Source organism: Phragmites australis, chromosome 7, assembly GCF_958298935.1.
Source record: "Phragmites australis chromosome 7, lpPhrAust1.1, whole genome shotgun sequence".
Classification (NCBI taxonomy): domain Eukaryota; kingdom Viridiplantae; phylum Streptophyta; class Magnoliopsida; order Poales; family Poaceae; genus Phragmites; species Phragmites australis.
This window is the reverse complement of record NC_084927.1, coordinates 38007364-38146973: the sequence shown is the minus strand read 5'-3', so window position 1 is coordinate 38146973 and position 139610 is coordinate 38007364. Positions and strand designations below refer to the sequence as shown.

Here is a 139610-nt window from a genome sequence, read left to right as displayed (position 1 = left end):
GGCTTCTTTTGTTGGTCATTTACTAATATAATAGACTAATATAATAGACAAGCAAGTATTTTAGAACAGTTTTACAGTCATACTACTGTCAAAATTCAAATTAAGGGCCAGCTAGCACTGGTCCCTTCACAACTTTTATCTGTACTGCCACAAAATTCATACGACCTGCTCTCTTTATTTCACAGCATTACTTTTCGTGAGAATAATTCATAATACAAATCCATTGCTGTAACCATATTACAGTTATGGTGTTTTTCCATGTCTGTCCACCGTTCTATTGCTAAAAAAGGAACGCCACTTTGGTCCATCCCTATAATATTTCAGGATTAATTTTTGTTTCCTTGGTCGCACATGATTGGCTTGGACTTGAGATGCTAAACAGAGTAGTCATTTCGAATAACTTATGGCGCATTGACCAATGGTGCACAAACTGCAGTATTAATCAATGGAAATGAACTATGCACAGTTGGATACCTAGCCTAACGATGCACTTCTACACTCAACATCTTTCACGTTACTGATAGCAGGGGTGGAGATGCAAAAAAAAAAAAACTACACCACAACTGACAACTATTCTTGAGAGAACTCCCAATAAATTTAAGGTATTCTGAAACAGAGGAAGTAGTTTAGTAGGCTGAAAACATTTTACAAGTTGCACCAAGTAAGCAAAAAAAAAAAAGGAACACCATATCACCATACGCGTCTACCAGTATTGCTAACTTTTGAAGCAGTTCAAATTCCACACCTATGAGCTCCAAAAGTCAACATTTTTCCAGAAGAGCGAGAAGTTTGGGATCGTTGCCCGTGTCATTTCCAGTTTCTACTGTAGGAACAAAAACATTCCCGGTCTTTTTCCCCTTTCCATCTTATAGCCTTCAGTTTGACGCAACATCCGATTACTACTTAACATTAGACCTAACTTTTCCGTCTTTGTACTTCGGTATCCAACTCCACCTAAAGCACTTTGTTCTGCCTTCGCAAAAAAAAAAAGCACTTTGTTCTGCCTTCGCAAAAAAAAAAGCACTTTGTCACAAGGCAGTGCCGTAATACAAAACCTTTCTTTGCGAAAATGCATATTAATCTTTATGGATATATTAAAGGTTGCTCCGTGAATTATTTATAGAAAGAACATTCAAGTCACATATTGCACTGCAACTACAATCAAAATTTCCTTGCAAGAATTTATGGTGCATATGAATTCAGAAGGGAGATGCAGCTAAGCAAGCATAAATAACGGGCATAAATGAAGCACTGTTTTATCTTGTGCCAAGACTTGAATGTGGGAGGCCACTTTTGATTCAATGAAAGATACCGGCCAGCTAAGATTTGCAGCTCATATCACACACAAGCGCACACCAGTCTCAAGAAATTGGGCTCATTCATGCCGTCTTGTGCAGGCATTCAAGTGTCCCGACTAGTAAAAGCTCTCAGCTTGGACAGGGGCGAGCAATTCCAAGCTAATACTGAACCGGGCTGTGCAACGTTAAGGCTCATTTGATTGAAGCTGCTGTACTGGAAGATGCCAAACCTTAAATGAGAAAACAGTCATCATGTATCACTTGATTGGAGGTGTACTTCAGTTTCAAGAGGGAATCCCCCCCCCCCCCCACCCCCAAATTGAATCAGCCCAGAATGATTGCAATAAAGTACAAGACACCAATCTAAGCTCCTATTTTACCTTGTTTAAAATCATCAAAACAAAGGCAAGGATCCACACACATTTTCTAGCAAGTTAAAATGATCACACTTTTTAGTTTGTTTTCAGGAAAGAGATCTCACCTTTTGGAGGTATTACTACTTGACTACTCGATTCAGCTACTCAGCTCATGGCTTGTCAAGGGAAGAGAGGTTACCAAACCTTACAACGTATGAGCCCGGTGCTGGCCTAGTGCAGTTAGGAGTCCTGTGCTGGGAAATGCTCACTCAATGCCATGACAGAGGTGGTATTCAACCATAAGCCTATAAAACCCGTACTCCCGTAGGTCCTACTAATATTATACTACGAGTACGGAATGAGTGCAGAGGCCTTGTTATCATGGCTGGTACATTTCTCATAAAACAACACAAAAGGACAGCCAAGAACTGCCTCTTCCAAATAGTTGTACCGGGTCATTTTACGAAACCCCTGCCTGGATGGTCAATAAGCTAATTGAAAATATAGCTTCACCAGTATTTATCCAATTTAGAAAATTGGATTTAACTTATGAGTCAGACTGTACTAAAAAATAGAGGAATAACAAGAATGAACTTGTCAATATCTCAAGAATATTTACCTGTACTACGAGTCATTGATCAGTACAGCAACACACATAACTGAGTGACCTTCGTCTGTTGCATTGACAGCCTGTGCCTTCAGCCCCAGCAGCACTGTAACTGGCTGTCTGCAACTCTTGAAGAAGCGCCGTAGAGGCCAGACAGATCAGGCTTAAAACACTAAGATTCCAAACACTCCTCTTGGACAGCCCACAAACTACTGTCCTGTAATGTGAGGACACAGGATGTGATCAGAAACACTGTCATTTAGAACAAAAGAATTTTAGCCGTAGTCTGGAATCAAATGTTCATAAACTCCACAGTCTGGCAATGAGTGATCATTGTTGGCAGACTTCTCTTTTTAAAAATGATCATTATGGAACTTACTGTCAACAGATTCATGGTCGACATAAAAAAATGTTGTGTACATTTTTCTTCGATGATCACAAAAAGGTGGAGATATATTAAGCACACATGTGCGCAGAATACCTTGATGAGTTAACTCTGGCACCGAAGGAGTAGTGTGGATCGCAGAACATTTAAAACTGGCTCGAGATTATGTCAGTGGTCATCAACATCATGATCCTCATCATCATCATCGCTAAAGTATGAATCACTGCAAGACTCAGAATCCCCATCGCTTAAAGAATTTGAAGCCTCCAAATCTTCTAACGAATTCCAATCAGGTGGAAATATTCTCTGAAGTGCTTCTGTTAGTGCCCCTCCCGTTCTCTCAATCTTGTGAAGCCATTTTGACCAGTGAACAGCAGTGTGCAGATCAACAGTCAAATCGTTCTCAAACATTTCCCTACAGACACTCAAGATTCCTGTGTAGGTGCTTCCCTCCATCACAGTTGCCCTTGAGAGAAGTGAGGTCACCAAGCAATGATAAGCAGCCTCATCAGGCTCAAGCCCAGCCAGTTTCATCTCTTCGAAGCATTTCAACGCTCTGTCTGGAAGCGACACCCTAGCCCAACCTTTAATCAAGGTGGTATATGTCTTGACATTAGGTTTTAATCCAATATCTGTCATTTCTTCAATCACATTTTCTGCCCTCTACAATAAATAGTTCAAACAACAAATTAACGAACAGTGCGCAACAAAGGCCAAGATAAATACTTCTTCATTCACAATTTTCCAATAAGAATAAGATGAGCCATATAGTCGCATTGTGTCAATAAAGGCCCTTACAAACATTGTGTTCGACTGCCTTAAAGAACATTCACTGATGTTTATCTCATTGCATCATACTATCACTATCAGGCTATGTCCAACTGTGTCACCAAAAAACTAGTCATTAAATATTTCAAGCAAAATGCACATACCTGCATGTCTCCTGCTTTGCAGCATGCATTTATGTAAGAGGTATATGTATGGATGTTAGGAAGGACTCCATCTTCTTTCATTTGTTTCATCAAGTCTGACGCCTCCCAAACATCCCCTCTCCGAGCCCAACTGCACAAAGATAAGTGATGATACAAGCAAATACAAAATTCTAACAAGCATTTAAGAAACTATATTAGATTATAATATGGCTCAAATAAACCACAAACTAGGTACTATAGAAAAAGTGTCAGTAATCCAATAAAAACATTATTTTTATAGTTTATTCATATTCCTGAATTTGTATTTTCTCGCCAAAAAAATCTATGGATTAACAGTTGGTTCAGTAGTTCCATCCAGTTCACGAGGCATGCAATGAATGCAACTGTCTGAGTTACTGAAGCAGTACAATAACAACAACAAAGCCTTTCAGTCCCAAACAAGTTGGGGTAGGCTAGAGATATCCAGAACCTATAGGACTGGAAAAAATAAAGTTAACCAGCATTAGCTAATGTATCAATATAGCACGTACCCATCAATCAAAATATTATATATAAATGTATTCCTTGGTATCTTTTGAAAGCTCATCTCACGTGTGACTGCTAAGGCACTTTGCATCCTTCCTGATTTGCAACAGGCTCTGAGCAATGTTTCATAAATGTACACATCGAGCTTTAAACCACTCTCTTTGATTTTGGTGAAATACTCAAAAGCCTTTCCAATATCCCCACTAGAAGCATAGCCTCTCATAATGATTGTGTATGTATACTCATTTGGTGTAATGCCAGCAATAGACATCTTGTCAAGCACAGAAACAGCTCTTTCAACCTGCAAACACACACAAAAAAAAAGAAATGTAATGCTGGAAGTACATGGTCTAAGTGGGAAAAACCTAATATGTATTTGAAAAATACCTGGTGCTTTCTAATTAGCCCATGGATAAGAGCATTGTAAGTCATTACAGTAGGAGCGCAACCGCTTCGTCGCATCAGGTCAAGGGTATCCAGAGCCCTTTTCATATTTCCAGCAACTGCAAATCCTTCTATGATAGGCCTGAATGATCTATTTGATGGTTGCATTCGCTCTTTCTGCATTTTTTCGAATATGCGAATCGCTCGATCCATATTTCCCATCTTACAAAATGCTTCTATCAGCAAATTGTATATGGCACGATCAGGCTGCAGACCTGATTTTAGCATTTCCTCAAATATGCTGAAAGCATTTGCAAAGTCATGCAAATGGATAAATCCATTGATCAGCATCGAGTAAGTTTTGTTATTATGTTTGATGCCATATGATTCCATTTCTTTGCTAATAGCTAAGGCTTTGGGAACCTTCCCAATCTGAAAAAGAAATTTCAAACCGGCCTCAGTGACTGTCTTTCATTCAGACAAGGACAGGATATACAGATATTGTACAGCCTCAAGTTCAAATGATTAGTTAGACCATATTATTTACACACAGTTTAAATCAGAGCTGCACTTCAAGTATCTTATTTGTAATCATCCTTCCATTAAAGTTAACAAGCACTAGTATAAAGAAAAACAAAGAGGAGTGGGAAAGTAGGGCATCTAAATCAGCTAATTTGAAGTCTTTGACCCAAAAAGGAAAACGAGAGAAGAAAAAGCAAAGCCTATTCAGCACAATGGTCAGGATGCAATACATACAGAGAAGAACACGCAAGAGGCAGAGCTAACCTTGACATACAAATTAATAATGCACCCATAAGATATTATTGATGGTTTGAAGCCACACTCCTGCAACGTGAGAAAAATCTTCAAATCAGACTGGCAAATACGGCACTTTACCCCCTTCCACCCTCAGATCAAGAGTCTCCAATACATTTAGGTTAAGAAGGTGAGCATAATAAATGTACAACTAATTTTTCTCAGGAATTCAAATTTAATTAGTCATGAGATGCCTTCCCATAATACCTTCAGCCTTTCGAACACAATTAGACATTTATTTTCATCTTGAATGACAGTATATCCATGCATCATACTGTGATAAACATCAATAGGAGCATCGATTCCATCCTCTTCCATTTCACGGACCAGCTCTTCAGCTCGATACATATTTCCAGATTGGCTGCAAAAGTACATATACTTAAGTGCTCTAACATGATTATATTGGTAAACAGATAACGTGATAATCATTTTCCAGAAAGAAGCTTTTTTTCCTTATGTTTAATACGTTTATGAATCTGGTAACCGGTAAGTACTAACCAGTAAGCATGTATAATGTTGCTATATATGATTCCATTTAGATTGTCGAGCTTAGTCTTAGCCTCTTTGAAGAAGTTGTCTGCAGATCTTCCAAAACAAAAATAAAACGATTAGAAAGAAGCCATGGGTATTCATCTGAGAAAGGCTAGAAATGAAAAGGCCACGTGATTTGGTGCCTAAAGCAATGTCTAAGACTGAGAGTATCATATATGAAGGGGCAGTTCTAGCTATATCAGAATTTTGGAAAAAAGCGTGTGGGGGTAGCACATAGAGCAGGGCTGAGGAACTTGAGGTGATGTGAAAAAAGAAAATACTCACTGAGCATCATTAATTTTGGCATATCCAGCAATAAGGATACTATAAGTAACAACTGTTAGCTCAAGGCCCTCAGATTTCATTTCCTCAACGCATGACAGTGCCCCACGCATATCTCTAGCAACTGCATAAGCGTGAACAAGGCTGCATGAAATGAATTAAATTTAATGGAGGAGACAAGCCAGCATAGTTGCTAGAGCTAGTTTGCCAGACATTCACATACATATATGCTTATGATATTGAATACAGTAAAGTACAGAAGAACCCAGACAAAGGTACATCGGCAAGGCTCTTTACCAGATGTGCCCACGAGCACCCACCTTTGTATCTCTCTCTTTTTTTCAGAACACCCAACTTTGTATCTCAATAATTTGATCAGTGAATTTTTTATCTCAAGCAGTCAAATTAGCATAGAAGTGACCGTGTAATCTGTTTCTTGGTAGGTTCTTTCCTAAGATTTTTCCCATCATTAACTTCTCATGATGGCAATCATGCATGATCACTTTCCATAAGCAATCTTTATGTATTTAATCTATTGCCGTACTAATTCACCATTTATTCAGATGGTAATTCACACAGGTCATTTGGCAGATTTTACTGGGAGTAAACTTCATTGCGGATTCCTGAAACTGCATGGGTGGATCGAGCAGGTCTCTGACTGGAAGAAATGTGCATCTACACTAATAACATGTTTGAGTGGGCCTCCAGAGCTCCAAAACATGACAAGTGAAAATAGCTGGCCTGCACTGTTTAGGACCTCTGTTGACCAACTTAAATTAGTTCACCGGTAAGTTTTTCAGTTACTGGGTCAAACCGACCCACACATGCAAGTTAGAGAGCCACGGTGCAATTTACTTTTTTCTTCGTTGTTAATTTGTCCTACAGTTTTCTATATGGGAATGGGGAAGAAAAACAACAAAATACTATCAGACAACAGTAACGATGCATCTACCTTGTGAAGACAAACGCATTGGGCTCTATTCCTCTTGCTCTCATGTTCTCGAATGTTGCACGAGCATGATGCTTATCACCTCGCTTGGCATAATACACAACCATCAGACTGAATTCCCTCCTTGATGGCTGAATCATCAAGGTCAAAATAAAGACTAGTTAATGCCAACAAAAGACAAATCTTAACACTATGAGACAATTCTATAGTCTACATGTAAATCCTCCCCCCCCCCCCCCCCCTTAACCGCTTTGGATCCTCGCACGTTGAGTAAAAGAGCTATGAACTTTCCTGGGAAGTTGTTAATATAAGACTACCAGATGCAAAAAAAAAAAATCAACAGTGAAACCGATGCTTTGGATCCTCGCACATTGAGTAAAAGAGCTATGAACTTTCCTGGGAAATTGTTAATATAAGACTACCAGATGCAATTTTTTTCAACAGTGAAACCGAAACATAGTTGCCCACATAGAACAAAATTAAATGATCATTGACTCCAAATCTCTAACAAGTCATAGATCAGCGCAAGGTTGCAAACATATATCAAATCTGTCGGGGGTATGTGTTGTAAATAGAAACAAAGAGTACCTTTTGGAGCAACTTATTTCCAAAGGCAACCCGGGAAAGGTTTCGTACTTGAATTGGATTGCGGGAAGGGAATTGTTCATTGATTAGTACATGAGTTAGTCACAAATGGAGGCTTTAAGATCAAATTGGAGATTAGGTTTGGTTGTCAGCTACCAGTTGAAAATGATATCAAACGTATACCCTTCATGACTGGTTTGGTTACTTTGGTACCATGTAGCTTGCTCTACAACTAACATGGGCAAATGGACCTATTCAGTGGCATCCTAAACTATGCTGATTCTAAGCGTGCTTTGTTGGTGTCGTCTGCTATTAAAAACAATCTATCAGAGCTAGGATCCCAGCATTTTTTTATTTTTTGAGGAAGATCCCAGCAATGTTTGCAGATCACAGCCCATGAGCCCAGAGACAGTAGAACTTCAGCCCTCTCAACATTCTTCAACATATGACGCCGACACCTTGCAATTGCGTAAAAGACATTCTACAGGAAACAGTAAGCCCTGTAGTGAAGCTGAGGTGATCGGAGAAGCCACCTTGGGGATCCGCTCGAACGCCGAGACGACGGCCTGCCAGTTCTCGGGCCGCGACTCCAGCACCCTCCGGAACTCGCGGCACGCCTCCTCTCTGCCCTTGTGCCACGGCGACCGAGCCTTCCGCCGCCCCCCATCTTCCACCCAGCGCGCCCGCTCCTCCGCTCTTGCCCTCCCTTTCCTCCCATCGTCAAGCCTGACCGTGAGCGACTTCCCTCGGAACTCCACGCCATCAAACTCCACCGCACGCTCCGCCGCGGCCTCGGGGTCGTCGCCACCGTAGTAGAGGAAGCAGAATCCGACGTTGCGCTCGGGGTCGGCGTGGCCGCGCACGAGCTCCACCTTCTCCAGGGGCCCGAACTGGCGGAAGAACTCGGCGATCTCTGGCTTCCTTGCCCACAGCGGCAGGTTACCCACGAAGACCTTGCCCTTCTGCCGGAATTCCTGCTGCCGCAGTGGCGCCGCCTCCTGCTCCAACTCCGGCTCAGGCGGTGGCGTAGGAGGCGGGGGCTGCTCTAGGGTATCGAGAAGCGGCGGCTGCGCAGGCGGTGGTGGGGAGAGCTTGCTCGACAGCCATAGCTTGGAGGAGAGGGGGTTTGTTGGAGAAGGCGGTAGCAGCGGCTGGGGTGGAGGTGATGGTTTTGGGGGCGGAGGCGGGGGAGGGGGCGGGGGCGGGGAGGGACGGCGGAAGGAGGCGGAGACGGGCTTGAAGGGCTTGGAAGGGGGGAGGTGGGGAGCGGGCGACGAGGCGGCGGGGAGCGAGAGGAACTGCATCAGCATGGCGGTGTCGGATTTTCGAATGGCCCGGGAAGAAGACGATGCGACGCAGGTTGGGGTGGATGGAGTGGAGGATAAGCCGCGACGGCGGTCGCGGTCGGATCCCTCTACTGTTTTCTGATTTGGTCCTTGCTTTCTCCTGTTATTTTTTTTAGGGATTCTCAAACTGGGCCGGTCTTTTTCTAAGGTTGAGATGGGCCGGATTTTCCATTTGGAGACTTGTTCATCCAGCAAAATATGTCGGCCCATTTTAAAATTTATTTAAAGAACGAATTGCATAAAATTACCAATATTGTGCCATTTATAACACAAAACTACAAATATGTGTACTAATTGTACACAAAACTCAATTTTAAATAGATGCACTAAAAATAGGGTCTTATGTTTCTCCAAAATCCTAAATTTTTGTACGTGTTCTATAATCCACTTATAACCCATTTTAATTGGACTCAAAAAAGATTGTGTAGAATTTAAACTAAAATTATCTAAAAAAAGCTATTTTATAACTCCTAACAATTGTCAGGGCATCAAATAAAATACCAAAAATATGGTATTTTATTTTTCTTATATGATGGACTAATTTCTAAAATTATTTCTAGCCTTATGTTATAGAGTGAAAAAAGTGAGTTCCTAGTGCTCCATTTATATACTTACAAATGAACTTACTTTTTCATTATATAACCTAATGTGAAAATAATTTTAGAAATGAGTACATCATATAAGAAGAATATTATTGCTTTTTCCCTATATTTTTGAGATTTTATTTGAGACTCTAACAATTGTTAGGAGTTATAAAAATATCTTTTTAGAGAATTTTAGTTTAAATTCTACACAAGCTTTTTTGGGTGAATCTAATTAAAATGGATTTTACATGGATTATGGAACACATACAAAATGTTTTGGGATTTTTGGAGAAATATAAGACTATTTTTTGGTGAATCCAATTAAAAATGGGTTTTATATGAAATTAATGTATAATACTTGTAGTTTTGTGTTACTAATCATAATACTTAAAGTTTTATATTACAAATGACACAGTACTTATAGTTTTATACAATTCACTCTTATTTAAATGATGTCTATTGAAAAACTAGCATGGACAGTTTCGACGGAATAACTAACTTTTTGAGCTATGTTGAATTGAGGAAATAGACTAACTTGAAGACCGATCGATCAATCCATTTGCAAGCAATAAGGCTGAAACTCATACAAGAACAATGCACTCCACTGGCCAACAATGTTCACACTACACGAATAGCTCACAACGCAACTGAAAAATCACACGCAAAACACCAAAGCACACAGCAGCACATGATACGCATAGATAATTGGTAAAAGAGTAGGATGCAGCTAGATCAGAGTAGCATTCAGCGTTTCCTGATGGCGAAGGCGGCCATGATGACGAGGAGTATGAAGACGAGGACGGCGAGGAAGGAGGCGACCACTGCGCCGCTGGTGCGCTGGCAGAATCCGTGGAACTGCATGCAGATGGCCACCCAGTTGGCCCGCAGGTTCCCCGAATGCGCCAGGTCTACGATGGCCGCGGCCGCCGCAGCCGCTGCCGTCAGCAGCGCGACCATTATCTGCAAAAGGCACAAATGATTCAGTAACTGTCATGCTGTCTAGCGCCGTGGGTGTTCGCTGTGCTTGACAGAGTGTAGGCAAGGAGAGTTAGTCACCATGTCGCAGACGAGCAGGAGAAGCCGCAAGCCGGTGGCCTGTGGGCGCAGGACGATGACGAAGGAGAAGGGGAGCGACAACACCAGGTACCCAGCCGCGATCGCGTTCGCCACCATGAAGAACCTGCAGGTACGCACGCATTTGCCATTAGTTCACTTGGACATGTATGCTGCGATTCGTGAGCCGTGCTTGGAGAGCGACACTGACAGGAGTGCCGGGAAGTCGTCGAAGCGGGCGCGGAACTGGAAGAACTGGGTGAACACCGAGAGCGTCTCGTCGGACGTGCCAGTGGCTATGGCGGCCGCGAGGGTGGGCCCGAAGGCCGCGATCCTCAGCACGAAGTCGATGAGCGCCACGCACCGGCTGCCGCGGTCGGCCTGCCGGAAGAAAGGGAGGCCGATCTTCCGTGGCGCCGTCGTCGTCGCAGCGGGGGCGGCGGCAGCTACTGGGACAGCGGCTGCAGCGGGAGGTGGCGCCGCGGTGACCGGCGCTTTGCCTGCGGCGCCATGGTGACGGGCGACGTCGTCGATGGGGATGACGGTCGCGGCGGCTCCGGCCTCGCTGGTGCTCATGGTGGCTGCCACGCACTACGTGGATGATGGGGAGGAGAATGCAGGCAGGGAGGGGGTTTGTGAGATGAGAGAGTGGTGCTTACTGCTTAGCTAGCTTAATTGCATGGTTGTGTTTGCATGGTCGGAGAGGGGATTTATAGAGGCAGAGACGAGTCTGTGCATTATCAAGTGAGGTTTGTGAAGAGGTTGGGGGCAGAAGTGTGGTTTAGGAATGGAGGCAGGAGTGGTTGCCAACTCAACTGCTATGCAAACTCCAAGCAGATGGAGCAATTGGCCAACTCTGTTTGGCTTGGATGGAACGACCAAGAGATATCATATCATCCACAATTCTTTGCTAGCCTAGCCTGCCCAGGAATCACGTACCCAGCCGGGGGCGCCCGTTCCCCAACTGTCTCCGCCTGTCTCTGGCACAGCAAAATCTCTTCGTTTACAGCCCAGACCGAACTCGTGTGTCTGCAGGACAATTGTGTTGTTGCCCTCGACCAGCTTGGACGCGGCCCGCGCCTGGCAATGTCGCCAACGGCCCCACCTCGATACCACGCCGGCGTGGTTGCTGCCCACCGCCGCCAGTGAGCTCGGTGCATCCGGCCGCTATCTACACCACGGCGATTTCCGCTCTGGCCGCCGCTTATTGATATGCTACGCGACGACTGCAAGGCTGCAGCCACCTAAGGCTTGGCAACCCGCCGCCGGCCTCCACCTAGCAACGCAAGCATGGTGAATTGGTGATGCCGATCCGCTTAACACCTCTCGCTCTTGGGACCGGCAGGTTTGCAGCCCCTTCATTCAAGAAGCGCGAAGGAGAACGGTACACAAGAGGATCAAGTAGTACACACGACCAATCTGATTGCTGACACAGCCGGCGTATTAGTACTTACTACTACATTAGCACTTCACCATGAAACTACCCATTGAACACTGCCATTTTTGCCTCTCAAAAGAATTCCACCATCTTCTCTGCAAATATACCAACGGGAGCTAACACATATGAAACAAAGAACAAAACCCCAGGGAAAACAACGCTTGCTGTACAAGTTTACACACCTACCAGCAAGATGGACATGTACATGCATCAACAATGCTTTTTGACAACAATCCTTCGATTCTCGTTTTCCTTCTTTCCAGTAGGAGGAACCAAGAAAAAAGTTTTCCTTTAACCCCCCCCCCCCCCCAAAATTAATTTCCTGTCTGTGGTGCTTATTCACCTTCGATGTCTTTGCCATCTCTTTCAGGGCCTCTGTTGTCGCTTTCTTCCATATGTACACCCTACATGAAGATATGGACGAGGGACGACGTCTTACACGCACAAATCAGAAGGTTAAAGAACCCCTAGCCAAATTGACAAATCACCAACACCTGCTTCCACATCCAATAATTCTGTTCAAACAAGCACCTGAGAAACAAGCAAAATAATGAGGAAATGATAACAATACTATAACGCCTTTCTTCAAAATATCTATTGTCTATAAAACTTCTCAAGTCTACTCTAAGTAGAGACAACATCATCTTCGGGGACTTGATAAGATTCAACGGTTGAATGCCAATTCTAGTCAAAATAAAACACTGTAGCAGTTTCAGCACTTTGTCATTGACTAGCTCCAAAATGTATTAGTCAAAAACATGTTCAGAGATCCCAGGGTAACCCAGCATAGCAATAGTCATATATGAGTCATGCTCAGAAATCGGAAAACCGACAGGTACCAGCCAGATAATGGCCAAGGAACCGGAACCGGCCTGGTATCAGTTGGTTCTCGAAGCACTGGTTTTGGGCCATAGAGCCTCATTTGATCCCATTTTTTGCTAAATATATAGGAGTATACTATGACTTATTAGTTAGATTCCAGACATCAAAACTCAAAAAATCCAAGAAATACAAACAATAAGGTGCACCAGTTTGGGGGCAAAACTGGCCAGTTTCAGGGCAAAAACCAACCAGGTTACAGTTGTTCGCCCCAAATTGAGAACTCAAACCCTAGTCATGCCCCTACCCAAAATCCTCAATTACCTGGCTGTTTCCCAGAATACTAAGTTGTTAAACTGATTCAGTGAGCTCTTAATATATTAAGATTTGTAGAAAGCGTGTACCTGAAATTATGTGCATTTTCTGGACTACAGATCTGTTCACACTCAATGGCCACTGCTGCTACTTTGCTCTTGGTTATAACCATCCTTGAGTGCTTCTTGAGCTTCATTCTCCATGCCTAATGATAATAGCGCTGCGGCCTGAAGATAGAATGCGGTTGGCCATGTCGGAGATATTACTAGAGCTTGCATTGCATCACTCAGTGCTTGCTGTGGCATGTCATTCATCAGATATGATATGCAGCGCCTAGCATAAATTGTTGGTGAAACCATTGTACCAACTTCAATGAACTGCACATAAAAGAAACAGTAAAAAGGAACGAAGTCAACAGCAGCCTTGACGTTGTTCCATGAACATCGTTATTCTAGTGCCATTGTTAGAAGATCAATGGAACAGCAAAGTTATTGGGGTCTGCAACCAAGAATATCGTTTCTAATAAAATTTTAAAATACTAGGGGACAAATTGGAAATTGTTGGGACTCCAGTATCTCTGTCACATACTCATACAAAAGAGCAGAACAAATGATGAGAAAGCAACCTGGGAATAACAATCAATAGCAGTAGTAAATTCCTTTTGTCGAAAAGCATTGTCGCCCTTCTTCTTAGAGTTCAATGTATCTTGCATTTGATTGGTCCACATCTGAAACGAGAGCTGCAGAAAAGAAGGTAAAAAACAAAAGGATCATATAACATCAAAGTAATATGAACAGTTTCGATGAAACAAATAGGGTATCAAATGTCACATTGCAAACCACAGGATGGCCACAAAATAATTTCGCAGGAAAAATGTTTTATCTGTGTAATTAACGGTTAAGTAGCATCTGAATGACTTTTACATGCTGTAACTATATCAAATGAAACGTAAAGAATCACAACTTAGTATGTTGTAGGGAATTTTTTTTGTTGTATAACTGTTCAGTAGTATCTGCAACAAAGGAGTTGAGAGGGGAGACAGATGAGAATCATACTATTATTAACTGGCAGAAAAAAATATTAACTAGAGTTGCTCTGAGATTAGAAAAAGCAATCTACATACTATCAATAACGCATACTACTATTTCTCAAGGCAAGACATAAAATGTATCAGAATGACTACAATACTTATTTTCTTTGTTTTGCTGTTCAAAAACATTACACGACATAGATGTTTTGCTTGCTTGAATGTTTTCTGACAATGTTGTATTAAGGAGTAACACATACACACAAGAAATATTGCATAAATCAAACAAGTAATGTTATTGAACACCTAAAGAAAATAAATAATAATAAAATGAACCTCATTTGCTGTTCCCTCATCATCCTTGTAGCCCGTCTTTTCTAGAATTTCATGTATCGCTGTCAGATCTTTTCTGGAACAGGCTTCAGCGAGAGGAGAAAGAGGCAATGATTGGATAGATGCTGCACCGCCTTGTGGTATATCCATAAGCTCATAAGATGGAGTCTGCCAAAGATTTCAACATTAATGCGATAATTCCTAACATTAAATAATAATTCAATGATGATGGAAAATCCAAACAGCCGAACACTTAAGACAGATCTACTTTTTCACTCTGAAAAATAAAAAGTATTTTAACCTTAATCCGCCTTTGTCCAATCCAATTCTTTTTCAGGTTAAATTAGGAAGGGATTAAAATGCTATACACAAATTTAGGTCATAGAAATGTCCTATATGAAGACAAGGACTGAAATGGCCCAAATTAAACACCTGGCGCACTTTTCTCCATAATTCTGGAGAAAGGAAACTTAAATTCAAGCAAGCTAGCTAGAGAAAGGGAAAGTATTTACCTCAACATCCTTCTGAAGTGGAGTCAATGCTTGCACAAGAGATCTTACATTAGGTCGTTCACGGGGTTCATAGTGAAGGCACCTTGAAGCTAATCGCACCAGTTCTGTTCCTTCCTCATTCGAAAATTGACCCTCTAAACAGGAGTCTGTAAGCATGTTAAAGTTCCGATCTCGAATCAGGTCAAGGGCCTGCACATATTTGCTCTAGAATCATTAGTCTAGTAAAGATGAAGATAAAAACAGGAATATACTAGCATGAGTCATAGTTATCTTTGTATCTAACTGTTACTTCTGTCCCATTATTTAACTGTTGCTTCTTATATACTTAGTTCCCAAACAGGTATGTCATCAGAGCACTCTTTCTCATGATAAAAAAATAGTCAAAATGGTAACGATGTCACTATATTGACCTTCTAATTCTGTCAAGATTACACCGAGACTGGCATCCAGGTTGATGTGAATGAGGACCTATAATCTAATACAAGATGACCTCACATTGCTCAATGGAGTACAAAAGGAAAAGATGATTCCACACTGCTAAACGTAAATGACGACCTTAAGAACACAGAGTAAAACAGACTGAGATAAATTCACATCCTACATGTCACTATATTCGTTGATAAATCAGCCCTTCTATGGGGGAGTCATGTTCACATGAAATTGCTCATACATGATGCCATGCCAGATTGCCAGTAAGCATAAAAGACAACTTAGAAAATGATTAAAATAAGATATGTGTGTTATAGAAGAATTAAAGCTCAATGCGGTTACATGACTAGGAGGAATATGCTTCCCACTAAGAACATCCAACAGCAAGGTTCCAAAGCTGTATATGACACTTTCAGGAGTGATCCGTCCTGCGGGTAAAATAAAAGAGAAAAATGCAAGAGTGTGATGTTAATGGCTTGAGGCTTATAGAAAGTTAACCAAAGAATCGCCTACAAGGAACATAAAATCAAACAGTCCATAATTTTCAACCAGCTCAAATTACATGTATAATCCTGAAGCTAACACTAAACCTAAGGCCATTCAGAAAGGACAAATCGCCAATGATATGAATTATACATGATAGCCGTGTGATTATTTGTGTCAAGTAGATTTTAATTCATAGATCAAACCATTAGCATGCATGATTTTTTGCCTAGATCAAATGTAGGACTGTCACAAAAATGGTTCTGAATTATAACATAGCATGAAATTGCATCATATTGGGATGTTATATCAAATAGCAGACGCATACTTGCTTTAGAAAGGTTAGGGTGTTTCACATGAAACAGGAAAAAAATAACTCAATGTTTAATCTCGGTATCTCACAGTATATGACAACATGATTAGAACAATGTAGTTTCTAAGAAGCTCAGTAGCAATGTCGTCTGAACAGAAAGATGCTACGTCGCTACCTTAATCATCGAACTCACATCAAATGGCTGCTAAACTAAATTAGCTTTAGGCCATTATAAAAGTAAGAAGGGACCCACCAGTCCTCATGTATTCAGGAGGTGTAAATGCCAAATTGGTACTGTAACTTTTCCCATCCCGACTGTTCTTCATGAGACCAAAACAGGAAAGTCTAGGATTACAGTCCTGCAGTGTGGAAACATAAAATGTTACAAAACACACTGATGACCATGTTGCAAAAATATTCACATGATACTCACATCATCAAATAGAACTCTGTAGGCATTGAGATCATGGTAGAGAGCACGCCCCTTGCTTGTGCAACACTCTAAAGCCTCAGCAAGATAGAGAACAACCCTTAATCTCATGGGCCATTTCATTGCTTGTGACTCCCCTGTTAAATGCATGCAATATTGTGGGGGAAATTGAATCATCAATCCCATGAGGCATTCAAGACAATGTATGGCAGGCAATGAAAAAAAAGCGAGGAAATCTCTCTAGATGTCTTGGTCCAGATAGAAGTTCAAAGACAGAGTTCAGTATAATATACAAGTGCACGAACAGAAACGAAAATTAGGTAGTGTTTGGTTCGTGGGACGGGATGGGACGGAGCGGATCTATCCCGTTTTTGAGCTGTTTGGATGGAGAGCAGTAGGATGGAATGGTTTGGAATTAGGGAATATTTTTCAAAGATTCGGAACGGAGCCGTTCCAAAAAAATAGTGGAACGCAAACATCCCACTTCAAACGTGACACTAACAATGGGCCTGGGGTACTAAAATAGACTCGTTCTATCCCACCCATCAAACAAACATCTATATATGAATAGAATCATCATATCCTCAAATATATGAATGAAATCATCCCATCCCACCCCGCTCTCCAACCAAACACTACCTTAAGCAATGTGATGTCATCAGTTCCTAGAGATGGCTTCGGTTGAGAACGAGAATAAATGAAAACAACTATTTCCTAATGCTAGGCATAGTTACAACATGAAATGCTTTCGAAGTACTCACAATGGAAAAGATGTTTTGCTAGTGTGTCGTTGGGCATGTACTCTGCAACAAGCAATCTCTCATCACCTTCACAGCAACAACCAAGCAAATTTGCCAACCTTTTGCTCCGGAGCTGGCCAACTGATCTAGCTTCTTCCTGAAGCATAAATATTTCCTCAAAAATCAGTTTCCACATATCTTAGAAAATCTGTGATTAAGGGTAAATCAAACAAAAAACATAATTCCACATTAACAAAGAACAAGTTGTCTTGACACAAGAAAATGCAATTGATATGAAGGATGAATTGCTACGATCTGAGAGAAGTCTTCTACATATTACATGCAACACAAACTGAAATTAGAACGAACTAACAGAGACATAAGTGACAAAAATAACTTGTGGGATAAATATGACAATTTCAAAGGCACATAAAGCACTAGTGCGGATAGACCTAATCGAGTCAATAAAAAATACAAAAAAATGTCCGCAACAGTTAAAGGCCATTATTAAAGCAGCACCATCGAGATGGTTGAAATGCTGAGTACCTACAGAAATACACCTCTAAGGTCCTCTTATTCGGCATTATATAACCATTAAGATGATAACACAATAATTCCATCACATACATAGATTAACCAGTGTCAATTTGAATAAAGAAAAGGGTGAAGTCACGTGCTGCTAAATGCTCAACTTAAACTAATGGTTTCAGTGGCGAAGCAATTAATAAAGTAATTTGATAAACAAAAATGGCAATCGACAATATGATGGGACTGATAGTAGCTGGTATGATTGCTGTCTCACACGGTCACACTTGTTTAGCAATGGAATCTAATAATCGAACAAAACAAAACAAAAATGTTAGGCAAACAGTTGGTAGGTGTCACCATTCCATCTGCAAGGCATGATAATCCATCCAAAAGCAAAATAGAAAAATAACAAGCAAGCATATCATTTCAGACTCAGGAACAGGTACAAATCAACAACCTCCATGATAAGAGACATTTGAAGGCATAGATATGTCAACCAAAAGTTGCAAAGAATCTGCCATCCCCATAATAGCCAACCAGGTAACGAACTACCAATTACACCCACCAAACGCACATAGTTAGAAAGGGTAAAAGTGGAGGCAACGGGGATACCAGGAACTGCCGTGGGTCGGGCCAGGCAGAGCGATTGAACCGCTTGACGGCGATGCGCCGCTGGGCATCGAGCTTTCCCTTGTATACCACATTGGGTGCCTTCTCGCCATGCTCAGACACGATGTTCTCCACTGCAAACCCTGACGTCGCCAGCCTCAACTGCTCGAAGGAGAACTCCTGGAACGCAGGCAGCTCGTACGCCTCCCCCTGCTCCTCCACCACTACCGAGAGAAAAGTGTTGTGCTCAGATTACTCCAAATTGCATCGAATAACTAATCTGCGGGCCTAACAAAAGCTATTTTGCATTCCAAATCACTAGGTATCGAGTCCACAAAGAGCACCTAAATCAGAACTAGTTCTCGAACTCTAAAACAACTCAAAAGTAGTGTGAACAAGATACTGCAGATATCAGCAATGGAAATGGAGGGAAGTGAATGGGTGGAACAAATTAATAACCATTCTGCTCAATCTAGCAACCATCCAAATGCGGCGGTGGTAACCATACGCCCCAAATCCTACTCCTACCGACAATCTCGGGGTAATACAGAGCGCAAAAAAAAATCGCAAACACCAAAAAATTCTCGAGAAGGGAAAAGTGGCTTCCGAAAGTAGGTAAAGCGAAACAGCGAACACATGAGAGGCGGCAAGCGCAAGCACTACACACCAGTATCGATGTTGTCATTGGTTATCCCGTGGTGCGGCGAGCGGCAGCAGCAGGCGGTGACCCTGGACACACAGGCGCCCATTTCGATCCAAGCAAAACCGCCGAAGAAGGAGAAGAAGAAGAATCCGAAGGCAACCTGCAGGAAATAAAGCAAACAGAGCAGCACCCCTGAGAGGTCAAAGCAGAATTCAAACCGCGCTTGGATCTGAGCACGGGAACGGAACCGAATCGAATCGAAGCAAACCACTCGCCTTAGCCAAGCAAGCAAAGCCGGTGGAATCGAAGCGGCGAGGAGGAGGGAGACGGCGAGCGGAGTGGAGTGGATTGGATCTCTCCTCCCTCTCTGTGGAGTGGGAGGAGTTGGGTTTGGAGAGAGAGAGAGATTATTTCTTCGCTAATACTACTATAATACTAGTACCCGCTTCTGCTTCTGCTTGGGATTAATCGCATCAAATCAAGCGGTGATTACTTGCTAGCAGCAGCACAGTACTAAATGATAAGGTATGTTTGGTTGGTATGGTGTTTTTAGATGAGATAATTTTTTTTTTTAGTATTTAGTTGGAGAACGAGAGATAATGATGGTTTTTAAAAGAGAATATTTATAAATGAGTAGATTTTAAAAGATCTCGAACATAGCTGTTCTCCTCGAAACAAGGATGACGGCGTGATTGAGATTTAAAATAAACTTGTTTCATCTCTTACTAAATAAATATTTTAAATCACCTCATTATTAATATATAGATAAGATCATCGCATTCCATTTCTACCGAACACTACTTAAATCGGCACCAAACACTCCCTAAATGGCCCGCTGAAACTGCACGGGGAGTTGGCGGATGGGTGCGTTTCCTTCCGCTCGGGCGGGGCGACCGTGGGGAAAGCGTGCTCGGGTGCGGTGGCCAACTTGCAATGCGCAGGTTTGAACAGTGATGTGTTTGACCACGCATGTTCCACTCCAAATGGAACCCAAAAAACGAGATGTGCACACCAAGTCAAAAGAGTTGCCTACGTTTGACATTCAGACACCACGATTAGGTCTATATACGTCAGCATTCAGAACGTATGCGCTGCCGGCCGGCCATCTTGTTTTCCTCCCACGTTTTGCTGCTGCCCAAGACGACGACACCATGGCACTACGGTTGGGCAGTGCTAGTAGTAGTTGAAACCATCTTCTTCGCATAATAATAGGCATAGCACTACTGAATTGAAACCATCTACACTACACGAAAGAGCAGCGACTCGGTCCCTCAATGAAATGGTAAAAGAATGAACTCCATCCGACGGATTCATCAGATCAGCGACGCCGCCTACAAAGGCAGACCAAAAGGGTCTGCAGATTCACATCTGTAAAAAAGACTGGTCTGAACCCTGGAGAATTAGAAATATTCAAGTGCCGTCCCGTCCCGCCTAACCCGCGATTGACTCATCAGTGAACGCCGCGCATGCATGTCCTGAAAAGTCTCGAGAGTTCATCCCGACCTCTACACGGCTTCGCATGTACTTGCAGCTGTGTCCGGCAAACTGAGAGAGGCCTGCACGACGCAGCTGCAGAAACACTTTGTAGCTGTGCAGTGAGTGCTGTATGATCTCGTCGCCTGATTCCAGCTCGGACAGCAGCAGCTCGTCTGGTGCTCCGATCCTGCGAACAAGGAGCTGGCGGCCAGTGAGCCCCTGCCCTGGCCGGCCCTCGGCCAATCTCCAATCATGCTTATTTCATTTCTTTCACTTTTCGATTGTTTTTATAAAAGAAAAGAAGAGAGAACCTGAGGTGAAGATGATGAAACAGAGAATTTTTTCGTGAAATGAACTATAAAAAACTTTATAAAAGTGTTAAGAGAGAACGAAAATCCTCTTAAAAACAGAATTTGCAAAGAAAAACTATTAGAGATGGTCCCGGGAAAGGCAGAGCACGGCTCGATTGACCTGTATGTAATTCGATCCTGCTGCCTGCTTGCCTGTTGGCACTAATCAAGTAGGCGCTGATTTGCTGTTGCCGTCGTGGTTGACACGGCAGGTCTGATTAGATAATCTTTGGGAGTACGAGCTAGTCTCACGGGAGGCACCGATGCAAGTTAGGCAGGAACAAATCATGGTACGGCTGCCTTGTATTTTTGTTCTGCTGGTGGCACGAATGCCTTGCTAAACAATACAGTAGGAAAGTGTGATTAGCTCGATGACGCCCCAGCTCAGTGCTGCAAACCTACAACTAATTCCAGTGTTGTACCAGCTGAGCTGCTTACTCGTATGGAGCGTGTACAATTACAAATAATATTGGAGGGATGGCTATCGTATTTTTACACGAGCAACACGCAAGAGATGATGAATCGAGCTGGCATGGATCGAGTGGAATCATTAAGGGCAAGCTGCTACCGTGCAATGCTAGCTATGGGATTTTATCTTGTCAAATTTGGAGCTGGAAGAGGAGGGAGGGAGGGAAAGGAAATGTGGGGGCTTCGCCGACTTAATTGTGTATTTAGTCGGAGGGCAAAGTTAGATGGATATGATTATTTTTTACAAAATGTAATAATTTAATTTCTGTTTGATTGGATAGGTAGTATGAGTCGGGTTTCTATTTGTTCGGTATGATTAGAGTGGATAGAATGAGTTAGTTTTCGTTTGCTTGGTGGGATTAATGTAGATAGGATTATTTATTCATATTTGTATGCAATCCATAAGCATTTAGATGAATTTGTGCATGGTTGAATTTGTTTAATTCAAATTAAATTAAAAGAGAATACCACATGAAATAATAAAAATATATAGAGAGCATTGCAAAGAAACTCTTTTTTCATAAAATAATCTAGGATTGGAAATATTTTTATTAATTAGTGCATCACATGAGAAGAATATTAGTGAATTATCTCAATTTTTTTATGAAATTATTTGAGAAATTAAAAATTACTATAAGTTATAAAAGTAGCCTTTTTAAAAAACAAATTAAATATTGACTCATGATTTTTATTAAAATAATTAAAACAGGTTGCTAATAAACTTCAGTCTACTTATAAAAATATTTATAATTTTTGACCTCTCTTATATTCTCAAATTTAATGGAAGTAGTTAAATAAAAATCACTAACACACGCGTACTTGACCTCGTCCGTAGCGGCATCCGGCACTTTTTCCCGGATCGGTTCCTCCAATATTCGAAGAAATATTTGGATCCTGAGCCACCAACCAAACACAGGACAAGACTAAAAACTAGCAACCGTGCTGGCTGCGCTATCCTCTTCATTAATTACGTGGGGATTAGTTGCAATGTTCCAACCATTGGTTGACCTTCGATCATACTCGCATGACGCGTGTTTGTCGACCTGGATTCCTTGCGCCCAACGCCTTTGTATCCAACTTTCACTCTGTGTCGGTTGCTCAGCAAACCGTCAAGTTGTTCTACTTCTCACCCAACGATTAGCGTTACTTCAAATCTGGCACAAATTCATCTCTCCATTCTTCATGTGAGAGAAGCTAGTACTAAATCTTTCTAAGGTCCTATCTGTTTAGGTTTTTTCTAGTTTCTCATCCTTAAAAACGAAAAGCCGAAACAAACACGTGGCTTTTGAATTCTTATTTTTTTTCTCCCCAAATGTTATCAACAGTTCTAGAAACAAATATGTTTGCTCTAAACGATAAGAGGCGTTGCAGATATTACACACTTTATTTAGTTCAAAAGCTATCAACCAAGTCATCCAACACTAAGGTTGACATATAGTCACCACTTCTATAGAAGTAACTTTTGAAAAAACAACCTCTCCAACGTCACAAGCTAAAAATAGCTTTTGAAAAAATATCAGCCAAACCAGCATGCCATAAAGTTACTAACTTGCACGAACCCATTTTTTTCCTGCAAAAGTTTGGTCTAAAAGAACCTTATGAACAGTAGGGGGAGTTCATTTGTCAATGGAGCCCACGAGCCGAATTAACAGAGGAGGAGAAGCCCATTACTTGTAGATTACCTAGCACTGCACTGGTCACGTCGGACGTAAGGCCCACTTATATGAACTGCGGGATCGAAGCCCAAAAGGCCGTCAAAATCCGCAGCCCGCTTCCACTGGTCGGCCTCATCAGCGCGCTTGCCTCTACCAGAGGTCCAGTTGCAGGCTGCCAGAACATCCCTTCCACTTGCCAAGTTGCCATTGCGGGCGCTTGGCTCTACTACCATAGCTTGCTTAGGAGCTTGGCCCTGGGTCTACACTGCTGTTGTTTCAGAGAAAGCGCGGCTACGAGTCACACACACTCTGGATGCCTCGATCGCGCCAAGGTGTTTGGTGTAGCGTGCTATAGCACGCTGCAGACACGCACGCAAAGTGTTCGACGAAACGCCGGCCAGTGACAGTGCCAATCAGCTACCATGTCTTCGCCGGTACTATGCTCCCTGTCGGTCTGCCTGTTCTACTGTGGTGAATTCCATTCCATTCTATCCCATAATTGTGATGCCGCTGTCCATTAATATAATGTCTGATCCCATCATCAACAGTTTTAGCCTCCTCTCACCTTGTCCACGCAGCTGTACTTCCACAGTGGCTGGCCATTCGGATTGGAGCATCTCAATGCTTTAGGACCAATTAATTTCTTGTTATCTGACAAGACTGTATCTTTCTGGTTGGTATGCCGGGCTTCATGTCCTCCACTATGCGAGCACAGCGTCTGTGCCGTGGGCATCAGCTGGTCACCACCGAAGCTCCACACTGGTGCCTCCACAGCATGCAGATGCCAAGTAAATCTAATCGACTGTCTTTCAAGTGGCAAGCAGCATCCTTTTCCAGAGTATAAATTGCGCAGCATCCGGGGAGCTGTATGGTCTGGACTGGAGTCGCCTTTTCTCATGTTCTTCGACACCAGAATTCAGCTCACTCCGTTACCAGCCTCGGTGCTTCATAGGTTGAAGGCTTCTCAGGGGAGGTAAAGCTTTGTAAGACTCTCAACGCTACTTCTGTAGAACCATACGTCTTATACTTCGATTCCCGAATGCTCCACATTGGATTCACTGACGCACTGCTGCTTGCTTAGCATGTATTCTCACTGCACATGACAGAATGCTGACTACTGCTGATCTATGCCACTAAACCATGTGGCGGTCAGCTCTATGCATCTTTACCTTTTGTGCTCATAAAGTCGCTCGCAATAGTTTCATAATCGAAGTGCTTTCTTGGATGCCTAAAAGCTACCAGCTAACTCTGTAGTTAGGTTGGCATCAGCTGTTCACAGTCTCCATCCTAGGAGAACGCACAGCTGGCTTCGTAAATAAAACACAGGAAGATGTTCCTGGTTCAACCTGTTACCCTTCTTCGAATACCCGACAGTTCAATCGTCCTCGACGTCCTTTTTCATGTCCAAATCCCACCACGAATGCCTGTCCCCATTTCTTTGTACATTCTTGAAGCCGGGAAAGCAACGCGACGCTGTTAAACAGCGACCTTACATCGCCAAAGTCCTTGCAGGCACTCTCTCAACATTTCCCAGCTGTCTTTGCAGTAATTGGAGGGTGCAGATAGCCAGTCCACTTCTCCCCACGGTGAAATATTGTTCTCTCAGAAAGAAGAAGTGTTCTACTCCCTTTTACTGTTTGTGGATCGGTGTCTGTCCTCATTGTTCAAGCAAACAAAAAAAGATTCTGATTGAACTACAAAAAGAGATATCAGAAGGAAAACACAACACACACTGAAGTTATACGTCTGAGAAAATTCAGGCAGGCAAAAGTCAAGTAGTTGTCTTATGTCTGTTTTGCATGATTTAATTACCTAGGGAAATGATTATTTTTGCTTTATGCTGCAAGTAAAATATCTTAATCCTGGTCCTTTGCCTTCCTTTCAGGTTTTCACCTGTGCCATCACTTGGAGGAACCGTTGAAAGTGGCTTTTCATCGACAAGCAGCAATATCTGTCTGCCTTGACTAACTGCTGTTTATGCGCACCTCTATGAGGATCTATCTCGCAACAAGTGCGCTCAAAGTGTCTGCACAAAGTGGTAGTGACTTCCAAGAACTTTGCATTTCCCCTAGTCTCACGCGGTGATGTAATTGGCCATGGAGTGGAGCATTTCCATTCCATCAGTGAACAAAACCTTTCAAAAGGTGGAATCATGTCACTATTTTGCTGGTCTATGCTATGACAACTTTCTCGCACGGTAAGCTTGTTTTCTCTTACTCGGTTCAAAGCATAGGAAAAGGAAGGGCATCTAAAAGGTTTGCCTCATCTTTCGGTAGCAACGCGGGAATTCAAAGGAGATAACATCTTGTGATCGAAAGTTGGCAAAAGGAAAAGGCCAGAAGTAGATTTCACAAATGGGGTTCTAGAAATTTTGGGCTCGCCTTGATCCCGTCATTCATAAGGTTAGTGATATGTCCAAATCAAATGAGCTGTCTAGATTCTATTGCTTCACGTTCAAACCTGCAAGAGTTTTTCATGTCAAATTTACTATTGTGCGGAGATGATTGTTCTTCTAGAAAAAGCTAAGCATATAGCTATTTTTAGATTCTTATACTCCAATTATCTCTTAAAATTTTGGAAAGTACTGCACCCTATTATATTTGAGATAATTCCCTGTGTACCACTGAATGCTAATGGAATTCTCGATTTTCTAGTGAAAAAAAATCATAGTTCCTTCCACACCACCAATTTAGTTTTTTCATTCCCTAAGTGGCACACATGGGATGTAAAATTAAGTTTTTCACCCCATGATGCGCATAAGGTTTTTTCTTGCTAATCGTGGAGGGCTTTTAAACTCTTTATGGCCCTAAAGTGAACTGAATTGCTCCTTAGAACACTGGAGAGCGAATTAAATGGCAAGGACTTTGTCTTCAGTAGCACACTCATCTCCCGGAATCATTGCAGTTTGCATGATAAAGAAAGAGAAATAGATTCGAGCATCATCATGCTACAATACACGATTCATTAGGCGGCTGTGTATGTACCATACATATCTCATCAGAAGATGCAGAATCTTGAGTTCCCGGGGACATGTTGCTTCCTCCTTTTTCTCCCTGTCCCTCAATATGTTCTTGCTGAAGTAGGAGCTCTTTTTTCTTTCTATACGAGGGTAACCTAACCTGTGTTGTTTATGTTTAGAGCAGTGGCAGTAAAAGAGAGAAGGGAGAGGACTAGGAGAGCATGATGGCGGTGAAGGACTCAAGAGAACAAATGGGCCCGTGGGGGAGGCCCGCGTGAGCCACAACAGAGGGGGCAGGAGGACGTATCGCTCACAGCATGTGGGCCCGTTTCTGTTGCCGTGGGTCACGCTGGGCTTTTTTACTTGCGGTGGGTCCGGTCTCTCCACGGCTCAGACACTTCACATGACCGTTGTCTTGGGGGTGCCACGTGGGCCCCATACGGTCGTAGGGCATCATCTCCCTCCCACGTGTGGTGTGTACGCAGCCATCCACCTGGTTAGTAGCGTGCATGCATGCATGCTTGCACTGCTCTACCGGCCATATTGTATGAAAGCTGGTAGAGTTTTCTTTTCTGGAAATCCTTGGACCTAGCTAGGTGTTAACTACGTCGACTAGCATGCATGATAGTGAGATGAATTATTATTCATGACAAGGGTGCCGCGACAAGTTAAGCTAGCTAGCGAAGAAGGGCCATCGTCCGTCCCCTCCTGGCCTGGCTGAATTCGGTAGCTAGGCTGACCATGGACCACGGATGTTTTCATCTTTCTCTGCTCTTCTTGCAGTCGATGTCCAACCAGAACGAAGATAATGGTCCTTCAAGTTGGACGTTTCAGCAAGGAGGAGCTAGCTAGAGACCTCTGCAACTACAAACATTTTAGCCGTCTTGCTTGAACTGGACACACCTTTGCATGGTGCATGCATCAGCTTCACAAATATATATATATATATATAGTACTCGGTTGTTGTATGACTGATAAAGACGGCTAGAGGGAAGAGAATATGTGTTTACTCCTTGTTCAGTCAATGTTCTTTAAAAATGTAGAAATAAAAACATAAATTTTAGAGAGATAAAATGATAAAAAAAAGTTTTAAGACAACGTGACTCACGTATAGAATATGAACTATAGACTATATTTAAGAACATTCCATGTGTTTTTGAGCATAAAAGTTTGAAACTCGAACAAAGAAAAAAAAACAGTTACCAAAAGGAGCAACTCTAAGTTGATAGTCTAGAGATAAAGAGATTCAAGATCCTCTTAAATACATGAGTATATGAACCTTTATATCTCTATTAACAGAAATAATTGCTTCACAAAGATGAAAAAACTGCACCTAAAAAAATCACAACCGAAAAAGAAAAACCTATAAACTTACAAGGGAACCAATAAAAAGACTAGAAATAAGGAAATTCAAGCATATGCAAAAATATAAACTTTACTATTTACAGATGTCAGTTTTATTTTAGACGAATTATAAGATTTTTCTTTCAAAAACTCTCATCTATTACATAGGCTAAGCATTCATCTTCGTATCCTCTAAAATCTTAACAATAGACTCTAAAATGAGTGACATAAGGGGCTCAAGTGGCTGATTCTAACTCTATCATAGTCCTATCAATCTATTTATAGGTCTAAGAAATTTGACCTCTAAATTTCGTAGCTTGTTACTACAATATCTTTCTTGTAGTACACTCCTATCTACCATCGAGAGTATTTTAGTATATTTCTTGCTACATCCATTGAATGGCTATGGTGAATTCATGACTTAGCTTCGCCTCGACGCAATCTTCGCGATTGTGCCATATACTCCTCCAATTCTCCTACAATTTTTAGACCGAACTGTGAAACTCTCTGCACACTTCTCAAAACTTGACTCGTCACTTGCTTACATCTTAAACAAGCGCTCTGATGTCAACATGTGTACTCTGTCTGGCGATCTCGACCGCCGGCAAGTCACTCCCGCTCCAGATCCCTCGGGCCGTCTTATCACTTGCACTGGTAACCTTTTTGCTTGATTTTTTCAATACGCCGTCTTTATCCTCCGTGCTTTATTTGACCTTCACGTGTATAGCTAGGATCACTCTTGACTTCACCGGCTTTCTTATCATCCGGCACCAAGCACCCATTTAACCCCGATCACCCGCCATTGACCACCAAATTGTATCTGTCACATGCACACCATGAGACAAATAAACACATTTCTCTAACTTGAACTCCAATTAATTCATAATCAAAATATTCAAACCAAATTCAAGCAATCCAAAACGATTCCGTGGGATGGTCGATGCTCCGTATCATATCGTTCTGCAGAGCAGATGGTGATCATGCAGCATGTGTTTGTGGCCGTCCATGTACAGTACGTACCTAGCTGACGTCGAAAATTAAAGTTCCAGGAATTAAAGATCTCGTGACATTATCGTGGGTGTTGGATCTCGTTTCGGCCCTGCCAAAAAATCTCCCATGCAATCCTTCCAAAAAAAATAAAAATCTCCCTCCCATCCCATGCATACGGTTTGAGCGTGCTTTCTTTCTCTTCAAAGGGACCATGCCCCATCCATAGGCTGGGGGTGCACGCGGGCGCTTCGCCGGCCGGCCGGCGGTTGCGCAACTGCCTGTAGTGCCAGGGAAGGTCCTGCAGCTGCATGTGCGATCCATGGCCATGCATGCACTCGCACTCGCACTCGCCCAATGTGGCAGTGCAGTTATGAAACGAATCGATGGACGGTGATGCGATGCCGATGCGTGGACTTAAACCTCTGTTCCGTGTGGTGTGGTGTGGGCCTCCTTTTCAGGTTGAGATCCAGAAATTATGGGCCTGAGAAGTAGGTAGGTAGCAGGCAGCGAACGTGCAGTGCACCCATATGCAGCCACAAGCATGCATGCCTAGGAACAGAGCGACTCTTGCTACTTGTAGTAGCAGATAGTCCTCCTAGAATCATGATTAGCAATAAACCTCTTTTTTTGCGAACATGAAACAATAAACTAGTTGGAGTAGCATCTAATCTAACGAACAGCCATTTCACTGTGGGCGAAGACTCCATGCATGGCAAAAACATGTACGAATCACCTCTTGCTTGCATTGCATATAATTTATGGGTCCGATAGCGGAGGCGAGGACAGGCTCGTAATTTACCGGGCGGTGGTGCGAAATGGGTGACCACAGCATCTCCGTGGTGGGCCCTCCGTGTCCCCCCGCCCCATCTCACGTCCAAAACGTGACCTTACCAGCTAGTAGCTGCTGAGGCAGGCAGCTCTAACAAGCTTGTCTCTCTCACTCTCTTCTCTCTCTGAGCTGGTAAGCTCTTTCCATCCAATCCATGGTAATATAAACCCCTCTCCCTCTCCGGCCCCTAGCTAAGCTAGCTAACTACTATCATGCACATATCAGATCAGAAACCAAGGCTCTTGCTAGAAGGCGCTTGCTTTCTTCTTCTTCTTCTTCTACTTCTTGGTTCAGGAAGCTAGTGGAGGACTCCAAAGGGATCGCATTGATCTCACCTGCCGCGCATAGCTCGCCGCCGGCATGCACCAAGCACGTACGCCTCACAGATACGTGCGTGCATGGCTGCGCGCGAGGGACAAGATCAGTGCAATCCCTTTGGAATTTTCCACTCGCGCCTCCGCACGTACGTACTATACGCGCCTCCATCGGTCTCCACCCCGACGACGTTCCGCCCACGCGCCAACGTCGTCTGTCGCCCGCCAACGGCGCCGGTGCAACGACGTCGTCGGTCGGCTAGGTACGGTACGCACACCAACATGCATGCATGGATTGGAATTTGGAGATCGATCGAACTACACACATCGCTCACCGGTAGCGGTAGGGGTTCGAGTCCTCAATTAAGGACTACGCAAGCTGGTGGATTTTACGTTAATCTCCAGCATAATATATAATGGCTTCGCGAGGTAAGTTTTGAATTACTATAGTTCGATCGTAGATGTAATTAGACAGGGAGTCTATGATTATGGTTTGATTGCAACAGTTTCATGCATGCTTGCTTGCTTTTATTTGCCCTGCTGATTCTTCATTTCTGTTAGTTTACCAAATTCGATGTAATTTTGCTTCAAACATACATAGCATATGCAGATGTGCCCATGAATCATGCATGTGTGTAGAGCTATTTCCTTGAGAGGATTTTTTTTTTTTAAAAACGGATTAATAGCCTCGAAAGGATTACTTGTTTGGGAAAATTTGGGAGGAACTATTCCTTGCAACTTTCAAGGATCGTCACTGTTCAAACTTAATTTGCGCTCGGTGCCGAAGTGGTTCAAGTGACGCATAAATGGAAACAAAAGGATAGTGGTCAAGAAACGTGGATCATCGGTTTTGCATAAACTTTACACGAAAAATCTCAAGCATGTTGGCAATTTGCATTTCGTCTTTTCTTCCTTCTCTTGCTCAGATGATGGGTTACTTAATTATCTTTTGCCCAGTTCCCGTCTCGCAGCTCATAGCTAGCATATATGCCCGAATAATTGTCATCTTTCTCTTTCAGAACATAGGCCGGCGCCGTCCTGCTATGTTTCCCCATACGCAACAAAACAGAACAATTTCAGACGAGGAAAATATATAAAACATAAAGGAATGAGTCAACATATAATAATATAGACGAGAGATCTGCTCTTTCAAAAAAAATATATACAAGAGAGATGATCTTGCTGCACAATATTATTCCGAAATTCCGAATGGCGAGTGCGTGGACTATTTTATATATATGTGCAATTGCATTCTGAACGTAACCTATATAATTACTCGTTGGTTTATGAATGCTGCATGAGTTACTAACGTGTTTAATTTCTGTACGTATAAATAAAAAAAGTGCATACACATCATATATAATATCTGGAGTGATATATGGCAGAAACTCTCTCGCCAGTTAGGGTAAAAGATGCAAGCCCCAGACAAGTTCCATTTATATACGAGGATTCAATTCAATATATGTGCCTGCTGCAGCGCTCGCTCTCGCTGTCGGTCAGTCCAACGTAACTGTGCATAGTATTCGTCCTTTCTCCTTTTCGAAATGCCAAACTTATTCCTCAGACACTGTACTCGCACTAGTGCACGGATATATGCATGTTGGCTAATTAATTTATTATTGCCTGCACGTTAATTTCTTTCTTTTTTTTCCTTCTTTTTTCTCAAACACTTGCTTGCTTGTTTCTGATCTAGACAGTAGGGATATAAGTATTTTTTCTCTTAATACACAGGAGAGCTACACACCTTTAGATTAAGATATAAGTAGTATCAAATACAAATCACAACGATCTTAGGAAGGTCTCAAGGCTGGAACCAGGTTATTTCGTAGGAATTTACAAGACAGGGTTAACAACGATTTAGTGGGAGTACAGACGCTGGTCAGCCAGGGAAGCCGAGATCCTGCAGCCGGGATATATGTAAAAGTATAAGTAACGTCGCGGGCGATTTCATGTAATTAGTGAGAAATCTGAAATAAGTAATGATCTTTAAGTCGATATATATATAAATAAAAGAAAAAAAAGAATGAATGAATGTTACATATATAGACACGAAATACTGGAAAAGGTTAGACACCTGTACGTATGAATAGCCGCTAGCTGTGCATGATCTAGGTAGGCAGGTAGGTAGGTTTAGATAGAATCGAGCAGGCGCACGACAAGGCGATAAGTTTTGCAGGAGGAAGAAGAAGCAGAGGTTTCCGTCAGTACGTACGCACGACGACTGTGTGCATGTCCGGCTGTCACTTGTACTGGGCATGGATTAAACAAGGCAACACTGCAATGTATTTTTAATGATGGGATAAAATTATGCAGATGCATATAGGCAGAGAGCTGAAAATCAGTATGCAGACGCTCATCAACCTCCGCTGCAATTGTAACACAACAGCCAACTGCGTTGGGCCTTGCTTCCACGCGGAAAGGCCTAGTCCGGTCCGTTTCCACTTGTAGCTGGGCCTTGGGTTCGGCTGTGAACGGAAAGAGTGCGACGCTGATGGAGCATCGCAAGTAGTGGAGTTTTTTATTTTTATATTTTTCGATTAAAAATTTAAATAAATAGATTTTTCGTGGAAAAAATTACAAAACTATACGTATGCAACCCCTAAGAGAACTGCAGACGATTAGGCCTGCTTATCGCCCTCGGGGAGGGAGGGCGGCTACAGCGTGCCTGCCCGAGCTGAGGCCTTACCGCCCCCTGAGAGAGCGGTTACGGTTCCTTGCCGCCCTCTGAGGGGTTAGTAAGGTGGCTGCCCACCCGCCTCTTCCCTTCCCCCCTCCTTATAAAGGCAAAAAATGAGGAGAAATCCTCATTTTAATCCAAAAAAAGAGAAAGCTCTGAAGAGGGAGGAGAGGAGAAGAGAGGAGAGGAAAGGAAGAGAGCGCGGCGAAGCTCTGCTGTATTTGATCCGCGGATTTGAAGATCACTTTCTAGTAAGTTTTTCTATACTTTTATTGTTGTTAATTAGTACAGTAGTACTGTATGACATAGGTTCTAGACATGTATGAACTAAGGTTTAGAAAATGTTGTATTTAGTAGGAAATTATCAATTTTACTTACGACATGTTAGGATAGCAATGAAATACAAAATATTATTTGTAGTATGTTAGTTTTGAATATGTAGATTGTATAGAGTAATAATTGTAGGGTAGTATTATGTGACATAGGAATTAGCACTGTATGATAATGGTATGACCTTGGATGTAGCGTTTAGAAAATGGTAGTATACTGTGAATATTAATTCCGACATGATAGGATAGCTATTAAATGTAAATTGTATAGAGTAATATTTGTAGGTTAGTTTGGGTAGAGGTATTATTGAAGAACCTATTGTTAGGTATGAATCGGTGTCGGTAAATTTTTTATTTCCGATACTGAGAAATATAGTTCATCGGTCTTAACATTAGTTATATTTGCGGATGTTTCCAGGGATGACAGATAAATTAATTTTTCAGATATATTATGGTGAGGGTGAAATTAGGTACGGTCCTAACGGTGTAGATCTATCTGAATTTCGTCATGTCATGAAGGGTCTTAGTAAATCTAATGAGAGGACTATTATGGGTGTGTGCAAGTGGCTCATGCGGTTTTCCCAACTGGATCCGTAGCAACATGATCTTAAGCTGAAAGTTGTCCTAAGTTGTGCTAGTCATGGATACTTTGGCGAGCTGGTTTAGATTGAAACCACATCAACTTGGACGCAGTATATAGATATATCTTGTGAACATAGTCTGCCTCTGATTTTGTTAGCTGAGGCATACCTAAAAGATCAAACGGAGGTGAACTCTGCGGAAGCAGTAGCGGGACCAAGTGAGGCTGTGGAACATGAACCAGACCCGGTAAATGTCGGGACCAAGGCAGATATTGAGGATATTCCTGAGATGCAACCGATGGGTGTTGCCGATGAGGGGGAGCATATCCCTAGCATAATTGAAGAGATGGAGTTGAAGGATCAAGAGCTGGAGGAAGCCGTTGCCGATGGGGATTCATCTGACGAGGAGGATAATGCTCCAGTGCCTGCAGAGTGAAGAGATTACGAATTTTCAAAGCTGGTGGTTAGCGAGGCTGATTGGACACCGTGACAGTACTATAAGAACGAGGTGTCTCAGGGTGCTATGTACCCTACAAAGGAGATTGTTATTGATGCAGTTAAATTCTGATCGTTGTCTCTTCGGAGGCAATTCAAGATTGTTAAATCCAGTAAAATAGAGTATAATGAGAAGTGTTTGGTGCCTCAATGTCCTTGGCGGGTGCACGCATTCAGATGGAAATGGGTAGACTACTGACAATGCTCAATAGTCAAGGAACATAATTGTCACATTAAGGAAATAGAGTTCGTCCACTGGAACCTGTCATCTACCTTTATTGCTAATATTATGTATGAGGAGATTGTGAACAACCTAAGGTATGAGCCACGATCAATAATCCGTGTTATTGAGTAAAGGTTTTAGTACACAATAAACTATGCGAAGGCATGGAGGACGAAACAGAAGGCTATTGAGATGAGGTTTGGACCATATGAAGATTCATATCACAATCAACCTGGTCAATTAGCCACAATATGTGGAAGGAACCTAAACAGTTACTATGATATCAATCATTACCCCTCCACTGATGCGAAGTACAGTGGGAAACGAGTATTGCAACGTGCTTTCTTTGCATTCACTGCAACCATCAAAGCATTTCGGTATTGTTGACCCATCATTTGCCTGGATGAAACATTCCTGACTGGGAAGTATAAAGGACAGATATTGTCTGTAATTGAGGTCGACGGTAACAAACAAGTCCTGCCACTGGGGTTTGCTTTCGTGGAGAATGAGAACGGGGACAACTGGTATTAGTTCCTTGAGCGGGTGAAACATGCTATTGTTCTGGACCGGCCAGATGTGTGTCTGATTCATGATAGACATGCAGGGTTATTGCAGGCTTTGCTGGATATGCAATATGTTAGTGTTCGACGGGGTGTAGCTGCACAGTGGCCCGACCTAAAGAGCAGGTGGTGCATGCGCCATATGGGTGCAAACTTCTACAGACAGTTCAAAAACAAAGAGTTGATGAAGCTTTTTAAAAAGTTGTGCAGTCAAAACCAACAACAGAAGTTCAATGCCCTGTGGGCAAGATTGGACAAACTAACTCTGAAAGAGACAGCGGAGGCTGCACCCACTGGTGATGAACCGATAGCTCTTGGATCTCTCCCAACATATACTTCGCAGATAGTAAGGAGGTCAGGGTCAGTTATTAGGAGCTTTTCACAGTGGATACGTTATGAGCCAAATAAAAAATGGGCTTTGCTATACGACAGTGGTGGGGCAAGGTATGGAATAATGACAACCAATCTTGCTGAGGTTTATAACTGGGTCATGCGAGAAATGAGGTCCCTCTCACTTGTTGGAATTGTAGAATGCATTTTGCATGTGACTTGTAAATACTTTATTGATCGGTACACAGCTGCTAAAAATGTAATGAAGGATAATCGTATGCTCTATGGACATATGTAAGTATATGGAGAAGGCCACAAAGAAGGCTCACATGCATCGCGTAAATCAAGATGGGACTGTGGAGCATAGGTTCAGTGTCCTATGCCGGGATAAGGGTCGGAGGGGTGGAAGACATGAGCGGCGTGTGCAAGAGTGCGTGCTTAGGAGTGGGACAAGCATTTGTACTTGCCAGAAGCCACAATTACTCCATAAATCTTGTACACACGTCATAGTTGCGTGTGCGGAGCACAATATGTTTCCTAGGCAATATGTTTGAAAGTATTTCATGAATGATCAAATACTGAACACCTGGAACCATGAGCTATATGGTTATGATATTGTTGACACTTTTACAAGTAATCCAGGACCTTTACGAATCTATATGCCTGATTTGGAAAAGATGAAGAACGCACCGGATCGTCGATAAACTCGCCGGATTCGCAACGATATGGATGAATCCGAGGCGGGTCCTAGAGTCAAGCGATGTAGTCAGTGCAATGAAACAGGTCATACGTACAAGTATTGTCTAAAAATGCATATGTTGTGTAGATGAGTATTATGACGCGTTTTAGTGTGATTGTATTTAATGTAGCTTGCTGTCTTAATTGTACTTCACTGTTTAGCATTTGAACATTTCATTTGTAAGTACATGTCGTAATATATTCATGTTGCATATAGTTGTAAAGTGATTTTGCATTCAACATATTTTGTTCTTGTCTACTCGTTGCAATGTATTAATGTTAATGTCGTTCAAATGCAGATATGGCGGACCCTGCAATCCTGAGCTTCTCGACCCTGCAGTGGACAAGAGGCACCATAGCTTCTTGTCCAATGTATTAATTATTTTCAGCCCTAGGTTTTTATATGTTTGAATTCAAATAGAGTTAAAAGAAAAATATCACATGAAATTATAAAAATACATATAAATGGAGCATTACAAAGGAACTCACTTTTTTACCATATAACCTAAGGCTGAAAATAATTTTAAAAATTAGTTCATCATATAAGAAGAATATTCGTGAATTTTTCTAGATTTTTGAGAGAGCGGTAAGGCCTGTGCTTGCCAACGTGGCATCCTTACCGTCTTTTGAAAGGGTTGCAGCTCTTGGAGAGAGCGGTAGACGTCTATTTATGTAAATTTTTTCATCCGGGAACTATTTATTTAATTAAGTTAGAAAATGTAAAAATAAAAAAACTCGCGACGCTGATGCATTGAGGAGCATCGCAAGTAGTGTATGAAAACCGCGCTCACGGTTGCGTTGCAATGCAATGCAGTGCTTGAGATTGACCGCGGTCACTGTTGGTATCTTCCGGCCTTATCCGGAACTATACTACTGGTGGTGGACCGGCCCGGTGGATAGATTGCAAAGCAAAGCCCCCCATGAACGCATGCAGGGCGCTCTTCATATATGCACGCGCATGGCCGCCCCCCCATGAATAAGCTAGCTAGCTGGCTAGCTAGCTACACAAGTTGATCGCTGGACCTGGACGGGACAGCCATTTGCAGCGAAAGGTTTCCACGACAGCGCCGCCTGCCGCGCGCACGACCGTTTGTCCGGCGACCGCCGGGGCCCAAGGCACAACTTGGCCGAGCTACTTGCGAGCTGCCGCGCTGTAGCAGTACGCGTACTTGTCGAGCTAGAGCGGTGTCGTCGGCCTCCGCGCGCGAGCGTCGACATGGTGATGATCGCTCAAGTGTGGCGCCGCTGCATGCCACACGTACTCCATGCGCTTGCATTGTTGCGAGGAGAAAGGGACGCCACTTGGAATGGTACTTGTTTATCTCCTCGCGAGGAATCATGGAATATATCTTGCGTCAACTTGCGAGCAGCGAGGTCGCTACGCGTCGAACGATTGGGCATGCTTCTCTCCTCTTGGATATTTTCTTGGTGACTTTTGGCTAGCACAGAGGCTAGCTAGCACGCACAAGCATATCGGCACCGGTTTGAAATTAGCTTTACTGCTCATTTTTAATCGTTACTGATTACTCGATACTGATAGTTAGATTTAATATTAGTTTTACTGCTAGTTTTATAATCGATACTGATTACTCGATATCGATAGTCACTGACTATCAGTGCCGGTTCTAGACCCGGAATAAATACTCAACATCACTGTCGGTTCGAGACTCGAACCGGCACTGATGGTATTTTTGAAAAATAAGAAGAAAAAGATGACCCGTGGGTGCGGCGCCTTGCGGCGACGCCGCACCCACTCGTCGCCACGGCCGCTCCGCCACACACGCCCTACAGAAAAATGCAACAACACGAAGGCAGCCGTCACAAATCCGCTGCGCCTAGGATCCCGCAGCGAGCTGAGCCGGGTTCGCACGAGCCGGACCGAGCTCCCTCCGCCTAAGCCCCCACCAACCCCAGGCTCGTCACGCTGGACCGAGCTCCCTCCGCTGCACAGTACATTGAAGAGGATGGGATGAGATTGGATCAAATGAAGGCATACTATTACCACCACCAGCAAATCCAATCGGATGGGAGACGACAGGGAGAGAGAGATTGGGTACTCACATCTTATCGGATGGGATTGGAGCCGAATCCATCCTAAGCAAAAGCAATCGAAGGGAGAACCAAATCTGAATCCAAATCCAAATCCACCCAAAGCAACCAAGGGAGAAAGAGAGATGGAGCGATGCGCTCTTCTAGGCAGTGGTGATGGAGTGATGTGCTCTCCCTAAGCAAAGCAACCAAAGTGAAAAAGAGAGATGGAGGCATGGAGCGATGCACTATCCCAGGCAGTGGTGATGGAGAGATGTAGTGATGCGGCGGCCGTGCCTAGACCTGAAGAGGAGTGGTGGGGGTGAGGTAGTTGAGAGAGAGAGAGGAGCAAAATAAGGTGAGGACTTAGATATTTTTGTCGTGACCGGATGTGAGTCGCGAACCAAAAAATGAAGTGAATGTAAATTTCGGGTCCGTCTTCACTTCAGTGTCAGGTGTGGATGGAACCGACACTATTAATCACTATCAGTGCCGTTTCTAGCTAAGAACCAGCACTGACAGTGACTATCAGTACCGGTTCGTTCCGGCTCACTCATTTTTCGTGCATGGGATATTAAGAACCGGCACTGATACATCTTTAGTTCCGCAGTAACCGGTACTGATGGGACGCTACCTTTGATCGATTTTGTAGTAGTGTAGGCATTTCCTGGCCAGGTATCTAATTGGCACACGCGATTTCAAATAGCAAAACGACAATCTTACGTGTTAACAGGTCTCTTTCTTCCCCGCCTTCGGCGACTGGCCCCATCTCTCCTTCTTCGGCGACTCACCCCCGCCCTGCCCTCCTCGGCTTGCTCGTGCCTCTCCTCCTTCTTCTCTGACAAGCTCGCCCCCACCTTGCCCTCCTCCATCGTCTCCGGTGGCTTGCCGCTGTTAATCTGCCACCGTCGCCTGCCGCCACGCTAACCTAACGTTGCCAGACAGTTGCTTTGCCACCCCGCCGCCAACATCGCTTACCAGCGGTCCTCCACCGCCTGACCGGCGGCGCCCTCACCGCTTGACCTTAGCCTGCCTCCTCCGTCTCACCGGCCGCCACCCCGAACCTCCCTCTAGTCCCACCAAGACCCCGAATCCTAATCCTAATCCGGACCTCCATCGCCGCCCACCCACCGTGATCAATTCGGACACAGACGAGCACACCATGACTTTCCAAATCACACGCGCTCGTATCAGTCTTTTCCATCCTGGCCGTTGAGGTGAATCGACTAGCCAGTGGGCTGGCTACTATCGGATGCTGGGATAATGTCCGCCCTTGCCTTGATCGATCGCAATTACGACATCGTGTAGATGTGCTGGCCTGATATATGGGCTCAGCGCGTGCGTGCGTACGCACACTACGCCGACCTGCCTTCCGGCCATGACTGCTCAACCACAGATCGGTCCATCATTGGAGTGGCGAAAGAGACAGATCGATCATATGCTCGATCATATTAATTCTCCACTCCGCGCGTAGTGAAGGAATGAAGGATTATTGATCGATATATGAGATCATGCAGATCATTCGAAATCCTTCGTTCAACAAATATAGCTTGAATAGTTGAATTCCATGTACCGTCCTACTCTTCGCCCTCCGTACCGTCAAACTAAGTTATTTTGATTTACCGACAGTACCCTAAAGTTGTTATATTGTTTCAATATAACTAGCTTCAAACATTTTCTCAATTTCTTGCGAGTTTTCATCAACTCCTTTATATATAACATTTGCCATATGGGGCCTACTAAGCATGGTGCTGTTATTACAAATATCAAGCGCCATAATGAAGATAACGGGAGGGCGTCAATGAAAATAAACGTAACACTACACCATAGGTTCTTAACTTTATTTTCAATTCCTCCCCCTTTTTTTTTTGGGTTAAAAGGTCATTTGTTTTCGCTACGTTTTCATATCGATCTCTTATCCATAGGTTCTTAAATTGAGTCAATTGTAGCTATACTTTTTTTTTTGAGAGGCTAAAGTTTCAAATTTTAACTCAAAGTCTACAGCTTTAATCATAACATAAAAGAAAAATAATCGGTATTGCATCAACCATTGAAAGTTCACTGATTAGCGAATGCAACAAAAAAGAGCAGCAAATAATAGTATATTTGGTTGCCCGAATCTTCTTTTGCCTGTCTCGGTGGATGTATATAATATCAGAGAGAATCATATTTAGTTTAGTTTCTTGTATCTACTATTTCAGTTTGATTCGACGGATGCAAATTAAATATATGGTCTCATCCTGTTATAGAGATGTGCTTTTTTGAGCCAATCCAAGCATGACATGATACGACACAACCTAAGCCAAGCATGACATGACACAAGCACAGACTGGCCGGGTTGGCTCGATACGATTCATGGACCGTGTCAGGCCTTGATATGAGGCACCATGGTGGCCTGGCTTGGCACGAAAAATGATTTGTGCCTAGGTCGGTCCGGCACAAAAAATCGCCCGATTGCGTACACAGAGGCCGGATTTCAGACACTTGACGACATGAAGCAAAAGTGGCTTTGCCTTCGCGTCATAATGCACGGGACCATCCCGGTTTCTCTATTCGAAATCGCCAAGAACCTAATCAATGATGGGTCCAATAGCAATGCTCCTCCTCCTCCTCCCCACCGCCTCCGCTGGTGGCAGACAGACGCTAGTGTTCATCCTTGAGGGCCAAGTCCAACATGGACGATCATGGCGGCACAACCAACAGCACATGGGACGGCGCCGTCCTTCCCAAATGCACTCCCCTTCCCCACATCCTTCGCCTCTCCTCGGACCTCCGCAGGGAGGAGGCACGCAAGCCGCTCCATTACGGCATCGACCTCCACAACATCCTCAGCGTCGGCCCCCACATGCCCTTCTCTCGCGCCATCCTGCACTCGCACTCACTGCCATCGGATACCATCGTTGGGCTCGTCCCCTGCGTGTAGGGCACCACTCCCATCGCCCATGCTGGGGAAGGCGAACAACGATCTGCTCTGGATCATCGGTGTCGGGGCGGACACCTGGCGCATCATCTTCCGCGTGCTATTGTAGGACGCATACATTCTGGGAATGGCTTGATGTGCTTGCCGCCTCCACCTCGGCGCGGTCAACAAGAGGGAAAACGTCAGTGCACTATTGGGGTCCGCCGCATCTGGCATGGCGATGGCCGCCGTTGCCTTCATGGGCTTGACCATGGATTTTGCCTGCGTGGGTGGCAGCTTGCTAGCTGCCTCCGCCAAGGTCTCCAGCACTAGATGCGATCATGACCGCAAGCATTCACTGTGTGCTGCCACGCTCGTCCTATCATCCGCACTCACCGGCATTTGATGGAGGTGATGGTGGGATGTACCGGCGTGGTGCTAGCTACGGAGGAAGCGAGTAGTAGGGGGCCAGGGGCTGACGTGTCAGAGAAGACGTCGGGTGCCTGAACGTGGAGCTCACCCGTGTAGAGGCTGAGATGCGGATACATAGAGTTGTGGGTCACGTTCGACCTGCGCAACACCGGTTACTGTCGATACTTCTCACCGACGCCCGTCTTCTACCGCCGGTAGGTGGCTACGGCTTAGCCAAGAATGGTGCCGAGCCTATGCTAGCCTGGCACAACGCAACCCGTCTTGCCTTCGTGTCATGCATGTGCCTTGTTAGAAGCTCATCATGCCAGCCCGACACAGCCTGAACAACATCTCATACCGTCCTGGTAAGAACTAAAGGGCCAAAGGCTCGAAAGGGCCTTGTTGGGTCGACCTGTCATAACCAAAGTCCCAGCTCTACCTAGGAGTGAAGCTGTGTAGCCTGGCCCTTATTAGTGCCACAAAATCTACGAAACCTTATTTGGGGAATCAAACACACCCTAACAAACCAGCACTAAAATACCTAAAAGAAGTTTCACCGTACTGAAAAGAGGGAAATAGTTCTCGAGCAACATGTTTGTGTTTTGACTCATAAGTGAGCCACCATCCAAATGAATTGAGCTCTTTGATCTTCTGTTTTGCAAAAGAGCTGTACAGACATGTTGCACGCGTAGGCATATAATAGCAGCGCTCCCAAATAGTAGTCATCACGACCTCCTGGCAGGTGGGTCAGCATAGGAGGCCCTTCCATGCACTGTAGCGTGGGGCGCGGATGGACTACTGGCCGGGCAGCGACAGGCCACCGCCCGCGGATGGGCCGAGCGGCGAGGAAAGGACGGGGCGCGCCCAACGGAACGCAACGGCGGCGCCAACGGAGAGAAGAAAATCCGGGCGCCGCAAACTTTCCGTTGGATTGGCCCAAATCTTATCGGCTCGCGCTGTGTGGGGTGGCCGATCGTGCCCGTCCCCCAAAACACAGCGCCGGCCGCTCTCTGTCGTCGCCTCCGCTCGTGTAGGCCACGCCAAGCCAACCGCGTCATCTTATCTCTCTCCCATCATTTCTTTCATCTGATCTATCGTCTCGTCATCTCCTATCTTCTCTCTCTTCCCCTTCTTCAGCCTGCGGCGAGAAGAGAGAAGCAAAGACGAGGAGCTGGCTAGCTGCTTGGCAGCTGCCTGTCCATGTCCGTGACACCGCTCGTGCTCCTGCCTTCCAAGAATCCTGAGCGAGGCTGGGAAAGAAGCTTGCTAGGGCACAGGGGAGACAGAGCGTCCGACGGTCCGAGTCGTTGCCTCTTGCCGCTTGTTCGTCTTGTTTCAGGTCAGAGCTAGCTGATTGATCGTGATCAGAGAAACAGAGCGGTAGTTTTGTTGGGTTGGGCGAGTTCGTAAGTTCGTTCCATGCATGGATGGCAAGGAACTCATCTCACCGTCCGACCTGCAGTCATTCTACGGGCAGCAGCAGCAGCAGCACAGGGCGCTCGGCGGAGGTGGCGGCGGGCATAGCCCGTCCCCGCTCGCCGGGATGCACTCCGTCATCCGCCCCATGCCCAACATGAACATGAGCGCCACGGCGATCCTCAACTCCATCGGCGGTGGCTCCCTTGCCGGCATACAGTTCCAGATGGACCACACGCCGCCGCCGCCATTGCTGCACAACAGCAGCATGAGATCCGTCTCTGGCTCTGGTTCTGGCGCGGTGCCGACCGGGCCGCCTGGTGCGACTCCCGCGGATCCGGTCAAGCGGAAAAGAGGTAGGCCGCGTAAATACGGGCCGGACGGCACCATGAAGGCGGCTGCATCGGCGGCGCAGCAGCAACAGCAACAGCAGCAGATGGTGAGTGCGCCGACGAGGATGGGGTCCATGTCCGGAGCTGAGATGCTAGGCAGCTCGGGGCTGGAGGACCCGGCGCAGAAGAAGCGACGTGGACGACCGCCAGGAACGGGGAATAAGAAGCAGCCCTCGCCCTCTGTAGGTAAGTGGACACGCTGATTTTTGCTCTCGTTTTTTTACCAAAATATTTTCTTGTTTTTCAAATCCGAAATAGAATTCCAATGACTTAAAAACTTCTAGTTTTTAGTTACCTTCCGGTTTGGTCGTAGCAGCCTTTTGATATGTCAGGCTGTTTAGAAAGGAGTAGAAAGAATGTCACTTCGTTGTCTGGATGCAGAACGCGCTCTGCCTACTTAACATATGCGACACAGGCATCTGGAAATTAAAACACGCCTTTTGTCAGTAAAAAAGAATCAATGAACCATTGGAGAAATTGAACATGTAAATGATTTCGATGTTCTCACCTGATCGTGACCATGTTTGCGCCATTGCGTGTTCCAGGCAATGCGTTCTCTGGTTCAGCTGGAACGAGCTTCACGCCGCACATTATCACAGCATCTCCTTCAGAGGTACGCCAGCCCAGCAATGGCTTTCTGCTCTGTTTGTTCCAAGAAAGAGAATGCAGCTTCGGTTTGGGTACAACTATTACACTGCCACCGTGTTTAATTATCAGGACGTTGCCGGGAAGATCGTTGCCTTCGCGAACCAGTCGTCAAGGGCGGTGTGCGTCCTCTCGGCGATGGGCTCCGTCTCCAGGGTCGTCCTCCGCCACCCGGCAGATGCCTCCCCTATGCCAAGGGCTCACGCGCCTCCGCCCTACAAGAACCCGGCCATCTACGAGGTACGTACGTGAACAACGCAACGCAGGAGGTCGGCGGCCTGTTTCTAATGCTCGCAGGGTTGTAAGTTATAACTCGCCATGATGTTTGATGTGCATGCTCGCAGGGTTTCTTCGAGATCCTGAGCATGTCTGGCTCTTACAACCTCAAGGAGGGCTCACAGAGCCTGCAAAGTGGCGGGCTCAGCGTCACGCTCTGCAGCCCCGAGAGGAATGTGATCGGAGGTGTTTTGGGCGGAGCACTGGTAGCTGCCAGTACCGTGCAGGTACAATACCCAATCTCTATTGGAGTATTGCTTCATAAAAGTGCACTGTTTGACTCACCAGCTGCTAAACTAAAAATTGATAGGACATCCAAATGTTTTTTTGTAAATGCAACTCACCACAATTAAATCTGGATACACAAGTAAGAAGCTCCTGATTTAGTATTCAAGTATTCAGCTAAAGTTTACAAATTTTCATCGGCTTTTGCAGGTGGTGCTAGGGAGTTTTCACCAGGCAGGGTCCAGACCAAAGTCCAAGAAAGCCGGGAAGCAGCCGGCCTTCAGCTCCGACTCGCTCACCGGCGGGCAAGATGCGTCGCCCAGCTCTGGGCACAACCAAAATCTAACGCCACCCTCTGTAACAGGAGGGTGGCCTAGCTCCGGGATATTTGACACGACAGGTTCCAGCATTGATATCAACTCATCTAGAGGCTAGCTCATTTGTCGACAATTACAGCTCTCAAGAATTTTCTGTTTGCAGAAGAATACCGAAACCATACTTCGAAATAGCACATTCGGTTTTTTGAGTAAATTCTTATAGATTCCACTAGGCAGCGTTCAATGTTATGTTATTCGAATCCAACTATCTGCTTCCTTCTTCCTTTGCGAGACATGTCATTCCCGATTATACATTTATAGTATCATTGTTATCCTCTCAACCGTTAACAGTTGGTAACATACAACGTGACAAGAATTACTCGCAAGTCATAACAGTATGCATACTGATGAATATCCAGTAGACAAAAGCAGATGACAACATATAACGAGCGGACGATGATCTTCCACAGCGAGATCTAGGCCTCCAAAAGCTTCTCAATGTCATTCTGCAGAAACGACGTCGACCAGGTGGATCTCCATGTTCGTGAAGAAAAGCAACATGGAAGGGTAAAGATTATACTATATTGTCACCTCAATGTTCAAGGGGGAGCTGGTTGGTGCATATCTTCTCACGACATGACCATCTTTGTCAACTAAAAACTTGGTGAAGTTCCATTTGATGCGCTCTCCAAAGAGACCGCCTTTCTCTGACTTCAGGAACTTGTACAACGGAGCAGCATTGCTGCCGTTCACGTCAACCTATTTGAGGGCATATTTAGATCGAAACAATGCCTGTGTAATTCGACGCTAACACGAAAAGAAAGGTTCTCCATTGGATATACCTTGCCAAAAATAGGGTATTTTGCTTTGAAGCGGGTGCAAGCAAACTCCGCAATCTGATCATTACTACCTGGTTCTTGTCCACCAAACTGATTGCATGGGAACGCCAGTATCTCCAATCCTATTTGGAGCGAAAAAGGCAAAGAAATATGAAACTTGAAGAGAAAACAAAGCTTTGGGTTATTGGTGGTGCTGTTGAAGGCAATTTATAACCTCGTTTCCAAAAGAAAAATAATGATGGATATAACAAGATAAAGGATAGCAGCAGAAGTAGCCTCCATCTACAGATAAATGCCTGCTCTTATGACTGGAGTGTCTACAATAGCATGAGGGAAAAAAATGAAAGAATCGATGCAGTGCAAATATGGACAACAGTACAAAGGACACGTTCTTTAACAATAAACATGAATGGCTTAATAGAGTTGCTCAAAGAAAATGAGTATGTACCAAAGAAACATGAATGGTGCGGACAGAGAACTTGATGGCCTGCTTGTCTAGGTATTGTGATCTATGGATTGTGAAAATGTTCCGTTGTCATCTTTTATGGTTAGGATTTATACGTGCAGCGACGAAAAACCTTATATCCCTTTAATATTTATCAGCGTAGGTAAACTCTGTGCCGGGTTATATGATACTAGTAAGGTACCCGTACGTTGCTACGGTATAAATATTTTCGAACGTGTATTTTATTATTTCGATAGCATGAAAGAAAAGAAGAAGAATATGATTAAAATAGTATATCATTCATAGATTACATAGGCATAGAAACAAATAAATTGTTTTGTGTCGAACATGATATGTATTTACGAGGTGAGGACTTCTTTGTAGACAATATTTTTGGTTATTGTGCAGGCTGAATCTACGCTAGCATCATTTTCCGATGCAGCAAGTATTTTGATATTTCTCCTAGCAGTTGCTCGCGACAGGGCGACATAGAGCTGACCATGAGAGAATACTGGATTAGGTAGATAGATTCCAACATGAGGGATCGTTTGTCCTTGTGCTTTATTGATCGTCATTGCGAAGCTCACTCTGATAGGAAATTGATTCCTCTTAAACTTAAAGGGGAACATATCATCATCAGATGGGCACAAAGGTATCCTTGGTAGGAATACTCTTTTTCCAGCATGTTGACCTAGCACAATTTTTGCATCGATAGTGTTCCTTTGAAATGCTTGGACTATCAACCTTGTCCCATTACACAAACCATTAGCTGGATCTAGATTTCTGAGCAAAATCACAGGGCAATTGACCTTTAGCTTGAGGATGTGCGGTGGTAATCCATTTGGGGTTAGAGAATTCAAGAATTCGGGAGGGTAGTAATTGTTTGGATCATCAATTGCAAGATCATAGCTGTGATAGACCATCTCATCACCAGGAAATCGTTCGATAAGCCTCATGTTTATGTCATCGACGTTCTCATTCCTTGTTGACAAAATAGCACGAGATGTGATGTAGTCTGAATTGGATATGTGTGTTGCTAACATAGGAAACACTCTATCAATAAGATTATCAATGTCTGATTCTGCACCAGTGTAAGGCACACATATCTCATCGGGTATCTTTACATAGTCATCTTTCACAGTTTCTTCAGTGCCATTCCCGATACGTAGTAGGTATTTAGAAAACCATGGATCTGATTGAGCCCTCATATTACGAACAAGCCTCAGCTTTTGCATGTTTTCCCATAGGTAAGATTTGCGTAATGTTGCATTTATTATTTGTGCTCTTGTACCCTTTCGCACAACTGGAAGGACCTGCCTGAAGTCGCCTCCAAAAACAATCGTTTTTTCCTCCAAATGGTAGATCAGGCTTTTCCATGATGTCTCTCAGGCTCTTATCAAGTGCCTCAATTGCTTGCCTTTTTGTCATAGAGACCTCATCCCATAATATAAGTGAAGCCATTCGAAGAAGTTTCGCGGTCTCACTCTGCTTTGTAAAGTTACACACTCCTCCTTCTTGTATGCCCAATGATATCTTAAATCTTGAGTGTGCAATCCTGCCTCCAGGCAGGATTGAGGCAGCAACACCAGATGTTGCAGTAGCAATTGCTATTTTTCCCTCACTACGGACCTTCGCTAGCAAAGCTTTGTATAGGAATGTCTTTCCGGTCCCTCCAGGACCATCAACAAAGAATGCAGTTCCATTACCGCTGTCAACATAGGATAATATTTTGTCATAAGCATACCGTTGTTCACGATTGAGAGATGACACGACCGAGGCAAATTCATGGTCTACCTCTATAGATCTCTCTTCAAATATTTCCCTTACCTCTCCATACATGGTGTCATGCTCCTCTTCGATCTCAGGAAGAGGGAATGATGATATGTCTTTACCCATTGACTGTAGCATATTTCTAATATCCAACAGAACCATTTGTTCAACTACATGTGAGTTCATTTGGTCTCGTCGGAAGTCATCAGACATTGCCTCTAGGTGCTTGTTCCATATCCCACGGACATCGTTGGGTTCGCAGAAAACCAATATTGTGGCAAACAGCCTTCGGAGAGATGATGGCATATGGAATATTTCAGCCTCTGTTAGGCAATCGTCGATGTTATTGTCTGACTCAATAAGACCTCTTTTCTCAGCAGCTTCTCGGAAGGTAGGGTAGACAACACCATCAAATGTCCTTAGATTTTCATATGAAGTAGCACCTGCCACGTGGTTTAGTAGTACCCTTAGATAGTATCTTTCTCCCTCCGCAGGATGCGCTGAGATGATCCTTCCAACCTGTGTGCGTTGTTTTCTCTTCTTCCATTTCTTTAATGTAGGGTTCCAAACTGCATATTCTGGAAATTCCCTGTATAGTATGCTTCGTGCCCACGGGAACTCACAATTCGCCTTAAAATACCCAGTTAACATGGTCTCAGAGGCACTTTGTTGGTCCAAAACATGACGTACATCCGCGTTATCCCTGTAGGACACGAGATGCATGCCAGGGAGATGAAGTTGCAGCTGGAGCACTGGGGGGAAGATCCCACTAAGATCGAAGGCAAAGATTCTCCACAATGCCTCCTGTGGGGCTACCCATCTAGCTTCCCTGTAATCATCGATCTCATTAATCTCATGATTGTCATTGGCATCATTGATAGAAACAGATACCCTGTCATGACCCTTGTAGATGTATTTGTAAAGGTACTTGACAGCCTTAATACTTGAACAAACCTCGGCGTTGATGTGGCAGTCATACCTCCTTAGTAGCTTAGGATTATATGGTACAACCCATCTGTTGTCCAAGACATGCCCTCTTACATGTACCTTTTGCCCATCATCCCGTCTTCTGTAGATGGGGTAAGAGTCCTTGCCTTGGAGAGTTGTATCAGTAAACTAGCGTGGATAATAGCTCTTGCATGTGCGATTTTGATTCTTCATACATACATTACCAGGATTTAACGAACCACAGGGACCATGCATCATGTGTTTGACAACCATTTCATGAAGCTCAGGATACCTTTCCTTGGTTGGAAGCTCTGCGGAAATGACAGTGGTGTACTGTTCTGGACATGTAAGCTTATAGCCTGACTTCATGATAAGGAGGAAGTGTACATGCGGTAGACCCCTTTTCTGGAACTCGATGACATGGACATGCGCCGCAACAACACCAAGGATGTGATTATGGAAGAGCTGAAACTTGAGATCATCTAATTTTGCTTTAAATACTCGCACAACAAGATCAGGACGGTCTTGTGGTGTCTGGCCAGGTTCAAGCTCCCTAAGTATTTCTTCCCAGTTAGGGTTGCAAGTCATGGTGAGGAAGATGTCTGGTTTACCGTACTTCTGCACCAAGGCCATAGCATCCATGTATCGTCGTCTCATATCCCTCAGGCCACCAATAAATGACGCTGGAAGGACCCATCTTTTGCCCATTGCACTCGCTCGATTCTCCCCTGCAGATACACTATCCACTAAGCCCTGGTAAAGATCTGCACGTATTCTCGATTGGTTGTGCAGAATATAGTTTAGACGCGATGTTTCAAGCTTTATATAGGTATCAACTGCAAATTGCTGGAATAGGCGCTTCCCATGCAAGATGGTGTTGAAAATTCCACGGCGCATCTGGAACTTGTAGCAATAATATTCGCGCATCGTGACGCACAACGTGCTATTAGTGTCTATCAAGAAAAGAGTATACATGATCAGTTAATTAGTAGAAGATTGATAAGTACCATGAGAAAATGGATGTAATGCAACTATATATCACTTAACTAACCTGGGTTATCGGGATTTACGGACTGAGACCTTCGTATCTGTCTAATATCAACACCTTGTTTTGGTATCTCTGGATGCCAACCAAGCTCCCCACTCGGGAAAAGGAGAGGATATGACAAAGGGTCATAGCACCCATGATGAGGTCTGATTGAATAATATGTGTCATTATTAGCAAAGAGAGTTATGCTGCGATCAAAATGTTTGTGCAACTCGCTCCCCTCGACCCACACAGCAGCCACCTCTGATGTTAATGGCATGTTATATACTCTTTGGTCTAGTTTGTATTCAATGTTTAGCACAATACGATATTCGTCCATGTCTTCAACTTGTCCTAGGCTCCTGAATGTTTCAGAGTAAGGGTTGTCTCTTAGGATGCCCACCAAACTTCTAATGACACTCCTATCTCTTGCTCTATATGTTTCATCTCGGGCGCATCGAAAACGATGTGATAAGGAAGGATCGTCATCATAGAAGTATAGTTGCAAATGGCTCGGGTCATCATCTCGTTGTCCGAATGAGTGTATATTGTGGTACATTTGTCCATGAGCTTTAAATGTGTACACTCCATCTCTTGCATTTGCGAGTTCCTTGTCATAATCACAATAGAGTGTGGTGAACGAGAAATGACCATTGAAAAATCTAATGCTATCCCGAAAATGTTGTGATTCAGGATCCCCACTTGTGTACAGCAGTCGAAGCTCTTCTGGTGGTTCTGGCATCTCCAGTTTGACTTTCCCATCCTTGCAACAAAATCCCAATGACTCATATTCGAACCTTCTCGCACCACAATGGTGACAGTTTGGCTGAGGTTTCAACATATGAGTGCTATCTGGTAGGTTCTGATAGATAGCTTCTGTTGTATCAATATTGTTGGAGCCAACCATAGAGCCATTTGTTGCATCGGTAATATTTGTACCCATGACATAATTTGCACGGGGAGTGCTTCGTCTTGCCATGTTACGTTGGTTTTGTTTATCTCGCCTTGCATGCCTCTGCTCAGGCGTCATATTTGCATAACGTTGCCTAGCACAAGCCCGTCTGCTTGCAACTTGCTCGGGCGTCATGCTTGCACGGCGTGCTCTATCACGTTGTCGCCTTGCTTCTGCACGGTCCACTGTCCTCCCATGAGTGTTTGTTTGTTCTGACTGTATCTGTTGTTGCTGCTCCAGTGTAGCAATGGCTGGATTTGCCATAAAATCAAGGTTATGTTTCCCGCATATTCAAAGGCATATTTAAGCTAGTAGCATTACTAAAATTCATACTAAGCTTTTACCATTAGAGCCTTCGCCTCGTAATAGCCCCTCTGATGTGAGGGTACTTTGGGCTGAAATTAAAAACGAGGATGGTAGTCGATGTGTTTCATCTTTATCGTTTGATGAACTATCACATGAAGCATATGATGGTTCTTGAATAGAAATTCCAGAAGAGCTATGTGGCATATAGTTGTTGCGAGACCTCTTTCTTGTGCGGTGTCCATCTATAACTATATATAAAAAAAAATTAAAATGAGAGTAGCACATATGTTTTTATTATATTAGTTTAACGTTGTAGCATGGGCTATATAGCTAACATTACAATTAGTCGTGTTAAAATGCATACCTTCTTTTCCTTTTCTTCTTGACTGGTTTCGGTCTTCCGACATTTTGACAATTTGTTGGTAATGTGATATATATACCCTAAAATATGAATATATTATTTGACAATTTAATAGTTCAGAAAATATTTCAAAAACGTATCTTACAGTGCTAGATTCATTATGTTATAAACAGAAAATATTAAATTACATACATTTTTTTTCACATAGTTCTGCTTAATTGTTTATTTAGTTATGGCATATTAAAGAGTAAGTTATGCATTGAGAATTCCACATACTTTGGACCATCTCAACATACTTTGAACCATCTCAAAGCACTTTTTAATTTCAGTCCCAAATACACATCCATTGAAAAGTAGTCTAGAAATAAGATAATCCATTGGTATAATTACTTAAACAACACAAAAATCACAATAAAACTAAAAACTTGATAACCGATAGACACATTAACATGTGTGAATAATGTCTAGCTATAGTAGTCTTCTAAGAACTATTAGTACTTGTAGCCATCACACTCAAACCACGGTTGCTAGGTACGCCCATCTATTCTCAAGAAATCTGTTAACAAAACGGAGATCCATAGATCCTGTGATCACCGATCTGCGCACGCCTGCATGTCCGAATAGGATTGTTTCAATTAATATTTGACAAAACTGTATTATTTCTTAATTTCTCAGTGAAAATATTTGTGCATGTATTGACTTTTCTTGATGTTGTTAGAAATACTCACTCTGCAGTGCACGTGTAGCGCAATGACTTGGGTTGAATTTAAAAGTTGTATGCTCTGAAGTCTCCAAGCACCCTGATTTCAAATTTTGTTATTAATGAAGTAACTTAACAAGTATAATGGTTAAGTATGCCTTTATTAATAAGAAACCAATTACCGTGTCTCCTGTTATTTTGAAGCATAGTTAACAAGACTATGTCATTGTTAGCATTAGCCAATGTCCAGCTACGCGCATGTCGGGTCAAATGGTGGGACCAAACCCCAACAACAATCAAGTTGCACCTTTAAACATAGAAAACTTTTAGTTATTTTTCTGCATATTGTGTTATAGCATTTTTTTTATCCTGATGCACCTTTTTGTACTAACAAAATTATTAACATAACTCAAAGGTACCTTGTGTCCATGAGTGTGACCTCTCTATAGAGGCTACAACCAATGTGCTCAATTGCTGCCCAATGCACAACTACTCCAGCTATATCTGCACCATTATTCTTGGTCAGGTTTTTTGTGTAAATTCATTTTTTTCTTTACTTTTTTTATAAGTCTAAAATGGAAAGCTTGAAACTTACCTACAAAAGTCTTATTAGGACGGCGATACACTTCAGGGAATGACATAAGGTGCTTTGGGTAGAGCGGAAACTGAATAGGCATGGTATACGGCTCAACCCTAGTGCGATTGTTCAAGACACACTCATATCGATGTCCAATATTTCGAAATTGCAACGCCTCCTCCCAGTTAGGATCGAATCTTACTTCATGTAAGGTATAAACACATCCTTCAGCAAGTAAAGCATTGAATCTTTCAACGTTGTTGTTCGATGCAATTGCTTCCATTTTGGACCCCTTTAAAAGTTAATAACAACCAATGTTATGTAGTGATGAAAATTTCTTATTACACTATTGTTATTCTCTATATGAATCAATTAATACAAGTGACTTACACAGGTATCCATGAGGATAAAGTGTTGGCTATCACGATAACGAGGCTGGATAGGGAACTTGACATCTATCATAACAACGATACTCCATGATGTCTCCAAGTCCAAAATATCAATATCATCGAATAATTTGAATCTGTATCATAAAAATATATTTTAGTTTTATTTCTTAACAAATCATTTTAGTTTAACAAATCATTTTAGCTTTTATTTCTTAACAACTCACCTAGGAACCACTGGGCGATGGGAAAAATCTGCGTAAGTTCTCTTTCGGGTAATATTTTTTGGCACCATTGAGCTAGCAGCACAAGTTGATGGCTTCGAAAAGTGAAAAATTGTTAAAATATATAATTGGTTGGAAGCAAAATCTTGACGTCTCTTGAAAAACCAACTGACACACATTGTACATATGTTTTTCAATTTTTGATGCCTATCTTTTGAACTGCTCATATAAAAATTGTTTGAACTGCTCATATAGAAAAGTTGTTGATTGTTTTAGTATAGCAAAATTGATTGAACTGCTCATATTAAAAATTGCAAGTACTTCTCAACCACTTTGTTTAAGTTAGTTAATTTTAAAATTCTTTTATGATGTGGATACTATCTCAAAAGTTTAATTTATATTCAGTACTATTTGCAAAGAATATGTTTTTGAACTTAGAAAATAACTTTGTACTCAGAAAATTACTACACGAATTATTCGGTACTATTACTGTATAGCAATTCCAAGCATAACAAGGAAGAATAGCAAAGATGTTAACCCAATTACAACCACTTTGTTTAAGTTAGTTAATTTTAAAATTCTTTTATGATGTGGATACTATCTCCAAAGTTTAATTTATATTCAGTACTATTTGCAAAGAATTTATTTTTGAACTTAGCAAATAGCTTTGTACTTAGAAAATTGCTACACGAATTATTCGGTACTATTACTGTATAGCAATTCCAAGCATAACAAGGAAGAATAGCAAAGATGTTAACCCAATTATAAGTAATTCTAAAATATGTTAACTAAATTATAACCATGGCAAGGATGAAGAACAAGACATGTAACAGCATAGCATCCTCCTTTTGAAGCTAACTAAGATATGGAACAATTCACACCATTAATCAGCTAAATGGAAAGAATTTGACTTACCTCTTGAGCTCACTCAATGGTTCATGTAATGTCCCACTCTACTCGCTACAATTTCTTTCTTCTTCTTTCCTCAATTCTGCAAAAAAAAAAAAAAAAAATGCATTCTCATAATCTCGGCATCCTCATGGGCATTTTAGCTAAAACTGGTAGAGCGCGGTTGTCAGGTGTATGTGGCTGCAAGTCCATGAAGATTACAGCATGCCTTTTTATTGAAAAAAAGTCAGAAAAAAAAAGAAGAGATTATGATCAAACTTAGGCATATAATACAGTGTAGCCGAAGTTATCGGCAGAATACAATGTACATTACCAAAGGCATATAATCAAACTTATGTTATTTTGGTAACTATACGTTATAGTGTACAATGTACCTTACCAAAGGTTATCAAACTAAGTTACACTTATTCTCAGTGAACATAAAATGGTACTCACAGGGAAAAGCAAACTCAACTTGTTCTCGGCTGCTCCCTCGTTCAGGTAGGTAGGGTCTCCAGGAGAACTGAATCCATAGAGGCAGGTGTTTAATTTTTTGTAAAGTTCAGGAGGCTCTGCCCCCAATTTCATTAAGGAAACTGATGCTCTTATACAGATTTAAAAAAATGAGTTGCGATAGAGAAAAAACTATTGCTTCTTGACACAAATCTGTAGGGAAGTATATAAAGTAATAAACATATATGGGAAATGTAGTGATAAACATGTCTTAGTTACTTCCAGTTCAATGATTGGTTATGAGATTTCAGATTAACTATATTACATGCAGTGCAAGCCTCAGCATGGAAGACAACACATGAATAAGTTTTATTCTGCGGGGGTGAAACAAGATATAGTCAATTATAAATGGTAAAAAGAAAACACAAGAGTGTTTATTTACAAATTAACAATTCGTTGGAATTGGGAATTAGAGGCATGATCTACCAGCTGCTGTTGAAATGTAGATCCGGCTTATACTTTCTGCGAGTGAATGAACCATTTAGTGTTGAGCAAAACAATCAAAACAACCATATTATCACTATAACTTTGCAGTTGCAACCTTGTCAATATAACCTGCTTCATTGTTTCTCGGATCCATCATTTCGCTCCATTTCTCTTAGAAGTTAAACAGGTCTTCTTAACTTATTAATCTTGTAGTCATGTGAGGATTTTTTGGAGCCTCCACTGGAAGAACTTTTAAGGCAGCTGAAGGCACAAGGCGGTAGACGATTTAGCTAATGGTTGGCTCTGTGAGCAGCTGGCCAGTACCCTGTCAGCACTGAACTCACCTGATGATTTGTTCAACTTTTTCGATAAGCTACGAGGTGAAGTTCACATGACGTGTGTATGTTTTTGAGTTCTTTATTTCCTTTCATAGAGAGGCTTTCAAATAGACAGCTCACAGTCACAGCTTGCTCTAAAATTATTTTTGCCAGGTGTGCTCACTGCACCAGAATATGTGAATATCTAAACTGATAGAATTCTATGAAGTTGCAGATATACTTCATCCTTAAAATCTCTTTGGATCTTCCTTCTGCAATATAATCCTAAAAAAGGTATCTGCTGGTGTTAATGTGAAGTTCAGTTTAGACACTTTTGTCCGTTGGTAATCATTTTGTAAAATTAGCATCATTGGTAATAAGTAACTGTAAGTGTTATGATCTGAATCATGTGCTATTTCTAGATTTCCAGTCAGGCCAGGTGCACTGGAGTAGAATGATTCTAATCACTTCATTTAATTAGGCAAGTCTTGATGAATTGAACCTTGTGATTCTCCCAAACATTAATTAATTATGCATGTGGAGCTGCACATGTAACTTAGCAGTAGACTGTTGAAAATCAGATTCCCTTTCTTGTCAACTAATAAATGAAGTTCCAGAAGTACTTAAGAGTTAAAATAATGATGCCTAAAAAAAACCTAAGACAGCTCTGCACCTTTCTCTTGCACATATGAATAAATGCATTGCCAAATAGCCTTGAAAAGGCCAAAGCTTGAAACTGTTTTGTATCAATTTGAAAGCTTCAAATAAGAAACTTATGCAAACCTGCCACTGACAACATTGAAAACATCATGGCCTAGCCTCACAATATTTTTGTTGTTTCTTTCAATGACTAATTATTTAACCTGATTACTTGATGATGCAAAACTTGTGTGTGCATATCTAAACTGCAGATTGATCTACTTGAAAATAGCTTTGAACTCAGAAAATTCAGTACTATTTCCAAAGAATATGTGCATATCTAAACTGCAGATTGATCTAATTCAGTACTATTTCCAAAGAATATGTATTTGAACAATCAGAAAATAGCTACATGTATCTTATTTCGAACTGAAGATTGGTCTACTTGAAAATAGCTTTGAACTCAGAAAATTCAGTACTATTTCCAAAGAATATGTGCATATCAAAACTGCAGATTGATCTAATTCAGTACTATTTCCAAAAAATGTGTATTTGAACAATCAGAAAATAGCTACATGTATCTTATTTAAACTGCAGATTGGTCTACTTGAAAATAGCTTTGAACTCAGAAAATTCAGTACTATTTCCAAAGAATATGTGCATATCTAAACTGCAGATTGATCTAGTTCAGTACTATTTCCAAAGAATATGTATTTGAACAATCAGAAAATAGCTTTGAACTCAGAAAATAGCTACATGTATCCTATTTTTATCTCCACAGGAGTCTCAGAATGCAGATCCTTTTTGTGACTGTGTCAGATAGCGTATAGCAGTACCATTTACTCCAATCTCATGAATGAAAATATGAAATTAAACCATAGAAAGTATGAAGTGCTAACAAAGAAGGGGGAAAATGAAGGAGCAAGCAATCGTGCCAATCACAGAAAGTATGAAGTGCTAACCAGAGAAGGGGGAAAATGAAGGAGGAAGCAATCGTACCAATCACAGCAATCGTACCAGAAGAAATTGTTCGCTAGCCTTCTCCCCTCCTCCTCCTCGGCTACTTTTTTCTATTCCCCGGCGGGCTACCCTACACGGCTAGTAGCAGAGTGGGAACATCTGTAAGAGTGGAAACAGGTATTGCAGAATGGAAGGAGTGGGCAATTTGCAGAATGGAAGGAGTGGGCAAACCTTTTTGTACTGGCGGTTACTACGGAGACGAGCAGTTGCTGCAGGAGCTTGAGACGTGCTGTGTGCATGGTGGTTACCACCATCTCCTTGCTTTGGACCGTCCCGCTGTCGAGCACCACCAGCGAAAACCGGCGTTGCGAGGGGGAGATGGAGGGTCGGGATCGACAACGCGGCGGACTAATCGCGGCAGCTCTGGTGGCGGCCATGGATGGGAGAACGCGGCGGCCATGGCGCATAGACGGCGCAGGCGGCGTGCGTGGGAGCTGCGTGGGAGCTGCAACGCGGCGGCCATGGCGCGGGAGCTGCAAGCGGCAGCCATGGCGCATCCGTGGGACGGTCGGCGGTCGGCTGCGGCGCGAGGAGTTCGGTAGCTCGTGCGTGATAGGGTTAGCAGACGGCTTCTGCGGCTCGGGGATCTCCAGGTCGTGAACATTGGGCTGACTGGATTTTTGTTTTTTTTTTGGGCCTGTGAGGATGTGAGGACGACGCACGATTTTGGCCCAGGATGAGAACGACTCACGACGAAAGAGCTGCTTTAAAGGAGTAGAGATTTGTGCTTCGAACTACTATTGTTCGACAAGTTAGATTTTGTATTCTCACAAAGTCACTTTATAAAAAATTTCACACACTTTTACACCAACTAAATGAAGAAATATCGATAAAATAACATCCAAATAAATTCAAGGATAGGATGAACCGTTTGGACAACTGTATGCATGAGTACCATTTTTCGTCAAATAAATGTGCAATATTTTTCAATTTACCGAATACAAAATCCATATTAAAAAACTAATTATACATATATTTTTTTAATTGAATTAAATCAAATATGTTGCTCGGGAGGTGGGCGATAAAAAAATATCACCCACTGTACAGGCAAGATGAATGTCTCACATGTTCAACATGTAAGATTAAGTTCTCGCCCGCCGAACGAACAAGATCTTTCTCTCTTCTGTTATTAAATTTACTGGCAGCCGAGGTCCACAAAATCTTGTCTGTTCAACGGTAGGGTATATCTCATTATTTTTCAAATGGACATGTAATCTTAAATATTTGAAAAAAAATTCCGCACGTGCAGGGAAACTACTCGCGGACAAGCGAGCGGCCCACAGACTCGGCTGGGGCCTTGCGGATGAGGGGGCTCGGCCACAAGTGACGATCCACACAGGAAAGGTTTGTTTTCAACGTGATATAGTTACCGTTGAAAAAAGTTTGTGTTGAAAATTTTTTTTGATAATTTTTTCTCAAAAATTTCCTCGATGATTTTTTCTCGGTACTTTTTTTATAACTTTTCTTGATAACTTATTTGAAAAAGTTTTTTTTTAAACTTTCCAAAAAGGAAAGTCGCTACTTGCTGTCCTGGCAGCCGCGCACGAATTAGATTGACAAAAATTCTGATTCACACGCGTGCGCAGGGAAACTCACGGGCGAGGGAGCGGCCCACAAAGCGAGCTGTCCAAGCGGCCCACGTACTTGGACGGGGGGCCTCGTGGCTGATGAGGCTTGGGTGCGCATGTTGAGGCCGGTAGGGGGTTCTTGGTCCGGGCCAGTGTGACGTGACGACCAACACGAGAAAGGTTCGTTTTCAACGTGATATAGTTACCGTCGAAAAAAGTTATGCTCAGAATTTTTCTCGATAACGTTTACTCAAAAAAATTTCTGAATAATTTTTTCTCAATAATTTTTTTCGTACTTTTTCTCGGTAACTTTTCTCGATAACTTATTTAAAAATCTCACGTTGGTGGGAAGGAGATCGCTAGTTCTATGCAATTGACGAAAAAAATATTTTATTTCACCGGTTTTTTAAAGGAAAGATCCTGCTAATGAACCGAACCAGACAAGGCACCGGTTCCGGTTTTTTCCAGTTCAACCAATGACCCGAGTCGGTTTTTTATACTATGCTCATAAATGCTCAATCGAGGGATAATGGTTAAGAGGTTAAGGTTTAAGAAACTTCCAAATTGAATCAGAATTTGTTCAAACTACAAGAGAGCTGTAGGGTGAAATCAATGCTTATTTGCCATTGTTACTTTGTGGCAAGTAGAACAAATGCAAATATGCAATTAGAATATGCAAACTACCTCTGTCCCCATACTTCTCATGGAGCAATCCCAGCTCAGTGTAGTTAGAATTCGTCAGACCACTGCAAGGATATCAAGTCAGGTCATAAAACACACACACACACACACACACAAAAGGAATAGAAAAACTCATTCAAGAAAATGGAAATGAAGTCATAAAACATCCTACCATCGAGATGCCACATTCACGATAAGCACAACTTTCCCCTTGTATCTGCTTAGCTCCACGTCATTTCGCCTTGCATCCTGCAAAGTAAATCGAGGTATTCGAAATTTCAATTAGTGTAACTGAGGAAAAAAACAGTATTATAAAGTTTGTTCTTATCTTCATAAATAGTCTCATTGCATCCTTTCAAAAAAAATCAGCGCGCTTTATTTGTTCAAAGTTTCACAGACAAACCCTTGACATGTTTGATAAGCAAAAATGATGCCACAGAGAAATGGAGGGATGGACATTGGACCTTGACGACGAAGTCATGGACGGAGCTAGCAAGCTTGGAAGACGACTCTGCTGCACCCATCTTTGCTTTAAGCAATGCTGAAATGTTTTCTTGCACAAGGCACTGGAGGAAGGATTGCAGAAGAAAAGTGAAGCAACAATACTTGGAAGGAGAGGATGATAATTAGGGCAACTGGCAAGTACCTGCCATGGAGTTTCTTTCTGCATTTCAGCGAAAATTCCCTTTAAGAATTCTCCCTTTTTTCTTGTCCAGATGTTTTCCATAGATGCTAATACCAACCACAGAAATACCATAGTATGATATCTGAATAGGATATTTCTGAATCACAAATATTTCAATGGCAGACAATGCTACACTGAGAAACAGTCACAATATTATGTTCCTATCACAATATCTATGCAAATTCTTAAAACGGTCAGAACCTGACATTATACGCATACTAAAGCTGCTAACAACAACAACAAAGTCTTTATTCAAGTTAATTGGATAGGCTAGAGATAAAAACTACAAGATCCAACTAAAAAGATGATGATAAAATAATAATAAATAAATGTACTAGTAGTAGTAGTAAAAAAATAAAAATAATAACGATATAAGGAGACTGATGTGTAAGTTATGGTTCTGATACGTGGATTACTAACTCCTACGTATTTCTATTCATAGATATTTATTTGAGAATATTCCATTCTTTCAAGTCTCTCTTTACAGACTCTTCCTATATTAAATTTAGTCGATCCATGCATCTTTTCACATTACCAGCATAACTTAGTATTCCGTTATATATGGGTAACTCTGGAAGCCTTCGTTGGATATATATAAATCATCTCAACCAATGTTGAGCAAGTTTTTTTCAATTGACACTATCCCTACCCTATCACGTATCTCATTATTTCAGATTGAATCATTTCTTGTATAGCCATAAATACATCATAACATATGCATTTCAGATAGACATGTCACCTTTTAGTTAGCTAACATTCGGCTCTATACAACATCACAGGTCTAATCGCCATCCTATAGAACTTACCTTTTATTTTTTTGCACAATCTTGCCTTAGAGGATGCCAGAAGCTTGGCGCCATTTTATCCATCCAGCTTTAATTCTATGACTAACATCTTCATCGATATCACCATCCCACTGTAGCATCGATCCCAAGTGTCAAAAGGTATCATTCTTAGGAACCACATCTCCACCGAGACTAACATCTTCCCCCTCATACCTAGTAGCATCGAAATCGCACCTCATATACTTGATTTTGGTCCTATTAGTCCAAAGCCTTTCGATTGTAAAGTATATCTCCACAACTCTAATTCCCTATTAACCCGTATCCTACTCTCGTCAACTAACACCATATCATCAGCAAAGAGCATACACCGAGAGATGTCTCCTTGTGTGTCCCTTCTGACATCATCCATCACTAAAATAAATAAATAAAGGACTCAAAACTAACCCTTGATATAGTTCTATTTTAAGCAGAAAGCCATCGGTGACACTTTCACTTGTTCGAATACCTGTCACAGTGTTATTATATATATATATATATATATATATATATATATATATTCTTGATGAGGGTATACTTCGCTAGGACTTTATGTTTCTCTAAGGCTCACCATATAACATTCCTAAGTATTTTATCATAAACCTTCTCCAAGTCAATAAATACTATGTACAAACAAACTTCTAACCTATGTGTGCATGCCGAATGTTGAATTAGGCGACAGTAGTTACAAATAATAGCCTTCTTTCCTATCCATATATGCAACAGAATTACATGTAAAACTCCCATGCACAAACCTGACTAATCAAAAAGCAGAAATTAACCACAGAAAAAGGGTTTATAAAATATGATTGGTAATTACTCAAGAGATTTTGAGTATCAGGTACCGAATCCATAGCATTTTAGGATTGTAGGCAGGCATGTGGAAGAGCACAAAACAAAGCAAGTGACACAGTAATGTGGACGAACTGGATATTTAATGAAGGATCGACACAAAATCAAAAACTGATAGGTCATAACAAGATTTCAGCAATTATTCCCAGAATTCAGTAGATAATATGATTTACAAGCTCTTAAGTTTCGAACAAAGACACCGTTATAAATAGCAACAAAGTCAAGCAGACTACAGCAACAAACATAAAGTATTCTAGGGATTACAATGATAAAGACCACCCAATGGCGGCTTATTTATAGCATATTGTCAGCCCTTGTTGGTAGCCACCTGAAGAAGTTTACTGGTACTGAGGTTGTAAATCATAGAACCCTCCTAATGCAGCAAGAACTTGAAGCGGTCTGATATACATGACTATTGAGGATATCAAACAAAATAGGACAAAGATTGCTATGGCCCGAGGGTCCCTCCAGCTAAGCAACGCCTGAAGCCTCTCTCCTTGTGTTGCTATATCACCAATCACAGTTTGTATCCTTCCAGCAATACTCCTCAGTCTGTGCAGAGACCAAGGCACCGACGACGACGACGATGACTTCATGTAGCTCGCTCCCCTCGGAAGCTACATCGTGCGTGCCTCGGTCCATCCTCTCTCTGTTCCTCGTCATCCTTGGCAACTCTTCAACTCCGGTCGGGACCTGGGCTGCTTGCACGCCCGTGCAGTGCGGCGATGGTTGGGTGGCACAACTTGGGATGGAGTCAGGTGATCAATGGAGCCGCGGGGCGCGGTGCAGATCTAACCATTGTACCATAGGCTTTACAAGATGTCGCCTATGATAAGACATAGTCAACTAGACCTCTCGAGCCAGGCCGGCATGGAACCGGCTAGGCACGATTCGTCAGACCTAGCTAATTAACCGGATCGTGTTGTGTCATGCTAGGCCATGTGCCGAAGGATCAGCCTACAACACGGTCCGTGAGAGACTGTGCCATGCCAGGAGGTAGGACGCTGTGACAGCATGGCGGGGGCAGGGTGACACACGTGGAGGCAGAGTGGTGCAGTTCTTATCCAGGCTGGGCCTACAGTAGCGGTTCTCGTGTCGACCTAGTTGACCAACTCTACCTATGACACCTTGTTGTCGTCTTTCCAACAGATGACGGTAATCTGTGCAATATTTTAAATTATACATGTATTTTTAAAAATATTGAAAAATAGAAAAACCATGGATCATCCCTTGTCTATCATATTCTAGAGCCCATAGCTATTAGAGGAACGGGAACCGAAGGTGGGAAGGGTGGCTCTTTATTATACTAGTAGACTATAACACAAGTGAAAAAAGAGACTATAATTCAGTATTCAGTAACTCACGTACTTGTCTCTAGATTTCATAATTCCATAAGTAATTGGTTCTTCTTGCTGAATTGGTGGCTACTACAACAACCTGCAACATAAGTCACAAATTTAATTAAAACATGGCAAAACAATACATACTACATACTAGTATACTATATAATTAAACCACGTAGGCAAGCATTAAACAAGATGCAAGAGTGATGTCCATTACAATATATAATTAAACAAGTTCTCAAGTCTTAAACTCTAATGTAAAGACAGTAAGGCACAAGTCTCAAAAGCTGAAGTGCTGAACACAATACATCCACTTCACATGAGCAAGCAATCAACCACCATCTAAACTTCTAAAGTAAAGCATCATCCAATTGGAAGCCCCCTCCATCTCCACTCTTTGTTGCAGGTCCAACATCATCGTCATCCTCCTCCATTGCTTTAGATTCATATTCATCTTGTGGCTGTAGCAAAGTAGTATCATCTTCCTTATCTTCATCTTCAAGGATTTCTTCATTTGCAGCTATCCTAGGATGCTTCTTTTTCCTTGAATAAGTCTGGCTGGTATACTTGGTGGCATGAGCAACAACAATCATAGGCAAATTATGTCCTCTTAGACCTTGAGATGCACCAATAGCTTGATCAACATGAGCTCAAGTTAGAACACTAACATCAGCGACAACCCCTTGATAAACTGGTTCACAACCGGTATCAACCTAAACCCACTGGAATTCTTCAAGGACCAGCGGGTTGCATTTTTTTTTCCCTTTGGAACCGAGTTCTCATAGCTTGAGAAACCTATTTGTCATCTTCTGGTTGTAGCTAACGAACACCAATTTGTTTAACCTCTTGTGCTCCAACCAGTTCCACCTTTTGGTATGGATCTACGTAGAGAAAAATGCAAGTTCACATGTGAAAGGTGGCTGCAATCTGCAATGAGATTGGTGACTTGGTGCAAATTGGTAGCAATTACTAACATGAGCAAATGCACTCCAACTGCGCTCACATCTTGATGACGAACAACAAAGACTAACTATTCTTTTTGCTAAACTTTAGGGCTCATATGCAAGGCCACCATATGCACTCCACCAAAGAACTACAAAACGCAATGATCATCATTACATATAGAACAAAGAACAAAAATTGCTAAAGGTAACATATAGTTATACTTACTAGGGTTCTATCTCTCTCTATCTTTTATTGCTAAGGCCGTTGAGAAGGCATCACCTTCTGACCTCTCATAATCATCAGTTTGCTTACTTATCTTGCTTTGCTCATCATAATTAGTCATTATCTTCCATAGCACATCATTGAACATTGACCTTAGCCTTGAAGCTTGCCTTCTATTGTCTTCCATAGTGGCAAATAACTTGACTGGATTCAAGAACATGGTTGCCCCATATAACTTTTGCTCCATTTGGTTGTACCATCTTTTGTCAAAGTAGCCTATCACATCTTTAAGTAACTCTGGTTTCTCTTTTAAAGCATCATTAATGGCCTTCTATGCGGCATCCATGGCTGCCATGATCTCAGGAGTTGCTGGTGTCTCATCACCATTAGCTATCCTTAAAGCAATAAGAAGTGGTTGTAAAGCTTTCATACAATTCTCCAAAGGAGTCCAAAATGATATAGACAACATAATTGTCTCAACATTCTTCCCTTCAGTAGAAGAAGACAAGTTGTTATGACGCCACTCTTCACTAACAAATAGACTTCTTAGACCCTGCTTATACCTATGCATACTTGCCAATGTGAGAAATGAAGTCGCAAAGCGAGTAACAACCGCCTTCATAAGATCTCCACCTATCTTATATCTCATTTGATCAAGAACCCATGCTTGTAGATAAATCTTCACACTTTCTTTGCATTATTAATGCAAGTGTTTAATTCCTTTATTTTTCCATTATCCTCCAACATCAAATCCAAGTAGTGGGCAGCATAAGGAGTCCAAAGTAAAGTTGGATCCTCTCCATTAAAATTCTGCCTACTACCTTGTAGTTTGATCCATTGTCTGTGGCAACTTTGACCACATATTCCTTCCCAACCTTCTCAATTTGTCTCTCCAACAAGTCGGCTACCGTAGTTACATTTGGTATCTCACTTGAAGCATCCCCCGAGCCTAGGAAGAAGGCTCCTACCGGACTATTGGCTAGAAAGTTTATGAGATGGCGATGACTCGTGTCAATCCATCCATCGAACATGAGTGTACAACCATACTCCTTCCAAGCTTGCTCATGCTTAGTTCTCAACTCATTTGTCTTGTTCACTGCCCTTTCAAGCAACGGATTCCTCAATTCATGATACGAAGGTGACCGGTACCCAAGACCATATTGCCCTATGAACTCCAACACGACCTCCCAACTTCTTGAGTTAACGCATTTAATGAAATTCCATTCTCATAGAAGAAGTCAACTATGTGGTCATCAACGATCTGTTTAGCTTCCTTACTCTTCTTGGTGCAGTGCTCGAGTGTAGGTTGAGAAGTGTTAGATTTATATCTACCTGCAACTACTTCTTCTAGTGTCTTGCAAAGCATAAAACTCACTGATTTAGAGTACTTCTATGTTTGTGGTTTTATTGTACCACTAACCACAAAAGAAGTGATAGATGCTTGAGCTCTCCTTTTTGCACACTTTGCATTTGTCCCAAAACTAGGTACAGTTGTAGCACCACCACCATCAACTTCACCTTCACCTTGTTCATCCTCTTCCCCTTCCAACTCCACAACAAGGTGTGTCCTTGAATTTTGTATCAAGTAGTCACACATCTCTTTCCAAATTACCATAGCTGCTTTTGGACATTTCTCTAAATCTCCATAACCACTAGCAAGGTGTTGTTTGAACCTTCTAATTCCTACACTCACTTCCTTTTTGCAGAATATGTATTGCACCAAATCCTTCTTCCCTATTTGTGGCCAAAACCTATACTTTCATCCCGGACCTTTAGATTTAGCATTCCTCTTAGGATCTTGAGCTAGGGCAATAAGGTCCGGTGGCAGTTTAGCTATGACTTTAGCAACAAGGGATGCAACATTAATACTATCATTGGAGATAGCAGCATGAGCAATTGACGAAGCGCCAGTAGAAGCTGGGGCAGCATAATCATCAGTTGCATCAGCAGAGAACACTTCCACCATGACACGATGCCAAGCATAGGCATCTACACATATATAGGTATCTACACATTAGCACACATCTAAGAGGAGCAAGTGAGTAACTAGCAATAAGATAGAGGATGAAGTACACTAACCGCTAGAGGTGTGGCCTATCTTTGTTCTGGAGAGACAGGATCAGAGAAGGAAGCACCGAAGTGTTGTGTGCTGGCCTGTAGGTGGTGGCAGCGGCGTGCTGGCCTGGAGGCGCAGCGGAGGTGGTGGCGTGGCACAGAGGCAGTGTGGGGTGTGCTGGCGACTGGCCTGGAGGTGGAGGCGGGGTGGGGGCATACTGGTGGCCGGCCTGGACGGGGAGGCAGAGGCGGCATGGGGGAGTGCTGGCAACTAGCCTGGATGCAGAGGCAGAGGCGTGCTAGCCTAGAGGCAGAGGCAACGACATGCTGGCTACTGGTCGGGAGGTGGAGCTGGTGGCGTGCTAGCAGCTGGTGGTTAGAGGTGAAGGCGGAGGCGTGCTGATGGCTAGCCGGGAGGCAGAGGCGGCGTAGGGGCGTGCTGGCTGCTAGCCTGGAGATAAATGCGGAGGCGGTGTCGAGGCCGTGCTAGCCGGGAGGCAATGAGTGGAGAGAAAAGATAGACATACATGAGTATATATATATATATATATATATATATATATATATATATATATATATATATATGAGGCTTTGGGCCATTAGGCTTGAAACCCTACTGTGCCACCAGCCAAAACAGGCCGATATGCCAGCTCCAAGCGTCCACGACTTGTCTGGATGACTAATCATGTTTAAGCGCTAACTAATTGGACGATTGGACGCTCAAGTCGAGTCGTGGTGCGTAATCGGTGGCAGCTGAGCGTTTTTTCGATTAATTGTGGACTAATCACCACTAATCGAACGACTTGACAACATTGGTTTGGAGCAGAGCAGAGCTATTTTTCATGGAAGCAGAGCAGAGTTGATACGAGTTGATGATTTCCTTGGTGGCCTGAGCAGAGCAGAGCAGGAGCCAAAATTGATTTGGGCATTGGGAGCTGCTTGCTTCCCCGGCCCATCACCATCAATGGACGATCAGAGAGACACTAGCAGTCTAGCACCCACTACCAAGTACCAACTGCTCACACCCTCTGTGCCACGCTCATGCCCTAAAAATACCACCCGCCATCCTGGCTCTGGTCAGCACCCCCCCCCCCCCCACCACACAACAAACCCGACCGTCCAATGGAGGCTCCGACACTCACGGCCCTACTCAAGAAGGCGGCCGACGCCTTCCCGTCCAGCCGCGCCGTCGCCGTCCCGAGCAAGATCGAGCTCACGCACGCCGCCCTCGACAAGCTTGTGGATGCTGCGGCCGCGTGCCTCACCGCGGATGCAGGATTCCTCCCCGGGCACGTCGTCGCGCTCTCCTTCCCCAACACCATCGAGGCAAGCAGAGCACGTGCCGGTTAATTCGCAGATTATTACTCCACTTGCCATGGGAACTGTTGAGTTGACGTGGTTGGTTGGTTCGGTGTTCGCGCAGCTGGTGATCATGTTCCTGGCGGTGATCCGGGTGCGCTGCGTGCTGGCGCCGCTCAACCCGGCCTACACGCAAGAGGAGTTCGAGTTCTACCTCTCCGACTGCAAGGCTCGCCTCCTCATCACCAATGCCGAGGGCAACGTCACCGCGCAGGCGGCCGCCGCCAAGCTGGCCCTCGTCCACACCGCCGCGAGCCTGCAGGACTCGGCCGGCCTGGCCCACCTCACCGGCCTCCCGGCGGAGCCCCACGCCGGCAATGAAAACCGCTCCCAAAACTCGACCTTTTCCAGCAACGACCCGTCCGACGTGGCCCTGTTCTGCACACCTCCAGCACGACGAGTCGGCCCAAGGGGGTCCTGCTCACGCAGGGCAACCTGGCGGCGTCCGGCCAGAACATCCGCTCCGTGTACCGCCTCGCCGAGACGGACGCCACCGTCATCGTGCTCCCGCTCTTCCATGTGCACGGCCTCCTCTGCGGGCTCCTCAGCTCCCTGGCCTCCGGCGTCTCCGTGTCGCTCCCCGCCGCCGGGCGCTTCTCTGCGTCCACCTTCTGGGCTGACATGCGCGCGTCGGGCGCCACGTGGTACACCGCCGTGCCCACGATGCACCAGATCATCCTGGACCGCCACACCGCCAAGCCCGAGGCGCAGTACCTGGCGCTCCGGTTCATCCGCAGCTGCAGCGCGTCCCTGGCGTCGGTGATCCTGGAGAAGCTAGAGGAGGCGTTCGGCACACCGGTGCCGGAAGCGTAGGCGATGACGGAGGCGTCCCACCTGATGACGTCGAACCCGCTGCCGCAGGACGGGCCGAGGAAGCCCGGGTCGGTGGGACGGCCCGTGGGGCAGGAGATGGCGATCCTCGACGAGGACGGCGGCCGCGTGGCGCCCGGGAAGCGCGGCGAGGTGTGCATACGGGGCGCGAACGTGACACGGGGGTACAAGAGCAACCCGGAGGCGAACGAGGCGGCGTTCCAGTTTGGGTGGTTCCACACGGGCGACATCGGCGTGTTGGACGACGAGGGGTACCTGCACCTCGTGGGTCGCATCAAGGAGCTCATCAACCGCGGCGGCGAGAAGATATCGCCCATCGAGGTGGACTCCGTGCTGCTGGACCACCCGGCCGTCGCGCAGGCGGTCTCATTCGGCGTGGCCGACGACAAATACGGCGAGGAGGTGAGCAGAGCGCCCCTGTTTTTCTCGTGTCATATCGCACCACGCCGTCATTCACGCGGCGTTGACGAATGCTGGTGCGTGGTCTGGTTGCAGATCAACTGCGCGGTGATCCCTCATGAGGGTACGGCACTAGGGGAGGAGGAGGTGGTGGCGCACTGCCGGAGGAACCTGGCAGCGTTCAAGGTGCCTAAGAAGGTGTACATCACCAACGACCTGCCCAAGACGGCCTCCGGCAAGATCCAGCGCCGCATCGTCGCGCAGCACTTCGTGCAGCCGGCCAAGGCCTGAAGCCCTGAACTGCGCGCGGTGGTTCGGGTCCCTCGCTCCAGCTCCAGCTTCAGCTCGTGCGGTGTGCCTGCCGCCGTGGCTTGGATTTTGTTGCATTGCATTGGGATGTGGAAAAGGTGACAAAGAAAAAAAGAACAAACAGTCTCGTGTCGTGAGATTCTTGCACCGCTTCTGTCGCCTTTTCTCTCTTGTTTTTTACCGGGTGGGGGAGAATCATATCAGCTGACGCTCACTGCGCATGATTTTTTTACCGGGTACTAGTATCGTTCCTTCTGCCCGTGGTATCGTGGCATATTCTGGAGCGTACTCTTGCGTAACGCCAGTGACAGACTACAGGTGTCTCACTCTCATGTATATCTCGGCAGACACTGACGTTTCAGCAGCCACCGCCCGAGTGCTCATGGTTGGTCCGGCCGGCGGCCAGTCCCGACGGCGACATCTCCTCAGACCAATGAACCATGCTTCCTCGGCATCCACGAGATCCAGGCCCAATTCGGAGACCAGACAAACACAAGATGCACAATGGCATCCACGAGATTGAGACTGTTCATTCAGTAAAGCAACGCACGTTCCACCGAACAATATACGTACAAATTTGGGCAGTGCAACACCGGCACTCCAGCAGTGCCTGATCAGTGATCATCAAAGGGGGCACCTGAGCTGTCATCGAAGTTTTCATCAGACCGGTGATAGCATTGCCCATACACTTGCAATGCCTCCCGCACTCGATTATATTATAGATCATTTATCAGTAAAAACATCAGTTTCATAGAGCGAAACTGAGCAGCAAAATGCCTGCTCGTTCGCCATAGCCCTATATACGTCTAGCGACAACCGTGATTAATATTAGTGTGCATGACGATGAATTTGCAGGATGGAAGGTATGTTACAATGCCAAGGCAAGCTCGGCCCATGCTAGAGAAGACTCCTTGAGGATGGCGGCTGCGGACAAGTCAATCCCGTTCTCCAGCACGCCTGTGATGATCTGCATCGACGGTCTCTTGGAAGGGTCAGGGTCGATGCAGCGGCTCACCACGCTGCAAAGGACTGCAAGGTCCTCAATCCTCACATGGGTCAGTTCGGGGTCGACTAGCTTCCCAATCTCCTCTGGTTGCTGGAGGTACTTGATAGCCTGTAAAGAATCAGATCAGCAGTGAGCACACTTTCTGCAAATATTTCTTTAGATAGTGAAAACAATAGACGGCCTTCACGTCGATTACTAAGCATAATGCATATGCAACCGGAGATTTTCTGTGACGTCCGTATTCTCACCGGCCCAGCCCATTACCTCGCGCAACCCAGCCCAGCCCAGCCTACTCCCCCTCTCTCGTCGAGAGTCTGGGCCCGCCTGTCATCCCCGTCCCCCCGCTTCGCCCGCTCCGCGCGCAACCGCCGCCCACGCCGCCCGATTTTACCGCATCGTCTCGGTGCCAACACCCACGATCCTGCAACCACCCGCTCTCTCTCACGCCTATTTAGCCACCCCTAAACCCCTCAACCCCCCCCCCTCTCCCGTTCGCACCCAGCATAGCCGCCCCTCACCTTTGCCGAGCGTCGTCCGCCACAGTCGAGCCATCTCCGGCGCTTCTGAGGTCGTCTTCGGCTTCGCAGAAACACGAGGAGTCTCCTCTGCCGCCCCTCGATGTCGTTCCATCGCCGCACGACCCTTCCCGCCGAGCTCCGATGAGCACCATCGTCACCTCTCTGTCACCGGACCTTTTCGTTGCACCCCGAAGCCCGCTGATCGCCTCTTCAGCATCGCAGGACCCCGAGGGAGCTTCGCCGACCTTCAATTTTGTCTCTCCGCCGTCGGGACCGTCATCCCGTCGAACTCCGACCCCGCCGCCCACTTCTCTCCGTCGCCAGCCACCTCTGGCCGCCGTGAAGCCTTCGGTGAGGACCCCCATCGCATCCTCTTTCAATTGCGCCATTTCTCGTCGCGGTTGGTAGCCTGTAGCGCTAGATCTGCGTCGCCAACAATGCTCCGACCATACCCACGGCGACGCCACCGTCTCTCTATCGTCGTCGGCCGCCAATCCTCCCCCAAATGCCCTCGGCTGTCCGATCGTAGGTGCACGGTCGGGATTAGAAGCCCGGATACCCTTTCGCGTTTTAAATAACCAAATCCTAATCAACCTTGCCATGTCAGGTGTCACGTGGCACAGCCACATCGGCAGCCCTGTCCTACGTGGCAAGCCGCGTCAACGCACCTAAGCCCAGTCAGCCGCCTGGTAAGCCAGTGATGTCAGCATGACACAACAAATAGGTTTTTCAATTCAAAAAATAAATCCTTAAATCTCTAAAATTAGGTAAATTTACATATAGGCCCTCAAACTTTTCTCACAAAAAGACCCTTTTCAACTCTTGTAATTTTACTTTTAGCCACCTGTGGTTTTATTTAATTGCATATGAGTCCCTGAACTTTTACAAATAAGTCCTTGAAACTTTCTATTTCTACAATTTAACACTTATTCTTTTTCAGAAAGGCCCCCAAAGCTTCAAACCCTTATAACTTTTCCGTTAGCAGCGAGTACTATCCGTTAGTAGACTTTTCATAGCCTTTTGCTTCTGTTTAGTGTACTGTTCTTAGATATTTGTGCTTACTTGTTTTCGGTGTACGCGATTGCAATAGGAGATGAGCAATACGTGAGCTTGCAGGACCAGATCTTTGAAAAGTTTGAGCAACCCATTGCTGAAGGCAAGTGTCTTTGATCACATTGATTCAATTGTAGGAAAGTGTCTTTTACTTTCTAATTACATACTTTTGTCAATATGAATCTTATGTTTATGGTTTATTAGTACTTTCCATGATTATCCTTGTCGCTAGTGTTGTAGTTGGGTGTCAAGGGTAGAAACACTTAATTGTGTTGTCAAGTCGGGTAGGATAAATGTTAATTTGATTAATGGTCTATGCAACATGAACCAATTTGGATAATCTTTTGTAGCAACATGGAACATAGGGATCTAGACAGGTTGGTATGGTTGTTGTGTGCGCATTGGGTGATGTGCAAGTACCTACTTTAGATCCTAAGGACCAGTTCATGGACATGTAACATAGAATAACAACGCAACCACGAGGCTTATATGGTAATGCCTGACCGATTAATTGGATGTCCTTATTCTGTACACACCAGTAGACGGTTGAGTGGTACAAGAGGGGTGTTAGCGTTGAAACCATAGTGGATGTTTACGGATTTGGAGGCACCTTGTAAAGGCCTTGTAGTGATCTCTCAGCGCACATCTCAAAATTGTGTAAGGTACCGACGGTTACCAGCAAAAAAGTTGATCACGACTCGTGGGTAGAGTGTGCAGACTCTGCAGAGTATAAAACTGATCGATCAGTCGTGCTCACAGTTAAGAGCGGGCTTTGACTTCTTCATGATTAGTGTGGATCTTGGATGGTTGGTTCTGAGTAGTCGGATGGTGATATCCCAATGAGTTGGTAGTCAGATATGGAATATCTGGTGAGTCTGTTAGTCGGATGAAATCCGATAAGCTGTCCATTTAATATTGGTATCGTCACACATAGTAAATAGAATTGCTAAGTCATTTTTAGTCCTAGATTAGGATGACATAGATGCAGTAAACCTGAGTCAAAGTCTTTCTTGTCTTAAGTCTTCATGTCATGTTTTTTCGCACTTACTGAGTACTCTATGTACTGACATTTGCCTTCTCCCAACCTCTTGATACTGCTTAGAAGATGAGGACTTCAATGACATCCCGGCCGATGGAGCTGAGCCCTAGGCGAATGAGGTTTTCGACCTGAAGATCATGTTCTAAGCTAGCACTCCTCGGACAACACCTATGGATAGATGAAAGACCTACTACCGCTAAAAGTTATCTTAGTATTTTTTAAGACCTACGAGTTCTTTTGTAATAAATCTTATCGTTATGTAATGACACAGTTATGTTATCACTTATGAAATCACAGTATGTATAAAATTTAATCCTGACATACATGTGGAATGCATCTGGTTTGTTCTTTTAAAACCAGGTGTGACATTTTCAAATACGTGATCTATATTTACTTCTGAACTTTTGCAGTCTAATACACGGTGGTATGAAATTAGGCTTCTGGAGCAGGCTTCCTTAGTTTTTATGTAAATAAATCATGTGGTGTTAGGGTGAGATAAAAGGACATATATTGGCTCACCCAGTCAATCAAATATCCTTTATCCTTGCAATAAGGAAGCCGTCCACTGATAATCTCCAGTAAAATCACTCCATAAGCAAATGTGTTGCCTTGGATATCTGCATGTTTATCCTCTGAAGAATCCCCATGACCAGGGAAAGAGGCTTTTCTATTGAAGTGGCCGGGAGCCTTCTCATGTTCTGAGAACATCATTTTCCAGCATTCAAAATCAACCAGCTGCAAACAGCCACACGGCAGAAAAATGATTGTTTCACCAAGTTGGAAAGTATATGCACATGAAAGATAAATAAAAATTACAAAAGGAAGATAAGCAAAAGGATTTAATGACAAAATTAGGTTATTTCTGAAGAACTGAAAGGCAGCAGTCTTGAGCAGGTACTAGCTCATGTGCAGGACATACCTTTGGATTAAAATCTTCTGTTACGTACACGGAATTGGAATTCAACTCAGATATAGCAAATGGGGGCTGCAACTCAGTATGCAAGTACCTTAGACCTTGGGCGATACCAATGGCTATTTTCATTCGCCTGAGCCAAGATAACTGGGCCCCTTCCCCATCTAAAGAAAAACATTCACATTCAAATCTATAAGACATGAAATAGGCAATAATTAGGCTGCAGCTAACTACCAAAACAATAGAGAGGATGACTTACAATGTAGATGCTCATATAGGGTCCCATTTGATGCGTACTCGAAGACTAGCATCCTAGAGAATGGATCACTTTCTCTGCAATAGCCTAGAAACTTTGCTATGTTCTCATGATTCAACCTTGCCAGATCAATAACCTGAAAAAGCTCATTCCATTTAGTTTCCAGAAACAGAATAGTGCTTTTACCCCTTAATATAACATAAAAATACCTTGTTTTGGTAAAAGAGTTCATGGTGGCTAGTCCAATGACCTTCAAAGGCGCATAATGATATGACAGAAACTTCAGGCCCATCCTTCATGGTTCCTTTGTAGACTACAGTCTCAGGAGATGAACCAATAATGTTGCTAAAATCCTCACAGGCTACTTCCAGCTCCTGGCGACTTAATTTTGGCAAACTTTTCAGCATATCAGAATCTGGAGAGAGCATGGATACATTAACCAAAATAGTTGGAAAGCAGACTAATCAATTCATCAACTATTTTTTTCAGGAATAAACTTAACACTAACCAATCAACACTGTTATCTCATCGCTCCAACTTTTTGATCTATTCCATGAAGATATTCTTATAGAAGGCTTCAACTTGCAGCAGCTTATAGAAGCAGTAACAATACCAGTGATCACAAAAACAACAAGAAGAACACCAGTTACAATTTCTAAAACAAGAAGCCAAGTTGGTTGCTGTGCTCTTTCATGCTTATGTCCAGAAGTTGGATGTTTGAATCCATTTAGGCCACCTCGCTGGTCAGTAGAACCACCTATGACAAATGAGTTGATTCATAGTTAATGTGGATTACAAAGTGCCCTTGGGAAACTACGAAGTGTTATTACTTATAAAGTATACATCTGCTATACACATTTGGTGCTCAAATTTCAACTTGATAGGTCACGTTGCATACGCAGCAAAAAGTAAAGGACTACTCTGTGATGTAAATTTAAGAAAGAAAGAAAATATGATGCCAATCATGACATAGTGATAGTAAACTCAACAGGAAACATCTAGAAGTATAGACGGATAGTAACAATAATGCATGATGTCGAGTATTTCAGTGATTATATCATTCCACTTCAGGTAGAACAGATGACAACAGTAGCAGAAATATATCAGTTTATACTTTATAGTTCGTATTGCAGTGATTTTGCTGGGTGCTAGAAGCCAAGAAACATACTTATACAAATTTGAAAAGCTCTTTGTTGGATAGGGTACTCATCCTGGAAGCAGTTCCCTTGGAAACTTGACCTGCGAACAGGCCTCGTAAATGGACAAACTTTAATAGAAATACAGATAGAGCAGCAAGTACTTTATGTAACAGTACCTTGGGAGATACTTCAAGCAAGGCGGGATTTTTCCGACAAGAAAATTGTAAGAGAAATCCCCAACATATAATTGAGGAGAAGGGCACAGTCCATTGTGATCTGTGGATCTGATCGAGTAAACAAATAAAGTAACACACTATCAAAATATGGTCAGAGGAAAGCTTGTGCGTCATTCACTTGTTCTCTGTATGAAAATGCTATCAACAGACAAAAAGGATAGTGGAAGTTGCATGCACAGTTTAGTAAGTCCAACCATTGGTACATAACTGTTTGATCATCTCGAACTGCTTAACTAAAATTATGATCAAAACTTGAAGTTGCGAGGTCCAGATGATACAGTTGACATGCATATATGCTAACCATGGCTCTGTAGTTTTTTTTTTATTTGTTTGTGTGAATCATGAATCTTTTGATGTTGCAGGTTAAGGTTTACTTTGATTCTACATGTATATATTCCATGTGCATAAGTACAGTAACACTATTGTAGCTACTTGCATTGGGATATCTGGAATTTTTCTAAGATTTAATGTGGAAAACTTATCAACAGTGTACAGCAACATAAAGAAATGGAGTTAGGACAAGTCACCAACCCACTACTTGCAGTAGGAGAAAACGCGGCAGTGGTGCTTCCCGGAATTGATCCCTTCAGTCTATTCCTATCCAACCTCAGCTCAACGAGATTCTGCAGTTTACCCAGCTCTGGTGGTATATTCCCGGTCAACCCATTGGAATGGAAATTTCTACATGAGATGAATAAAGCAGCAGCCTTCAGTTCAAATAGCAAGGATGACGTCAAACAAGAAAATTACAAACATACAAACAAAGAATAGATGTCTTACATTACGCTTACGCTACTCAAGCCACCTAACTCGGAAGGGATAGGGCCAGTGAGCCGATTAATGCTCAAATCCAAAACCCTCAGGTTCCTCAATGTGCCTATTTGTTTTGGGATTGTGCCAAAAAGCAGGTTATGATCCAAATACCTGCCCCCGAACAAAAGACACTTTCAGAGAAACAGTATAGCAAACTTCACGAAAACAAGTTGAAATAACATTAAAAAAAGAACATACAGCTCTTGCAAGAAACTAAGTTGTCCAAGTGCCGGTGCGATGAATCCCTTTAGAGATGAGTTCGACAGCTTCCTGCAAGATGCGAAGTCAAATTACCAAATCATAAGCAGCAAATCCATATGAAAAGGACTTTAACCTAGTAGGCAAGTACAAAATTTAGCTGGCTTTTCCTTGTGAAGTGTGAACCAAACCTACTGACTACTGACCACATCTAACTGGCAAATCACACTCCATCTTTTCAGCTGTTTGCACATGTACTATGCCAAACATCTACATCAAAGCTGCCAGGGATGAGCTACTGGCAGTGATTGAGTACCAAACAAGTCTTCACTTGCATACCTAATCCTACTAGTTCAAAGCTAAATCCTCTCGAACTCTTACTCACCACTTAAGTAACCAGCAGGCCGTGATACTGGTCAGCTGCTAAGTATACTAAGCATGAAGCAAACCATGAGTGAGATCTTGGAGTGCGGGGGAGTTTCTTACAGAGAGATCACGGAGCCCTGCGGCGCGGAGCAGATCACACCGTGCCAGTCGCAGGTGTTCCCGTCCGCATCAGTCCAGTCCGAGAGCACGGAGTGAGGGTCCTCGATGATTGCGCGTTTGAATGCCATGAGCGCCGACACTAGCAAAAATCCAGCGAAACGTGCATCAGAAAAAAAAATTCGCAAGTTCGCAAGAACACAACGAGTCCAGAGGGGGAAAGGAATTCACATCCTAATTGCTTCGCAGTAACAGTAGGAACCAACAAATTATAACAGTGTGGTCCACTGATATGCGCTAAAACTAGCACAAAAATCCGGAACTCGCAGATCAGAAAATGCACGTAGGAAAGGAAGGAAATATTCGACTTTGAAACCGCAAATATAAATCACGGGTAAAAGATGGAATTTGTCGCCCCAGTAATGCTGTTGCACTGTGCAACAAGCGAAAAATCAGAAAGAACAGATCAGAACCGAAATCTAAGCAGCCATTTCGAATTAGGACGGAGAACAGAAAAAAGTAAAGAAACCGAAACATATCTCCAGATATGGAAGGTCGGCAAGGGGCACAAATTTAGCCTGTAGCAACTCGAACAGAACCCCCAAAACTCACCATCGCCGCCCATGGCAGACGCGGCGGAGCATTGCAGGAGCACCACCCCGCACTGCAAGGCGAGGAGCACCGGGAGGAGGCTGGGCGCCGGCGCCGCCCAACGCCTCGTCATGCCCAAACGGCTCCGGTGCCAAATCACCAGCTCGACCGACCACGCCCAGATTCCTGCTTGTCGCGGAGAATGGCTGCGAATTCATGGAGCCATGGTGTGCCGCCGCCGCCGCCGCCGCTCGCTTCGGCAACGCTCACCCCCACATGGGGATGAAGTGGAGGTGGAGGAATTGAGTTGGATGGGGAGTGGGAGCAGTTGAAGTAAAGGAAGGAGGCGTAGCCCAGCAAGAGCCGAGCCGAGCAAGGGAAGCAGACGCCGCCAGAGCCAGGCGCAGCAGCAGAGGAGGCGAGGAGAGAGAGAGAGGAGAATGTTGCGTAAACTATTTCAGTGTGAAGAGGGGAGCAGAGCATAGCAGAGCAGGTGGCGGCTTAGTTATTGCGCTTAAATCATGTAATGTATCTTAATTTATTTATAATGAATGATCGATAAAATTGTTATTTTAGTTTGATAATTTTTAATTTACATAAGAGTGTATATGTATCGTAATTGTGATCATGTCTAATTAAAGTTGGAGAAAAAATTATGTTAAAAATTTTATCTCTAATTTTAGAAAAATTATATATACCAAAAGTTTCGGTTATCATCGAAAGGTCCGGTATTCGGATTTTGTGCACGTGAACCATTTCTTACATAGAAAAAAATTTGGAGAAAAAAGAACTTTGAACACCGGAAGTTCTGGTGATGATATCGGATCATTTCTTACCTAGTTAGAAGGAGGGTTCTATCCTATATTGAACATCGAAAGTTCCAGTTTTGACACTGGATATTCTGATGAGTACTCCAAAAGTTACATCGGATGTTCCGGTGAAAAGCAAAGACAACAGATGAGGTTACACATACTGGATGTTCTACAAGGTGTAAAATCAATTCGAATTGTCACGGTCTCGGTTATCGAGCAAGCTTATGTTCATTTGCAACGGTTATAGAGTCACGAATATGGGATGATATATGGTGGTTTGGTATGTTGGGATATAGCGGTTATAATTCTGTCTTACACTTATATTTATATTGGTTCCAGTTACATTTAGGTTTTAAATGTTGTTTATAGAATAGTTTTGGTTTAGGCACTCTAAGTAGATGCTCACATGTTTACGTCAAAAGGTTGCATTTCGCATATGTAAATCCTTAGAGTCGGTCTATTTATATATGACCTATATGGATTATATCTTGCGAGTACTTTCGTACTCAGCTGCTCTACAGATTTTGCATGTGAGGAGAAGTCATGTTTGGCTACTTCATATTTGCCGATGTCGGTGGTGGACAAGAGTAGTGCATACTACTCTCTTATGGCGTGCTTTTGGGTGGAGCCTAAGGGCATATGGCTCTGCCTAGTTTTTGTGTTGATAGGTTTTGCTCCGCTGCGTAGTTTATCTTTTGATGTAAACTGTTGTATATCATGATGCTTAAGAACTTGTAATATATTTTTAATTGTTTGCTCTTTTTTAAGTTATGTTGTGATGCTAAATGTTGGAAGGCATGTGTTTCGATCTTGGGCATAAAGAAGGTGCCGGAACTACCAGAGCGGTATTCAGGTTAATCATTGAAGTTATGATTAAGTAAATTATCAACTTAATGATTAATTTGAATACTATTTACACGTTTAGCAGTTACGAACAACGGAACTCAATTCGCTAGTAGTGCTTTCGAGGACTAATGCGTAGAAATCCGACCAAAGTTTGATATGTGTTAATGGCACACCCACAGAGCAACAGACATGTCGAAAGGGCTAATGAGATGATAATGCAAGGGATCAAAACTCGGGTCTTTAATTGGTTTAAAAGCTATTCAAAATGTTGGGTGGACGAACTACCAACAATACTTTGGTCGCTGTGAGTGGCTCCCAGTAGGGCTACGGCCGAAACCCCTTTTTATTCCTTGTTTTTGGTGTAGAGGCAATGCTTCCCTCCAAGATCACCTTTCAATCACCCCGAGTGGCCAACTACTCGAGCAATGACCAGGTGACGCGACGAGAGGATGATGTAAACCTAATCGAAGAGTTCCGTGAACGTGCTCTAATTCAAGCTGCCTGATATGAGTAGAGCCTCAAACGCTATCACAACCGCAATGTGGCGGAGTGGAGACTGGTTAAAGGTGACCTCGTACGTAGGCAAATTCAAAATAAGGTCAGTCAGAATAAACTTTTACCCAAGTGGGAAGGGCCCTATAGAGTAGTCAATGTCACCCGACCTAGTGTGGTTAAGCTAGCTATAGAGAACGGCCTTGAAATACACAACTCCTGAAACATCACTCTGTTGCGCAAGTTATATGTGTAGGGTTGCTCGGAGACATGCATATTTCTCTATTTTGTAGAATCTTTCGGACGAACGTAGAATATAACTTGTAAGTTTTTCAAAAAGTTAAAAATATCAGACTCTCTGTTTTGCAGGATTTCATGACCAAAAATGGACCCCTGCCAGATTGGCTCTCTGACCATAGCACGTGACAACGCTCGACAACCACTACATGATCTGGCGACCAGGAAGTTAAAATGACCAGGTGACCAAGAGCTCTTGAACAATATGGAATCACTGCTTGCACAATATCAAAGGTAGGAATGGTTCGGGATAACGATCACAAGGCCTTAAGTCCCCACTCAGGTCAGGCGTTGGTCGCTGCTAAGGGACTTATCGTGCTAAAGGCTATCCCACTCTTCGAAAGCCTAACTAACAAGCAGGGCGGAATAGTCATAGCCTACTCGCCACAGTAGCATGGGGAACACTCTGAACAATGGTTCGGATCAGATAGTCCAAAACCTGCAAGGCTCCCGGGTGGTCTTCCAACCATCAGCGAGGCTATCAGAAAGGGCCAAAACATTTTCATTCGTGAAAAAGTTAGGTTACATGTGGGTCGATTACATTCGATCGAGCTAACTATCCTATTACATGCTTATTCTTTCCCTCTTGACTCGAGTGGCTAGAGCAAAGTTGACGGAAAGATTCCACCTAACTCTTGCATATCATAAAGATCCACCACCTCACTCTCGAAAGTACTAAGGAACCTCAACGGGCACGATATCCGAACTGCTCAAAATCCAAGGGGACGTGCATGGGGAACCAAAAGTCCCTCAAGCTCGGCGGCAATCAATGTTTCTCTCTCTTTCTTTTTCAGGACGCTTAACCTCCTCACATGACGTGAAACCACGGCCACGGGGAAGCTTGGGGGCAAGGAGCATCCTGGCTAACAAGCCCCATGAGGAATGTGGCGACCGACGGGGGATATTTCCTAAACCCTAACCCATCGCGCTATTAGTCCTTAGCTCGCACGACCAGCACGAGGCTCGCATAACCAGCCTCATTGTGATATAATACGGTCCCACGATCAACCCTTGCTGGTCTTATGACGTTCATACCTAACCTATCTAATCATATTTATTGATGTCTACTCAAGTATTTTTCTTCCCGAAGCACTTCTTCCAGCGAACAAGTCATGGTCGGCGCAGATAGACACTACCCTGTCCCGTAGCATTAATTACTACAGAGTGGAGTGTTGCAGACCTACTTGCGCCACGCGACAGATGGGACATAATCTGCAGAACGACTAGACAAGTAGATGATTTTGTAGGTAGACTTACGAAGCGCAAAGACGGAACGGCTTGGCAGATGAACTTGCAGCGCACGACGATGGGACAGATCAGGTGACCGGGGGAAGCAAATGTGGTAGCGTTCCACGGATGGGACGTGCATGCAGATCTCTCAAGGCAGGTTGGGTTCACTCGGTTCTCTATGATGATGATGATCTAAAAGTAGAATATCTGGTTAGGCATGAATCTGCTAAGCAGTACTCATATATAAGTTCTTCTTCTCTCTAGTATATAAAGAGAGAAGTACCTGATTTGTAAAGAGACGGAGAAGGATGAGTCGTGAAAAATTATCCGTAACCAGTTCACAAACTCTGATAACAAATTATAGAACGTATGTCTGTTATGTTTAGCGAGACCTAAACCTGGATAACTCTATGTTATTAGTTCACCACAAACCCACATCACAAGCGTTGTTCATATGCCTACTAACTGATGCACCTTAGAAATATTATCAGGGATTAATTTCAACACCTAACAAGCACCGAGCTTGTATGCTTTTGCTCCTCGGTATCTTGGGAGTCCAAAGACATGACAACCGAATAGGAACAAGCATCGTACCCAGCACACGTGCATGATACTAGGAAGAAGTTTGTCCCCGAACGCAGCAAGCACAGGACAAGCTTGCGACGGCGACGACAGCGGCAGCGACAGCTCTCCAATAGGCAGAAACAAATAAGGTGGCGGACCAGCAAGGAGCCGGTGGTAAAACTTAAAAAAGAGGAGTCGAACCGGCAGAGGTCCAAGTCCTCATCCTATACCCCTGACCTTTTGGAAGACCGCGCAGTTAAGAAAACACATTTTTTTTTTTAAAGAAACGAACAAGGTGGCAGAGCGAAAGGGAGGCCGCCAAGATCCCAAAGATAGCGCGACAAACCGGTACAAGAGGCTGGCCACAGCAATCACGCGAGCTGTGGGAGCACTCGGCGATCGGCCATGGCAGGTAGTGGTAGCAGGCAGCGACAGTGCCCGTGGGCGCCATGGAGCTTTGCTTCTTGCCGTTGCATGCTGTCACCCGCGCGCACGTACCAACCGGAGGACGGGATCGACCGCCCACCGAAAGGAGCACGAAACAGAAAAGAAAAAGGAAAAGAAGCATCCAAAGCCGTCCGCTGGAGTCTTACGCAACAGTTCTTGTGCATTTAGATGTTGTCAGGAGTCTTAGGACAGTACAGTCTCTCTTTCACTTAGAGATCGGCTAGTAATGAGGAGAATTATTCCCTGGAGAAATATTGGCAGTTGGTAACCGGACTTTTCGGTGGTACTGATTAAAATTAGTACGAGACAAGATTGGTCAGACAAATTTTCGTTGGAAGGATTTCGGCCGAGATATTTAGAAATTTCTATGTTAATTTCGTTTGGGTGTTGGTTCGTATAGGATCGAGAACACGATTAGACTGAGTAAATAGGTGTCTCATAATTTTTTTTAAAAAAAACTGATATACTTCTTTTATTATATTACCTAATACACCTTAAAAATAAATCACAACAAAAGTAGCATAAAACACCAAAACGTAGCAAAAAACTTATTATTCAACCCGAAAACTCCGGATAGGCTCCATTTGGGGTTCTCTGTTACGTACAGATCCACCAATCTAAAAGTTCTAGCCAGAACAGAAAAATAGTGCCAAAATAAAAAATCAAACTTGAAGATCTAATCAAATGTGAGTCTCATGGTTGGAATCAAAGAGTAGGTTCTATATCAAACCAATCTAAGACTCATCCTCACATAAAATTTGGAACTTTCAGAAGAAGAATTCAAAGATAAAGAGATGAAAAATCGAGAAAGAAATTCTCCAAGTTGATAGATTAGAGATAAGTGAATTCAAGATTCGATCTTGTACATTAGTTTGTGAATTTATACCTCTAGCAACGAAAAGTATGACTCCCACAAGAAGGAAAACTTCAAATCAAGCATGAAAATGAAAATCGCAATCGAGAATTGAAAAACTTGAAAACTTACGAGAGAACTAATAGGAAAAAACTAAAGGATGTGAATTCAAACATAAGAGTAAACATAAATTTCATTACTTGTAGAAGTCAACTATATTTTAGACAGATTACAAAGATTTTTTTTCTTACAAAGCTCTAATCTAATACATAGCTTAAGCACTTATCTTACTCTCCTCTAAAACTCTAGTACAAAATTCTTATATAAATAACTCAAAAAGCTCAAAGTGGTTGGTTCCACTCTCCCACATAGCCCTACATTTTTATTTATAGCCTAGGTTTCTTGGCTCCTAAGTTTCCTAGTTTGTTTCAAAATATCTCTATCTTTTAGTGTATTTCTATCTACCACCGAGAATATTTTAGTCTATTTTCCCCTCCAACCTTCATATGGTTTTGAGCTCAAAGCATGAAACCATAGTACGTTTTTCAAAGCATGACTCGTCACTTACTTACACCTTAAGCAAGCACTCCGATATCGATACATATACTCCGTCTTTGCGATCCTGACTGTCGACAAGTCTCTCCCGCTTTCGATTCCTTGGACCGACTTGTCACTTGCACCGGTATCCCTATCGCTTGACTTTATCGACATGCAATCTTCATCTATCTTCTATAATTTGCTTGACCTCCATGTATACAGCTAGGATCATCCTTAACTCCGTTTGGCCTCTTTGATCGTCTGACATCAAGCACCCCGCTTAACCCCGATCACCCGTCATCAACCATCAAGTTGCATCTGTCACCTGCACACTATGAGACAAGAAAACACATATCACCAACTTCAATTTCAGTTAGACCATAATCAAAATGCTCAATTGAAACCTTAAAACAATTCAAAGCATATTCCAAATTAAAATTGAACCCCTAAAAATCGTGGAACCTAGAAGTTTCAGATGCACCTCCGGTGACCCCTCTCTATCTGGTTTTCGCATCAATCCGGAAGTTACGAATTCTGGTTCACCCAAAAGTTTCGGATTAGGACCGGAAGTTCCAAATTCTAATGGAGCCGGATGTTACAGATTCTGGACTGAACTTTCAGATTCTTGACAAAACTAAATTTCAAGCGAGCCAAACTCAAACAATCTAAAATATAACAAACCAAATTAATAATCTTATTAATCACTCATCACATATAAATAAAAAAATATTTTAACTTAGTTTCTCAGTTCAATTTCAAAGTTGGGCTGAAAACTTGGAGCGATAAACAATGACATTTCTGGTAATCGGGTATCTCGGTCCACCGCAGGCTTTACAACCGATAAATCAAACTCTATGGTCAAGAATTTCAGCAAGATGAGGAAATGTTTGTCTGAATTTGAGCTGTGCATAACAAGATGTACGGGCAAGACCGCAAGGGCAATATTTTTTTTAACAAAAATCTAGGTACATGCAACACTCTGCAGTCTGCACTATGCAGAATGGTTTCAGTATGAATGTCATCAGCACTTGCCACCTAGTACTTGGATATGCAGAAATGACCTCAGGTCGCACTAGCTGGTAGTACATGTCGTATGCAATTCTGGGTATTGGCTATTGCGTAATTCTGATGTTGGCCTCTTTTATTTCTTGCACCTGCTCGTCTCATCACATCTCGTGTAATCTATACACGGAGCTAATAAGCATCGGGATTGGCATCGGGAGCTGACCTAGCTAGGTCCTGCAGCAAAGCAAATGGTCCCGCGTCAACAACCAGCAGTCTATCACCCACCTCTTCTCTCTCCCCTTCGCACTTGCAAATCTCGATCGTAAAAAATTCGGAGGCTGGGATGCAGTCATCCTTGCAACATCACTTGCTGCATGTTGCAAGTATGATTAGATTGCGCTAGCAGTCCAGCACCATAGTTTACTTAATTACAGGGCAATTGTACTTATCAATGATCTAAGGAAACAGATGATTGTGTCCTGTTCGGCTTTGAAGCGATGCTTTTGTAAAGCAGAGCAGCAGCTGGTAGTTAGGTGATAAACAAAGAAGGAAAGGGAGGCTTGATGCTTTGTCATTGTGTTGGTTGATTGCAGCCATTTGTTCTCAAGGAACTCCGGGTTTCAGGTATATCAGGCAGTCATACATAGATTCTGCGAAATCGAAAACTTTAGACCTGTCTTCTGAAATCAAGCTTACAACCGTGTTGACCTTAGTAAGGCAAACTGAAGAAACATATTGTCATTTTGTTTTGCAAAAGTCCAAAATGGTTCAATATATCTACTGAATGATCTGAATGTTTAGGTGGCATCTGTAAACTAGAGAGTTCCACTGAAAGGAAAGACAAGTTGTGTTACTTTATCCTCTTTTAAGAGTATAAACAATAGTGTAGATATTACAGACCAGTAGTACGAAAGAATACATCTTTCGAGGAGCTGTCTCTTAAAGCAAGTGGTTATTTCTTTCAGAAATTCTGCAACACCAAACTCTGCACTACAACACATCCCGCACATTGGACACCTTTGTTGGGAATTATTCCCTTCACCTACAAGCTAAGTGAAGGATCTGAAACAAGCAATACCAATATATTCCCTCCCCCCCCCCCCCCCCTGAAACTGAAACTCTGAAATAGAGACCGGTGCTGAGTCCAAGTCCTAGAAGGAAAGGAAGGCTACTGGATCAATTGAGTAGCTGTAAGTCATGATGATTTCTCCGAGCCTGGACTTGAGGTCGAAGTCAGAGTCCTTTTGCCCTACAGCTGGGGAATTGGACGTTGAGAGGACTGGTGGAGTGAGGACACAAGAACTCCAGAGACAATAGGCCCATCCGCCATTGAATGCTGAAGTGTCCTTACATCGCTACGCGGGAGTTTGGTTCTAGCTCTACGAAGACGAGCCGAAATTAGAATTATGTTAAAATTTAATCATGTTAAGTAGTGTTTGGTTTAAAATCAAGTTAAAATTTTAGCCGGCTAAAAATTGAGAGAGTCATTTTGAACACTAAAATTTTACCTAGCTTTGCTATAAAAAAAAAAATTGGCTGGTCAAATTTTTCGAGACATAGCTAATTTTAACCTTCAACTGAACGGCAATCAATTTTTCTAAGCGTAGCTAAATTTTGACTTGGCTTCTCAAGTAAGAACCAAACAGCCCCTTTATCTGCACATTTTCGTTTGCCCATTTTTTCTTCGGTTACTCCAGAGCAGTCACTAAACATCAGAGAGCCTGTAAAGCTTTTTCAACGGTCTTCAGAATTCAGATACAAGCCTCTGCTTTTTTCGCGCCGAATGATCGCAGGACCGTCTCCTGGAATCTGTGGATGACGCGTGCCGTGCTGCACCTGCATGCATGAGGACTGACGGATAGCAGCTGATGGAGCGAGGCAGCGCCACTGATTGATTAGTCGTCTCGTCTCGTCGCCTCGCCTTTCTGCAGCAACGACTTCAACTAAATCCATGCAACAGCCGTTCATCGGTGAATTGGGCTATGTCCGTCGCCGTTCATCTGTTCTGTTCTGCTCTGCTCTCGACTAGGAGAGAGCCCTGGTGGCCTGCAATTCCTCATGCTGTCTTGCTCGTCCTTTTCTATTTTTGCATTCAGGACGCGCTGACGTATTTATACATGCATGCAGACAACACACCAACACATGAAGTCTTAGTTTGGGTACAAACATGAAGGCACAAACAACGGTAGCATCATATCCCTACTCTCCAGGCATACACATACATCTGATTTGTGCGAGAAATTAGTCTCACCTGTCAAATCGTAGATTTATCAAGCGACGACTTTGTCGAGGAAGCGTTTCTACGACTTTATCGTAGATTACTCCATTTTAGTTTTCGAATCTGTAGCGGCCTATACAATACAAGAGCTAAAACTTACATCGCCCTTGGCCTAAATCTGACATTGCGGATTAGCAGTTTTGAGAATATTTGGGTTCAGACCGTCAGACAAATGGGTCCTATCGTGTGCGCTACACGGCTTTGCAACTAAGCTGATACAAGCTACAGCCCCTATCCTGGACGTAGAGTTCGCAACTGCGCATGTAAAAAGGGAGTGAAGCATACCCATGGTCTATACATGTTGATACATCTTACATCTACTAGCTAAAGCCTGATTCTACCGTGCAAAACGTGATCACAATAAACTGCAACAACCGATCCTCGGCACCAAAGTGCGATGGTCGTCACCGGGGAACTGCAAATGAGTCGAGGGATCCAGGCTTAGCACGCCAGCAGACAAAGAATGGGGCCTTTCTAAGAAGCTCAAGTGTATGCTGATAATCATGAGCCGTGTCCTACAACAGAAATCCAACAAATTTTAGTAAACACTTCTTGGCTACTTGAACCAGTTCATCACAAAAAAAAGGGAGCCCTTCAGCAAATTCAACGGTATGGGCCCTGCCTTGTGTGCTATTAAACATTTACGTTTTCGAATAAGAGATGAAATACCTTGATTGCATGATAAGATAGCTCCTCGCATTTGAATTTCGCTACCAATGGATGTTCAAGTGACATAAAAGCTTCTACCAACCTTCTCCTGCCATGAACAAACACACTCATCGCAACAGTTTTGCATCAGAACTGCTTGGAGGAGAGGAGGTCCCTCTTACTAGCAGAGCAATGACTCAGTGGAGGGCAAGCATGCTGCATTTGAAGATGTTCCTTGTTTCCTCCCAGTTGTTCCTAAGACAACTTCATGCAAACCGGATTTATTCCAACAGATTGAGTAGCTAGTAAAAGATAAATGCCAACGTTAACTGCTCGGTCAAAAAAAGCAAAATAACGATACCTACAGTACGAGCCAAAAGGGAAAAAGGTTCAGTTCACAAAGCAACAAACCGTATACTACCCGCGTGTCAAAGGGAGTACATCTCCAGCAATCTGTTGAAACTCTTTTGGCGGGACAGGCGCCTCAAAAAACTTTGGCTGCAGATAGAAACGATCCATTGCCACAGAGAAGTTACAGGAAAATAAGAAGCAAAGGAACACCAACCTTGTGTAATTTGAAAGAAGCAGACAATTTGCTGCATAGAGAGGATACGCGACCATTGAGAACTTTCTCGATATTATTTTCAATAGAGAACCCTTCAGGAGCACCGTCAGGTAACCGTCCAACAGTAATGGTGGACAGATAGTCAGATACAAGGGTTCCAGTATGTGCGACAGCAATGCACCTGTAGAAGAATGCACAGCAAAGACTCATCCAGTTGACCCAGTGAGAGAAGAAGACACTTTATAATCATTGAAGGGCGAAATCTAACTAAAGTAATAATGAGATGCCAGAAAAAAGCACTACTGATAGTAAACAAACATGCTTCAAAGTTAACATAGCAGGTCAGCACATATATCGCCATTCCCGTCACATGATGGATAGCATCGAAATGTTAAAAAATCCTGATCTTATCAATGGACATAGAATTGATCCGGAGATGGTCATGGACAACAAACCTTGAATTCCTACAACACTCCAGCGAGTGATTTTGTCAAAGCAGCTCGTGGACAATGTAGTATCACCGCGCCCAGGCTTCCTTTGAACAGAGCCAACGTCTGATACACAAAGCAGTATACTTACTAGAAAACATATGCCTAATAACTGGAAACATTGTTGTGTTACATTGCGACAATACAATAAATTAGATTCCAGTTGGCAGAACCAACACAAACAAAGCTCAACAGCATCTTCCAGACCACATTAAACACCTGCGGAGCCTAAGATGTGATCCCTCATTAAGCATTGAAAAAACAATATGACCACTCCAGTTCCTGTCTAGCTGAACATTTGCACAGCGGTCACTAATGTCAGCTGGCTAGGAGCTCCACACTTCCATGACATTTTTTTTTTCTGATAAGGGCAGCGGACACAATCATGAAGCCATCACAATTAAGACCCATCTGATTCGTAAACTAAAGAATTCTCAAGCTAATTGATTCTTTGTCAAGACTCAAGATAAATTTTGTACCAGGCCATGCACCAAGCCAGACACTTTATCAAATCTAACAGGTTCTGGTACACGAAATTTACCAGCTCAAAACTTGAAATTGCTATTAGTCTATTATGCAGAACACCAATATTAAGATCGAAGCATACCACTGCATCCATTCACACCATACGACTGTTCCCTTGGCAACTCCGATGACGATGGTGGCACCGGCATGACCCCACCTGCAGCAATTCACCAAATCAAGGAACCAATCAACTCATAAGCCGACAACATGGAAAATGTTACACATTGCCACTCCAAGCATGCTCTACAGCTAACTTATTTCAAGACAACGTTACACCGGTCCAGACAGTATATACGTTAGCGCTGAACAAGTGCTTCTCTATATCAGCAAAGCAGCAGCAGAAGTAACAATTTACCTTAAAAGATGCAAACTTGTTGATCAACTAGTCAGAACAATTCAAATTTTTCCTATTATTAGCTCAGTTTTTCGCATAGCAAGCTCTAGAACAAGCAATCGGAAATCAAACAATAAGGACTAACATTTTCTTGTAGGCACGGTACATACAGGGGAGTTGGGTGATGTAAAGATGAAGACGATGCCCATCTCTCAGCCTCCATCTCCCACCATCCCCGGAAGCAACCAACCAATCCGGCGGCGCGCTGTAGCCGATCACGGAGTAGACAAGGGGGAGGAGTGCGCGGCGAGCGACGACCTCGGCGTGGGATTGTGACGACCGTTCAAAATTCGTGCGGCCCAGTCCAACAGCGATCTGGGCTCAGCCAGCGCAGCGCAGCCCAGCCCAAATCTTCCGCTCTCTCTCGCTGACAGCCGGGCCCCACCCGTCAATGTTTTCTTCTCCACGTCGAGCCCGGCACCCGCGCCCGCAACCGTCGCGCGCACGCCGTCCAAATTCGTGGCACACCCCCGCCCCACGCGCCTACGTCCCCGCCACGGCATGCCTTCCCCTTCGCCTATAAAGCCACCCCTGCAACGCCCGCCGCCCCATCTCCCCATCTCGCCGAACCTGAGCGCCATTGCTGCCGTCGTCGAGCTCACCGAGCGTATTTCGCCTCACCCGAGCTCCCCCTTCCGCGTTTGAGCCCGTCGCCAGTTTCGCCGAAGCTCGTGGAGTCCGTTTCACCGCTCGCCGACGCCTCCCCGCCGCCACAGTCACCGTTTCGTCAAACGCCGGTAAGACCCGCTGCCACCTCGCTGTCGACAGCGTTATCCGTAGCTCCCTGCAGTCGATTGACCCTCCCTCCGGCACCGCGTGCTTCCCAGGGAACTTCTCCGACCGCCAATTCCGCCCCTCCGTCGCCGTAGACGCGAATTCGCCGAGCTTCGATCTCCGTCGTCGTGTTTTGCCGTCGCCGGCCACCGTCAGGACCTCCCTCGCCGTCGATAAGCTCTCGGTGAGAACCCCCGTCCCCTTCCCGTTCGTTTGCGCCATTTCCCGTAGCGTTTGGTAGCCCGTATGCCATTTTAGCGCGTCGGCGGCGAAGCTCCAGCCATGTGCGCGGCGGCACCGCCGTCTCTCTGTCGCTGCCGGTCACTGTTTTCCCCTAACCCCTCTGAGCCGTTGGATCTCAGATCAGCGACCGAGATCGCATACCCCTTCGGGTGTATAACCGGTCCACCATGGACCAGTGGACCCAGTCCACGGCAACGATCCACAACCCAGTCAGCAGACCCGTAGGCGTCACGTCAGCCCACCGAGCCCAGTCAGCCTGCTGACGCATTAAATAGATTTTTCAGTAAAAAATAATTCCTTAATTCCCATAAAATAGGTAATTATACATTTAGGCCCAGACTTTTCTATTTTTACAAAAATACCCCTAGTTAGTTCTATTTTATGCTTTTAGGTCCCTGAACTTTTCATATAGGTCCTTAGAGTCTTCTGTTTTTACAAATTAGTCCCTGTAATCTTTCAAAAAAGCCCGTGTAGAGTAAAATTAGCCTAACTTTTTCATACGAGCTTCGATTTAGGTGATTTTCGTGCTCCCGTGATCGTAGCAGCATGTACTACCCTATAATAGCCTTTTTAGAGTTATTGCCCCTATTTTGTGTGTTGTACTTAGATATTATGTTTGTTTGTTTTTCAGTGTGCGCACTGGCTTTAGAAGATGAGCAGTGTGTCAACCTTCAAAACCAAGTATTCGAAGACTTTGAGCAACCTGCATTTGAAGGCAATTATTCTTGACCACTTTGATACCATTGTAGGATATTGTAGTTTTATTTTCCTTAGATGTATGCTTGTTTAATATGGAATCCCATGAGTAGGGTTTTACTAAAATTTGTGTGACAATTTCTTGTAGCCTTTGATGGGTCATGGGACATGAAATGGGTAGCTATGCTAGTGCAGTCAGGGTGGGAGTAGATATTAATCTTGACTAATGTCTATGTAACAAGAATTTGGGGCCAGATAATCTTGTAGTAACTTGGAACATGGATCCCAACTGGATGGCTAGTATGAGGTGGAGCTGCACAGCAGGGATTGTGTATGTTCCTGTGTGGGATCCTAAGGACCGGTTTGTGAAGCCTGTTACCTGGCATAACAGCACAACCATGAGGTCTATATAGGTACGGTCTGGCCAAGTAATTAGTGCCCTTCATATTCTGTACGCACCAAAGGACGGTTAAGTGATACAAGAGGGGGCCTCTGCAGTTGATGGAATCTCTGTTAGCGGTGAAACCTTAGTGGGTGCTTATAGATTTGAAGTCGTTTTGTAACGGTCTTGTAGTGAGGCCTCGACTCTACACCCCGAAAGTGTAAAGCAAAACGGGAATCACGACTCGTGGGTAAAGTGGGCAAACTCTGCAGAGTGATAAAACTGATCGATCAGCCATGCTCGCGGTTACGAGCGGGCTTAGACTTCTTCATAATTAGTGGGGTTTTTGAGTGGTTGGTTTGGGTAGTCGGGTGGTTGAACTCTCGATGAGTCGGTAACGGATATGGGATATCTGGTGAGTCTGGTAGTTGGATGGAATTCGATGAGTTATGTTCATTTATGGTTCAAGTTATAATCTAGTAAATAGGTTGCTAAGTCATTTGAGTCTTGTGTAGTTGGGCTTAGTTGCAGTTATCCCGAGTCAAGCTTATCTTTGTCATAAGCCTGCATGTCATACTATTTCCCTCACTTGCTGAGTACTCTGTGTATTCATGCTTGCCTTCTCTCAACTACCAGATGCTGCTCAGAAAGTGAAGTTTTCGAAGATTTTTCGGACGATGGTGCTGAATTCTAGGAGGAGGAAGGCGTCGCTCTGAAGACGATGTCATAGGCTGGTGTTCCCCTGGGCAACGCCTATAGATGGATGGGAGTCCTACTGCCGCTTGGAGATCTTTTAGTGTTTTCTTTAGACCTGTGGGTCCTTTTGTAAGGAATGTTTTCGTTGTTAATGACATAATTTATGTTATCACTGATGATATCACTACATGTATGAAAACTTGATCTTGACATACATGTGAAATATATCTAATTTATTTACTTAAAAACCGGGTGTGATAGGGAGTCATGGACGAGGTCCCCACGAGGACTGAGGCGCGCGGCACCGAGGCACTTGGTGTCGGATGCCATGGAGAGGACGATGGGGCTGTGATGGGACCCGAATTCTCTGCATTAATACATCATTAATGCAGAGGATCACTGTTTGTACAGTAAAATGAGTCTGGTGCTATAGTGATATGCATTAGGTAATCATATATATTGTAGCAACAGTGATCTCTTTCCATGTACAGGCATTCCGGTACTGTAGCACGATGCTGTAGAGATGCTGTAGCATACGAATCTGATGCATCCACCATGAAATCGACGGCTCATATTAGACCTAAATGCACTCTACTGTAGCTACAACGCCTCTCTGCAGTTGCCAGTAGCAACTGCAGAGGATCCCGATCCGTTGTGGTGGTCCTGAGAAGTAGAGAGGAGAAAAGTGGCGAGCACGGTGGACTCGTGGCCCTACGGCTTGCCCTTCTTGGGGAGCGAGCGGTAGTGCCGGAGCGCAGCCGAGGACGCAGCCTCCACCTAGGGGACATCGACGACGTCCCATGGCGACGCCGGCGAGGAGGAGGGCAGCATAGTGGCTGGGCTACCCAACAAGACGCTTGTAAGGGAAGTGGACCTTGAATTTGCGCTGGACGGAAGGTGCGGCAGTCGTCGGCGTCAGCGGATCGTCGAGAGGAGGGGAGAACTCTCATCTAAACGAGGAGAGGTTATTTGTTAAACTTCCATGTCGCGAGGGTCTTTCTGCAATTAATCTGGTTTACGTTTTACTACAGGAATACGCTTTCCAAAGAAGGACGCTCCTTGTTACCCCCTCACGGCTTCTATACTTGGTGGGGAGCTCTCGCCGTCTGAGTGACGAGTGCACCGATGCAAGCAAGGAGCAGCAACGCAAAGATGCAAGCAGCAACGTCCAAACCTGACCGCACAGCACAGTGCAAGCGAAAGCTACATCTACATCAATTCTCTACGTACACTATCTCAACAATCTCTTCCATAGTTTATTTGCATCTCTGTACTGTGCGTACATACCGGCCAGTCCTTGTCGAAGCAGCCGGCCACCTCCATTGCCGGCCTTGGGCAGCGACGCACAACCGCCACGCGCTCCACCTCCTCGCAGGGTCAAACGCCATGCGTATAAGATCCATTCCGGCCACCCCTTCCTCTGTTCATATCAGCTGTGGCTGTGTAATTATCAGCTAGCTTCACGCTGCGGTTGCACCGGCGAGGCGATGAGGCAGGCGAGGCCGTACTCGGGGATCTTCTGCGGCGGGGTGTCGGCGCGGACGGGGCCGCATGCGCTCCCGCTGGCGCGCATCAAGAAGATTATGAAGCGCTCCGCGGGGGAGACCGTCGACGGCGGCGCGAGGATGATCTCGGCCGAGGCGCCCGTGGTGTTCTCCAAGGCGTGCGAGCTCTTCGTCGCCGAGCTGACGCGCCGCGCGTGGGCGGCCACGCTGGAGGGCAAGCGCCGCACGGTGCGCCAGGAGGACGTCGCCACGGCCGTGCAGAACACCGACCTGTTCGACTTCCTCGTCGACGTCGTCATGGCGGACGCCGGCGCTGGCGGGCACGCGCCGGCCGGGTGCGACGACGGCGCGCTGGACTGATCAAGAGTAAATGAATTTGCAGCCACTTGTCGTAAAGAAAACTACCGTGTTACTTTTGCACTAATGAATTCATGGATGTTCCTCTTAATTACCCTGTCTATGTATGCAAGGATGATGCAGTAACTTGCAACTTTTTTTCATGCTAGTGTAGCATGTTTGAACTTGTTTTTGAGAGGAACAAACTACGGCAGGCTTAGAGCCGATCTGAACATCGATTATTTAAATATGCAAGTGCGGCATACAAGATATGTACTTGTTACATCTGAATGCCATTGCTATATCACGTACCATTGTCTTGTGCCATTGGAGTTCCTGGCACAAGATATGATCGTGAATTTGTGATAGCTCAGTTTTCCTTTTGTTTTTCATTTGACGCTGCTTGCTTCTGCAAAAGATACTAATTCACTCACTATGCGCGCTGGACAGTCTAATCCCAGACTCACAATTAATACTAGGCAGCCGCGCCAAATTTTTTTCACAGAATATGACAAAAGAAGTTAAAAAAATTATGTTCACTATTTTTGGCATCTAAATATTTATTTATAAATTTATTAATATTTAAGACATTCATTTAATTATGAGGAAAACAATATTATTTTTATGCATGCACATAATTTTAATAGGTAGACTACAGTAATACGAACCTAACAAAATTTGTTTCATATTTTTTGAGTTTTAGATATTTTTTCTATTCATTCTAGATTATTTCAACCGATTTATTAATATAACTATTATACATTTCGCTATTTTTTGGAATTTCCAAAAAATATATTATACACGTAAATATACATATACATATTCTTATATATATATACACACATATACACACGTATGACCCATATAAACAGTTGCTACAGTATTAGGACCGATAGAATCACTCCAATTCTTAGAGTTTTAATATATAAGTATTGATTAATTCATATATAGTCTGATACTCCGCTTATAGAGCGTCAGTGTTTTTCTGAGATAGCAGAGAGGGTCGGTACTTAAAATACGGACCGGGGGAGTGCTAAATCTACCAGTGAGCTAACCGTGAAAAATAGATCAAAATATTCATGGAGATGTCGTGTCATGGAACTCGATGCTCGCAGCTGCTGCATGTCAAGGCATCAGACATTGTGGCAGCAAAGGAGCTGTTCGCGACGATGCCAGTGAAGAACGTTGTGTCTTGGACGACGATGCTCAAGGCACTATCCGATGCAGGGGATTTCATTGGCATGAGGAGAAATAAATTCTATGGGAACGAATTCTATGAAAAATCTTATTATGTGTGATGATAGGTGTCTTCTCACTCTTTTTACTTTTCAGCTCAACTGTTGGATAAAATGATATGTGATTGGATTAAGATCTCATAATAAGTTACTATAAAATTTGCTTTCCTATTCAATTGGATGCTTAAAAGGAACTTAGTGTCATGGAACTGCATCCTCTCAAGTTACACTCAGCATGCGAGATTCTGTCAAACCCTACGAATGTTTCCCTGGTGCTGCTTGAAGGTTTGGTAATTGTCTTTGTTGGAATATTTGGAAGGAAAAAAACAACATAACCTTTTGAAATGTCGAATGTACCATAGTTCATATCACGGAGCGGATCAAGAAATAAATAGAAGTTTTTAAAAACGCAATGTTTGGTTGATCCACCTTGTTGCTCCTTCTTCGGCTTCTTGCTAGTGCCGGTTGTCCTTTGGAGTTGGGACCTCGGTTGACTTTCTAGCTCTTTTGTTTTTCTACGTGATCCGGTGCCTGCACGGGCTCTTCGGTTTTATTCTTTTTCGAACTCTAGAACTTTTTATTTTGGCTCCTCTTTTATTATTTCTCTAATAAAATTGGTAAGTATCACGTCGTCCTTTCAAAAGAGAAAAGAAAAAAACAGGTGCTTCAAGGGCTCACCCCTGACAGCTTCGCTATTGTCTCTGTTCTCTCAGCTTGCGACAACCTGATGAAGCTGGGGATTGGCAGATGGATCCATGGCAACCTTGTGACTCCGGCGCTCCTGCTCCAGGCTGAGGTTGGGACAGCCTTGGTCAAAATGTATGGGCCTGTATTTCCGGTGTGTATGCCCACACCTCCAGAGCTGATATGCACTTGTTGTAGCTCTCCAGGTGCTTCATTGGACGCAACAGTGTCCAGCTTTTTAGCATAGGAGTGACTCGGCCCCAAATCAATGAATCCCTCTTTCCAGAACCATTCTGAAAACAACAGAAATTTATCAGCCCCCAAAGGGCTGCAGACGTGACCATAAAGGACTAGAAACTTTGGCAATTCGATCAGGATTGAAGTGCAGTGGGTCAGATTAACAACTAGCGAGTTTTGTACAGGTTATGATCAGTCAGTGATGGTCATCAACGAACAAGAAGTGAGCTAGATACTGCAAACTCTAGAGGTAACTAAAATCATGCATGCTTGACGCGACCAAAGGGCCGTGCCTGCTTGACTGCTATAACGATTCCATGGCCATGCCTGCCCAGCAGCCGGTCCTTCATCTCTCCACCTGCGGCGCCACGACCAAAGGGCGCGTGGTCTTGCTTGACGCAAGAGGGTGCTGCAGCGAGGGATCCGGTAGGAAGGGGAGTGAAGGGCGGGACGGCCGGCCGGAGTGCGGCGACCCTCCGGCGTGAAGCGGAGCTGCGGAGGGCACGGCCACGGCGTGGTCGGTATTTGGGAATTTTTTAAATAATATTATTTTATTGGAGAATTGTAAAAGTAAAAGCTAAAATCCGATATTAAAAAAAAGCTTGTTATTTGGAATACCGACCACCGTGACTCTTGTTGGGCTCTGAACGGGCTGCGTATGGGCCGGGCCGTTAACGGTCCTCGGTCGTCGTCGTGGCTCCAAACGTGATACATCAGATGGTGGAGAGATTTTCCGCCGACGTGGCACCTGGCAAGCTTAAACCCTAGGATGCATGGACCCACACGGCAGTCTCCACCTCCGCATCTCGTCCCCCCGGCGACGATGGTGAAGAATGCTCCGAGGAGAAAGCGTCATCCGCTCCAACCCCGAGGCCGAGTCCGCCGCCCGAGCTGCCGCCGCCGCATTGGTTGGTCAAAATGTGTGGGATGTAGCCCGTGCATTGGTTGTCTTCATCGAGATAGACATGAAGGATGTCTTCTCCTGGAACATTGTGATACGAGCCCTCGCTATGCACAGACCAGCTGATGATGCCTTCAGGCTGTTTGATCTCATGAGGAAACAAGGCTTCATGGGCGTCCTGCTGGCCTTCAGATTCGATCAAGGGCACAGAATATTTGACATGATGCAGAGGGACTACGGCATTCGGCCCTCATTGCGGCACTGCGGTTGCTCGATCGATTTGCTTTCCTGCAGCGGCCATGTCGACGAAGCGGTGGCCGTGCTGCAGGTAATGCCCTTGTCAACCTGACTCTGAAATCTGGAGGGTGCTGCTTGGTGGGTGTAGGATTCAGGTTCAGTTGAGGAGGAGACAGTGGGTGTGATTCAGTCGAATGATGATGTGTCTGGCACTGTCATGAATACAGCTATTGTATATGATAACCTTGATTCTGTTGTCGAGTAAGCTGGTATTCTTCTGCCAGATTTTGATACTTTAACTCAAAGTCTGAAACTAAATAAAGTTTTCGGCGTTCACATGCTGCATTCATGAATTGGCAAATTTTGCTATGCCATACTGAGTCGGGGAAACATGAGTCAGCAAGAGTAAAACATTGTACTTTGTAACATAGTATTGATGAGCTGTGAGCATCCAAATTCCATTCAACATGCTACTATTCTCAGCTGCATTACTTCTTTGAGATGTTCATCCATGTAGCAGAGCAGTACTACTACTGTACATTGTGCCTTGGGACTCCATCAAGATATCTGATTTGGATTCGCATTTGTCATGTATTTGATCTGTTTTTGTAATGGAACGTAGTCAAATCCATATATGTTTTGAAATAAAAAATAAAAAAAATATGAATGTGCATCCGTACTGATCCTGCTATGAGACACTATTAGGTAGTATTTAGTTCTCTGAAAGAAATTTTGTATTATATATATGGGGATAATCCTAGATATACTCATTTATGTGTTTGGTTGGTCGAACCGTACCATGTCATACATAACAGAATCATACAGATTTTGAGAATACTCCCTAATATTTTGTATCATCCCCATTCAAGAAAATTGAGGAGAAAGACCCGTATAGGTTCTGTCAACCCCGTCAATGATGAAAAAAAAACGGCCGATCAGCCGATTAATCGGTGATCGGCAGGACAACAAATGGATTACGATGAAATCGACTCTAAAATCAATTGGTCAATTAATCGGTTTGACAGTCCAACTGGATGACCATCGATTAATCCCCTCCCTTAAAATGAGTCGTCGCATCCTCCAATAATGACATCTTCTCGTGCCAACCCCTTGCACCCACCCCTTGTGACGTGGATTGGACACGGCACAACACATCGAAGGAGAGGCGACTGCGGGGGAGGGAGGAGAGGCAACGATGGCAGCGTGGGAGCAGAGGAGGAGGCGATAACGGTGGTGAGGGAGAGGAGGTGGCAATGGTGAGAGAGGGTACGCGGAGACAAAGGTGGTGGAGAACTGAGGAGGAGGCGGTGTGGAAATGAGGAGAGAGTAAGAGGATCGGGAGGGGACTCAAGAGAGTTGAGTAATTAAAGTATTAGTTGGTTCATTGGGCTGCAGTTGGGCTGAACTTATTTTTCTCTTTTTTTCTATTTTTTAGTTTTTTTTAAGTTCGTTTACATATCTTTTATACTTACTTTTGAATGTTTTAACGTGTATTAATCATAAATTAATGTGTTATTTTGGAAACACTTAGCATCTTATACATGTTTACATAAATACTTTGTGGCAACCGATTAATGGTCAACTAATAAATTCAGTTAATCCCTGATTAACCAATTAATCCCTACTTCCCAGCCGGTCGAGTAGCAATCGATCACCAATTTTTTAAACAATCAACCCTGCTAATCACTTGCAGTGAGTGTTGACTAGTGACTCAGTGATTATTAAGGATTTTAAGTTAAATATTAGTTACAATTAGATGTTATTAACCATAATCGAACGTGTGAAAGGTTTGAGATGGATCGAACAACTAATATTTAAGGTGTGTTTAGTTACTCATATGAGTTTTACTAGAGCTATAACGTATATCCTAAACGAGTATAAACAGGCTGAGCGGATGCAGTGACTCTGAAAAAAAATCTAATTATTTGTATGAACAAATAAATAATCTTTTACATGAGACTAACAAGTAGAATCATTATAGCACTATATTAGATACAATATATTTACTAAACCAGACTTAAAAAAAAAGCTCGATCCGAATATATCTATCAGATTAAACTTCAACTGAATAATCAAAACAAACTTCCCCGCACAAACATACCTTCACAGCTCCACGTGTCCAGTTGTGATCGTGACCCTTCTCAAGTCTCTCCCTAGCCCGGGTCGACCCAAAGGTCCAGCAGCCTCTTCTCCGCCGCCACCCCGCCGCCTCCGGCCACCGCCGAACCCGAGAAGGAAGGAGGGAGGACCTTGAGGCTGAGGAGTGGTAGGAGGAGAAGATGGTGAGCTCTTCGTCGCCGGTGGTGAACGTGTACCCGCTCGCCAACTACACGTTCGGCACCAAGGAGCCCAAGATGGAGAAGGACACCTCCGTCGCCGACCGCCTCGCCCGCATGAAGGTCAAGTAAGTGTCCCGGGCCGTGTTCGGTTCCCGCCCCCTCCCCCGCCGCCCTGATCCAGACCCTAGTTTTCGCATTCCCGCTGGAAACCCTAAACCCTGGTGCTCAGATCACAATACTCCTTGGTTTAGTTTTGAGTTAGCGGAGGGATCTGATTGAATTGGGGAGTACTAGGCACCGTTGTTGAGTCTACTGTTCACAGCGACATTGATGCACGGCCCCAGGCAATTTCTATAAATTACTTCACTAAGACATATCACATTAGCTGGGATTTCTAGCCTAACGTACATTTGTGCTGTACGAGTTGCTTCATGACTACTAATGAAACCTTGCATTCAGTTTGTATTTTGTTGATTTTTTATCTTGTGTGTTAATGTGAGTAATTGTTTTATCTTGTTTTTCGTGACTATTCATGAAAACCTTGTATTCAGTTTGTATTTTGTCGAGCGGAGAATATGTTGGGAGGTGGGTCGCAGGGTGTTGCACTGCTGTTTGAATGACAACAGAGCCAGAAGTTAGAATGCTTTAGTTTGTAAGTTAGGACATTCCCCCTCCTGCTTTAGGTTGTGTTACTATGTGTAGATGGCTTTTCGAATTCTGTTTGCTGTTGATGAAATTTGAGTGGTCATCGCTGGATGGGTATTTTTATATTCTGCAGCAGGGGGACTATGACGACAGAAATTGCTAAAACCTTGTGAATAGTTCAAGCTTTTGTGTTAGTGTTGGCTTGATTCTTTCTATCATCATGAGGAAACAATTCTATTGCAGGAGCACGCCACAAATAGTTTACCATATAAATTGTATTAGTAGGGACAGTGGTGCAGAATGTCATCAAAACAAAATATTCCACAAAGGAAATGAATTGAAAATTTTGGTTTCCTCCATGCTCTTGTGTCTTAACAGAAGGGGTTAATTTTTTTCTATATTCCACTTGTTCTTTTAAGTATCTTCCAAAAAGTTAGTCTCCTTTTCTAGTCATGTTCTTGTAAAGTTGTTCCATCCAATGCACTGTAAGTTAATCACTGATTCCTTTCTGTGAATTACAGCTACATGAAGGAAGGAATGCGCACAAGCGTTGAAGCAATCCTACTGGTATGTTTCTCTTTTCATCCCACAAATATTTCCATGTACACTTCCTTTTGTTTTTGGAATATCAAACTGTTGGTAAACTTCAACTTGAAAAACAAACTAAAATCTTCACTTGACACTATCCTATACAGGTGCAAGAGCACAACCACCCCCACATACTGCTCCTGCAAATTGGAAATACATTTTGCAAACTTCCTGGTGGACGGTTGAAGCCTGGAGAAAATGGTGAGGATTTGTTGCCCAACTTCTGTTGGATCCATTATAATGATAATCATATGTAGTTATTTATTTAGCTACTGACTCTTGCGACTGGAATCTGCAGAAATTGAAGGTCTGAAAAGAAAGTTGTGCAGCAAACTTGCAGTGAACTCGCCTTCCTTTCCACCTAACTGGCAGGTAATGAGTTGAAGAGAGATTATTGGCTGTTAGTCAATAGTCATGCAATATTCCACTCTGTTGGAATTTAGTTATATCTGATGGCTTTCTAGACTCTTGTTTCTATCACGCTGAATAATAATTATCTGCATGGTAGCCTTGTATGCTCTTGAACCTTTGCATCCAGCCATCTTGGATTTGTATTGGGTATTAGGGTGTTTTAATGTCAATCTAGAGAAAGAGATAAATGAACTGCAGTTTCAGGCTTTCTGCTTAAGACTCACTATTTGTCATGCTTGTTGTTACCATTTTCTTGTATAAGGCATAGAATAATCTATCTATAGCTTAATGTGGTCTATATTGCAGTATACGTAAATTGAAACAGTGGCATGGGTGATTATTTACACATTATCACAAGCTTCAAGATGTGACACACGAACTGGCATACCCTCCTGATTAGTGTGCTGCTATCTTTTACTGTGTCTACTTCTTCACATATATGTTTTCATGTAGATGTATGTAGGTAGATATGCTTTGGTTGACACTGAACTTTCATCAAAAGATGAAAATCAAGGAATAAGCATCTACTTCACAGCATATATGCTCTAATATCTAGTATTTGCCCACAGTAAAATTTTGGGTGTTGTTTCTTTTTCAGCATGCGGTTAATAATATTATAGGATGCCTTGAATAGGCAGATAGTCTATCATAAATCTCTTCCCATTGTTATAAAAGGTATAACATGCTTACTTGTAATTTCCAGGTTGGAGAGTGTGTTGCTGTGTGGTGGAGGCCGAACTTTGAGACTGTGATGTATCCTTACTGCCCTCCACATATCACCAAGCCCAAGGTACATTCTTGCTTTGGGAGCATTTTTTTTACCTTCTATTGTTGGGATCAGATAATGCAAATGACCAATTTGATGAACAGGAGTGCAAGAAGCTTTTCATTGTTCACCTATCTGAAAGAGAGTATTTCGCTGTTCCAAGGAATTTGAAGCTGCTTGCTGTTCCACTGTTTGAACTCTACGACAATGTTCAGGTAAAGTAGCATCGATAGCCCCATGGTTAACGTTTGGGAACATTCTACTCACCCATCAATTGTAATGTGTATGTGTTCTAAAAAGGCCAGTGACTATAGTTTTTAAATAGTGATTACACAGGAGGTATTTTCATAGTACCTATTTTGTTTTGCTTAATCTTCTTCCTTTTTGTATCTCTTCACTCTCTATCCTCTAGAGAACTTTAATCTACATCGTGCTTTGGTGCCAGCAACCGAGTTTTACTTGCTACATAACCATTTATCTTCAAGCATGCAGGCAGTATGGATAGGATAATAGTTGAAACTTGCAATCTTTAGCTATTCATACCAAACCCTTTCTAATGAGCCTCTTCTATCATCACTTTGCTACACGGTCTCCCTTCTTTTGTAAGGCCTTATGATCAGCAGGGTAATATTTTTTTTTATTACTTTGTGCTTTCAAGTTGTTATAAATTTGTTTCTGAAACTTCTTTTCTGTGTGTGGATGCAGCGATACGGGCCTGTCATCTCCACCATCCCACAGCAGCTATCAAGGTTCCAGTTCAACATGGTTAGCTCTTGAGTCTTGAAGGTGACGAGTCTGGAAGATTAGTGTGCGGGAGACTTCCTTTGTCGATTTATGTTCAGATGGACCTTTTGACGTGCTGAACCAGCTGATCAACCTAGCGTGACTGATTTTATTCATCATACCGGATTTTATCAATTATGCATATTTGACTACAATCTAGACATGCATTTGGACTGTATTTTTGTCGGATTATTCTGTTATTGCAGCACAAGCTGGTGCATGGTATATTTTAGATGATCGTTTGTTGCTTTGCCGCCCTAGTTGTTTGTGTACATGCATGCTTGTATGCTTTCCCGCTTCGGGTCATGTTGTACCTCTCCAGTTCTTCTCTGGCTGCTATGTTTCTTTTTCTTTTTTAATGTCCAAGAACCTTTTTTTTTTCTTTTTCTTTTTTTTTTTGCTGGGGACGCCCCCTGTAAACTGTAAACATGCTTTGTCAAATCTTAGAGATGAAATGTACACATGATTGACCGTTTTGAAATATAGTTGTTTGATCGTATACTGCGAAGCCACCTTCATGTGATTAGTCAGTCAAGCCTCGTTTGCCCTATGTACCCGTACGTGTCGGTGTCACAATAGTATTCTTGTAGAACGTGCTCAAAGGAAATTCTTCGCGTGCAAACATTTTATATATTTCTTTATTACTGACGACTGCGAACCACAGTATATTTTTCACTAGATACTAGTAGAGGTGATTTTGCAAGAGCATGCGCGGCAGAGACGACTCCAACCTTGAGCATGTTGCCAGCCGATCACATCTACACCTGCTTTGGAACCTAGGAAAAGTGCAAACATTTGGAGGATTTGTTACCTGTACAAAATTTCCCCTATAAGGCCTTTTGGATCAAAGCAATGCTACCGAACAATTTATTTAATATTCTAAGAATTTTGGAGCAATCTAAACATGATGTCTAATTTCATGGTTTCCTTCCTTTCTATTTTAGAAAACCTTCATTTTTCCTCTGCTGCATACTCCTTCTGTTCTCAAATAGATGGTGTTTAGAGATGCATGCACTTAAATTTTGGATGACGAGGGTCATGGTAGAAGGACCTAATACATTTGGTGAAGTCGTCATATCTAAGAGGATTTCACCCATTTAAATCCTCAACTGTCTTAATATCGTAAGATTGAAAAACGATATGATCATGAGTGTATTGAAGCAGTATGACATCTTGACCAAGCAGCAGTCTGTAGGAACTCTGTTGTGGTACTTGTCACGTGCAATCTAAAAAACATCCTGAGCTGTAACCTAGTATTTACGATCGAGGAAGGGGTAGTGAGTAGATTGCGAGGGTTAGGCATAAAGGGAGGTCGGAGATTACCTGAAGCGGAGACGGGGATAAAGCAAGAGAGGACGGAGATGAGGATCGCAAGGCCAGTGCGTGACCGCGGTGGCGATGACGAAAACCTTGGTGCAAGAAAAAAAAGGAGCAAGCCGCAAGGGGAGAAGGTGCAACTATTGTCCTCTTTATTTCCACTTTTTTTGCACCTTGAGTATGCTCGCTACTGAGATCAGATCAAGCGGCCACAAAGCAAGGATCTAACAGAATCGGCTCATCTGATTTGAGAAGAAAAGTCACGGGTGAACAGTGTCCGTGACTTTGCTCACTTTCCACTGGTAGATCGGAAATGGAACCACCCAATTTTAGCAATATAACGTTTCTACACATTAGTGTACAATAAATTTAGCATAATATTTCAATGTCAATGCTCATGATACAGTGTTTATATCACTGTTTATCTGAAGCTAGAGGAGCCGGTTCCGATCTAGAATGGTCAGGCGCTCTAAATTACAGTAGGTCACGCACTAGAGGGTTTATCGAAATCTGAACTTGGTCCAGTTGCGAAGCCGAATCGCCGCCATCACGGCGCCATAGTCTAACCCAGAGCAAAAGCAAAGCCCCTCAAAAACCCTTTCCTCCTTCGCTGCCGCGCACGCCCCTCATTTCCCGCGGCCACCGCCACCGCCACCGCGGCCACACCATGGGCAAGCCGAAGCAACAAGTGCTCTCCCGCTTCTTCGCCCCCAAGCCCCCGCCCTCCCCCGCTCCCAACCCGCCACCTCCCCACAACCCCAAACCCTCCGCCGCGAATCCGCCCGTCTCCACCGTCGTCTCCTTCTCCCCCACCAAGCGCGCGCGCGCCCTCTCCCTCTCCCCCAAATCCCCCGCTAACAAAAGGCCCAACCCCTACCCTCCCGCCCGCGATGCCGTTCGACGCAGGCTCCTCGAGCCGCTCCACCTGGCGCCGCGTGCCCCGAACCCTAGTGCCGCCGCCGGCAAGGGCTACACCCCGCTGGAGCAGCAGGTGGTCGACCTCAAGGCCTGCCACCCCGATGTCCTCCTCATGGTCGAGGTCGGCTACCGCTTCCGCTTCTTCGGCGAGGACGCCGCCGTCGCTGCCGCGGTGCTCGGCATCGTCGCGCACCCTGACCGCAGCTTCCTCACCGCCAGTGTACCCACCTTCCGCCTCGGCTTCCACGTCCGTCGCCTCGTCGCCGCGGGACACAAGGTTGGGGTCGTCCGCCAGACCGAGTCCGCCGCAATCAAGGCCGCGCAGAAAGGTGGGGGCGCGCCATTCGCGCGCGGCCTCTCGGCGGTGTACACGCGCGCCACGATCGAGGCCGCGGCCGGCGAGCTGGAAGGTGGTGCTGCGCCCGAGGAGGGGAGCAGGTACCTCGTGTGCGTGGTGGACAAGGAGGTGGAGGAGACGGGGAGGGATGGGTTCGACGTGAAGGTTGGGGTGGTGGCGATCGAGGTGTCCACCGGTGAGGTAGTGCACGGGGAATTCATGGACACCGCCTCCAGGAGTGGGCTTGAAGCTGTACTGCTTGGCTTGGCGCCCGTGGAGGTCATCCTCGGGACGCCACTCTCGGTCACAACGGAGAAGGTAACTGGCGAGAATTTTCACACTGTTGTTCTGAATCGGTATGCTGATGTTCAATTGTAGGTTTTTGAGAAGTTCATTTATTTTTTCACATGAGAGCTGATGTTTTGTCTGTTTAATGAGACACTAACTAATTGATCATAATCATCGAAAAAAATTGAGAACCTTTACAGTACACCATGATACTAGATGATGGAGAGTATCATTGTTGTGATCCAACCGTCCATTTTAGTAGGTATTATTGTAATTATCTTGATACCCTTAGGGGTAATTACGTCATTGACTGATCGGACTTCGGACCTTCGTCACCCATCATCGACCGACCGACAGAGGGTGAAAACCCTAATAAATGAAATGGACAGAATAAGTGAAAGCTTATCCGAAGAATAAACTAACATTTTGATCTTCCCTAATTAAACATATAATTTACAAGTTTATCATAGTTTTTTTTCCAATCCTACCCTTATGATACCCATGATACTCTTTAATGATACCCATGATACTGATGGGCGATAGAGTATCATTAGGCCAATCTAAGCCACCGGATGAAGAAAATGGACGGTATGCACTCATTTAGGTGTACTGTAAAAGTCCTCAAAAAAATAATTGACCGCCCTTCCAGTTTGTGCTTGGTCTGTTTTCATGGCTACTGTGGTTTTGCTGATGGAAGCTTGTAGCTGTTTAGGCAACCAGTGAGATCTTTAGCTATAAGCTTTGTCGATTTGTTAATCTCATTGATAGCTGAATGGTTGTGTCGTCATGCTATATGCACATTCAATTTAGGAATGTTGCACGTGTCCTTGAGAGAGACCACAGGGTTCAGTTTGATGCTAAGGTTGCTTGCAAAATGGCAAGAACCACAAACAATTCATCACTGCCAGTGTAGTTTGGTAGTATTCATAACATGCTTTTCTTTTCCCTCCATTAACAGTCATTGCCTTTTTTATTCATGCCAAGTTAATGTCCATCTCCATCATGAAGGGTCACTGCTTGTTTAGTCATTCCAAATTAAGCTCTAGCAAATTCTTCTTCTGATGGTGGATTTTTCAAAAATGCTATTTACCTTGCATCTTTTTTCCTTTTTTTGGTCTGTTTCGTTTTAAAGTTCATGCCAATTGAGTAAACACTGTTCATTCCAGTTTTTTCTTGATCGATATACTCTGCCTCGACTTGTTGTGTAGATGATGATGGCATATGCGGGACCTGCCTCTAATGTGCGGGTTGAGCACACATCACGTGTTTGTTTTGGCGAGGGTGGTGCTTTAGCTGAACTGATATCTTTATTTGAGAAGTCTGTGGACAATGCTTCAAGGGTTGAAGATGAAAGACATCTGATGAAAATAAATGATGAGGACAATAATCTTCGTGGGATTGAGGTACTGTTAGCCTTTTAAGTGTTCTAAGTGGTGTTTTGATGTATTCATTGTCATCCGGTCATCCCACTATGTGCCTGGCCTCCAACTCTCCATCATGTAGTTTATGGTGTCTAATAAATTCCATATGTTCAAACTAGGGTATCATGGCTATGCCAGAGTTAGTTGTTCTAGCATTGGCACTGTCTGTTCGCTATCTCAAAGGTTTCGGCATGGAAAGGATAATATGCTTTGGTTCATCGTTCCGGCCAGTTTCTGCTGATACTGAAATGTCCCTATCAGCAAATGCTCTTCAACAACTTGAGGTACTTTTTGTAACACCTTCGAAGCAAGATTTTCTGTTTGGGTATTTATGACCTTTTGTTTTTCAAGTCAACACGTGTCCTCTAGCTTCGTGGATATTTTTTATTGATGATAGGGTCTGCTTTCTCACATACAGTCAAGAGGAGACCTATAGTTGGTTTTTTCGTGAACTGTTGCTTCACAAAATCTGGAGCTCATTCACTTTATATTTTAGTTTAGTGACCATGTCATGTCCTTGAGTTTTTCTTCTGTTCCATTCGTGAAGTAACACCTAAATTGCTTTCAGGTGTTGAAGAACAACTCAGATGGTACAATAGAAGGGTCTCTGTTCCAAACTATGAACAATACATGTACAGCTTTTGGATCTAGATTGTTTAGAAACTGGGTAAGATTGCATATGACTACCCACGAAATGAATCTTACCACCCAAACCAAATAAATTACAGAATATTACAAAATGTGAAATGTGGCAACCCCAAAAACTTTTTGTTCTTTCAACTTTACACTTAAAGTTCTTTGATCATGTGATGTTCTTGCAGTTGGCTCACCCTTTATGCGATAGAAATCTAATATGTGCTCGTCAAGATGCGGTCTCTGAGATTTCTGAATCGATGGGATCAAGACAAAACTCAGTTAGCAATCTGCAGGATGGAAGGGACGGGTCCTGCACAGCTTTGGCCCGTAGTGATTTGAGCACTATCCTTTCATCCGTTTTAACCATGCTGGGAAGATCACTTGATATTCAAAGAGGAATTACAAGGGTTTTTCATTGCAAAGCCACATCTAAAGAGGTGAAATATTTGTTCTTTTTTTGTTCTAGTTGATTGCAAACTGAATCTTTCACCGTTTCATGCCAATTATGATAATTCATTCCAGGAAAGAAAAAAAACGCATCATACCTGCTTGTGCTTTCTCCCCTGTACACATCTGATGAAATTTGTGTTACTTGTTATATAATAGACAAGTTTATCTATCCTCCCTGCCTACATGGTATTTATACCAATAATTGGCTGGAGTACCCACCTATTGATGCCTAATTGCCTATTGTTTTGCATTGTAGTTTGTTGGTGTTATCCAGTCTATCTTGACAGCTGGAAAGCAGCTGCAGAAGCTTGTTCCCGAGGATACTGACATTGTGTCCTCCCAGCATAAACCTGTGCACTCCTCTTTGCTGAGAAGGCTAATAAGTACAGCTTCATCATCCACCGTACTTAACAGTGCTGTGAAACTTCTGTCTTGTCTTAACAAAGATGCGGCTTATCAAGGGGATATGCTAAACCTATTCATTGCATCTGTCGATCACTTCCCTGAGGTAAACCCTTCCCTTAATGTAATGAGCCTGTTATTTTGTATCTGCTCTGATGCTTGATACTTGCGTAAATTTTCATAGGTTGCGGAGGGTCATGTAGCTGTAGAAATGGCCAAACAGAAACTTGATTTATTGATTGTTGAGTATCAGGAGCAGCTTGGTATGCGTAACTTGGAGTTTAAAAGCATAGCTGGAACGACCCATTTGATTGAAGTTAAGTGGCGGCTTGAGTTCAGTTACTGTTAACTGGATTTTCAAATAGCAAAAAAGGTTCTTCATACCCTTTGTTAGATTATTAATGCAATCTATTGTGTCCCTGCAGCTACCAATAGATAGAAGGGCACCTTCAAATTGGATGAAAGTAAATAGCACAAAAAAGACCATCAGATACCACACTCCTGAAGTCTTGAAAAACTTGGACAGTTTGTTGCTGGCTAAGGAAGAACTAGCAGTTATCTGCAGGACGGCGTGGCATAAATTCCTGATGGATTTTGGAAATTACTATGCCCAGTTTCAAGGAACTGTTGAATCTCTTGCAACTCTCGACTGCTTATACTCTCTCGCTACTCTTGCAAAGCAGAATGTAATATACTTCCTCTCTCCCTACGTCTAACTCGTTCTTATATGAAACTGTTTACCAACCTTGTTCAATATGGCAGAATTATGTACGACCTATCTTTGTCCATGAGAGTGAACCAAGTCAGATTCACATCAAAGATGGGCGCCATCCGGTTAGTTTTAGTTACTTTCCATGCCATTAATAAATATCAGTAACAAGAATTTGAAATTTGATCAGCAAAGCAGAAACAGTATAATCTATTTAACATGTAAACTTTCATAACTTTTGAAGTATATTCCTTTTATTTTTAGCAGTGTAGTATTGCATTGTCAAGTATTTTTGGTCGCACCTCCAAGTTAACAAAAAAATCAAACAGAATAACCTGGAAATTTGAGATCATACAAAAGTTGTGGGTGTCTCAGTTCTGTTGGCAGACCAATTTATATTTTGTTGCCACCCCACCCCACACAAAATAAGTTGGGAAGGTAAAATAACCCTTGCCACTATTTCCCCTTTTTTTAATTTGCGTTGTGGTGGTGGTGGTGGGGGGGGGGGGGTCCCCACCTGGATTTACTATTTCCATCTCAGCGACAATGTGCCTTGCTATGATGATATAATTACCTAGTTAGGGTCATGCTCCCAGACATTGTTCTAAAAATCGGTCTGCCAGGTCGTACACTAGGATGTATACTAGGGATCCCCCCTACCTGTCACCGCATAGTCTGACTGGTTACTTGGTTATGCCATATATCACCGTGACATGCATGAACAACCGCTTTTTAGAACCCTGCTTCCAGATCTTGAAATCCAGCAGGTTTCTGGTAATAGCAAGCTTCTAACTTTTTCTGTGGCATTCTTGGTGGAACATGATCTCATAGTTTTCCCCCCAGTTCTGTGCACTACATTATTTTAGGTATACACTATACTGTTGATGATGGTAATATTATGCTGTTGGGCTTTAGGTTCTGGAATCTCTGCTTGGAGACAATTTTGTTCCAAATGATACAGAGCTTCATGCAGATGTTGAGTACTGCCAGATTGTTACAGGACCAAACATGGGAGGAAAGAGTTGCTATATTCGCCAAGTTGCACTAATTACCATGATGGCCCAGGTATAATCTTTTCCACATCCTTCTAGTTCACACATGGAGCACATTGTGGATTTATACTAACATGATTAGTATAGGCTTTGACCTTGTCATAGACTCATAGGACTGAGGTTCAAAACACATTGATGAAGAATTCTTTTCTTTTAGGAGCAGCCAAAAGTTAACGCATTATATTGCTTGCTTATGTCAAATTTTATATTGATTCTGAGATGATTCCTGAAACTCATTGCTCTGGTTTCTGTAGGTTGGTTCCTTCGTACCAGCTTCATCAGCAAGATTGCATGTCGTTGACGGAATTTATATCCGAATGGGTGCATCTGACAGTATTCAACAAGGAACAAGTACCTTCCATGAAGAGATGAACGAAGCTTCCAACATATTGCATAACTGCTCATCTCGATCCCTAGTTATCATTGATGAGCTTGGACGTGGCACAAGCACACATGATGGTGTTGCTATAGCTTATGCTACTTTACACCATCTTCTCAAAGAGAAGAAATGCATTGTCATTTTTGTCACTCATTATCCAAAGATTCTTGATATTCGGAGAGAATTTGAAGGCTCTGTTGGTGCATATCATGTTTCGTATCTAGCAACAAGGAAGCTGTTGGAAGTTACGGATAAAGGGGTGGAGACTAGCCCAGAGACAAAGGATCTTGGAGAAATTACTTTCTTGTACAAACTTGTTTCTGGAGCTTCAGATAAAAGCTTTGGTCTTAATGTTGCTATGCTTGCACAGGTTAGTTACGCTTACATTAAAGGTTTTGTGTTCTGTTCTTCTAGGTTTGGCCCAAACTTTCACCATCATGGCGTTATGGGTTCTTTAAACACTGGTGGTGTTTCTCTTTGGGACCGTCTGTATCCAGTTGCTTTCATTGATTCCAGATTATTAATACTTTGTTTTGTTCTCTTCAGTAAGTTTTTGCATGCACGCGTTGTGATTATCACCCTTGCAAGTGCTAACCCACTTTTTTTAATAATCTCGGTTGCCTGTGGAATATTATAGATATGATTAAATTGTTGTTACATTATAGTGAATTTGTCCACATGCCAGTTGTGTCCAACTCTTCATTGTTCTAGTAGCAGGGATGAACCCTCTGATTTCTGCAATAGTACATATATAATTTAGGTTACTATTTTAGACATGATCCCCTAACTCTTAATCTCTTGGTTAGTGATTTACTGAGGTTGATCCTGCTTGCAGCTTCCATCTAGATGTATTGAGCGGGCATTGGTCATGGCAGCCAAGCTGCAAGAGTTAATTGCGCGTGAGGAAAACAGACTTTGGAGGACAATAGATGCACCGAACGCGGATGGGCCATTGGAAAGAGCTCCAAAAGTTCCTTTGCTTTGTGCACAGCCTTACCAAGGGTTGGCAGAAGCATGTCACAGGATACTGTTGAACGTGACATTGGCTCAAAGCAATGATGATGTAACGAACATACTATCTTCTTTGAAGAATGCACGGGAGATTGCTCTGAAGATAATAGATGGCTTTCTCACATGAAGCATTGGCTCGTCTGACATTTACTTCCTCCTGTATATAAAGTGAACTTATCAGGTAATTGGGTCTCCTGTTCCGTTCACTTGGTTTGCATCTATCTTGTTTCCAATATAGATCCCTAAACTTGCACACTTGTGATACTTAGCTCCTTGAACCTACATTTTACTTTGAAAAAAGTCTAAATTACTCCTCTGAACTATTACTAGTATCTGGATAATCCCTGAACTTTAAAAGCATTTATTTAACCTCCTGAACTTCAAATACCGAATCACATAACCCCGTAGAGTGTTTTTTCTAAGTGGTTCTGTTGATGTGGCGGCGGTTTCACTGACGTGACAATCAACGATGTCATTTTTGCTAACATGGCAGTGCACACATGGTAAGCAGACCAATATGTCATATTTTTCTCGCTCACCTTTCTTGCCGGCCTCTCTCCCTCCTGTTTGCCTCTCCTCCCTTTGGTCAGCCTCTCTCTGTGCCTTTCTCTCCCTCCCGCTGGACTTTCTCTCCCTCCTATCGTCCTCTCTCTCAGGCCGGACGACTCAGGCCATATGTGATGAGCTCCGTCAGTGCCCAAGCTAATTCGATTCCAAAACGCACACAAGAGAGATGACGTGGTAGCCATATGTCAAGAAAGGTGACGTGACCACCACGTCATTAAAACCGCTGTTGCAAACCACTTTAGGGAGTTATGCGATCTGGTATTTAAAGTTTGAGGAGTTAAATAAATGATTTTAAAGTTTGGAGGTTATCCGGACACTTAAAATAGTTCAGAGAAGTAATTTGTATTATTTCTTTTACTTTCTTGTCTCCCTAAAAACTTGCAGCCTTCTACCTTTTGCTGTTAACTGAACTTGCCTATATGGCATACAATGAACTAGGTAGCACCAATTGGTATGCCACGTCGTGACAAGTTAGGGTTCGCTCCCTTATCTCCGTCTCTCTTCTTTCCATATCCACTTACTTGTTGGCACGTGAGACTTTTTTGATGCCACATCATGTCAGGTCATGTATTGCCACCATGGTTTGACTGGACAACATGTCATTGTCGGCCCAGCACATCCGGTATTTTACAGGGAAAAAGAGCAATCGTGCAAACTGCTGCAAGTTTAGGGCGTTGAAAAGGTAAAAAGCTGGCGTAGAGAGCTAGGTGATGCATCGTACAACTGTGCAACGTAATTGCAATTTACACTTCTTTTGAGGAAAACACTATTAAGTTTGTAACTATACATCACTTCATGTACATTTCGCACAATATTTTCTCTAGAGCTAACATTCTGAGGGTGCAGGTGGCGTGTACCTACCCTACACAGGATCCGTATTGCCGGGAAAGCATTTTTTGTTGTAGCCGTTTTTGGAGCCGCTGCTCTTCCTAGGTTATTGTGTTGACCGTTTTGATCACATGTTAATGGCAGCAGTCACGTAGTTCTGGGTCCTGACCCTTGCTTGCAGCTTAGGGGATAGATATTGAACGAAGGAATGAACGTCGAACTTAAACTAGCCATAAGATTAACCTTTGAGACGTAGTAAGTTGGTACAATGTATTTGTAAATCAGTATTCGGTTCCTGTATCCTGAATAACTCATGTAGGCTCACTTGTAATCATATGGTTTGGATACTTTTGATGGTGTGAATGCAGAAAAGAGATGCATTTCATTATCTGTGTGGGTCTTTTTCTATACGTTTTCCTGATAAACTGGCTATTACCCACATGGAAAGATCGTCCGGTTTTCCTATCTGTTTTGAGCTAGCATGTTGGGAATTGCAAATTGCACAGCTGCAGAAAATGAAGCGGGGCATTGGTTTTAGCGGTGGTGGGCTGTAGGTGCTCCAACAAGCCCAGGGCAGGAGGGCATCGAATCCACTTTGACTTGGGTGTCCGGTCCGGTTGCCGAAGCAGTAGTACCACTCGTGAGGAGAGGAATATACCGTTATCCGACGAGCAGAAATTCCTGGCGCCTCCAAGAACTGTATATGTCACCGATAGATGATAATATAGATATAATCTCCTAATTAGTATAATTATAGCACTGGCTATATTGATGTGATATGTAAATTGAATAAGTAAATTATCTATTAACTAGTAGCTAGCAGTTTCTATCTTCATTTATTCTGTTCTTGTAATAGACAAGAATCTGATAGGAACACAATTATAACTAGTTGACAGAGATTATTAGAGACGCACTCAGCCTCATTTTTATTTGGGGATTGGCTCGTCTCCTCCGCTGCTTGAAACAAGGCAAGGCAAAACAAAACAAAACAAAACCGGCCCTTGGCCCTAAGCACTCCCAAGGGCAAGCAAAGCAAGGACTGAGCTCCCAAGCCGCCGCAGCAGAAACGAAATGACATCCTCCTCGCTTCTTCCGTGACACACCTCCCTCCGTTCCTCCGTCTCCCCCCTCCCGCGTCCAATCCGTGAGCACTTCTCTCTCTCTCTCTCTCTCTCTCTCTCTCTCTCTCACTCTCTGTTTTTGGTTTTTTGCCTACCATTTCTGGGGATTGATTCGCGTATCCTATGGTCTCCGTGTTCCGATAGGGGGATGGATTTGTCTAGGTTCGCTTCCGGCGTCGTGCCAAGCCGCGCGGCTCCGCGGGCGGCCCTACAGATCGGCACCGCTGGGAATGGCTTCCGGACCTGCTCACTGCGGCGAGCCCGGCATCGCGGCGGCGGCGGGGGGAACCTCATGGTCGCCTCCGCCCTCCGAAGCTGCGGTTCCAGTGGCGCCGGGCTCTTTTACTTGGCTCCGAAGCACGGGGCCCCTCTCAATCTCCGCATCAGAGGCAGGCCGCCGATGCGGTGCCAAGGCAACGACTCATTGGCCTATGTGGATGGCCCTCTAGAAGGCACCAAGGCCTCGAGCGAGGGTAACGATGACGAGGCGACCAGCTCGGGATCTGACGATGACCAGGGCAGCAGCAGGGAAGTCGATGTGGATGATCTGAGGGAGATGTTGCACAAGTCGAAGAAGGAGCTGGAGGTGGCCAGGCTGAACAGCACCATGTTTGAGGAGAAGGCGCAGCGGATATCAGAGTCAGCGATTGCACTCAAGGACCGGGCCGACGGTGCTCAGAGGGATGTGTCTATGGCCGTGGCGACGGTGCAGGAGATCATCAGCAAGGAGGTCGATGCAAAGGAGGCAGTCCAGAAGGCTACGATGGCGCTGTCTATGGCTGAGGCACGGTTGCAGCTGGCAGCAGAAGCGCTGGAGGCAAAGAGGGGGTCCGTCGGGCCAATGGAAGTTAATTTTGAAGGTGTGGAGGAGGAAGCTCTTGCGTCAGCTCAGGAAGAAATTAAGGATTGTCGGGCAGTCTTGTCAAAATGTGAGGAGGACCTGAGATGTATCCAGGAGAAGAAAATGGAGTTACAGAAGGAAGTTGATAGATTGACAGAGCTCGCCGAGAAGGCACTTTTGGACGCTTCAAAGGCCGAGGAAGATGTTGCCAATATAATGGTGTTGGCCGAACAGGCAGTGGCTCTTGAGATGGAGGCCGCGCAGCGTGCGAATGATGCAGAACTGGCGTTGCAGAAAGCAGAGAAGGCCATCTCCTCAGTTGATACCATGGTGGAGCTACCACCAGCTGCTGAGGAGCAAAAAAGCGGTGAAGAAGAACGTGATTCTGAAGTGTATGAGAATACCAATGATGGTACAGATGATATTTCTGTAAGTGATGAGGTGTCAAATATTGAGCGTCTAATGATTGGTGACTTGGCTGCTGAGGGCATTGAGCTGCTTGAATCGTCCTATGAAACATCTGATGAAGTAAGTGGTGATAAGCTGCTTGCTGAGCCTCAGAAAGAAGCTGAGCCTGATATAGATAAGTCAAAGCAAGGGAAGAAGCAGGAAATAGAACGGAAGGAGTTCCCCAAGGGACCATTGAGTGCTCCCAAAGCATTACTGAAGAGATCATCCCGGTTCTTTTCGGCTTCTTTCTTCTCCTCCAAAGTGGACGGAGAATTTACACCTGTCTTCCAGGGGTTAATGACATCAATGCGAAAGCAGGCACCGAAATTTGTTCTCGGGATATTGCTTCTTGGTGCAGGGTGAGTCACGTGACAACTGGTGTTTTTTCTTGGTTTTGTATTTTTCAATAAGGATTCACATAACTCCACCCATTTACCTTATATGTATACTGTTATAACTTAGCATATTTATTAACTGTATAACCACCTCTTTTTTTCCACCGAAATTCAGAAAAGCATAACTGAAACTGCTTCTTGTTATAATTTGAGGCATCATTTTCATGTATATCAATTAGCCAACACCTTTCTTAAAGGGCTTTTGTTTTATGTGTCCTGTAGGGCATTTGTCTTAAATAGAGCTGAGAAGAGTCAACTAGTTCAGCAGCAAGGCATTACCACAAGTATTGGAGAAGTTGCCTCCACAGCAAAGCCCATAGTTCATGAGATACGGCAAATCCCTAAAAGAGTAAAGAAGCTAATAGAGCTCTTACCTCATCAAGAGGTATGATTTCCCTTTTTCATCTGAACCTGCACATGTGCTGATTTTTTTATCTGTTTATGTTATTTAAAAGCTACAATGAGGGTTAGCTTGCATGTAAATTCCTTATGCTCTTTTTTCCTATTCAGGTAAATGAGGAAGAAGCTTCACTTTTTGACATACTGTATTTGCTTCTGGCTAGTGTTGTTTTTGTACCATTATTTCAGAAAATACCTGGAGGTGAGATACATATGCTATTACTGTTTGTACCTAGCACGGTTCAATAAAATCTGTAACTTCAATCTTTTGATCGCAATTAAATCATATATTAATTGAGTTATGTTTCTGGCATTGTCAACTTTTACTGTTTTAGTCCCAACTGTGCACTGTAGCGTTTCACTGTGATTTCTCACTGAAATGCCTGAACTTCAGTGTCAAAATGCTTGAACTTTTGTGTGCACGAGAAAACCTCTGATTAAAATCCTCAGTTTTCTTGAAAGTTTGGTTACCTTATCCTGAAATTATTGTTACCTTGATATATTAGGCAGTCCTGTTCTTGGATATCTTGCTGCTGGTGTTCTCATTGGTCCCTATGGGCTCTCTATCATCCGTCATGTCCATGGGACAAAGGCAATTGCTGAATTCGGAGTTGTGTTCTTGCTATTTAACATTGGACTTGAGGTACGCATCTAAGTGCCTTTGAATATTGTTTCTTCTTTCAGCATATACTGGCTTAATATCCTGTATCTGCAGCTTTCTGTGGAAAGGCTAAGCTCGATGAAGAAGTATGTCTTCGGCTTGGGCTCTGCTCAGGTTCTATTTGTGCTACACAACCATCAAACAGTGATTATTTCTCAATCACCCCCTTACAAATTGAAGTGATTAACAGGTGCTGGCTACTACTGCAGCTGTTGGTATGATGGCTCACCGTTTTGCCGCACTACCAGGACCAGCAGCAATCGTTATTGGGAGTGGTTTGGCTCTGTCATCCACAGCTGTCGTCTTGCAAGTACAACCTTAGAAATAGCACTCGTCTTGTTTATCAAAATTTGCTACTTTGTTACTTCTCAGAAGTCGTTTTATTAGCAACCTTCTCTTCATTCATCATAATTGCGTCATAAACTGAAATGAAGTTGATCGTCGAAATCATTGTTCACATACATGGGCAGAAAATTATACCCCAGTTTAAAATACTCAGCTAGTATGTGTTGCCATTATTATTTAGTAAGCTAGGGAAAAGAAATTCTTGCCACGTTTCAAAATTCATATTCTGGCTTAAACTTGGTTTCATTCAGGCAAGTAAAGCCTGAGTAATGTAAAATACTAACTTTGATATGTTTATTTTATATTTTCAAGTTTTGTGACACTCATTGGTTGCTTGGCTGTTAAACATATAGTGTTTTGCTTTTCTAGGTTCTGCAAGAGCGCGGTGAGAGCACGTCACGTCATGGACGTGCTACATTTTCTGTGTTACTGTTCCAGGTATAACCTCACCGTGCATGGATATGCACCTTATTTTTATGAATAGCGCACCTTATGTTTCAGCTTTCTTCATTTTCTTGTTAATGTACTCTCGTACATCGCCTTTGTTCACAGCAATCAGGTCACACCTCATGGCTGCTTATCTTTATGCATCTTATGTTGTTTTCATCTGTCATGTATGTGTGCAAGTATGGACTTGCATGACATACTCATTCTGAAGCACAGACAGCCTTTGACCTTTTAGTATTATTAATCTAGGCCTGCCTTTTAATAGATGTTTCTTGTGTTGTCCCCAGGATTTGGCTGTGGTGGTCCTGTTGATATTAATACCTCTTATATCACCTAATTCTTCAAAAGGAGGGGTAATCATTTTATCTCATGCTCTTTTCCTTGTTTGTGCCAGGACCTTTTGCTTATTGTGGCAAATAGTTAATGTTCTCAATAGGCTAATGCAATCATCTCAGTCAAGTATTGTACATAACTCAAAATTTGCAGCGAGTAACTATTTTACAAGATTAGGGTTTGTCTGATGATAAGGTCAGCCAAAATTGTGAAGTTTCTTCCTATGAGAGTATGATCTTTACTTCTGTGAAGCACTCCAAAACTCATGCTCAATCAAGGGTTCTATTAAATTCACATAGCTGTTTGAGCTTGTTATACTTCCGTTGCAGTAATAGACATTTCTATATTTCTGATGGCATATGTTAAATACAAATGTATTGCATGAGTAACTATTCTGCAAGATCAGCTTTGCATGCTTCATTGTTGTAAGAGAATGTGCTCTGTAGCACTGGAGACATGTGTAAATTACAATATCCAACTTGAGGATGATGTGGGGCCTCATGTCGGTGACACATTGGATGTCATTTTCCAATTTACACATCTCTTTTTGAACTGTTTGACCCTTGAGGCCTTGGTTCAATTTCTTTTTTTTTATAGGTTGGTTTCCAAGCAATAGCGGAAGCCATGGGATTGGCTGCGGTGAAGGCAGTAGCTGCTATAACTGCCATAATTGCTGGAGGTCGTCTGGTGAGTTGACTGTTTATTTATATTCTTTTGCTTGCTTACCCTTTCAGGGACTTTGCATGTGGTGCATGTCGAGTGTAGACTCTGGGCTCAACTGAATATGCGCATGTTCACTTGCTTGCATACATGTTTTAGTCCTTTCTCCTTGCAGCTGCATTACTCTGAGTTTATTTGCACCTATTTGACGTGAAACACTGCAACTTCCATTTTGTGTTGAACAGTTGCTTCGGCCGATCTACAAACAAATTGCTGAGAATCGGAATGCTGAGATATTTTCGGCAAATACTCTCCTTGTTATTTTTGGGACAAGTCTTCTTACAGCCCGGGTATGTATTTATCTGTTCATATTCTAACCTCTGCATTTCTCAAAACTACTTCACATATTATTGTACTTTTCCTTCACAGGCTGGGCTATCGATGGCACTGGGAGCTTTTTTGGCTGGTCTGTTATTAGCAGAAACGGAGTTCTCCTTGCAGGTCGAGTCGGACATAGCTCCCTACCGTGGGCTTCTGTTAGGACTTTTCTTTATGACTGTAAGTCCATGAATATAATCACATCAAATATTATTTTCTTTAACGTTGATATACTGCTAATGTTCTGTTGCAAGTGTTCCTAACCTCATTCCATCATCCAGTGGTGGAAATATAGAATGCAACTTTGCAGACATCAAATTAAGTGCGCACTGGCTTGTTAGTTCATCAGTCATGGTTGCATCAATTTATTCATGGGAATCACATGACACCCTTATTCACTTCATTCGAAATTGTGTAAAATTTAACTGTTTGACTTAATATTCAATTCTCAGTGCATATTTTGCCATTTTTTAATGCAGATATTGCCATTTTCATGACCTTCTCGGATCACAACTATTTTTCTAATAGAATTAATCATGTGAACGGTCATTTTGTTCTATCTGTAAGTAAATGTTATCAGTATAGCATTCTACATCACAGTCTAGCCAAGTACTTCATGCAATTTGTATTATGTCAATATGTTGCCCACAGAAAGTATCATTCAGTATCTTCTTTGAGCAACTTGTCAAATAAATGCATTTTTTTCATTTATATGATCATATGTTGTGTAGAATCGCACATATGCTATTAATCAGTGCCATATCACTTCCAACATCAAGGCCTCCTTATCAGTTTCTTTAGATTGATGAGAATTCCTTGCTTAATGCTTACACTGAGGTTGGCTTCTCCAGGTTGGAATGTCTATTGACCCGAAGTTGCTTCTGTCAAACTTCCCAGCAATCTCTGTGATACTAGGTCTCTTGATCATTGGAAAGACATTATTGGTTACATTTGTTGGTAGGCTTTTTGGGGTTTCTACCATAGCTGCTGTTCGGGTTGGCCTAATGCTTGCACCTGGCGGGGAGTTTGCTTTTGTTGCCTTTGGAGAAGCTGTCAACCAGGTTTTGTAAACGTCATTTCTATGAACGGACCTGTTATTTCGTGTCTTTCCAATGGTTCTCTCTCTATCTCATAGGTGTCTAGGTTGACTTCTCTGTACACCATAGTTGATCATAGGTACATCTATAGTTGCTGCAAGTCACGACTCATGATTGTTGTGGCATGCAGGGATGTTTTATAGCACTTGGAAACTAATGGACATTATTTTGCAGGGTCTTTTGTCCCCTCAATTATCATCATTGCTATTTTTAGTTGTCGGCATTTCAATGGCTATGACGCCATGGTTGGCTGCTGGAGGCCAGTTTCTGGCATCAAAATTTGAGCAGCATGATGTGAGGAGTTTATTGCCAGCGGAAAGTGAGGTATTTATTTCTACTGTTATAAGTCAACACTCATTTCTTGCTTTTGTTAGATATATATGTACATGCTTGTATTTTCTCCCTTGTACAGGAGTTTCTTTGCATATGTATACACACATACACTGTTGTATATTTGCCCTTTGGGCTAACGGATAGATCTGAGTTTGCTGTTATCAGTTTTGATCACATTTTCTGTAATTTTTGGCCACATGCAAAAAACAGTCAGTCTGCCGAACTCTTTCCCAGTCTAATTTATTACTACCTTCGTTTTTGTTTACTTGTCACCAACTTTTTTACTGTAGTAGTTTTGACCTTACGTTTTTTTCTACGAAAAGTTTATAAATACCTAAAACTTTCGTATCATTAGATTCGTCGTGAAATGTACTATATTAGTATCATATACTTTTCAGTATTCGTAAATTTTTCGTAGGGGAAAACGTAAGGTCAAAATTGCTACAGTAAAAACTGGTGACAAGTAAACGAAAATAGATGTAGTATAAACATCCGTGTTGAAATTTGAATACCTATTGTGTACCCAAGTGCATTCCCTGTGTGAGATGAAGCTAGAAAAAAAATTTGATTTGGTATTTATGTAATAAAGCAGCCCTAACAATTAACAAATCAAACGACTAAACATCAGCCTTGTTTACTATATTTTTTGTCTGTTTCAATACTCCAGACCATAGTCATTTTTTATGCCCAGTCCTAAAATTATTGCCATTAATGCTGATCAATAATTGAAGTATTCAGTTTACAGAAGAATTTGTTTGCATTTTATTTTGCTAGTAGTTTATCAGTTACTATGGCTGCAGTGATTAAGTGTCTTCGCTGCAGGATGGTGCCATTATCCTGTAAGAAGTTTAAAAACTAATTCTAGACCAGTTAAAACTTTAAACTAGGTGACTTTACCTTCTTCGCACCCGCTAGTTAGGGTAATTGATTAGTCACAGTGGGTGGAGTATTCTGCTTCAGTTTAGCAGCCACGATCCGCCCAGCAATGTGGATATTACATATAGAATATAGAAGCAAAAACAATGTTAAACTGAACCATTGATAGTCATAACTCTGGCTGAAGCATATGCATACCTACCCCGGACACAGCCGAAGAGACAACAGAGAAAAAATAGTCTAAAAACCAATCAGGTCAGGATTGTCGTATATCTCAGTATTTAGAACTCTTAGTACTAGCTAGTGGCTACTAGTAGCCATAGTATACGAGGTACTAACCAAGGTAGTGAAAAATACATGTGGGATATTGTTGATTATTGCTACTATAATCTCCGAAGTTTGCAATTAGAACTGTGGCGGCTTTATAATATCCTGTAACATGTCAATTTTCATCTAACATTGCTGTATTTTCTGTTTTGCTCTGTGTCTGTAGACAGATGACTTGCAAGACCATATTATTATTTTAGGCTTTGGACGTGTTGGGCAGGTTGTCTTGCAATCCTCACGTGATACTGTTTCTTTTATGCTGGATGGATTCTAATAAATCATCCTTTTCTTATACTAGATCATTGCCCAACTCCTGTCGGAGCGATTAATTCCATTTGTTGCGCTTGATGTCAGAAGGTATGGTGCATCTTGCAATAATCTGAATTTTCATGGAACTGTGAGAGAATACTGATTCGGAACCTTAGCATCACTACTGAATGTATGTTGAACCTTGAACTAGTATGACTGTGCGAATCTTTGTAGATTTTTAAGTTTGTAGGTTACTTAGTCAAGAGTTCAACTCTACTATGTATTAATGTTTGAGATCATGTTGTAGGCAATTAACGTGGGGCTACTGATGGATTGTAGTAAATCAGCTGTTATGGAGGAGTAGCTTCGGCAGAAGGATAGAGGTTCAGTTAGAGATAGAATTTGTTAGCTTAGTTAGATTGGTTAGATTCATTAGTGGAGATAAGATTGCTTGTTGGTTTAATTGGAGATAGGGCTGTTAGGTGATTTGTTAGGTGCCAGCTCTATTTAAGAGTTTGGGATGTTCAGTATTTAGGAGTCCACGTAATTCGCTGCTCAGAGCCTCCTTGAGAGGGCGAGTACGCTCTGCCATTTATCCCTACCGATCCAATCAACTAAATCATATCATCTTTGGTATTAGAGACCTATCGCTCCTGCGTTGCCTTTCATTCCGCTGGTTGCTGTCTTCCACACGCATCCCAACTTTCGCTACCTGCTAGCACAATGCCATCCGCCAGCCATACAAATCAATGCGCCGTCTGTTGTTGTGGAGCCGGCTTCCCCCGTCGCCCTTGCTTGGATCCGCCTCCAGCACGAACGTTAACAGCCTCCGTGCTCCTGTGTCGTTGGACGCTCGGTCGCCCCCAACCTGCGCTGGGCGGGGATCCAGCTGTCGGCTAGCCTCTTGGTGCCGCCTGCCCTGCCTGACACCGTCTGCCCCTGCGCCGCACTGCCGCCTAGCTTCCCGGTGCCGCCCACCCTGACCCTTCATGGATGCTTTTTCAATGATCGGGTTGCAATTCTCCCGGGTTGGGCCGCCTTTCCGTAGAGTCGTCGCCTCCCGAGACGCGTCGCCCTCCCGAGCTCCGTTGGTACTCGCCCGCGTCGGTCGTCTTCCTGCGCCGGTCTGCAGGCCTCCTTCCTGGGCTGGGTCGCCCTAGCTTCTCGCCACGCTCGGCTATATGCGTGCGCCCAGGCATCCCCTACGTGCACACCTGTGCCGCGCGCTACTCGGAACCGCCCCATCATGCCCGTACGACAGCATCAGTCGTGGGTGATCCTATGACCATGGACGACCTCGCATCCATTCTCGATCTGATCTTGCTCGTCGTCGATTGCAACAGCAGTGTCATCACTCACCTTCAAACATAGTTTTCTCCCTCAACGTGGTTATCAACCAGTTGTTGAGCAAGCAGCTTGCGCCCGAGCCCAGCAACTATAGCACGGGCGACGCCAGAGGTTCTACGGCATCACCGCCGAAGGCTGCTGTGGTGTTGCGGCTGTCTACCGTTGCAGAGGTATCTATGGCCAACAACAAAGGCGTGGGCAGTAAGGTGGAGACGGCTGAAGTCCAAGACAAGGAGGAGCACCAAATCCAGCTCTTGCACATAGATATTAGCATTCGCGTCAACCATCGGGAGATTCCATCCATCATCGACAATCAGGTTGTGCTTCTATACTTTGGCGCCGACATCCACATCGATAGCTCGGAGGTCCCCCCCCCCCCCCCCCCGGCATCAACATCGGTAGTTGTGCAGACCAAGTTGCCCAGCGTCTGGACAATGCTATAGTTATGGTTGAGGCGGCTGTGATGATGCATGCTCAAGCTAGGCCAATAAGCTCGCCGCCAAGGTCCCGTGCACGTTTGTCGGGACGACTTTGGTGTTCGCCTCGCCGCCGCCCGACAGCATGCCTTTTATGGTTCGTCAATCTCCTGATGACAATTGCAGCCAAGACCACCATCATCTTGGCCATGACACTCCAATGCTTGCTTACCAGCCTCGCGTCCATTCGGAGCCAACACGGTCTTTAGCCATGGTCACTACTAGCAGCTCGAGGACGAGCTGGGATGAGCTGCAAGTCAGGGGGATGCAGTGTTATGGAGGAGTATCTTCGGCAGAAGGATAGAGGTTCAGTTAGAGATAGAGTTTGTTAGCTTAGCTAGATTGGTTAGATTCATTAGTGGAGATAAGACTGCTAGTTGGTATAATTGGAGATAGGGCTGTTTGGTGATTTGTTAGGCGCCAGCTCTATTTAAGAGTTTGGGATGTTCAGTATTGGCAATCGATGAAATAAGTTTAGAGTCCACTTATTTCGCTGCTCAGAGCCTCCTTGAGAGGGCAAGTCCGCTCTGCCATTTGTCCCTACCGATCCAATCAACGAAGTCATATCATCAGCAAACTAAATAAAAAAAATCAGGCGAAATATCTCAGGAACCCAAGAAAATGCTGGCAACACAAGCAACCTGGTGGTTACATGTCGAGAATAACTTCCCTTATTTGTCTGTCCTTTTCCGTGTACCTTGGTCTATCATATGGTGCCCATTCAATTTATTAACCTTAGTGGTCAAGTCATCCATCATTTCAGTTTTCTGATTCATGGATGTTTTTTCAGTGACCGGGTTGCAGTTGGGCGTGCACTTGACCTTCCAGTATATTTTGGGGATGCTGGAAGCCGAGAGGTAGGAAGAGTTCTGTTATATTTTACCATCATATATCTTGCTACTGTTCTAAGTTGAATTTTGCCAGGTACTGCACAAAGTTGGAGCTGAGAGAGCTTGCGCTGCTGCCATTACTTTAGATACTCCTGGTGCAAATTACAGAGCTGTCTGGGCATTAAATAAATATTTCCCAAATGTGAAAACATTTGTTCGAGCACATGATGTTGATCATGGTGTTAATTTGGAGAAAGCAGGTGCAACAGCGGTAAGTAGATGTTACAAATTGCCATAGCTTCATTATTTCATCAGAACAAATTGCAAGCTAGTAACTTGCCATGTGAATCGATTTGCAGCAAGTATAGTTAAATAAGTGTTGTCGAATCCTGTTAGTACGTTGTACGATTACTGATGTATACATATTCGTGTGGGTCATCAGGTTGTAGTCCTATGGTCACTGATAGATTAAATATTGAACTTGAAAACTTGGTATGTGCTCATTTTCAAAACTGCTTGTGCTTCATAAATATATACTATCCTTTCATGGGACAAAACCTGTCACCGTTATGCACAAATGATAGTTTTGCTTATCAGATACTTTATTTCACCTGTGGTGACATTTATCATATTTCCTGATGAAACTATATTTGAACAATTCTAAAGGTTGTCCCTGAGACCTTGGAACCAAGTCTTCAATTGGCTGCTGCTGTACTTGCACAAGTAAGCTCTTATATGATTATCAACCATTGTTTTCATTCATGTTGTATGGACTTTAATGCATAAGCTTCATTCTTCATGTGTTTCAGGCAAAACTCCCGATGTCAGAGATTCAGGAAACCATCAATGAATTCAGGAATCGTCATCTGTCAGAGCTCACAGAGGTGTGTGATAGTGTCATCTTTCAGGTTCATGCAACTGATATCATAAAGCTCCTTTGACAATCTGGTGACATTTTTTTCTTTACAGTTATGTGCTACGTCGGGAAGTTCTCTAGGGTATGGATTTTCAAGAGTCATGCCGATGTCTAAATCAAAGTCTTTCACCTCTGATGACGAGAGCGAAACAGTTGATGGAGCACTAGCAATTTAAGCTAATTACATAAAACGTAATCTTTTTTTAGACCCAAAACAGGATCTCCTGATGCCAGACCGCACAGAAAATAATTAATCGTCAAATCTAGTTGCGTATAGAAAGGTAGCAAAATAATTCATGCAACAGCTGTTATCAACTTGAGCAAGTTAGCATGCCATTTTTGTATGGTAGGATTTTTTCCTCTTCCACTGCTACATTTTTAAATTGCAGCTCTTTTAACCCAGGCAATTAATTTCTTGACGGGGAATAATGGTTGGGTGCTTGCATGTGGTATGTTGCAAAAATTGCCCTCCATATGACATTGGATGATGTTAAAAATCCTGTTCTTCTGCAAGGCTTTTTAATCACAAGTGTCAGGTGCAAAATCTCAGCCCAAACAATAATATATGAGAGTGCCATCACCACATTCTTTTCAAGCGTTTGATTTTATATCCAGTGATCATAAGTATACAGTAAAATCCAACAATAGTATATTACTCCCATATTCCGGAAGTTGTTGCTCCCTGATCACTTCACCAGCGACTGCTAATCGCGCTCAACCTTCATTCACCGAGGCCCCGCACAAGGTGAAGCACAAGATTCTTCTATTTCTGCTGTAGACTCGCAGGTCACCGTATATGATGGGTGCTTATAATGCCTGTAAGCGTCTGTGAACCTACAGAGCTGCAACCTTAATTGTTGGCAACACCGGTCTACTAATTCCTCATAAATCTAGCCGAGTCTGGCGCATGGTCTTCTGTTGCTCGGTAGTGGTGGCCGCTTGTCGGTACGGTAGACAGGAGTATGGATTGCTGTACCTGCTCAAACGTTCAACCTGTTGACGTGCTCACTCTAACGATCAGAGGAAAATCCTCGCATACAAAAACCTTGTTCCACCGGAACAAGGAAAGGAACGACAAACGACGAGAATTTGGCCTGGTTCCGAGAAATCACCAGCTCGGAGCACAGGTTCTTAATGTTCTGTTCCGTGTGCTTCCGAAATAAAGTGATTACAACGAAAATTGAAAGTTGCGTACAATGATTTGTTTAACTGTTAACAGAACGGAAATGCCTTTTAGATAAAAAAAGAGGAGGAAAGAAAAGAAAAAGGAATGGAAACGAAACCAATGAGATTACCAACGCTGCAAGTGCAAAGGCACCGACAGAAACCAACGCGTTCTCATTGTTCAGATGATTTTGTACCAAACTTGATACGAGTAGCAAAATGGTTGTCCGCATAGGATGCTCCTTCTGATCTTCTAAGCATCGAAACCTACAAAATATATCAAGATTTGCCGCATGGAACCACTGATCCAAATAGTCAAATGATAACATTTTTCCCAGAGTGTAAACTACCTTTGGATTATTCATGTTGCTTCCGAAATAACCAACACCAAATGATGGGGAAGAGTAGGCAGCAACAAGCTCAGCGGCTTCCAGTATAGACAAATCCCCTCCCTGCCAAACATACATGGAACTCACAGCGGAGGGGTTACTCATCCAAAAAATGAAGGAGATTGGATTGCAAATAATCACCTTTAGAACATCTGCCTGAACTAGCAACAACCCAGCGCCTGTATCATGTGACATCTCGCTACTGCTTTGAACCACAGAGCGGAGAACTTTAGTACAGGCAGAAGCAGGGCCGGACTGTGACCTGACAATATATGTATTCAGACTTAGTCACAAAATAACATATGATGCTGACAACTAAGATAGTTCTTTAGTCCTACTGGCATATTGAACAGATGTAAAAAAGCAAAATTATATATATAAAAGTTCAAAGAAATGAACATACAATGACGATGAGATGCAACATTCACGGGCAGCAAATCCTCTAATCAAGTGTTCTCCAGCTCCAGTTGTACAACAAGCAACATTGAATGGTGTGCCAAAGGGACCTTTGGATGAAGCCCAGCACCCAGAGCCATACATAGCGGCCAACCCAACCCGGCCATCTACCTGCTAAGACATCAATGTGCTTTTCTTAATGCCTGTGGGACAATGAGAATTATATGCAACTGGCAGAGTAACATAAAGTTGACTGAGAAACCACGCTCACTTATCCAAAATAATACAAAATAAATTAAAATGAAAAGAACTTTCAAGGAACAACCATTTTAAGCGTCCTATTAGAGGTAAACTTTGGACAAGTAACTGATGAGAAAAAAGGCCAACAGACCTTCAGCGCAATGCCACCACTAGATGCACCTGATGCTACATTTCCGTAGCTATCTACACAAATAACGCCAACAGTATCCATTACGCAGTCTTCATTGTCTATCATGAATGACTGTGTGAATTTCTTCTTTACATCAACAATATTCTCGGCTGCAGTGCCTATAATGAAATGGGCAGAGGTGAGGTGGACTGGTGGAGCATAAAGACTTTATAGTGCTGAATATATAGTCCAAACACCACCATTGGTACCAATGCACAAAACAAGTGCAAGGATGTACCAGTAGTGCCACATTCCTAAGAATCTGAGCAGTATAACTGAACATTTGAGAATTGAAATAAATATCATCGAAAGCGATCAAGTCCAAATGAAAGTAGTGTATAGCATTCTAGGGATGATTTAACACATGTCTGAACTAAAGTCAAACCAATCACTACACTTGCCTCTATGATCCTTCAGCTACACAACATGAGATGGTTTGTTGTGTAGACATCTGTTGGATATTGTGTTCAACTGTTCATTGCAAAGTTGACAATTACATATGCAGCATAAAATCTCTTAATAGACCTAGTGAAAAGCAGTAGAACCAGTCTGGTGCATGACTGTAGCACCTTCACAAGAATAAATTGAATAGCAGTTGTGCTACGACTAGATCCTCAACAAAATCATATTTCAAGTGAAACTTATTGACTATTGCTGGAGGCGAACTGTAAATCATGGATAATGAATGCAAGAAAATACCTAGTAAAATAGCATTTGGCATCAACAAAACAGAAGTATAATATAGGGGCATGCTCTCAGTCTCAAACTACCAGACAGTCATTCAATATCATTATGCTAAGGTAACAAAGTTAAATATACAAGTTCAAGATACTTGAACTTACACAAGGTACTCATCAAGAAAACTTTAAAGTACAACTGGAATAAAACCAATAGCAAGTTAACATGGACGGAACCTGGTGCTTCCAACTGTACTGAGTCATGTTCTGAACCGGAAGCAGTGCCATGCTTCAATAATTCCTTGATATTAGCAAGCAATGATGTGTATTTCACCCACTGTGATCTTGCATTCTCAGTCACCAACCACTGTTTGAGAACGTAAATGTTCCAGCCAATTAGGGATGCACAATTGGATTAGACAACACAAAATGAGAAGGGACTCACACTATTAGCCTCCGGTGTAGATCCAAGCATATCCATTCCTTTAGATTTTGCCCATTGATGTGCTCCTTCACCAACCAAAAACCTAAAACAAGGAATGATTCAGCTATTAAAAAAATAGAGCTAAGATGGGTGAAAAGTTAGAAGCAAACAAATAAATTCAACACACATGAGTGCAGTATAGATTGGCATCCATGGAATATGAAGAAAGAGTGGCAATGATGCATTGCCCATTGATCAGTATACAGCATGAGATGAAATTGTAAAGGGAACTTTGTATGAAAAAGGTTCAATGGATAAAAGCAATTGTTTGCATTACAAACATTACATATTTAAAGATGATATGAAATTCATGCAACTCTGAAGAACATGGCACTATCCAATCATTTGAGTGACACAAGTGAACATAACAGATGGGCAAATATTTACTGAAAATAAATTAATTCTGAGAAGGCAAAAGGTGGAGAAGATGCTTGACTTTTATGCTTACATGGGGGGTATCCGACCAAGCAACGACGATCCTATCACTTGTTCCTTTGCCAAGTGCAAAGCAACTTGGATTGGATTCTTTACACCTGATCTACAAGAAACATAAAGTATGGTCAGAGCTGGGGTCAAAGTTCACAGAACAAACATGTTAGCCTTAAGCACTAATGTTCGTGTCATACTTATTTATCGACCTCCATGTTCTAAATTATTACAAATACCTTGAATAGCTCCAACAGCTCCAAAAGAACCAGTATTTCCATCCATGATACTTGCATCGCATTCCACATGACCACTCTCAGTCAAATTTGAACCACGACCAGCATTTGTGATGGGATCATCCTAGTAAGTCAGAGATGAGAATAAGCAGATTCAGACACCTTTTGCTTAGAATAAGTAGTCTGAATATACCAGTAAACCTTTAATGTAGCTAAACTACAATATGCGAAGATAAGCCAAAAAACTTGGAAATTGGAAATAAACAACACATATCACGGGAATATAGCAATACTCTATATCTTGCTCCGAATTTTAACAGGATTAATCACATATAGGCGCTCAACTGTACAACCACACTAAGTCATAAATGTAGCAATACGCACCTCCAACACTCCAATGGCAGCTGCAACCGCATCAAGGCTTGTGCCACTGCCCTGCAAATATACAAAACATTAGGAATCCACTACTGCAAACCTACAAGGATGCCTCTGAAGGGTGCATTTCCACATGATCAGAATATCACATCACACTATCACAGTGCACATAATGCAAACTTCAACGGTCCAGCATAAATGTAAAGCTACAGAGATAAAATCAGACACCTATAAATCCCGGTATTTATAGGACTGAGAACAAATAAGTCATGGTTGACTCAATTATGTCATGTTCATAATACACCAAGTCCCTCTAAACAAAAAGGGTCAGTGTATTCCCATTAAACCCTATGTCCCTATCTATTCCACAATCCCAATCACCGGCTAAAATCCAAGCCGCACGCCATGCCAAACCATGACAATAAACAAGAGGAGGGGGAGACTGGAGAGTGGAGCGTGAAGGGGTTAGGATTCAAGGATCGGACCTCGCGAAGGACGGCCGCGGCGGCAAGGCAAGCGCGCTTCATGGCTCGGCGGTACGCCTTCTCGTTCGCCGGTGCGTGAAAGCCGGCGCCCACGTGCAGCGCCACGAAGAACCTGCGGCTGGCACTCCTTGAAGCGCTCGGGTTTTCCTCCCCGGCGCCGACGTCGCTGTCAACCGCGGCCATCTCGCTCTCGCCGCCGCCGGTGGCCATGTGCGAATGGGGATGGGGACGAGCACGAGCAAAGTTTTAAAATTATGGACTGGTGCTCCTGTAGAGTTAACATTTTGCACTTCAAATTTCCAAGAAAAGAAGGGGTGACCTCAGAAAAGAATGTATGGTGTTTTTTCACTTTGACCCCCTTTAAAAATCTATTAGTAAACGGGTGCTCACGTCTTACACTAGAAAGGATACTGGATATCTCCGCTTGTACAGATGGGTCTCTCTCTGATTCTCTGTCTCTCAACTATTGAATTGCGTAACTACTTTTCTAGAGTGTAACCAACATAAATAAACATTTTTTATTAGCATACATAAATAAACCTAGTGATCTGATATTCCGATATGAAAAATGGACTGGCATAGCTTAGGTTTTTTTTTAAAACGAAAATAGCTTAGGATAGATATGTCTGAGAACGATTTTCACATTAATCCGAACAGGAATCATTTAACGAAAATAGCTTGGGATAGATATGTCTGAAAACGTGACATCTTTGTTGATTTCTTGGTGACTAATTGATTTTTGTCTAAAGTTACCACAACTCACAAATTCACTTTCAAGTAAAAGGAAATTGGATCTTCTATGTATCATTTTCAATGTAGATATGGATTGTTAATTTCTAATAGGTATCTCACTCACTAGTAAATGTCATCAAGTAAATAATAACATTTGCAATCTGTTGATATGAAGTGCTCATTTCTAGTAAGACTGTTCCTAACAATATTCCCTTCATTTCGTTCTCTTTCTGATTCCCTTCCTCATTTTTATTCCTTTTATTTCCTCTCATCTTCAACAGCTTCCCTTCGAAAGGAATCGCGAAGGGAAATAAGAGAGAATCCCGTGCGGGAGGGAATGACCCTGGGAATCCCTTCGCGACGGGAACCGCGAAGGGAATCCGTTGGAGCGCTGAAGGGAACAAAAATCCCGTCGTGAAAGGATTTTAGCCCCTGAAGGAAAACCGTTGGACACAGTCTAAATGCACCACACACATAGCACTTTTAGTAAGTGTACCCTACACATTAGTAGATGAGTAGCATGCGCAGAGTGTGTCTCATAAGTAGCTGCTCCTCTCATTTGGCACAATTGTAGATATGCATTGCTCATTTCTATCAAGTGCATCTCATACATATCTAAATGGCATCAAATAGGTACATAGTATGATTCTACAGCCATTTGAAGCGAGCTAAAGAAGTTGAGTAAATATATGGGCCGTGTTTTCGTGCCATCGAGAATTCTTTTGAAGTCATATAGAGAGGAAATTGTCAACTTTCTAAAAGGAACTAATGGTGAAATGGCAAGCGATTGCGAGTAGCACGAGAATAATCATGCAGTGCACAGCTAGTATGAACATGGCTAGACTAACTTAGTAAAAATAATGTGTTTGGTGTGACAGCTCACACGGTCACAAACATGGCACCAGTTGACCAATAGTCCAATCCAATTGTGTTGGTGTTAGAAAATAAGGTACATTTAAATTTAATTTAATCTATAACTAATTCATGAGTAAACTGATATGATGATATCATCAAAGTATAATCTAAATATGTGTAAAAAACGTAAAATATGATTAGATCTACTATACTCAAAATTAGGAATCGTAGGAAATAAAGTACAAGTAATATGGTTTTTACGTAGTAGTCCTGCGTTGTGGAGTTTACTGAAGATGCTTGTTGCACTGTATTGACGGCACGATTGATTCTGCTGATGACGTATCGAATTTGTTGACAATGACAGCGAGCAGCGTCCAAGCAACTAGGAAGATAAAACGTGGTGAAGAACTTGGCAGTCACGTGAAGCGCTTTCTAAAAACCTTATTCGCACTCTTCCGGTGCAAAATCTCAAGAGTGAGAGTTTCGGAGACCTACTTTCCCGTTTGCTGGTCCACGGCGACGCCGGGATAGAATAAACTACAACGGCAGCACAACTGAGAGAGAAAGAGGCAAAAGCTTAACTCTTATATGGACTCATGTAATGAGAGTGTTTCTAATTTTAAGGCTACTCTCAATTAGCAGTCTATGTTATACGTGTGTCCAATGAGGTAAGGGTCCATGCATATATATAGGGAAAAACTCCCTAGCTCTACCTCCATTAGCAACTTGAGCATATTTCTTCAGGAATATTTATCCATCAGTCCACCAATATCCAAATGATATTGGGCAATCATATACATCAAAACACTTATAGTCAGTTCATATATTGGGTTGACGATAAAAAGATATTGAACCCAAAGTTCTATATCTTAATGTGATCAAAGCACTCGTGTATCTTGCAAATTGTAATAGACCTGATATTACATTTTCAGATAACTTGCTAGCTTAAATAGCGCAGGTCCTATAACACTATTAGGCGGGAGCCAAAGAGAATATCCACATATATCTTTATGACACCAAAGATCTAAATTTTTTTATCAGAAAATCAAGATATCACTATAGTGGGATATACATATACTAGCTATATAACATATCCTCATAAATACCAGATCACAGACTCATTTCATGGTGATATAGCCTTCATAGAAACCATCAAAACATATTCCAGTAGCTACTTTCACCTATCATTCTGTAACATCACATACATATGTATAGCTTCGTAGAATGATAAACCGCATACAAATATCATATGATATTGGTTCCATTAAATCACCAACTATTATCTATAAAGATAATTTTGTATGTATTACTTAAATACAAACAGGTTACATAAAGAGCAATATAATCAAACATACTGTCTCTAAATATTCTATCCTCATAATGAAGAGATAGAAATCTTGCAAACTAAATCATGTGATAACTTTGCTAATTAATTTACTAAGTCCTTATCAACTTTCACATTCAAAAATTCATGAATTTTATATACGGCGATTACAAGATTTGCAAGTTTCAGAGGAGTTCATTCCTGATTAATAATCCGTTCATATTATATTGTACTTTTTTCTTTATGATTTCTCATATAGGGTTTTTAATGATGCAATATCTACACAAGATCATATGCCATATCTCTTATTTTATCCTTTCGGGGTTTTTAAAAGAGGTATAAAAGGCATATTTATTGTTCTCTAAACTCGCTTATGGATTTTTTTAAAAGATTTTCTCATATGAGTTTACAAAGAGACAATAATTAATATATGTTGTATTCTTTTCTCCTTGTTTTTCACTGGATTTAAAGGAGTTTTAACAGCATATCACTATTATTACTCCTATTTTCTCAAAAGGTTTTTCGGAGATTTTAATACGATCCATATATCATAATTATTATTCTCTATGCTCACCAAAATAAGTTTTTCCTATTTAGGTTTCTCATATGAGCTCTAATGAAGCAGTAAACAATATATGTCATATGATTTTTTTCTTAAATTTTCACATTGGTTTTTAAATGAGTTTAATGACATATCAGCATATTATTTTCTCCTTATATTTTTTCATAGGGTTTGGAGGAGTTTTCAACGAGATGTTTACAAATTAGGGATAATTTATTAGGGGAAATGTTGTAAATAAATATGCTCAATTATCATGTAATTAGATTTATAACTGTATTAGGCAGTTAATCCTTAGAAAGGTACCTGTCGGAGTGATTGACTTCCCAGCTGGTGCAATTCCCATCTGATCACTTCCTATATATTATAAACACTTCTTATTAATGAATACATGATTTCATTTTTATCTACTCTCTACGTGTTCTATTTTCTACTCACAATAGCAAGCAGCAGCTAGCAACGGCCAAAACTGCAAGGACACCAAGTCAAGCTTCGTTTGTTGGAGTATCTTGCAACCATCATCAGAATAAAAATTCACCAATCGAGTGCACCAACCAAGCTTCATGTGTAATCATGTCCCATGCTCGTCAGGAACGATTAATTTACGGGAAACATTTCTTTGTGCATTATTTAGGAACACACAGGCAAAGACACCTACCAAAGATGTATCTCTGACTGACAACTGAGCTCAACACGACAACGCCATCCATCTTCTGTCTCTGTAAACGTCGATCGTTCCATGAGGGTGCTCTCAGCTGACGGTTGATCGGGTCAGGCATTTCGTCCGAAGGCTGCATGTAATGGAGCCGAGTTTCCGTGCCCCCACTCGTACGTGGTCATCTGCCCCGCGATGCCTATGAGCTCTGCCGTCGGAGGGATGTTAATTTTTAACTTTTTCCTGAAAAATGTTAAAGACTATTTAAACAGCTGACTTCTAATCTTAGCTTTTAATAGTTTTTGGCTTATTGAAGTAACGGTTGTGACTAGATTCTAACCGACTTTTCTAGCTTTTAAGTATACTGAGAAACTAAAAAATTATTATAAAAACTAACAACTATAATTCAACAACCACAGTCACATTCTCAGCTAATAAGAAGCTTTAATATCGCAACTTATCTTAAGGGACCTGAAACCGAAGTCCTCCATGCGGTTAGGGAAGCTGCTAATCTAGGAATGATGAGGGTGATATTTGAGACGGACTGCCAGACTGCAGAATCAGCCACGCCACGTCAGCTCGATTCGATCCTCCCGAAAGACAATGCGGGCAGGGGAAGTCTCAATTCTCTCCTGGGAGCCCGCGGCAGAGGGAAAGGCCGGCGAATGTGCCGAGGGCGGCTGCCACGCCGTGACAACGGCGCACTCATACAGGGCATCTCGTTGACGAGAGGAGGGCCACCATGGCCCGCAAAAATCCCTGTCTGTGATTAACGGTGAAGTTATTCCCTTGATTTGTGAGCAGGAAGATTGAAAGTAAATTTAAAGAAGGAACATGATCCAATTTGCACGGTAACCGTTTTATTAACTCGTTCATTTTATAAAAATATAAATACAGATGTATACATACAAGCTGAAATTCGTAAATATGGAGCAGTACAATCCGTTTGAACTTGGAAGCAAAATGATGGCATGTAACCGTTATGAAAAATGTAGAACGAAAATTAATACAATGAAAGATCTATAGGCCGTTATTTTAAATTAGGACACACGGTAAATTTAAAGTAAAATAAATGGCGAAATAGGCTGGAGATCACTTCGACATGAAGAGAGATCTGCATTGCTGTGCTGTGTCATCGGGACTGGTAACTGCAAATAAAAATGATCCAATCAGCATGGTAATGACAGCAACGGTGAGCGAATGTCAATTGTGGTGAAACTACTATAACGACGACAAAGGTATATCCTTTAAAAAACGATGACAAAGGTATAATTTCCATCAGCATTCAGCAACATTAAGCTCTGTGGCCAAAATTTCATATGTCACATGTCAATAATATGAAAAAGTGCCCAGAAGCACAGGTATCAACAATCACTATTCACTAGGCCAAATAGCAAGTGACCAGTAACTAATCATTTTGTGCTAGTCGCATCTTGTATGCTTTGAGTATTGTTAAGATTTCTTGACGCAGAGAGAGAGAGAGAGAGAGAGAGAGAGAGAGAGTATTGCTAAGCTTATTCACATCCAAGGTGAATAGCCTGCTGACATGTGATTTTGTACTGATGTTCCATTTTTCCTATTTCTTTTTATTTACTAAGAAGCACTAAAAAAATCCCCTTAAACTATGTCCACTTTTGTCAGGTGATATTGCGAATCCATAAGAATAAGAATATTTGCTTTTGCCATACAATCAGCATACCTGTATGACCAATTGTTCTGTCAGATTCAAAAATCTCGTGATCATTGCCACCCTGTTCAATGGAAAAGAAGAACTAGTCAGACAAATTACCAAACATTGGCCATGTTATAATTAAGCTGGTGCCCACCAGACAGAAAATGAAACAATAACTTAAAAACATGTACCAGTGGCTTGCAAAAGAACACATATACCGAAACGAATGATTTTGGGGGTCCGAAGAAGAAACTACTTATCCACACAAACAAAGTAAATACTTTAATAGATTAAAACACCAATAAAGCAGATATATCACCTTGTAAGTCTTATCCCCAAAGAAATGGATTTCTTGAAATTCCTCAAGATATCTCAAGCAATAAGTTTTGTCCCAGCCGTGGGGAAATACCTGAAATTTCAGTGTGGCAGTAGTAAATAACATGAATCCAATTATTTCCACAAAACGTGTACAAGTCTAGGAGACTCACGTCAAAACTAATCTGCCCTCCAATAGAAAATGTCAAATTCAAGTGTGCAAACTTTTCACGAAGCACTGACACCATTTTAGGCCGAATGTTATGCACCTGCAAGAAATCACTCGTTTCAATCTCATGTATTTGAATGGTACCTCCCCCCTCCGACTAGAAAAACTAACTTTTAGTTGATGATTATACCTTATCGTACTTCTCAAATTCATCACGTTCTTCTTGACTACAGTTTCTCCCTATAGGAGATACATTAATCATTCCACTTCGGAATTCTATGAACGTACCCCTGAGAAAACAATCAGTAGTGGTCAGTAAGGACTAACAAGATAGTGCAAATCAGAATTATTTAACTGAGTTCTTCACTGACCTTTTAATTGGAATATCCAAGTCAGCAATGTAATGAAGAGTGAAGTTAATGAATTCCTGGAAAGAACATATATCATCTTTAGTAAGGCCCAAAATTCAATCAATGGAAGCAGTGCAGGAACGTGTGAATACACTACACATAGGCTCACCTTCAGCTTGTCTTCTCCAAGAAATGATTTCAAACTCTGCAGAGTGGAAAACATTAGGTTCCAGCATATACAAAGAGCCTATAGAAATCTATAATTTTAGTAGACAACCAGGCAATCAGTGACTTAATTTTGCTTTGCCTGGTCAGTGTTAGCTCATTCAGGCATTCAACAAAGGAAACGAAGAGTCTCTACTAATATTTAGTGGAAACTAAATTCTTGATGATCTCAAAATGAGTTTTCAGATATTGACCAATGCACATATGTTCCGACAGTATACATAAGGCACCTAGAGACCTACTTGAGTTCCGATTAGTTGGCCGTTCTTGTGCGCAACCAGGCCATTTTCAGAGAAGCAGTAATCGTAATCAGTAATAACTGCAAAGGAAATATCAAACCAATTACTCAAAACCTTGCAGGGTTCACAACCGATGCAACGTCGTTTGAAGAACTTGAGTTTGCAGGTTCCAGACCTGATTTGCCGAGCTGCTCAGTAATCTTCACCAGATCGGATCCGCCCACCACGCCGACAGTCACATGCTGCTCCCAAAATCAAAACAACATCGTAATTCTATCGCGTACCATGAACAGCAGCAGCCGGAAGAGGTGGAGAGATCTCAATTTATCACCTCGCGCAGCTGCTTCATGAACTCCAGCATCTCCGGCGTCACCACCTGCCCAATGAAAGAAGAAGAGGAAGAGGAACAAGATTATAAGATTAGATCCGCACAAGAGTGCGTGACTGGAAACAGAAACGGAGGACAAGGCAAGTCGCGGCACCTTGCGCGGCGCTGTGAGGGTGCCGTCGACGTCGAAGAGCGCGAGGACTCCCGCATCCCTCCTCGCCGCCGCCATTGCCTACGTTGCCCTCCCGCTCCCGCCTCCCCAACGAGTACGAGCAGAAGAAGACGGAGCAGCGCTCCTCGCGACGTTCGTGTAATGATGACACCGCGGAGCGAAGAAGGCGTGGGTTCCAATAGTCAGCTTGGCGGCGCGGATCTAGATGCGCGACGCCTCGCTTCGCGTGTGGAGTCGTCGCGCGCAAGGAGGGAGGGAGGGAGGCGTCGTGGGAGGGCGAGGGAGGAGGCGCCGTCCCACGTGAGACTGGATTGCCGTGAGGAGGGCCGTGCCAGGAAGTGGGCCTCTGTTCCAAGGCCGTCTGCCATGGTGGGCCCAGCTTGGCTCGAGAATACGTTTTCGTGGTTGTGAGGCGGCCTCTTACTGACATCTTCCATGAAGCCGTGTCATACGGTATGAGGCGTATTAGATCTCGAGCATGCACATTTTGATTGAGCGAGTGCCTGCCGGAATCCATTTGGATTGAAAACTAACACACAAGAATTGGACCACAACATGGGTTTAAATTGCAGCTGTGCAAGATTAAAAACTCATGAGCGACACAGGTATAAGAAGAAGGTGCCGGTTCTTCAATTTCAGAACGTACAGGAAGTCTTGCGTGAGACGACGGATTGTCAAGATTACCACAAGTTTGATGGAAGCACCTCAGTTGATTTTGCTCCGCTCATTTGGGAAATGTGGGTGCCCCTGTGAATAATTTTTTTCTGTCTGACTCTTCATCCAGCGCCCCGCGTCTACACGGCGTACCATCTACTGCGTTGAGGTTGGCCAAATTCATATTTGTACCTTCTGTGTATACGTAACCTAGAGACCATTGATCACCTATTTCGTGAATGTCCTTAGACCAAGCTCAAGAGATTCCCTTCACGGTCAGATTCCCGTTGTGAAAGGATTCCCGTTCACTTCAGCGCTCCCAACGGTTTCCCTTCACGATTCCCTTCACGACGGGATTCCCAGAGTCATTCCCTTCAAGACGGGATTCTCTCTCCTTTCCCTTCATGATTCCCTTCGTAGGGAAACTGTTGGAGATGAGAGGAAATAAAGTGAATGAGAACAGGGAAGGGAATCAAGAAGGAAATGAGAACAAAGAAGGGAATGTTTCTTCAAAAAAAATTCGAGGGTCTTTGTATCTTGTCTGTTTTTTTCTCCTTCTAATGAATAAATAAGCAGTTCTCCTCCTTTTGGTAAAAAAAAAATGTCATGTCACTACATTAAGAAGAAATGAAACAGATAAAACAACACAACTATAATCGACTACTGCATCTTAGTTGCTGCAGGAAGCAATGGTCTTCCAATGCTGCGTGATGCAAGTCGCACTTTGCGTTGAAGCGGATGTGCCTCAACACTTACAAGTTACGTCTTTCCCTGTTGAGTGTGTTTGGTGCACAGTCAGCCAATGGATTATTTACGGTGTTGCAGCGGCGAGATTATTATCAATGTAAATGGGTTTATATGAAAGGAACCACTCGGAGCAGTTTAATGATAATTGCATGAGATTCTTATTCAGATTGCAGCTGTGTTTTATTCTATAAATTTCTGAAAATGTATCAAACTGAAAATAATCATATTATAATTGAATGCTAGACCAAGTGTATTCGTTATGTTTGCATAGTTTTGATGGTTGTGAAAATTGTGAGTTGAATGTGATTGCCAAAGGAAATTTGTGGTAATCTTGATTAAGTTTTTTCGAGAATCAGAACCATCGTGACCGAATTCTGAGTGTGCTGTGAAAAAAGGGGAGCCAGGCAATCGCTGACCACAGAGGAATTAAGAGAAGAAATACCAAAGGCTTGAGCAATAATGTACATATCAGATTATCCAAATATGTAATGCAATATTGACACTTCTACCATCCAAATAATATATAGGCACAATCTAGACACAAA

At 43.2% G+C, this 139610-nt stretch overlaps 13 protein-coding genes, 1 long non-coding RNA gene and 2 pseudogenes across 28 annotated transcripts; 7 read left to right on the top strand and 9 right to left on the bottom strand.

Moving 5' to 3' along the window:
* Positions 1-155: 155 nt before the first annotated feature.
* On the bottom strand, positions 156-9034 carry LOC133925293 (pentatricopeptide repeat-containing protein At5g04810, chloroplastic). 3 transcript variants are annotated; one of them, XM_062371210.1, is made up of 12 exons: positions 8184-9034; positions 7069-7196; positions 6120-6260; positions 5802-5888; positions 5511-5664; positions 5274-5333; positions 4491-4919; positions 4109-4404; positions 3579-3708; positions 2743-3309; positions 2274-2478; positions 156-310 (listed from the first exon to the last, which is right to left on the bottom strand). In XM_062371210.1, the coding sequence occupies exons 1-10, from the start codon at positions 8958-8960 to the stop codon at positions 2815-2817; spliced, it is 2697 nt and encodes an 898-aa protein (XP_062227194.1). In that variant the 5' UTR covers positions 8961-9034; the 3' UTR covers positions 156-310; positions 2274-2478; positions 2743-2814. The 3 variants fall into 3 exon arrangements, with proteins under 3 accessions (XP_062227194.1, XP_062227192.1, XP_062227193.1); XM_062371208.1 differs by lacking the exon at positions 156-310 and adding an exon at positions 1210-1528; XM_062371209.1 differs by lacking the exon at positions 156-310 and adding an exon at positions 1210-1512.
* Positions 9035-9919: 885 nt separating this feature from the next.
* Positions 9920-12041, bottom strand: LOC133925295 (casparian strip membrane protein 1-like). The gene is made up of 3 exons (XM_062371212.1): positions 10845-12041; positions 10637-10760; positions 9920-10540 (listed from the first exon to the last, which is right to left on the bottom strand). Exons 1-3 carry the CDS (start codon positions 11207-11209, stop codon positions 10325-10327), a joined length of 705 nt encoding a protein of 234 aa, XP_062227196.1. The 5' UTR covers positions 11210-12041; the 3' UTR covers positions 9920-10324.
* A 134-nt stretch (positions 12042-12175) lies between these two features.
* Positions 12176-19756, bottom strand: LOC133925294 (probable serine/threonine-protein kinase BSK3). The gene is made up of 12 exons (XM_062371211.1): positions 19528-19756; positions 19277-19412; positions 18613-18833; positions 17494-17629; positions 16736-16869; positions 16556-16661; positions 15849-15934; positions 15078-15266; positions 14569-14733; positions 13831-13944; positions 13295-13582; positions 12176-12602 (listed from the first exon to the last, which is right to left on the bottom strand). Exons 2-11 carry the CDS (start codon positions 19356-19358, stop codon positions 13337-13339), a joined length of 1479 nt encoding a protein of 492 aa, XP_062227195.1. The 5' UTR covers positions 19359-19412; positions 19528-19756; the 3' UTR covers positions 12176-12602; positions 13295-13336.
* Positions 19757-23373: 3617 nt separating this feature from the next.
* Positions 23374-27053, top strand: LOC133923716 (uncharacterized). Of its 2 annotated transcripts, none has more exons than XR_009910658.1 (4): positions 23374-24174; positions 25087-25398; positions 25478-25603; positions 26345-27053. It is a non-coding gene; the product is annotated as an uncharacterized LOC133923716 (long non-coding RNA). The 2 variants fall into 2 exon arrangements; XR_009910657.1 differs by having other exon boundaries at positions 26340-27053.
* A 14813-nt stretch (positions 27054-41866) lies between these two features.
* LOC133925289 (AT-hook motif nuclear-localized protein 9-like) lies at positions 41867-44520 on the top strand. 2 transcript variants are annotated; one of them, XM_062371201.1, is made up of 6 exons: positions 41868-42247; positions 42371-42902; positions 43262-43329; positions 43434-43601; positions 43706-43864; positions 44073-44520. In XM_062371201.1, exons 2-6 carry the CDS (start codon positions 42452-42454, stop codon positions 44295-44297), a joined length of 1071 nt encoding a protein of 356 aa, XP_062227185.1. In that variant the 5' UTR covers positions 41868-42247; positions 42371-42451; the 3' UTR covers positions 44298-44520. The 2 variants fall into 2 exon arrangements, with proteins under 2 accessions (XP_062227184.1, XP_062227185.1); XM_062371200.1 differs by having other exon boundaries at positions 41867-42902.
* Positions 44415-59475, bottom strand: LOC133925292 (probable phospholipid hydroperoxide glutathione peroxidase). The gene is made up of 7 exons (XM_062371207.1): positions 59413-59475; positions 59231-59332; positions 58939-59015; positions 58770-58831; positions 45022-45140; positions 44771-44938; positions 44415-44685 (listed from the first exon to the last, which is right to left on the bottom strand). The coding sequence occupies exons 1-7, from the start codon at positions 59434-59436 to the stop codon at positions 44656-44658; spliced, it is 582 nt and encodes a 193-aa protein (XP_062227191.1). The 5' UTR covers positions 59437-59475; the 3' UTR covers positions 44415-44655.
* LOC133925291 (uncharacterized) lies at positions 51149-58763 on the bottom strand. 4 transcript variants are annotated; one of them, XM_062371204.1, is made up of 11 exons: positions 56689-58763; positions 56497-56595; positions 54059-54125; positions 53630-53705; positions 52718-52809; positions 52495-52627; positions 52123-52396; positions 51947-52031; positions 51710-51834; positions 51556-51627; positions 51149-51435 (listed from the first exon to the last, which is right to left on the bottom strand). In XM_062371204.1, exons 5-11 carry the CDS (start codon positions 52783-52785, stop codon positions 51341-51343), a joined length of 852 nt encoding a protein of 283 aa, XP_062227188.1. In that variant the 5' UTR covers positions 52786-52809; positions 53630-53705; positions 54059-54125; positions 56497-56595; positions 56689-58763; the 3' UTR covers positions 51149-51340. The 4 variants fall into 4 exon arrangements, with proteins under 4 accessions (XP_062227188.1, XP_062227187.1, XP_062227190.1 ...); XM_062371203.1 differs by having other exon boundaries at positions 54078-54125; XM_062371206.1 differs by having other exon boundaries at positions 54078-54125; positions 56497-56587.
* Positions 59476-66791: 7316 nt separating the features above from the next.
* Positions 66792-69233, top strand: LOC133925288 (oxalate--CoA ligase-like; annotated as a pseudogene).
* Positions 69234-69282: 49 nt separating this feature from the next.
* LOC133925287 (probable LRR receptor-like serine/threonine-protein kinase At1g63430) lies at positions 69283-77330 on the bottom strand. The gene is made up of 13 exons (XM_062371199.1): positions 76854-77330; positions 76245-76383; positions 75759-75830; positions 75528-75671; positions 75279-75428; positions 74688-74795; positions 74541-74611; positions 73881-74129; positions 73582-73787; positions 73376-73508; positions 73123-73280; positions 72723-72938; positions 69283-69701 (listed from the first exon to the last, which is right to left on the bottom strand). Exons 1-13 carry the CDS (start codon positions 76963-76965, stop codon positions 69456-69458), a joined length of 2004 nt encoding a protein of 667 aa, XP_062227183.1. The 5' UTR covers positions 76966-77330; the 3' UTR covers positions 69283-69455.
* A 9267-nt stretch (positions 77331-86597) lies between these two features.
* Positions 86598-92927, bottom strand: LOC133925658 (tRNA-specific adenosine deaminase TAD1-like; annotated as a pseudogene).
* LOC133923715 (nuclear transcription factor Y subunit C-2-like) lies at positions 92878-93701 on the top strand. The gene has a single exon (XM_062368995.1). The coding sequence runs from the start codon at positions 93092-93094 to the stop codon at positions 93467-93469; it is 378 nt and encodes a 125-aa protein (XP_062224979.1). The 5' UTR covers positions 92878-93091; the 3' UTR covers positions 93470-93701.
* A 5139-nt stretch (positions 93702-98840) lies between these two features.
* Positions 98841-102471, top strand: LOC133925286 (pre-mRNA cleavage factor Im 25 kDa subunit 2). The gene is made up of 7 exons (XM_062371198.1): positions 98841-99143; positions 100185-100230; positions 100359-100452; positions 100550-100623; positions 101366-101452; positions 101533-101643; positions 102134-102471. Exons 1-7 carry the CDS (start codon positions 99019-99021, stop codon positions 102203-102205), a joined length of 609 nt encoding a protein of 202 aa, XP_062227182.1. The 5' UTR covers positions 98841-99018; the 3' UTR covers positions 102206-102471.
* A 1617-nt stretch (positions 102472-104088) lies between these two features.
* Positions 104089-112914, top strand: LOC133925284 (DNA mismatch repair protein MSH3). 5 transcript variants are annotated; one of them, XR_009910927.1, is made up of 15 exons: positions 104089-105101; positions 106280-106474; positions 106612-106776; positions 107061-107159; positions 107314-107565; positions 107835-108086; positions 108165-108296; positions 108406-108666; positions 108743-108814; positions 109605-109754; positions 109996-110490; positions 110956-111312; positions 112137-112168; positions 112261-112380; positions 112545-112914. XR_009910927.1 is itself a non-coding variant. In XM_062371197.1 (12 exons), the coding sequence occupies exons 1-12, from the start codon at positions 104196-104198 to the stop codon at positions 111256-111258; spliced, it is 3282 nt and encodes a 1093-aa protein (XP_062227181.1). In that variant the 5' UTR covers positions 104089-104195; the 3' UTR covers positions 111259-111451. The 5 variants fall into 5 exon arrangements, 1 of the variants encoding a protein (XP_062227181.1); XR_009910928.1 differs by having other exon boundaries at positions 112083-112168; XR_009910926.1 differs by lacking the exon at positions 112137-112168.
* Positions 112915-113486: 572 nt separating this feature from the next.
* On the top strand, positions 113487-125436 carry LOC133925282 (K(+) efflux antiporter 2, chloroplastic). Its single transcript, XM_062371191.1, has 21 exons — positions 113487-113670; positions 113792-115297; positions 115556-115718; positions 115844-115934; positions 116239-116375; positions 116448-116507; positions 116584-116703; positions 117108-117176; positions 117473-117538; positions 118116-118205; positions 118424-118528; positions 118608-118736; positions 119408-119617; positions 119828-119977; positions 121356-121409; positions 121488-121546; positions 124052-124118; positions 124186-124362; positions 124758-124814; positions 124901-124975; positions 125061-125436. Exons 2-21 carry the CDS (start codon positions 113796-113798, stop codon positions 125181-125183), a joined length of 3504 nt encoding a protein of 1167 aa, XP_062227175.1. The 5' UTR covers positions 113487-113670; positions 113792-113795; the 3' UTR covers positions 125184-125436.
* A 723-nt stretch (positions 125437-126159) lies between these two features.
* LOC133925283 (putative threonine aspartase) lies at positions 126160-130337 on the bottom strand. Of its 4 annotated transcripts, none has more exons than XM_062371193.1 (11): positions 130070-130337; positions 129594-129644; positions 129213-129333; positions 128996-129080; positions 128509-128590; positions 128301-128430; positions 127348-127505; positions 126964-127127; positions 126522-126822; positions 126303-126438; positions 126160-126216 (listed from the first exon to the last, which is right to left on the bottom strand). In XM_062371193.1, the coding sequence occupies exons 1-10, from the start codon at positions 130277-130279 to the stop codon at positions 126346-126348; spliced, it is 1395 nt and encodes a 464-aa protein (XP_062227177.1). In that variant the 5' UTR covers positions 130280-130337; the 3' UTR covers positions 126160-126216; positions 126303-126345. The 4 variants fall into 4 exon arrangements, with proteins under 4 accessions (XP_062227177.1, XP_062227178.1, XP_062227176.1 ...); XM_062371194.1 differs by having other exon boundaries at positions 126160-126438; positions 126522-126623; positions 126702-126822; XM_062371192.1 differs by having other exon boundaries at positions 126160-126438.
* A 4700-nt stretch (positions 130338-135037) lies between these two features.
* On the bottom strand, positions 135038-137952 carry LOC133925280 (phosphomannomutase). Its single transcript, XM_062371190.1, has 11 exons — positions 137647-137952; positions 137496-137540; positions 137340-137406; positions 137168-137244; positions 136870-136905; positions 136722-136777; positions 136541-136640; positions 136355-136450; positions 136186-136275; positions 135894-135945; positions 135038-135342 (listed from the first exon to the last, which is right to left on the bottom strand). The coding sequence occupies exons 1-11, from the start codon at positions 137719-137721 to the stop codon at positions 135287-135289; spliced, it is 750 nt and encodes a 249-aa protein (XP_062227174.1). The 5' UTR covers positions 137722-137952; the 3' UTR covers positions 135038-135286.
* Positions 137953-139610: the final 1658 nt, after the last annotated feature.

Bases quoted from the DNA above. Each gene is read 5' to 3' on its own strand.
- LOC133925293 (XM_062371210.1), bottom strand. From the start codon at position 8,960: ATGCTGATGCAGTTCCTCTCGCTCCCCGCCGCCTCGTCGCCCGCTCCC. The intron at 5,889-6,119 runs GTGAGTATTTTC...TTGTTTTGGAAG, and splicing joins GCCAAAATTAATGATGCTCA to ATCTGCAGACAACTTCTTCA. The intron at 5,334-5,510 runs GTATTATGGGAA...CTCACGTTGCAG, and splicing joins TTGTGTTCGAAAGGCTGAAG to GAGTGTGGCTTCAAACCATC.
- LOC133925295 (XM_062371212.1), bottom strand. From the start codon at position 11,209: ATGAGCACCAGCGAGGCCGGAGCCGCCGCGACCGTCATCCCCATCGAC. The intron at 10,761-10,844 runs GTCAGTGTCGCT...GCGTACCTGCAG, and splicing joins GACGACTTCCCGGCACTCCT to GTTCTTCATGGTGGCGAACG. The intron at 10,541-10,636 runs GTGACTAACTCT...TGCCTTTTGCAG, and splicing joins TCCTGCTCGTCTGCGACATG to ATAATGGTCGCGCTGCTGAC.
- LOC133925294 (XM_062371211.1), bottom strand. From the start codon at position 19,358: ATGGGCGCCTGTGTGTCCAGGGTCACCGCCTGCTGCTGCCGCTCGCCG. The intron at 15,267-15,848 runs GTAACCGCATTG...AAATATGTGCAG, and splicing joins AGCATATTCCTCCTAGTCAT to GCCCTTGACCTGATTCGAGA. The intron at 13,583-13,830 runs GTTGCTTTCTCA...TTTTATGTGCAG, and splicing joins CTATTGATTGTTATTCCCAG to TTCATTGAAGTTGGTACAAT.
- LOC133925289 (XM_062371200.1), top strand. From the start codon at position 42,332: ATGGATGGCAAGGAACTCATCTCACCGTCCGACCTGCAGTCATTCTAC. The intron at 43,602-43,705 runs GTACGTACGTGA...GCATGCTCGCAG, and splicing joins AGAACCCGGCCATCTACGAG to GGTTTCTTCGAGATCCTGAG. The intron at 43,865-44,072 runs GTACAATACCCA...CGGCTTTTGCAG, and splicing joins TAGCTGCCAGTACCGTGCAG to GTGGTGCTAGGGAGTTTTCA.
- LOC133925291 (XM_062371202.1), bottom strand. From the start codon at position 52,965: ATGAGCAGTTCAAACAATTTTTATATGAGCAGTTCAAAAGATAGGCAT. The intron at 52,032-52,122 runs GTAAGTTTCAAG...ATAATGGTGCAG, and splicing joins TCCTAATAAGACTTTTGTAG to ATATAGCTGGAGTAGTTGTG. The intron at 51,835-51,946 runs GTACCTTTGAGT...CTATGTTTAAAG, and splicing joins GTCACACTCATGGACACAAG to GTGCAACTTGATTGTTGTTG.
- LOC133925292 (XM_062371207.1), bottom strand. From the start codon at position 59,436: ATGCAGAAAGAAACTCCATGGCAG. The intron at 45,141-58,769 runs GTAGTTTGCATA...CGCTCCAAATAG, and splicing joins TGAGAAGTATGGGGACAGAG to GATTGGAGATACTGGCGTTC. The intron at 44,686-44,770 runs GTGACAATATAG...TCGTTTCTGCAG, and splicing joins GCTCCCCCTTGAACATTGAG to AATGACATTGAGAAGCTTTT.
- LOC133925287 (XM_062371199.1), bottom strand. From the start codon at position 76,965: ATGACGAGGCGTTGGGCGGCGCCGGCGCCCAGCCTCCTCCCGGTGCTC. The intron at 75,831-76,244 runs GTAAGAAACTCC...CGCATCTTGCAG, and splicing joins CAGGGCTCCGTGATCTCTCT to GAAGCTGTCGAACTCATCTC. The intron at 75,672-75,758 runs GTATGTTCTTTT...GTTCGGGGGCAG, and splicing joins CTTAGTTTCTTGCAAGAGCT to GTATTTGGATCATAACCTGC.
- LOC133923715 (XM_062368995.1), top strand. From the start codon at position 93,092: ATGAGGCAGGCGAGGCCGTACTCGGGGATCTTCTGCGGCGGGGTGTCG.
- LOC133925286 (XM_062371198.1), top strand. From the start codon at position 99,019: ATGGTGAGCTCTTCGTCGCCGGTGGTGAACGTGTACCCGCTCGCCAAC. The intron at 99,144-100,184 runs GTAAGTGTCCCG...TGTGAATTACAG, and splicing joins CTCGCCCGCATGAAGGTCAA to CTACATGAAGGAAGGAATGC. The intron at 101,453-101,532 runs GTACATTCTTGC...TTTGATGAACAG, and splicing joins CACATATCACCAAGCCCAAG to GAGTGCAAGAAGCTTTTCAT.
- LOC133925284 (XM_062371197.1), top strand. From the start codon at position 104,196: ATGGGCAAGCCGAAGCAACAAGTGCTCTCCCGCTTCTTCGCCCCCAAG. The intron at 105,102-106,279 runs GTAACTGGCGAG...CTTGTTGTGTAG, and splicing joins TCTCGGTCACAACGGAGAAG to ATGATGATGGCATATGCGGG. The intron at 107,160-107,313 runs GTAAGATTGCAT...ATGTTCTTGCAG, and splicing joins CTAGATTGTTTAGAAACTGG to TTGGCTCACCCTTTATGCGA.
- LOC133925282 (XM_062371191.1), top strand. From the start codon at position 113,796: ATGGATTTGTCTAGGTTCGCTTCCGGCGTCGTGCCAAGCCGCGCGGCT. The intron at 124,363-124,757 runs GTAAGTAGATGT...ACAATTCTAAAG, and splicing joins AGAAAGCAGGTGCAACAGCG to GTTGTCCCTGAGACCTTGGA. The intron at 124,815-124,900 runs GTAAGCTCTTAT...CATGTGTTTCAG, and splicing joins CTGCTGCTGTACTTGCACAA to GCAAAACTCCCGATGTCAGA.
- LOC133925283 (XM_062371192.1), bottom strand. From the start codon at position 130,279: ATGGCCACCGGCGGCGGCGAGAGCGAGATGGCCGCGGTTGACAGCGAC. The intron at 128,591-128,995 runs GTAAGCATAAAA...TCCTTGTTTTAG, and splicing joins CTTGGTCGGATACCCCCCAT to GTTTTTGGTTGGTGAAGGAG. The intron at 126,823-126,963 runs GTATGTTCATTT...ATATATTGTCAG, and splicing joins TGTTGCATCTCATCGTCATT to GTCACAGTCCGGCCCTGCTT.
- LOC133925280 (XM_062371190.1), bottom strand. From the start codon at position 137,721: ATGGCGGCGGCGAGGAGGGATGCGGGAGTCCTCGCGCTCTTCGACGTC. The intron at 136,906-137,167 runs GTAGGTCTCTAG...TCCACTCTGCAG, and splicing joins GCCAACTAATCGGAACTCAA to AGTTTGAAATCATTTCTTGG. The intron at 136,451-136,540 runs GTATAATCATCA...GATTTCTTGCAG, and splicing joins AATTTGAGAAGTACGATAAG to GTGCATAACATTCGGCCTAA.